The following is a 144179-nucleotide window of genomic DNA, read 5'->3' on the forward strand; positions in this document are numbered from 1 at the left end:
ATTTGAAGGAACTTTTTTTTTTTAAATCCAGAGGGTGGTAGGGATCTGGAACTCATTGCCTGAAAAGGGTGGTAGAGGCACATTTAAAAAAAATACTTGGATATGCACTTGAAGTGCCGTAAGCTACAAGGCTATGGACCAAGAGCTGGAAAGTGGGATTAGGCTGGATAGCTCTGTCGGTCGGCACGGACTGGATGGACCAAAATGGCCTCCTTCCATGCTGTAAATTTCTATGATTCCCTCCCTCACCTTCCACGGTCCATCTCCCAAGTCTTCCTTTCCCCTATTTCTCTATTTCAAAACACTGGCCCACTCCCTTCTGACCTTCAGTTTGAAAGAAGCTCAAGGAATATAGCATCTCATCTTTTGAGAAAGCACTTTACAGCCTTCCGGACTCAGCAGAGAGTTCAAGAATGAGATCATAACCACTGCTTATTTTTTTCCAGACAGTAGGTGCTGGTAATGATGCTCCAGTTACCAAATTTTAAAGGGGGTGCAGGAACAGAGACCTGGGCGTGTATGTACACAAATCTTTGAACATAAGAAATAGGAGTAGGAGTAGGTCATATGGCCCTTCGAGCTTGCTCCGTGAAGGTGGCAGGAGAAGTTGAGAAGGTTGTTTAAAAAAAAACATATGGGACCCTTGGCTTTATTAATAGAGGAATAGAGTACAAGAGAAAAGAGATGATGCTGAACATTTATAAAACACTAGTTAGGCCTCAGCTGGAGCAGTGTGTTCAATTCTGGGCACCACATTTTAAGAAGGATATCAAGGCATTGGAGAGGGTGCAGAAGAGATTTATTAGATTGGTACCAGGGAAGAAGGACTTCAGTTAAGTAGAGACTGGAGAAGCTGGGAATGTTCCCCTTAGAACAGAAAAGGTTAAGATATTTGATAGAGGTGTTCAAAATCATGAATGGTTTTGGTTTTGAGTAAATAAGGAGAAACAGTCTCCAATGGCAGAAGGGTTGGTAACCAGAAGACAAATTGAAGGTGATTGATAAAAGAACTAGAGGCAGTGTACGGAAAGATTTTTTTTTTTGCACAGCAAGTTGTGATCTGGAAGCAGATTTACTAAAACATGCGAGAGCGAATTGGATAAATTACTTGAAAGGAACATATTCACAGGGGTATGGGGTAAAAGCAGCAGAGTGGAATTAATTGGATAGCTCTACCAAAGAGACAGCACAGGCACGATGGACTGAATGGCTTCCTTTGGCACTATAATTTTATGATTCTATGATTTACAGCTCCTTCAGACCCATCTTTTGTTTCTTCACTTGTTCCATTAACACCCTTTCGCCTTGTTCCATCATCCCTTTTGTCATTTAGTCACTCCTACCTTCCACCCCATCACAAACCCTCCCTTTTGTTCTTGCCTCCTCCCCTTCCCTGCATTTGTACTTGCTCAAAACCAGTTACATTTGTAACATTTTTTGACGAAGGATTGCAGACCTGAAATGTCAACTGTTTCTCTCTCCACAGATGCTGCCTGATGTGAATATTTCCAACATTTTCTGTTTTTAGTCAGGGGATCCCTGCTCTCTCCTGTTCCTCCCCTGATGGATAGTTATCCACTTCCTTTTCTCACTAACTTGATCTGCCTGCAGGGTAACCACCCTCTGGACAATGCAATGGTCCCCCTCAGCCTCCTGTACGTGAAGGAATGTTCACAGTTACTGCTCAAGTTCGAAAATGTCCACATCAAGCAGATGGAGAAACCTCCAACACATGTAGTCATCTCAGACACGCAAAAGCATCCAAGACCTTGCACATTGCAGAGGCGCTACATATCATGGGACTGTGTTGCTCCCATATTAAATTTAATTAAATCAAATCTTTATTACATTCTTAAACTCTGTTCCCCTAAAAAGTTTAATAGAATGAAACTCAACAACTTAATGATTTAAGCCAACTACTTTCATGGATATGTTTAGTGCCTGCCCACAAATTACCATTAAAACAAAATTAAGCTTCCCCACATGGCATTTGATTTTGTGGTATCTGGGTTACCAGTCTATCGGCATAATCACTACTATACTCTGCTCCGGTCTCATATACGCCACTAAAGGTAGATCCATAATGCTTGACATCTAACAGACAAACAAGTTTTCCAGCAAGATTTTCAATTAACAAACTGCATAGAACACTTCATAAAACTTATGCAAAACGGCCAGTCCTCTCCCCATCTTCATAGTCAGTTTCAGGTCTAGCAATTTCTTTGCCACAACTATGCAGTGTTTAATTCAGTGAGGCCAACAGATCATTTTTGAGTGATGTATTTGGAAAAAATATGAAATAATAAAAACTGCTGGAAATCTGAAAGACAGAATACTAGAAACACAGAACAGGTCCATCTGTAAAAAGATAGGTATCAGAAATGAAAACTAAAAAAAAGTAAGCAGTTTAAGAGGGGAAACAATCAGCAAATATTGTAATGAGTGAGAAGTTGGTGGGCCGATTGGCCGGCAAACTACTTCATAGAAGAGCAGCAGTTTGAAGTTTCTCCTCAGACTGAGGAGTCTGGACTGCCGCAGAGTTGTTGATGCCAGTTCATTGGATATATTCAAGAGGGAGTTAGATATGGCCCTTACGGCTAAGGGGATCAAGGGATATGGAGAGAAAGCAGGAAAGGGGTACTGAGGGAATGATCAGCCATGATCTTATTCAATGGTGGTGCAGGCTCAAAGAGCCGAATGGCCTACTCCTGCACTTATTTTCTATGTTTCTATGAAGACATTAAAAGTAAGAATGTGCAAATAGCCAAGATGGTGAACATGGGACATTTGAAGAAAAATCTGTTGGTGCATAAAATCTGAAGTGAAAACAAATATGGTTCTTGGAGAGTTGTAGGGCTGGAGAAGGATAGAGATAGGAAAGAGCAAGGTGATGAAAAGATTTAAACATGAGCATTTTAAATTTGAAGCACTGGGTGACCGTGTAGGTCAGCAAGGACTTGGTGGAGCATAGGATATGGGCGGCAGAGTTTTGGATTAGCTAATGTTTATGCAAGGTGGAGGATTGAATTGGGCAATAGTGAAATCTAGAGCTTGAGGGTTTCAGCAGCAGATGGGCTAAGGCAGGGGGAAGTAGGTAGTTTTGAAGATATGGGACGGAAGCTCACGGAGTACATTGCGAACTGTCTGGTTCAACATGAGGCAGAGCATGGAGGGGGATGGAATCGGTAGCAAGGGTGTGCAGTTTTTGGCAGGGGTTGAAGACGATGGCTTTGGACTTCCCAATGTTTAACTGCAGGAAATTGTACATTATGTCGGACAAGAACTCTACAGGAGGCAGTGGAATGTTTCTAGTATATGGGGAATGTGGAAATGTCACTACACTAGTGTGTCAAAAGAATATTACTTCAAATATAGAATCTAAGGAAGTTCATCTGTAATATAGATCTTAATGTCAATTTGTAGTTCAGGACTGGAGTGCATAACCAAGGTGATAATGCAGTGGAGTGCTCTTCAAATGAGATAATATGAAAAACACGTTCCCAACTACCATTCTGATGGATGTTAAAAGATCACAGCACTGCTTCTTTAACCACCATCACCCCCAACAGATTAATTGGTTATACACTTCATTATGGGCTGCAAGATCTTGCAAAATGCCTGCTGTATTTGCCTACACAATTTATTAATTCATGGGGATTGACTTATGAAGATAGATTAAGTAGGTTGGGACTATACTCACTGGATCTTACCAAAACAGATAAGATAATGAGGGCTCGACAAGTTGGATGCAGAGAGGATATTTCCACTCAGGGGAAACTAAAACTAGGGGACATAATCTCAGAATAAGAGGCCACCCATTTAAAACCAAGATGAGGAGGAATTTCTTCTCAGAGGGTTGTAAATCTGTGGAATTCTCTGCCTCAGAGAGCTGTGAAGGCTGGATCATTGAATATATTTAAGGCGGAGATAGACAGATTTGAGTGATAAGGGAATAAAGGGTTATGGGGTGCAGAACTGTGGGAAGTAGAACTGAGTCCATGATCAGATCAGCCATGATCTTATTAAATGGCAAAGCAGGCTCAAGGGGTCAAATGGCCTACTCCTGCTCCCATTTCTTGTGTTCTATATAAAATGCAGGTTTTTCTTTTTATTATCGCATCCTGCTGCTCCAAGGAGTATAGAGAACAAACAGCAATATAGCACAAACAGGTGAAAAGTGCTTTAAATTACATGTGTTTGAGACTCAGTTGCTCTATTTATTTACCGAAGTCTGGCTCTTATAGCAATAGATGCAAAACCCAAAACCTTTGACCAGTTCCATTACAGCACTAGATATCAAAGGCTAGCAATGCAATAAAAGTGAGACTGTAAATCAGTTATGCTGTTTATTTTTGAGCACCCACAGAGCAAATCTTTGCCTTTCAATTTTATTGGAGATTTTCTATTGTTCAGGACCATTAAATTGGCTTAAATACACTGGAAACCATATAGTAGTGTGCTTAATATATCAAAGCTAGAGACTAAATATTGTAAGGGAGCTAGCTATATATCTGGAGGACTTACCGACCTTCAATATTTCCATAAGTTTATAAGACAATTTACAATTTAAAACTGGTATCCTGTGCTACATCAAATGTTAAGCTACACAAATAATTCAAAACTGGCAAAGTTGACAAAGTTAGGTTTATTTAAGAAAGTTCATAATCAATAAATGTTGAAAAATTCTATAGAATTCCATCAATATTGTGCAGTACCATGACATTTAAAAAAAAATCAAAAGACATTGGAGTAAACCATATGAAGGGAATAAAACTTAGTTACGGATATATCCTGAATGTTTGGAACTGAAGGGGATCATTTCAAGAGACAGATAAAACCAAACATTTTGAAGTGAACTCATTCCAGAGACAATGCAGAGCGTTCCAAAGTTACTATGGTTTTCATTTTAACCAATATTGCATTAACTTCTTGCAAACTATACATTTGAGATTCTAAACAAATACAAGCATCTAGAATGTAGACTACAGAATAAAGCTGGGTCCATGAGCACCAACAACCAATGCAGCTATACTATTCTATCATGAAAAGCAACAACCTTTTCCCAAAACATCTGGAGTAACATGACTTCTCCTGGATTCCAATAAATTAGTCCAGAGCATGGTGGAAATGGAGTCCAAGTGATAGAAAGCAAGCAAGATATAGGGATTTTAAAAACCATGAGCTGAAGCATTTGCCAGTAGCCTATTCAATATTAAATGTGGAAGGGCTTGTAGGTGCATATTAAAAAAAGACAGTGTCTTCAAGTGAAACTATTAAGTGCTTTGGAAAGAGAATAAAAGCCGTAGAATTAAGTAAATTTCAGAGAGTCACAACCATTTCCAGAGATTAAGAGTTGTCCAATTTTGCAATTAGAAATGTTGACCCAATTAAAAAGGCATTTTTTTTTTTAGGGATAGTTGAAACTACTATGCACCTGAGGTCCATACAATGGTTATTCTATAACTTGCTTACCAAATGTGTAAAGTTACTAAGAGAGGAGAGGACTGTGCAACTAATCAGAGGAAGGAGAAAGAGAATTCACTCTTGCTTTCTATCGATGCATTGAAAACCCAGTTTTGCCTTCCTCCAAAAAACTAACTCCATATTCACATTGTAGGAGTAAAATGTGTGTACGTCTGTAGAAGAACAACTCAGTAAATTGCCAGCCCATTTTAAACCTTGCTCAAATGGAAAATAATTCAGCATTGTGCAAAACAGGCTGCCGATTTGCTATGAGCACTTTTTTCCCCAATGGCATACACCAATTTCACCAAATCTTTAATGCTCATCCAACTGAGCACGACAGTAAGCATAGAACAAAACAATTAAAGGTCAGAAAACCCCAGCATTATTTATTTCCTTATCAGTTCATTTTGGTACGGTATTTTGGCATCAAGACAATAGAAAATTGGCTATTAGTCGTTAACCCAAACCACAAATCCAACATTCATATACTCCTTTCTTCTTTGTCTAGCAAAGCTCATTATTGTGAAGAATGAGAGAGGTTTGGATTTGAACTGATGGACTCCACTTCCTTTCTTCCACATGCCTATCATGAAAACAGCTGCTAAACTTAAAGGCTTAAAGTTAAGATCACAAGAATCTTTTTTTAAATAAGAGCAAGTTACAAGTACAGCATGTAAATTTTTCTTAGCTAATGCAGCCTGAAGGTACATATATAGAAGTTACAAAATAGAAAGGCTGTTCAGCCTAACTAGTCTATAAGCATTTACTCTCCATCTGAGCAAATAATCTTAAACACATTTACCCAGTACCTCAGTCACTAACCTGGAAATTAATTCCACAAACTCAACTGTGAAGAAGTTTCTCCTGCCCTCTGTTTTAAATCTACCACATTTAATCATGTATCTATAGATCCTTGTTCTTGGCCTCAACTACTGAACACAGTCTGCTTCCATCTATCTTGTCCCATCCTCATTCAAAAAAAATGCCCCCCACAATCTCTGTTGTTCTAACAAAAGTTACGAATATCAAATCTTTGTCAATGCATTTTATTGCAACAAGTTTCAAATTAAATGCATACCTTCTAGCAGCCAAATAGCATGATAAATGCCTCCATAGCAGAAAAAGCAAGTTGGCAAGCAGCTGGCCCTTATTGAACTACACCTTGCCTGAAACTTAAGCTTCTTTAAATCTCACTCCATCTTCCATTAAAGGTAGGGTCTGTAGTCATGGAAGGGTCATAGGTGGCAAAGGAAAGACTTTGCCCCTATATAACAAAAACACATTTAAAAGTGGCCAAGAGTGTAATATAGTTGTGTGAAGTTTCTAGATCACATGTTAACAGAGCACCTGTATCCATATGCTGGATCACAGATCGAGAGGAGAAATTTGCATATTGTTCCTATTGAGATTTACAATTTTTAAAAATAGAGCGACTACTACTAACGAACCAGAAGCTGGTGCCAACAGAAGCTGCGCAGAATCGTTTTGCGCATCCGCAACTACTTAATTAGCTATTAAGATGCAATGTTTGGCATTGGAAAAAAACCTATAGTGACTCCAAAACGATCGGTCGTCGAGGCTGCTAGCCAATCAGAACATCGGAGGCCTGTCTTTGCCACACCAATAGGTTATGTTGACTTGCTCAGTCTTGCATGCTGCCAGGGCAAATAAAAACATTTTTTAAATGACCAAAAATGTTTTTCCCCCCCCAGTAACATCAAATAAAGAAATACTTGGATTTATATAGCACCTTTCACAACTGCAGGATGTCTCAAAGCGCTTTACAGCCAATTAAGTATTTGTGTGGTCACTGTTGTAATGTAGGAATTGCGGCAGCCAACTGGCGCACAGCAAACTCCCACAAACAGCAATGTGATAATGACTAGATTATTTGTTTTTGTTAATGTAATCTTTCATTGTTTATGAGGTACCAAATCTCTAGCAAGGAGGTGAAAGATGTTTATGGAGTGAAACCCAAACCACATTTTTTAAACAACTGTCAAAAAAAAACCTTCGGTGCTGCCTTTCCCCAGAATTGTTCTTATTATATCTGTATGCGAACAACCAAAAAAAACACAAACTGTGCATGCGCAGCTGCTTCAACTTCGTTGGCAGCAGTCGCTGCCTTTTAAAAAAGAGGACGACAGAGAAAGAGAGGGGGGTAGGGGAGAATAAAAGGGTTTTAGCTAGCATAATAAATCATGGACCTACCCAAAATTTATGGAGTTCAGTTAAGAAAATGAGGATACTTCACAAATTCTTTCAATGTGGTTGTCAATTGGAGAATGTTTGTAGTTATTAATTTCAGTGGTAGTGTCTTGTAGGGTAGTGTATTTGGGCACAAAATTCTCTTGAAGGCCATAAAGGTTTATTTAAAATGGTGGGAAGGGTACTCTCTGGCTTATTTAACCAATAGAACACCCAACTTGTATGGCTGAGACGTTTGATCACAAAAGCCTCATTCCAATGCAAATATTGTTTCCTCAATACCAAGCACCATAAAAATTGTGCACATCTTTTGCATCTAAAAATCACATTTTAATTAAAAACTTCTTTACAATTACCTATATTACTAAAAAAAATTTAAGACTACAGACATTGGTCTTCATATAAAGTGACCCAAGATGCACAAAAGACATGACTTTTATAACTTGATGTTAAACAAATTTAGATGTTATACAAATAGATATACAAAGGAGGTAGAAATTTCAGGTTTTTAAAAATGGACCACGAATCCACAGAAAATAGGACAATATTTAAACTAGATTCAAAAAGGCACACTAATGAGATTTTCCTAAAAAAAAAGGTTCCACATGCTGAACGGGAACAGGTTTGTTCTGCAATTTTAAACTGCAAGATCCATTTGGAGTAATTTGCAGTGTTTCATAGGGAAAGTAACACAGAATTACTGCTACAATGCCATGTTCACAGAATTACTTGGGGTGAACTGTGGGAGAAGTTGTCAATAATTACAGTGCATTTACTATTTAAAAAGTTATAATAACTGGAATTTTCTAAAGTACTGCACTTACCCCAGTCTCTAGTTGAACATCACATACAATACAGCTCTAACAGCAAACACACAAATGGCATTGCTGAGTAAAAGTCAAATGTTAAACATATCAAATCTTGCTTTGTTCAGTTGCCATTAAATGTGTGCAAGTCTAATCACTAGAAAAATTATACAAAAAGATTGGCATAATACATTTATCTTCTTGTGACTTGTTCAATACACAGGTACGGTAATAATTGCTTTATCCACAGTGATCATGGAAAGCTGAAGTTTCACAGCCATTTGCCAAGAGTGCATCACTCAAGTCACTGCTAACACTCATCGTTCTGAATTGTATGGAGCTGTTGACAAGTTAAATATTGCATCCACTTCTGTGAGGTGTCCCAGTGCTGGATGTAGTAAGCAGTTTTGCTTTAGATTTCATTTTTGGCTTCATTGTTGTTCAAAGCCTGTTTTCTCTCAGCAATAAATGGATACATGCATTTATCCGCTCCCAAAAAACGGTACATGCAGACGACAGCTTCCCATGGCATAATGCTGAAAAAGAAGAAGAAAGTGTGTTTTTTTATTTAAAAAACGCAATGTCCCTCTTAAGGCTTACTAAATGAACAATGGGGGCTCAATTTGCATCTGCTAAATTTAATATTTTATTTTAAACAGTCATAAGTGAAACTAGTTAAACCTGGTCTTTTAAAAGCTCAATTTTTAAGTGCCAGAAGAGGATGTGATCATGCAGGATAAATATGTCGCTAGAACAAGCTAGATCAAATGAAATAAGCATGATTCTAAATGGATTAATAAAGAAATAGAAACAAAAAATGGCCTCTACAGACAGACCAGACAAACAGACATAAGTAAAAAGTGATCAGAAGTGCAAAGAAACAGCTAAAAAAAAAGGTAGGTGCAGCTGCAAAGCAGGACAAGAAATTCTCAGTACAGGTAGAGTGTCCGAAATCCAGAAACCTCGGGACTGAGGCTGTTCCGAAATCCAGAAATATCCGGAACGTCTTTCCGACGTCCCAAATCTGGAAACGCACGGGCTGAGGTTCGGGTATTTCCAGATTTCAAAACTTCTTTCGGACGTCCCGAATCCGGAAACATGGTGTCTACATTCAAAATCACTAGATACTGTCTACTCAGCGCAGGCAGTAAATAACCAAAGTTACAACACAGAAGGAAACCATTTGGCTCACCCTGACCTTACCAGCCAGTCCTTTGGAGAATGCACATCTGCCACTTCGTGGCTGCCCCTCACATTTGCATTAAAGTGCTCAAATTGTTTAGCATTGATGCCCAGGATGGAGCTGTTTTATACACCCTAGCCTTCACCTGGACATTTGTTCACACAGCCTACCCCTCCCCCCACCCTCACCTTCCATGGCTTGTATGTAGACACCTTAATTTTACTGAATCTCATGATATTGAAAATCAATTCAGGTTTTTAATTTTTTTTATAATAAAGCCAGCACAAGTGAAATGCACTAAATTACCACCTCCTCTTCTATAAAACTTTTAAGGCAGTCCATAATAGCTAGAAGAGATTGGTGACAAGTTTGGCAACCAACCACTCCAGGACCTATCAACTATGGAGGAAAAAAGCTTTACAGATTCTGAAGGAATCTTCAAGCACACTAGGATGGCAAAGTCGAAGACCATGTGCTGAAGGTTCATCAGAGCATTCTGCTTTTCTTTCAATTGTAACCTTTGGCAGATGAACCAAATCATAAAATCCTTACTCCTTCAAATGAAAATGACTTGAGGTCCATTTTCCAGATAACCACTGATCTGGTAGTTTCTTCCTTCTCCAGATGCAGCACGAGGATGACAACAACATCCCTTTAGCAACCATTTTGCAGCACAGATTCACATTCACTATCCCTCCCAAGCACCAGCTACATCATCCAAGGATATTAATGAGGAACAGGGGAGAACATGAAAGGAGCAGAAGCAGCTGGTGGGACACAAAGAGGATGTTGTTTAAAAGGATCAGAAGGCATCACCTCTCAGCTAAAGAGCCTGGGGGCCGACTGTTCCTGAATTGAAAAGAATAAATGCTCAGAGATAAAGCATTGGTGCAGAGAGAGAGAGAGAGAGAGAGAGAGAGAGAGAGAGAGAGAGAAAAAAGAAAGAGTGTGTGAGTGCTACAGATGGTAGCTCAGGCAGAAGTCAATAGCATGCACTGCACATTGAAGGACATTCAACAGCATCACAGTCCTGGAAGCTCCAGGAACATCAGCAGAGACCCCAGTGACCCCAGTGACCCAAGGGCAGTCTTTGGTCACAGAGCAAGGATCCTTGTAGGATGCAGAGGGGCCTCTGGGTGACAATTTTGAAAAGTTTGATGATCAGTTGCAGACAAGCATCAGTACTTTGGGTTATTGGATCTACCTTGCCACAGATCAGTGATTATGCAGTGGCAGCATTGGTGTTATGGCAGGAAGGCACACAGGTGTTAGTGCGGTTTTAGAATTGCAGCACATGTGTGCCCTCCCACCAACCCCATCAAATGCCAGCACAAGTGACAGGGTCAGATCGGCAATGCAGCAGGGCTATCCAGGTGATGAGCATCATGTCTAGTCAGTCTCTTGACTTATAGCAGCCAGCGATCTCTCATAGGTCACTCAGGTATGATCTAGGATCAACAGTTAGAAACATAGAAAATAGGTGCAGGAGTAAGCCATTCGGCCCTTCGAGCCTGCACCGCCATTCAATATCATGGCTGATTCCCTCAGTACCCCTTTCCTGCTTTCTCTCCATACCCATTGATCCCTTTAGCCGTGAGGGCCATATCTCACTCCCTCTTGAATATATCCAATGAACTGCCATCAATAACTCTCTGCGGTAGGCAATTTCCCAGGTTAACAACTGAGTGAAGAAGTTTCTCCTCATCAGTCCTAAATAGCCTACCCCTTATCCCAAGACTGTGTCCCCTGGTTCGGGACCTCCCAAACATCTGGAACATTCTTCCTGCATCTAACCTGTCCAGTCCCATCAGAATCTTAAGTTTCTATGAGATCCCCTCATCCTTCTAAACTCCAGTGTATAAAGGCCCAGTTGATCCAGTCTCTCCTCATATGTCAGTCCCGCCATCCCGGGAATAAGTCTGGTGAACCTTCGCTGCACTCAATAGCAAAAATGTCCTTTCTCAGATTAGGAGACCAAAACTGAACACAATATTCCAGGTGAGGCCTCACCAAGGCCCTGTACAACTGCAGTAAGACCTCCCTGCTCCTATACTCAAATCCCCTAGCTATGAAGGCCAACATTTGCCGCCTTCACCACCTGCTGTACCTGCATGCCAACTTTCAATGACTGATGAACCATGACACCCAGGTCTCGTTGCACCTCAGATAATATTCTGCCTTTGTTTTTGCCCCCAAAGTGGATAACCTTACATTTATCCACATTATACTGCACCTGCCATGCATTTGCCCACTCACCTAACCTATCCAAGTCACCCTGCAGCCTCTTAGCATCCTCCCCTCAGCTTACACCGCCACCCAGTTTAGTGTCATCTGCAAACTTGGAGATATTACACTCAATTCCTTCATCTAAATCATTAATGTATATTGTAAAGAGCTTCTATAAAATATGTGAAGAGAAAAAGATTAGTGAAGACAAACATAGGTCCCTTGCAGTCAGATTCAGGTGAATTTATAATGGGGAACAAAGAAATGGCAGACAAATTGAACAAATACTTCGGTTGTCTTCACGAAGGAAGACACAAATAACCTTCCGAATGTACCCCCAATACCATGTGATTTGATTTTGCACACCCAATCTCTTGTGTGGGACCTTGTCAAAAGCCTTTTGAAAGTCCAAATACACCACATCCACTGGTTCTCCCTTGTCCACTCTACTAGTTACATCCTCAAAAAATTCCAGAAGATTTGGCAAGCATGATTTACCTTTCATAAAGCCATTCTGACTTGGACTGATCCTGTCACTGCTTTTCAAATGCGCTGCTATTACATCTTTAATAATTGATTTCAACATTTTCCCCACTACTGATGTCAGGCTAACCGGTCTATAATTATCTGTTTTTTCTCTCCCTCCTTTTTTTTTTTTTTTTTAAAAAGAGTGATGTTACATTAGCTACCCTCCAGTCCATAGGAACTGATCCAGAGTTAATAGACTGTTAGAAAATGATCACTAATGCATCCACTATTTCGATGTCCACTTCCTTATGTACTCTGGGATGCAGACTATCAGGTCCTGGGGATTTATCGGCCTTCAATCTCAGTTTCCCTAACACAATTTCCCTCTTTATAAGGATAGCCTTCAGTTCCTCCTTCTCATTAGACTCTCGGTCCCCTATGTTCCTTGCAAGCTTCCTCTTACTCTATTTTCCCCCTCTTAATTAAACCCTTAGTCCTCCTCTGTTGAATTCTAAATTTCTCCCAGTCCTCAAGTTTGTTCCTTTTTCTAGCCAATTTATATGCCTCTTCCTTGGTTTTAACACTATCCTTAATTTCCCTTGTTAGCCACAGTTGAGCCACCTTCCCCATTTTATTTTTACTCCAGACAGGGATGTACAATTGCTGAAGTTCATCCATGTGATCTTTAAATGTTTGCCATTGCTTATCCACCGTCAACCCTTTAAGTATCCTTTGCCAGTCTATTCTAGCCAATTCACGTCTCACACCATCAAAGTTACCTTTCCTTAAGTTCAGGACCCTGGTTTCCGAATTAACTGGGTCACTCTCCATCTTAATAAAGAATTCTACCATATTATGGGTCACTCTTCCTAAAGGGGCCTCGCACATCAAGATTGCTAATTAGTCCCTTCTCATTACACATCACCCAGTCTAGGATGGCCAACTCTAGTTGGTTCCTTGACATATTGGTCTAGAAAACTATCCCCAATACACTCCAGGAAATCTTCCTCCACCGCACTGTTACCAGTTTGGTTAGCCCAATCAATATGTAGATTAAAGTCACCCATGATAACTGCTGTACCTTTATTGCACACATCCCTTATTTCTTGTTTGATGCTGTCCCCAAACTCATTACTACTGTTTGGTTGTCTGTACACAACTCCCACTAGCGTTTTCTGCCCTTTGATATTCTGCAGCTCCACCCATACAGATTCCACGTCATCCAGGCTAATGTCACTCCTTACTATTGCATTAATTTCCTCTTTAACCAGCAACACCACCCCACCTCCTTTTCCTCTCTGCCTATCCTTCCTAAATGTTGAATACCCCTGGATGTTGAGTTCCCAGCCTTGGTCACCCTGGAGCCATGTCTCCGTGATGCCAATTACATCAGATCTGTTAACTGCTGTCTGCGCAGTTAATTCGTCCACCTTATTCCAAATACTCCTCGCATTGAGGCACAGAGCCTTCAAGCTTGTCTTTTCAATACACTTTGCCCCTTTAGAATTTTGCTGTAATGCGGCCCTTTTTGTTTTTTGCCTTGGGTTTCTTTGCCCTCCACTTTTACTATTCTCCTTTCTATCTTTTGCTTCTGCCTCCATTTTATTTCTGTGTCTCCCTGCATAGGTTCCCATCCCCCTGCCATGTTAGTTTAACTCCTCCCCAACAGCACTAGCAAACACTCCCCCCTAGGACATTAGTTCCGGTCCTGCCCAAGTGCAGACCGTCCGGTTTGTACTGGTCCCACCGCCTCCAGAACCGGTTCCAATATCCCAGGAATTTGAATCCCTCCTGGTCCTGCCCAGGTGCAGGCTATCCAGTTTGTACTGGTCCCACCTCCCCCCAGAACCGGTTCCAATGTCCCAGGAATTTGAATCCCTCGCTTTTGCACCACTCCTCAAGCCACGTATTCATCTGAGCTATCCTGCGATTCCTACTCCGACTAGCACATGGTACTGGTCGCAATCCTGAGATTACTACTTTTGAGGTCCTACTTTTTAAATTTAGCTCCTAGCTCCCTAAATTCGTCTCGTAGGACCTCATCCCGTTTTTTTACCTATATTGTTGGTACCTATATGCACCACAACAACTGGCTGTTTAACCTCCCTTTTCAGAATGTTCTGCACCCGCTCAGAGACATCCTTGACGCTTGCATCAGGGAGGCAACACACCATCCTGGAGTCTCGGTTGTGGCCGCAGAAACGCCTATCTATTCCCCTTACAATAGAAACCCCTATCACTATAGCTCTCCCACTCTTTTTCCTGCCCTCCTGTGCAGCAGAGCCACCCACAGTGCCATGGACTTGGCTGCTGTTGCTCTCCTCTGATGAGTCATCCCCCTCAACAGTACACACAGTTCAACCATCACAGTGGCACCAGGGTGGCAATAAGTTGGCATGCATATGCGCATATAGAGGTTGTGAATAATGTACCTGCCTGCTTCTACCAACTGTTAAAAATGATAATTAAGTCAAGCAGGCACCATTTCCATCCCAAAGTTGCATACATGGCAGGAAATATAGGCTTAGGGTTCCTACTTTGCTCAAATGGCTTATTTAACATCTTGTGCGCACACTTGGTCAGTACAATTGGCTAATTAGAGAATTCCTTATCTACACTATTTTGAAAGAGAATTTTGTAGTATGATCCATTACCGGTATTCTAAAAGTCAGTCTGCTGTGGCATCACCTCAACGTCAAGTGCGCAATGGCTCAAAAATAGAGAATGTATAGTTATGTTTGCCACAGCTTTACTCCTGAAGAGAAGGAAGGAATTAAACCTTGAAGTAATGTTACCTGCCTCCAAAGACATGGACATTGCAACCCTGGAGGTGGTGCTTGGTGAGGTAATGAAAAAAATGGGGTGCAAGCTGGAATACTCGTCATTGAAATGTTACACTTTTGCAATCTCTAATCATGCAAACTACTACTTTTTATATTCCGAATCTTTAAAATCTAGGTTGTTGCACATCGCTGGATTAGCAATTACATTTGTTTCTGCTTATCCCACTTACCTCTTCATAAATGTTACAGTATACATTAATCGAGGTGTACAAATCATTGGCTGGTCTGTGAGGATGGCTCGCATAGCTTCTTTCACACAGTACTCTGGTTTCAAAGGCGGAAGGAAGGGCTCAAATTCTTTCCTGTAAGATAAAAGAAAAGTCCTTTTGATTTTTATACAAAGATTAATCTCAAAATTCATGCCAACCATGTATTACTAAACTAGTACAGCTTTTGCATGAGCAGGTAGGTTATTCCATACAATGCAATTATAGTTTATACTAATTGCAATATTAGGGAAAGGGGAAGGCAACTAGCCTACAGGTTTAATAACCCTTCAATTTTAGGAATGCCCAGAGCTAAAGTTTTACTTGAACACTTATCACCTGATTGGTCTAATCTAGACCAGACATCTAGCTGTAGATTTGAAAACGATCACTTCGTAGCATTTCAACTAATTTCAACCATTATTATTGCAATAAAAAAAGCACATAAGTAACAGGATCAAGTTTCAATAAATGGACTACATACACAAACTACAGAAATTTTGAGATCAAAAAAACATTTACCAAAAAAAAACATTTACACTAAGGAAACCAGTGACTGAAAAAAACAGCAATTAAAGAGAGAGGCTTGATTCACAAAAATCTCAAAAAAAAATACATTTAACTTTCATCTCCCCTTCACCTTTTTCCCACCACACTGAAAACCTTGGATAGTTAAATTGGTATAAATTTAAGGTCTAGTATTTAACCATGTATAAAAAGAATGGACAATGCTTTCAAGACCAATGCTGAATAAAGTTAAATCTACACAACAGATCTGCTCAAAAGCAAATTTGCAGAAAAAAGTTTAAGGCGGCATTATTTTAAGTTAAATAGGGGTTAATGCATTAAGAGCCCTTTAGAAAATTTCCCAGTTTATCAGTAAAAAGTACCTTCTGAAATTTCATGCAAGAAGAATAGTCAGTTATTGCACTTTTAAATAAAACGAGTGAGTCATGAGTGTGTGAACAAAATGAAAGTTCCTGGTTACCAGTACTATAACAATATTCTTTTATCTTATCTTTCATTTTTGTGGCTTGAAGTAACAAAAATTGTTTCACAACCTGAAATCCTGCAGCAAACCAAGCTTTTAGTAAGACGTCAACACAACTGTCTTTCAGCTATAAATAATGTCACACAATTACCAAAACATACATTATGGAAAACTGAACCGTTTTCAGCTACACCTTTATTCCAGAATGTCACACAAGGCTTACATTTATTAAACATTGATGTGTCAGATTGGCTTGGTTGCTAGCATGCTCACCTCTGAAACCAGAAGGTTGCAAGTTTAAGACCCAGTCCGGTACCCGAACACGTGAACAATGCAGCACTGAAGGGGAAAAAGTCACTGGTGGGCATAGTTTATAGGCCCCCAAATAATAACTTCACGGTGGGGTGGGCAATAATCAAGGGAATAGTGGAGGCATGTGAAAAAGAAATGGCAGTAATCATGGGGGATTTTAACCTACATATCGATTGGTCAAATCAAATTGCACGGGGTAGCCTGGAGGAGGAATTCATAGAATGCATACGGGATTGTTTCTTAGAACAGTATGTTACAGAACCTACAAGGGAGCAAGCTATCTTAGATCTGGTCCTGTGTAATGAGACAGGAATAATAAACTATCTCCTTGTAAAAGATCCTCTCTGAATGAGTGATCACAGTATGGTTGAATTTGAAATACAGATTGAGGGTGAGGAAGTAGTGTCTCAAACGAGCTTAAACAAAAGGGGACTACAGTGGAATGAGGGCAGAGTTGGCTAAAGTAGACTGGAAACACAGACTAAACGGTGGCACAATTGAGGAACAGTGGAGGACTTTTAAGAAGCTCTTAGTGCTCAACAAAAATATATTCCAGTGAAAAAGAAGGGCGGTAAGAAAAGGGATAACCAGCCGTGGATAACCAAGGAAATAAAGGAGAGTATCAAATTAAAAAACAATGCGTATAAGGTGACCAAGGTTAGTGGGAAACTTGAAGATTAAAATTTTCCCAAACGACAGCAAAGAATGACTAAGAAAGCAATAAAGAAAGGAAAGATAGATTACGAAGGTAAACTTGCGCAAAACATAAAAACGGATGGTAAAAGCTTTTACAAATATATAAAACGGAAAAAAGAAAGTGACTAAAGTAAATGTTGGTCCCTTAGAAGATGAGAAGGGGGATTTAATAATGGGAAATGTGGAAATGGCTGAGACCTTAAACAATTATTTTGCTTCGGTCTTCACAGTGGAAGACACAAAAACCATGCCAAAAATTGCTGGTCACAGGAATGTGGGAAGGGAGGACCTTGAGACAATCACTATCACTAGGGGGGTAGTGCTGGACAGGCTAATGGGACTCAAGGTAGACAAGTCCCCTGGTCCTGATGAAATGCATCCCAGGGTATTAAAAGAGATGGCAGAAGTTATAGCAGATGCATTCGTTATAATCTACCAAAATTCTCTGGAATCTGGGGAGGTACCAGCAGATTGGAAAGCAGCTAATGTAACGCCTCTGTTTAAAAAAGGGGGCAGACAAAAGGCAGGTAACTATAGGCCGGTTAGTTTAACATCTGTAGTGGGGAAAATGCTTGAAACTATTAAGGAAGAAATAGCAGGACATCTAGATAGGAATAGTGCAATCAAGCAGACGCAGCATGGATTCATGAAGTGGAAATCATGATTAACTAATTTACTGGAATTCTTTGAGGATATATCGAGCATGGTGGATAGAGGTGTACCGATGGATGTGGTGTATTTAGATTTTCAAAAGGCATTCGATAAGGTGCCACACAAAAGGTTACTGCAGGAGATAAAGGTACGCGGAGTCAGAGGAAATGTATTAGCATGGATAGAGAACTGGCTGGCTAACAGAAAGCAGAGAGTCGGGATAAATGGGTCCTTTTCGGGTTGGAAATCGGTGGTTAGTGGTGTGCCACAGGGATCGGTGCTGGGACCACAACTGTTTACAATATACATAGATGACCTGGAAGAGGGGACAGAGTATAGTGTAACAAAATTTGCAGATGACACAAAGATTAGTGGGAAAGCAGGTTGTGTAGAGGACACAGAGAGGCTGCAAAGAGATTTAGATAGGTTAAGCGAATGGGCTAAGGTTTGGCAGATGGAATACAATGTTGGAATGTGTGAGGTCATCCACCTTGGGAAAAAAAAAAACAGTAAAAGGGAATATTATTTGAATGGTGAGAAATTACAACATGCTGCGGTGCAGAGGGACCTGGGGGTCCTTGTGCATGAATCCCAAAAAGTTAGTTTGCAGGTGCAGCAGGTAATCAGGAAGGCGAATGGAATGTTGGCCTTCATTGCGAGAGGGATGGAGTACAAAAGCAGAGAGGTCCTGCTGCAACTGTACAGGGTATTTTTGGTCATTATCAATGGATGCTTATTCAAAGAGGAGCAAGGAATTCTCATTTCCCAGCCAACATTCCCCTCTCAACAATCAAAGAATAGATGAACTGGTCATTCATCCTGTTGCTGTTTTGTGGGACCTTACTGTGTAAAATGGATTCCAATTACATCTACTTTGTTGTATGTGCAAATGCAACTCACTTTTTTTCCTCCATTTGGCAAACATTAAACAATTTTTGATGGGAGCGGAGAGAAAAAAAAAGAATGTGCCCTGCACATAGTGATATGGAAGGTGCTAGGTCATATTTCCTCTAAAGTTAACCCCTCATTATTTCCCTCCCCAAGGATAAAAATCACTTATAACCAGACAATAGACATTCTTTTAATCACAGAACTAAATTAATCTACAATTTAAATTCAATGCACTTAACAGTTTATTTTTCCTCTCACCTTATTCTGCAGCCACGGAACATGCCCGTGTCCACTAAATATGGACAGACCAGTGTCATCTTGATCCCATCTTTGTCAGATGCCTTTAGCTCATGGCTTAAGGATTCGTGAAATCCTATTGCTCCAAATTTGCTTGCACAGTAATCCTAAACGGCATAAAGGATAATTCAGAACATTTTCTACCTCAATTAGTATGCTCAACCAAAAACATCATTGCAAGTTTGGCAACAGATTTAACTGCAATACTTTAATAGTAGTCTTCTGCAGCCAATAGAACACTGTTAATGCTCCTTTTGGTAATGGAGTGGGAAAGCTCCTTTTGCCAATTCTTCTAACAAAAAAAAAACCAGGTTCTATCAGAGGATGAGGATAGAAGCAGCTGGCAGATGTGAATATAAAGAGTTTGAGCTGGTCATGTGTGAAAGTGCTTGATGCAAGTCAGTTTGATATGTTGTTAGTATCTTGGGCTCTTGGTATTTGTACTAGTGAATAGAATTTTGGAAATACAATTAAAGCATCAACAACATCTGCACTACTGAACAGGTATTTTTAATTTATGCTGAACTGTTACAAATGAGTCATCAAGAGTCTAGGCTGGATATGTTCATGTAATGTTTCATGTTTGGGTATTTTAAAAAAAAAGCTATCCAGTACAAAAAAAAGGTAGTAAAGTTAGTCTTAGATAAACAGCTTTCTTTTAGTGTGAAGTGTGGAAATTCCACATGCATTTTTTACACTTCTAGAAGTTAACCAGCTAGATAGATACAAAAAGTGTGGTTTATAAAAAAGCCAAAAGCTTTGCCCCCAGGTTCTCTAGTCACCTGAACCCTCCTGTATCTTTACTAGATCAGCCTCTTGAATTTTTTTGCTTTGTTTCCGAAGTACAGGAATTCAATTTGAAGGAAGTGTGTTGCTTCATACCAAGATACTGATGAAATGGCAGTGAAACACGTGTGGTAGGTATACACGAGTACAGCAGCTTTTGTTGACAGTAACTTTAAAATCCTTCATCACAAGAGGCTTTGAATCAAAACTACATCAAGAAATGAGATAAACTATAACCTGGCTTTAGTTTGAGGAATCCAGTGTAGTTAAAAGTTCTTTTCAGGGGAGCAATTGAGTAAAAATACTGATTTGGAGGTGGGCCAATTTCAGTGTTTTGAAACAGGGCTGGCTCGGGTAAATTGGAATCAAAGATTGGCAGGCAAAACTGTAATTGAACAATGGGCTGCCTTTAAAGAGGAGATGGTTCAGGTAGTCGAGGTACATTCCCACAAGGGGGAAAGGTAGGGCAACCAAGGTCAGAGCTCCCTGGATGACGAAAGAAAGAGAGGAATATGAAGCAGAAAGAGAGCACGTATGACACATGTCAGGTTGTGAATACAAGGGGAGAATCAGGCTGAATATTGAAAATTCAGAGGGGAAGTGAGGGGCAGAGTTAATGAGAGTAGATTGGCAGCTGAAATAATAGATAATTCAAAAATCTTCTATAAGCATACAAATAGTAAATTGGGGGGGGAAAAGGAAGAGGGGGTGGGAGATTAGGGACCAAAAAGGAGACCTACGCATGGGGGCAGAGGGTATGGCTGAGATACTAAATGAGTACTCAGCATTTATCTTCACCAAGGAAGATGCTGCCCAAGTGTTAGTGAAAGGGGAGGTAGTGGTAATATTGGATGGTATAAAAATTGATAGAGGTACTAGAAAGGCTGGCTGTACTTAAAGCAGATAAGTCACCAGTACCGGGTGGGATGCCAAGGATAGTTAAGGTAGAAATCGTGGAGGTGCTGGCCATAATCTTCCAATCCTCCTTAGATACAAGAGTGGTGCCAGAGGACCGGAGAATTTCAAATGTTACACCCTTGTTCAAATAAGGGTGCAAGGATAAATCCAGCAACTACAGGCCAGTTAGTTTTAACCTCGGTAGTGGGGAAGCTTTTAGAAGTGATAAAGTTATCACTTGGACAAGTGTGGATTCATTAAGGAAAGCCAGCACTGATAGTTAAACACGATTTGCTTTAACCAAACGATCGCGTTTTTTTGATGAGGTTAACAGAGGGTTGATGAGGGCAATGCGGTTGACATGGTGTACATGGATTTCCAAAAAGGTGTTTGACAAAGTGCCTCTAAATAGGCTTGCCAGCAAGTTGAAACCCATGGAATAAAAGGGACAGCGGCAGCATGGATACGAAATTGGCTAAGCGACAGGAAGCAGAGAGTAGTAGTGAGAGGTTAGTTTCCAGACTGAAGTAAGGTATACAGTGGTGTTCCTCAGGAGTCAGTTCTAGGACCACTGCTTTTCTTGATATACATTAATGATTTGGACTTGGGTGTACAGGGCACAATTTGAAAATTTGCAGATGGCACAAAACTTGGAAATATAGTGAACAGTGGATGGACAGGTTGGTGGAATGGGTGGACACGTGGCAGATGAAATATAACGCAGAAAAAAAAGTGTGAAATAATACATTTTGGTAGGAAGAATGAAGAAAGGCAATATAAACCAACGGCGAGCACGGGATCAGAGGAGCAGTGGCAGCAGAATAAAAGGAGCTAGCTGGGAGCAGCACGAACGGACCTGTGAGGGGAGAAAAAAAAAATCAAAGTGTGATGGCACAGGAAATTGATTGGTTGGCGAGTATTTCTCTTTTTTCTTAACTTGGGCATTGGTTTAAATTAAGCACCATGATTACAGATTAAAAACTATACATAGATAATGGATATTTCAAAACTTGGGCCTTATATTTACAATCTATATTAATGACTTGGATGAAAGCACCGAGTGCACTATAGCCAAATTTACTGATGATACAAAAATAGGTGGGAAAGCAAGTTGTGAGGAGGACACAGAATCTGCAAAGAAATATAGATAGGTTAAATTTGGAAGGTGGAGTATAATGTGGGAACATGAGGTTATTCACTTTGGTAGGAAGAATAAAAAGCAAATGATTTAAATGGAGAAACTACAAAATATTGCGGTACAGAGGGATCTGGAGCTCCTTGTACATGAAACAGAGTTAGCATGCAGGTACAGTAAGTAATTAGGAAGGCAAATGGAATGTTGGCCTTTATTGCAAAGGGGATGGAATATAAAAGTAGGGAAGTCTTGCTACAACTGGACAGGGCATTGGTGAGATCACACCTGGAGTACTGCGTACATTTTTGGTATTATTTAAAAAAGGAAGGACATATTTGCATCGGTGGCAGTTGAGAAGGTTCACTAGGTTGATTCCAGAGATGAAGGGGTTGTCTTATGAAGAAAGGTTGAGCAGGTTGGGCCTATATTCATTGGAGTTTGAAAAATGAGGGGTGATCTTTTTGAAACACAAGATTCTGAGGTGGCTTGCCAGGGTAGATGCAGAGAGGATGTTTCCTCTCGTGGGGGAATCTAGAACTAGAGGCATAGATTCAGAATAAGGGGTTGTCCATTTAAAACGGAGATGAGGAGGAATTTTTTCTCGGAGGGTTGGGAATCTTTGGAATCCTCTACCCCAGAGAGCTGTCGATGCTGGGTCAGTGAATATATTTATGGTGGAGATAGACAGATTTTTGAACGATAGGAGAGTCCCGGGTTATGGGGAGAGGGCAGGAAAGTGGAGTTGAGGGCAAGATCAGATCAGCCCAGCCATGATCTTATTTAATGGCAGAGCAGGCTCCAGGGCCAAATGGCCTACTCCTATTTCTTATGTACAATTCTAAAGGTGGTACATGAACAGAGAGACCTGGGGGTGTGTGTGCACAAATCGTTGAAGTTGGCAGGGCAGGTTGAGCAAGCGGTTTTAAAAAAGCCTACAGGATCCTGGGCTTATAAATAGAGGCAGAGAGCACAAAAGCAAGGAAGCTATGAAGAACCTTTATAAAACACTGGTTCGGCCTCAACTGGAATTGAGAGATCAATTCTGGCCACCACACTTTAGGAAGGATGTGAAGGCCTTAGAGAGGGGGCAGAAAAGATTTGAGAATGGTTCCAGGGACGTGGATAGACTGGAGAAGCTGGGGGTTGTTCAACTTGGAGCAGAGAAGGTTGAGGAGATTTGATAGGTGTTCAAAATCATCAGGGTCTAGACAGAATAGATAGAGAGAAACTGTTCCCATTGATGGAAGGGTCGAGAACCAGAGGACACAGATTTAAGGTGATTGGCAAAAGAACCAAAAGCAACAGGAGGAAAACCTTTTTTTATGCAGCAAGTGGTTAGGATCTGGAATGCACTGCCTGAAAAGGATGTTAGAGGCAGATTCAAATCGTGGTTTTCAAAAGGGAATTGGATGTACCTGAAGAAAAAAAAAAATTGCAGTGCTACAGGGAAAGGGCAGGGGAGTGGGACTAGGTGAAGTGCTCTTGCAGAGAGCCGGCACAGGCTCAATGTGCCAAATAGCCTCCTTCTGTGCTGTAACCATTCTATGATTCTTTTCCCCCCATCAACCACAAAAGTCTGAAGTGTTCCATGAGAGCAGGCACGTGAAAGAGAACTGTCCACAGATTCTATGGCAATCGTCAATTTGCCTGAGCCAATTTGTCTCAACTGGAGCAGGGTTAAAACAAATTTATAAAATAGACGCTAGAGAACAGCTGACCAGCTGTAACGAAGTCCAATAGTGGGAAGAAGGAAGCAAATATGTTCATTAAAATGCAGGACATGATTGGCTATAACATCGGTTTATAATTTATAAATAAGGAAATACTGCTTGCCGAATGGTTTCAAAATTCAGTTGGAACCAAAACAGAGTGGGGGAAAAGAAAGGTGGGATCATGGTGTACAGTTTTTGGGCCAAACACTATGTAACACAGATGTCCAATCTTGGACATGGGGGGCAGACAAGGATCAAGACCAGTAACTGAGTTGTGTATGATTACACAACAATGAGCCTCAAAATGTAAAGAAAATTAGATCTCAGCAAATAAAAAAGGACTATGCAAAATGCTCCCATCATCCTTGTTGCCATTCTGAAGCTTTTTTTGCCCCTCATAAACCCACCCAGAAGAGGGAGGCGAGAAGAAAAAAGTATATACTGTACTACAATGTGGAGCAATAGAATTTAAACAGCTAGAATATTAAGATCAGCCACTTCCATGCTCAGTTTGTCAATATACATGTACGCGTACTTTGACTAGAAAATCAGACACCCAAGATGTAATGCATTTCACTCCAACACATAATTTGATTAATGGAATGACTGCATAGAATTTAGGCATTTCAAGATGTTGCTTCAGTTTCTAAATGGAATTTAAGGTACTAACCTCAACACCAGCAGTGCTGAACAATCCTAGGGAGCTTGCCACAGTTACGATATGCCCATGGTTCATTTCCAGCATCTTGGGAAGAAATGCCTTGGTAGTCTAATGAAGGAATAGTCAAAAATAACTTTGCTTCAAGACCAACTCCACAAAATCAGGACCACTAATTTATAAAACTAGATCAACACCAAAAATAAGTTCAACCCAAAAAGGGCCCTTTGAAGCTTGGAACATGTGAAAGTGAAAGAAAGAACAGTAATTCAAATGACAATTATTCTCAAATAGAAAAAAAACTGCTCAACTATTGTGGAATATTCTCAATTAGCGGACAACCGAGACCTAGTAAATCCTTCAAGTGCACAATGAGAGTTATGACGAGTCACTTGTTGTTGGAAATCCTGTAGGATACAATGAGCCTTGCTCTGAAAAATGCACATTATAAAATGATTAGTATTTAATAATTAACAAAAGTTGGAGCAAATATCTTCCTTCTCTGCTTGATATACTAGTCTCAAATTTTACTGAGTATTCATTTCACTTGGAACTACAGAATCACAAATATCAAGTACAGGAAATCGAAGGTCAAAGTATTGGCATGTACAGCATTTCCTTCTCCTCCTCACAGCCAGGTTTTTAGTTGAAGTTCATTATTTAAATGAAAGTTGCATTAAAGAGAAACAGTTAGTTTCATAACATTGCCTCATTTATCTTGGGTGCTGCCTTCATCCTCCTACAGCAAAGCTGGTATCCTGCTAGAAAAGGGAGTAAATTTCAAGTGGTCTTTTTACATAAATGAAAAAACATTTATTTTAGTTGATTTAATGTTTTGTTCAAAAAGCAGTAGGTGCTGGCTAGGAGGAGTTACCAAGCCCAGTCAGAGGGAGTTCATTATTGAAGACAGCTATTACACAAAATGCCTCAGCTGTTGAGTTTGCTGCAGCTACTATGCCGTTCAAGCTCCGCATCTTCAAACAGATTTAGTTTCAACACCATTTGCACTCATCCAAAATATAGGAGATGGGTGTGAAGTTATGATTTGAGTAAGGAAAAAATAATGGTGGGGTCGTCCTTCCTATATAAGAGAGAAAAATCACCACTTTAGATCGAAGCCTGGTGATTTCGCACAATTTGCACGGTTGGTAGAAGAAAACTACAATGACAGATTGCAATATTTCTGGAATTAGATTTCTCCGATTAATAGTTCTAACTGATCAATGACAATGATAAAAAGCAAGCAACTGGTGTGTATTAAAGTGCATTCCACATTGGAACAGTAAAAAAAAAAAATTAACTTAAAGTGACACCGTCTTCTGCAATGTGTTCTTCAAACTAATGGAAATTGATGCAAGTGGGACTATGGAGTAGCTGCCATCAGATGGGAAACTGGATATTTGGTTCTGAACTTGCCTACAATATCCCCCATCAATGCCATAATATAGGAGAGGTTGCACCATTAGTTTTCCCAAACTTGTGTATATTGCTTGTTCATGTCCATTTGGTAGACTAACCCATGCCCTAGTGATGAATATATCTGCCGCAGTGGTTATTAATGCAGCCCCAATAAGTTGAGTTGAAATATAGTTAGCAAATGCCCATTATTAAGAATTATGTACATGTTAGAACCAACCATGTGTAGAAAGGAAATAAATACTGAGCTAGTATTTTTATTGGCTTATAATTGGTTGGAAATTGATGATCAATGGCCACATGCACCAAAGCTCATTGCTCTTGAACTCCCAACTCTCCCCAAGCATCCAATTACATTTTGAATTATGCTAGTACTAGTCTCAATTATGCTACCTGGCAAATTATTCCAAATATTAGGCAAAGAGAGTTCACTGAATATACACAAAAATGAGAAAACCAGTTAGAAATTTTGTAAAATAGCTAAACATCATTTTTTAAAGTTTGGCAGGAGGGATTGAAGAGGTAGCAGTTATGAAAGGCAGTTATGAATGGCATTTAAGTGCATATGTCACAAGAGATTCAATGTTACTCGTGTCAGGAAATTCTCATCTACATTAGCAGAGATCATTAGTTTATTGAGGAACTATCAATAGCAAGATCAAAAAAAAGTATACTGAATGAATGCAAGTAAAATTTTAGCATCAACTGATTATGTAGCACTACATAAAAGGTGGACTAGTGCAGTTAACATTGAGTATACAGTGCTACAAAAAGGAAATGCTGGAGGCATTCTTGATTAGCCCAAAAGCTTGGCAACAATACAAAAATGGTGAAAATACCCAAGAATTGAATTAAGAGCGTGTGCCAAGAAAAATAGCCAACATTCCAGACTGCATTACTGCATAAGTACAAGGGGTGTGGAGAGGGTAGAAGAAGCAAAGATTAGACAGACAGAAATTAAAATTGATATTTAAAAAAAAAGACAATCTCATGGCAAGTCAGTCAGTCAAACTTATTCAGATTCTGGTGTAGTACTTAATTTTCTATTATATCTAGAGGCATTAAACAGCATCTGCAACTTAAGTGGCGGCTGTGTTTCCATTACAGCAAGTAGTTTGCCATGATCCATATAAAAAGGCGACATTGCTTTATATTGGTATGTCTGCTCTAACACTACAACAAGGTGTTATACAAGAGATCATGATTTCTCACTTCAGGATTATGTCTGCATTTGCACTTTGGTAATTCCTGATATTTTGCCATTGAGAAAGCAAGGTGATGAGGTGAGGCACAGCATTAACATTATGTGCAAAGTCCATTAAAACCAGAGGTCTTATGGCTTAATATGCTAAGAATGCAGGACCAGCCCGACTGCCATCGCTTTCTAGCAAGCAGAAGGGAGAGAAAAATAAACTAAATCTCAGCTAGGTAGGACAGAAACAGACTTAAAATCCCAATCTTCTCCATGATTTTTATATACCTATATTTCCTGGCAGAAGGCACTGGATGGCAAGTCATGATTGTGTGAAAATTTCTTCCAGTTTAACACAGGAAGGATGGAGTTTGGCTTCCAATATTAACTCCACTCCTTTGCTCCAGATTCCAATCACCTCCCGTCAATAGTTTAGTCTGAATTCAGGTTATATAAAACCCCCAATATTGTTTGGCCAAAAACCACACAGTACTCATTTCTACTGCTACATCATCACTTGCCTCCATTACTACTGCTGCTGAAACCCTTATCCATATTTCAGTCACCACTGAACTCACTTCAACATCCTCCTTTCCTGCCCTCCCATCTTTCATAAACTGCAATTCAACTGTTCCAACACATTAAAATTCAAGGTCTCTATCTCAAATCCCTCCATTGCCTTTCTTCACCTCATCTTAGCAACATTGTCCAATCTTGCACCTATTTACACATTAACCAACTCTAGCCCTGTGCATTTCCATCCCCACCCCCTGCATAGGTGACAGGGCCTTCACTATTGTTGATCCTGCTCTCTAGTTTCTTACCTTCGAACCATTCTGACTTCAGTCCCCAGCCAGAACCGTTCTAGAATCTATGGAATTTTGGATGATGACAAACAATGCATCCACTATCTCTATAGCCACCTCTTTCAAAACCCTAGGATGTAGGCCATCATGTCGAGGGGATTTATCTTCTTCCATGAAGACTGACACCAATTACTTGTTTAATTTCTCTGCCATTTCCTTATTCCCCATTATAATTTCTCCTATCTCAGCCTGTAAGGGCACATTTATTCGCGCCCAGACACATCAGGCTACTTTGCTGTGCTGCGAGAGATCACAGCAGATGCCCACCATCTAGAATTGTGTAAAGAATATCTACTTAGCCAACATACTGGAGGACGGCGGAAATGTACCTCAGCACAAATTAATACATAACTAATGGTGCTATAAAAGATGCACTGGCTGAAGTGTCTGATCAGTCAGCAAATTCAGCGCAAGTTGATTAGTGCATGTGAAAAAGCTAGTTAACTATTCTATAGTACAGGTGTAGTGAAACAAAATATTGTTTAGCATTGGAGATCTTAATCCAAGTGTCAAATTTATTCATTAAAATGCCTAAATGATGCTCACAATGTCAAAGGAAAGAGCCTGAAGGACTCATTATGAATATTGTCATAGCATAAACAGAACAATGAGACCGTGGGAAATACTGATGTACTGCTCTAATAAAAGGCTTTGTTTTTCACACTTTTGACAAACGAGTGACAGTGAATCACACTGACAAGTGAACTATTAGTCCACGAAAGTGACTAATCCACTGTTCTGACTAAAGTATGATTTTAAGATTAATCAGCATCATTTTTCCTCTATTAATGGGCCCAAGTTTCCACATGATTTGCACCTGATTTTTAGGAACAACTGGTGGAGAACGGACTATCTTAGAAATCGCAATTCTCCACATTTTTTTTTCTGCAGTTCTAGTCAGGTAGAACAGTTCTACTTTGGAACAGAATTTTTTCTTCAAAAGAGGGCGTGTCCAGCCACTGACGCCTGATTTGAAAGTTTCCACAGTGAAAACGTACTCCAAACTAAAGTAGAATGGAGCAAGTGAAGATTTTTGTAGAACTGAAAAAACCTGTTCTACACATTAAAAAAATCAGGCGCAGGTTACAAATTAGGCGTCCAGAACGAGGTGGGGGGGGGGGGGAAAGGGAAGTAATTAAACTCTATAATAAATCCTTATTTATACTTATACAAATAAATCCAACCTGAATAAACATTTATAGGCAAAGAAAAGATTAAATAAACCATCTTCCTACCTGTGTGAAAGTGCTTCAGGTAGGCCTTTCAGGACCGAAGGCTGCCAGCCAGAGAGAGAGAGAGAGAGAGAGAGAGAGAGAGAGAGAGAGAGAGAGAGAGAGAGAGAGAGAGAGAGAGAGAGAGAGTCAGGTCGGATCCAGTCGGGGGGGCGGGAATGGGAGCGCGGGTCGGGTCGAGTCAGTCCGGGGGGGGGGCGCGGGTGTCGGGTCTGGTCTGGAGGCCGGGGGGGAGAGGAAGAGCGGTGTCGGGTTTGGTCCGGAGGCTGGGGGGGGGGGGGGGGGGGGCGGGCGGGTGTCGGGTCCGGAGGCGGGGGGGGAGGGAGGAGGAGCGGGTGTCGGGTCTGGTCTGGGGGGGGGGGGGGGGGGGGGGAACAGGGGTCGGGTCGGGGGGGGGGGGGGGGGGGGGGGTGGTAAGCGGGTCTGGTCGGGGGGGGGGGGGGGGGGGGGGGGGGAAGGAGCAGGAGCTGGCCGTGGGAGGAGCCTTATTCACGCAGCCCCAGTGAGGCCATTCAGCCAGGGCTAGGGGCTGCGTGCTTCGGGCCCCTCCCACACAGTTCGGCCCCTGGAGCTACTGCTCTTGCATGCCCACTGTAGCGCGCATGTGCAGAGGTCCCGGCACTGTTTTCAGCGCAGGGACCTGGCTCCGCCCCCCCACAGCTAGTGCTGGCTGCGCCGAGGGCCAGAGGACCTGCAAGTAGGTGGAGAATACCGAGGATTTTTTTAGGCGCACTTTGTGGCGCGAAAAACGGGTGTCCAGGTCGGGACTGCGCCGTTCTAGGCGCGTGTGGAAACTTGGGCCCATAGTGCTGGTTAAACTCAACCAACCAAATCCCAAAAGACATTACACAAAACAATAGGAAGCAGATTTTTCATCAGGTGTGCACATATTTTTAAAATGAAGTATTTTGATTGTGTTCATAAAACCCACAATGAGCCACCACAATCTTTACCCTCACACATTCATTACAATTATGAATCCAAAGTACCACTGCAAATATGGTACACCCACTTTCCATTATACAGGGTGCAGCTACAAGTTTTGCTAGCATTTATTTTCAAAGCTAGTGTGTCTGCAGGAGAAGGAACGAGAAGTGACTCAACAAATCCTGATCAGCCTCAAGGGATTTATTACACAGTACCAAGAGGCACTTCCAAATAGCTAGCTAGCTGCAAAGTTTCATGAAAATATATTGTTAGCAGTACGTACGTTTTCTCCTGCATCGTTAATCAGAGTTTAGTGTTGTCCAATAGAAATTGCTGACTGGCCACAGATGTGGTTATGGAAACAGTTTTTTTATCCACATGTACTAATTTTAGCAGAAAACACCTTGCATACACTTAGTACAATTAAGCATACTTCATGAAGTTCAAACATCTACCACCATTAAGCAACCAAGGGCCCAATTTTGGCCATGACTTGCATCAATTTTTTTTGGAGCAAGTTGGTTTTTCTGACAAGTTTAAAAAAAACATTTTGCCCAATAAACTTGCTCCAGAGTAACTTAGGTAGGTACGATTTTTTTTAGTTCAGGTTCCCCCCACCCCACCCCAAAGGGGGGCGTTTCCAGACACTTATGCCACTTTTGGCCATTTAGGCCAGCTAACATTTACACCAAATCGACTCATGGGCAAATGCATGGCAGATGCAGTATAATGTGGATAAATGTGAGGTTATCCACTTTGGGGACAAAATAGGAAGGCAGATTATCATCTGAATGGTGACAGATTAGGAAAAGGGGAGGTGCAATGAGACCTGGGTGTTACAGTACATCAGTCATTGAAAGTTGGCATGCAGGTACAGCAGGCGGTGAAGGCAGCAAATGGCATGTTGGCCTTCATAGCGAGAGGATTTGAATATAGGAGCAGGGAGGTCTTACTGCAGTTGTACAGGGCCTTAGGGGAGGCCACACCTTGAATAGTGTGTGCAGTTTTGGTCTCCTAATCTGAGGAAGGACGTTCTTGCTATTGAGGAAGTGCAGCGAAGGATCACCAGACTGATTCCCGGGATGGCAGGACTTGCATATGAAGAAAGACTGGATTGACTCGGCTTATATTCACTGGAATTTAGAAGAATGAGAGGGGACCTCATAGAAACATATAAAATTCTGATGGGATTGGACAGGTTAGATGCAGGAAAAATGTTCCCGATGTTGGGAAGTCCAGGACCAGGGGTCACTGTCTAAAGATAAAGGGATAAGCCATTTAGGACCGAGATGAGGAGAAACTTCTTCACTCAGAATTGTGAAGCTGTGGAATGCTCTACCACAGAGAGTTGTTGAGGCCTTACGGCTAATGGGATCAAGGGATATGGAGAGAAAGCAGGAATGGGGTACTGAAGTGCATGATCATATTGAATGGTAGTGCAGGCTCGAAGGGCTGAATAGCCTACTCCTGCACCTATTTTCTATGTTTCTATGTGGGCAGCTCTGAAAAACATTGCGGCCAGTTAAGAAATCGACGCAGATAAGTAAGGACCTGCACCCAAGCACCAAGCAGCAAACATTCCAAATAAAAGTTAAAATAACTAAATAAAAATAAAGAACTCAGGTAAACAATTGATTAACAATTAAATATTCGAAGTAAATCCTACCATGGGCCGGGGAAGGCAGCGAGCCGGCATGTACGGGAGGCCATTCAGCGTGGGATAGGAGTGGCCGGCAATGACGCATTGGGAGGGAGGGAGAGTAAAGACCCGGCTTGACGGCATCGGGGGGGGCGGGCAGAGAAGGGAGGGAGGGAGAGGAAAGGCTAGGCACCACCAGATCCCAACCACTCGCTGCATAACAAAGTCTTTTCTTGCATCACCTTTGGTTCTTTTGTCAATCACTTTAAAATCGGTGTCCTCTGGTTCTCGACCCTTCTGCCAATGGGAACAGTTTCTCTCTATCCAGACGCCTCATGATTTTGAGCACCTCTATCAAATCTCCTCTGCTCGAAGGAGAACAACCCCAGCTTCTCCAGTCTATTAGTGTAACTGAAGTCCCTCATTCTAGGAATCACAAATCTTTTCTGCAACTTCTAAAGGCGTTCACATCCTTCCTAAAATGTGGTGCCCAGAATTGGATACAGTACTCCAGTTGGGGCCAAACCAGTGTTTTATACAGGTTCATCATAATTTTCACACTTTTGTACTCTATACCTCTATTTATGAAGCCAGGATCCCAAAAGCCTTTTTAACTGCTTTCTCAATCTGCCCTGCCACCTTCCAACAATTTGTGCACACAAACTCCCAGGTCTCTGTTCGTGCACCCCCTTTAGGATTGTACCATTTAGTTTATATGTCCTCATTCTACCAAAATACATCACTTCATACCTTTCTGCGTTAAATTTAATCTGCCATGTGTTCGCCCATCATCATTAGGCAGTCCCTCGAAATCGAGGCAGACTTGCTTCCACTCAGAGTTCTTAGAAATTTTTATTCATTTGAAATGTGCCAGTGTGTGTGTTATTTTCAGTGTGTTTTTGGGGGTATTCTCATTTCATACTTATGGTAATTCCATATGACGGAATCACCATAAGTATGAATGGGGATTCCCCCTACTTTGATAGGTTGGGCCGGTCCACGTGATCCCATTGATGCGTACAAAACCCATACACTCCTGGAACACGTGTGCCCCTACGAAGGCCTTCGCGTAGAGGCCAAGGACCACAAGTCTCCAAACCTCTGGGACCACCAGGTACTGTCGTAGAAATGTTTGCGGTCGGAGGCATCTGCCCGCGGGAAGCCTCCGACCGCAATTTCTGGGCCGTTATTACACAATATTTAGGGCTCATGGGATTGGGGATAATATAATTAGGATGGAATGAGGACCGGTTAATGGGTAGAAAACGGAGAGTAGGAATAAACAGTTTGGGTAGGCAGACTGTAACTAGTGGGGTACCATAAGGATCAGTGCTTGGGCTCAGCTATTTACAATCTATATCAATGACTTTGAGGAGGGGCAGAGTGTAAGGCATCCAAGTTTGCAGACGATACAGAATTAGAGGGGAAGTAAGCTGTGAGGAGGAGGACGTGAAGGGATATAAACAGGTTAAGTGATTGAGCCAAGAATGTGGCAGACGGGATATTACGTGGAGAAATGTGAATTTATCCACTTTGTAGGAAAAATAGAAAAGCAAAATATTTTTTGAAAGGAGAGAGACTAGGAAATGTTGGTATTCAGAGGGACCTGGGTGTCCTTGTACACAAATCACAGAAAATTAACATGCAGGTACAGCAAGCCATTGGGAAAGCACATGGTATGTTAGCCTTTATCAGAAAAGGATTTAAGTGCAAGAGTAAATAAGTCTTATTGCAATTATTTAGGGCCTTGGTGAGACCACATTGTGTACAGTTTTGGTCTCCTTATCTAAGGAAGGATATGGAATTGTAGTTGCCTTAGATCTCTTCCTCCACTTAGGGTGGTCTCTGGCTAGGGACTCCCAGGTGTCGGTGGGGATGTTGCATTTTATCAAGGAGGCTTTGAGGGTGGTCCTTGAAACAATTTCTCTGCCCATCTGGGGCTTGCTTGTGGTGTAGGAGTTCAGAGTAGAGTGCTTGCTTTGGGAGTATTGTGTCAGGCATGTGAACAATGTGGTTCGCCCAATGAAGCTGGTCGAGTGTGGTCAGTGCTTTGATGCTGGCTTGATCGAGAACACCGACGTTGGTGAATCAGTCCTCCCAGGGGATTTGCAGTATCTTGCGGAGACATCGTTGGTGATATTTCTCCAGCGATTTGAGGTGTCTACTGTACATGGTCCACATCTCAGCCATTCAGGAGGGCGGGTATCACTGCAGCCTTGTAGACCATGAGCTTGGTGCCAGATTCGAAAACTCTTATCCTCAGGCAGCCGCAGGAGGTGGTGCGCCCATTTCACCAGCCTGTATGTCTTCCTGAAGTCTATCACTCTCCTCCTCACTGTTCACTATACTTCCAAGTTTTGTTTCATCTGCAAATTTAGAAATTGTGCCTTGTACACTCACATCCAAGTCATTAATATACATCAAGAAAAGCAGTGGCCCTAGAACGGACCACGGTATACCTTCCTCCAGTCTGAAAAACCACCATTCACCACTACTGTTTCCTGTCATTTAGCCAATTTTGTACCCATGCAGCCACTATCCCTTTTATTCCATGGGCTTCAACTTTACTGGCAAGCCCATTATGTGGCACTTTGTCAAATGCCTTTTGGAAGTCCATGTACACTACATCAACTGCATTATCCTCATCAACCCTCTGTTACATCATCAAAAAACTTGATCAGGTTAGTTAAACACGATTTGCCTTTAACAAATCCATGCTGGCTTTCCTGAATTAATCCACATATATCCAAGCGACTGTTAATTTTGTCCCTGATCATGGTTTCTAAAAGATTCCCCACTACCGAGATTAAACAGACTTGCCTGTAGTTGCTGGATTTATCTTTACACCCTTTTTTGAACAAGGGTGTAACATTTGCAATTCTCCAGTCCTCTGGCACCACCCCTGTATCTATGGAGGATTGGATTATTATGGCCAGTACCACTGCGATTTCCACCCTCAATACCCTCAGCATCCAAGGATGCAACCCATCTTCTCCTGGTGATTTATCTACTTTAACTACAGCCAGCTTTTCTAGCAGCTCTATCAATTTTTATCCTATCAAGTGTCTCAACTACCTCCTCCTTCACTATGTCTATGTGTCCTTGGTGAAGACAGATGCAAAGTATTAGTTTAGTACCTCAGCCATACCTACTGCCGCTATGCATAGGTCTCCTTTTTGGTCCCTAATTGGACCCACTCCTCCTCTTTCTACCCTTTTACCAATTATATGCCAATAGAAGACTTATGGATTGCCTTTTTTGTTGTTGGCCATTCTACTCATTCCCTCTCTTTGGGCCCAACAGTACCCAAGCTGGGTTTTCTTTCGGCGCACTGACTTTGCACGCTGGAAAAAAGGGGCCCCATCCTGGCCGCTCTTCGGAATCCCGGCATGGCGTGCAGACTGAAGCTGGGGGGCGTGGGCCAGAGCAACAGGCCAGCGGCCAGCACAGAAAGCACTGCCGGCACCTGAGCGCATGCACCTGCCCTCCCAGTGCGTCATGTGGGAGGTGAGTAGGACCCGATCTCGCTGCACCCTATCCCCGGCCAAGTGGCCTCCCGCACCAGCCGGCCCGCTGAGTTCCCGGACGAGATAGGACTTCGGTTTTATTTTTTTATTTAGTGGTTGTGTGTGCTTGAGAGTTTTGATTTTGGGGCGGGGGGGCGGTGGAAGTGTGTGTTTTTTGTGGGGGGGGGGGGGGGGGGGGGCGGGGAAGAAGACAGAAAGACGAGAGAGAGACAGAGACAGAAAGAGTTTTGTATACCAGCATATTATCTATCTCTCTCTCTGGCTACCTCCCCGGTGACATCACTGCCAGCAGCTCGCATTTCTCGGATAGGATTTACTTCATTTTTTATTAGTATTTTAATTGTTTAAGCTTTTCCTTGCAATGTTTGGTGCTTGGTTATTGAGGTCCTCTCCAGTTCCCTTCCCTCCCCTAATGTCTGCCGAATGTGCGCTGCTTTTTTTTCACTGCCCACAAGGGTTTTCAGAGCTGGCCACATACGCTGACCTAAGTCGATTTGGAGTAAGTTTTAGCTGGCCAAAGTGGCATAAATGGCCAAATCTGGCGTAATAGTCTGGGAATGCCCCCTTTTGAAAAAAACTGACCTAAAAAAATCATTCCTAACTGACTTACTCTGGAGCAAATTTTTTTAAACTTACGCTAGAAAAAACAACTTACTCTTTAAAAAAAAAAAATTGATGCAAGTCATGGCCAAAATTGGGCCAAAGGCCCTCTTATTTTCTTCTTCACTACTCTATTCTTTTTATATATCGCCTGATTCTTAGATGTATTTGCACCCAGACATCTGTCATACACATTCTTTTTCTGCTTCATCATATTCTCTATCGGTTTCAGCATCCAAAGAGCCCTGATTTTAGTTTCCCTGTCTTTCCCCCCCTAGTGGGAATGTACCTCAATTGCACCTGAACTATTTCTTCTTTAAAGGCAGCCCATTGTTCAATTATAGTTTTGCCTGAATCTTGGATTCCAGATTACCCAGGCCAAATCAGCTCTCATCCCATTGAAATTGGCCTTCCCCCAGTTAAACATTTTACTCTAGAATGCTCCGTCCTTTTCCATAGCTAATCTAAACCTTATACTATGATCAGTGTTTCCTAAATGTTCGCCAAATGACACTTGCTTCACTTGACCTACCTCATTTCCCAAAACCAGAACGCCTCCTCACTTGTCGGGCCAGAAACATACTGATCAAGAAAGTTCTTATGAACACACTTCAGAAATTCTTCCCCTTCTCTGCCTTTAGACTATTACAATCCCAGTCTATATTAGGATAGTTGAAGCCACCCATTATTACTACTCTATCGTTCTTGCACCTCTAATTTCTCAGCAAATTTGCTCCTCCATATCCTCCCACTATTTGGTTGTCTATAGAATACACCTAGTAGTGTAATGGCATCTCTATTATTTCTCAAATCTAGCCACATGGATTCTGTCCTTGACCCCTCCCGCTCCAACATTCTCCTTAACCAATACTGCCACACCATCTCCTACCTTTTGAACATCTTATAACCAGGAATATTTGATACCCAATCCTGCCCTTTTTTGAGCCAGGTCTCAAGTTATTGCCACTGTCACATCATATCCCCATGTGGCTATTTGTGCCTGCAGCTCACTTACTTTAATGTGTGTTCATATACACATACACTGTAAACCCATCTTAGACCATCCTGAATTTTCTCTTAGTTTGACCCCATCCAATACCTTACTATTTCTTACTTTAGTGTTCTCTGCTTCTCCCAATCCTTTGAGCACTTTATTTCCCCTTTTTAATGTTACATCCTAGTGCCAATCCCCCTGTCAAGTTAATTTAAACCCTCCCCAACAGCACTAGCAAACCCCTCTGCAAGATATTGGCTCCGGCCCTGTTGAGGTCTCAACTCCCCCAGAACCGGTCCCAATGCCCCAGGAATCTGAAGCCCTCCCTCCTGCACCATCTCTCCAGCCATGCATTCATCTGCTCTATCCTCCTATTTCTATACTCACTTGCGCATGGCACCGGGAGTAATCCAGAGATTACTATCTTGGAGGTCCTGCATCATTAATCCCTTTCCTAACTCCCTAAAATCTGCCTGCAGGACATCATATCCATGTCGTGGGTACAGATATGGACAACGATCTCTGGCGTCCTAGAATGTTCTGCAGCCGCTCAGAGACATCCTTAACCCCAGCACCAGGAAGGCAACATACCATCCTGGAGTCATGTCTGTGGCCGAAGAAACGCCTGTCTGCTCCCCTATCAGGCGACTTCATTGTACCCAAGAGTATATTGAAGGCAGACCCTAAACTTGAAATAAATTGCAACTCAGATTTGAAGATATGCAGAGAAGCTAATCTGCTTTGAGAATATAACCATATATTAAAGAATGGCTTTTTAGGCATTTCAAGTTGAACTGTGCACTGGGTGACCTAGTATTTTAAAGCTACGACAGATAATTGGAACCATTCTAGATATAAACTTATGGACAGGCTGAAATGAAAAAGTCACAAAATACAAAACTGACTGGCATCTGTTTTATGATGTCCAATGCATCATTATGTTGGAAGCTACCACCAAATTCTTGAAGTGTACAGCACAGGAGGCAGCCATTCGGCCCATCATGACTGCTAGGTGTTTGCTAATGCAATTCAAAAACAAATCCAACTATCCTGCCATCACCCCACAGAACTGCATTTTTGGCTTCAAAAATGTAATCAATTGGATGCAATGGTTTCTGGCTCAACTACTTCCTATAGCAAAGCATTCCATATTCCAACGTTCTGCGTAAAGAAATTTCTCCTTACCCCTCAGGTGAGGATTTTAAATTGATGATCCAGTCACCGACTGCCCGAGAAAATCATCTTTCCCTATTGTACCAACACCCTTTTTAAAAAATAAAAACAACCCTCCACTTAGGACTTCTCTGCTCCAGTGGAAATAATCCCAACATCTTCCTCATACCTAGCATTATTCTGGAGAATCCATGTTGTATATTCTCTATAGGTAGAATGTCTTTTCTATAACAGGGTGCCCAAATCACACTGTATCCAAATTTTACAACAACCTCATTGCACTCGTACTCTATACTCATTTACAAAACTCCCAATGCAATTGACTTTTATCTAACTACACTAGTACCTGTACTTTCAATTCATTTTATATTTGCACCCCTAGTTCTCTACTACTTCACATCCTTCACTGTCTTTTCATTGAAAGTATACTCAAATTCCTGCTTCTCCCAACCACAACACCCGCAAAATGCACATCACACTTAAATTGCCTCTGCCACCGGTTTGTCTATTCTGGTAACGTGTCCTCACTGTGCCAAGCATCTAGTTTTGCATCAGAAAATTTCAATGCCCATGCCAAAAATGAAAACATAACTATACATTAGTTATTAAAAAGGTATATAGTTAGTAGAAAAATGGACACAGCATTGTCATGTATGCATGTTAATGTATGTACTGTAACACTAGACCACTGAATGTACCTTCACCCTGTATGCACTATACCTGGACCACCAGAGGGTGTTGCTGCTGGAGACCCAAGGGTCACCTGTACACTGCAGGTAACCAAATATAAAAGGGAGCTCACCTCTTGGTGTCCTCCCTCTAAGAGCTGTAATAAAGGATTACGGTCAATAAATTCAAGTACTATACCCTTACCTCGTGGAGTCATTATTAGAGTGCTTACAAAAACCACAACTGGCGATGAGGTTACGAATTTCCACACGCAATGTCTAACCTAAGCCTTTCCCAAGTCCTTATTGCCATGACATGGGGAGGTGATTAGTAGTGGACAGTGAGGTTGTGGTGAGGGTTGTGGGGGTGCCGGGTGTGATCCATGTGCTCGTGGCTGCAGGGGCTAAGCAACTTCCAACAATTCGCTGATGGGGAAGATTGGGATGCCTTTGTGGAAAGGCTAGAACACTTTCATTGCGAACGACCTGGCTGGGGACTCACCGATCTCGCTGGCAAACAAGCAGAGAGACATCCTGCTCAGCAGTTGTGGGCCCACTATCCATAGCCTAGTCAGGGACTTACTAGCCCCAGCGAACACGACAACCAAGACCTATGTGGAGCTCGTAACTTTAATACAAGAACTTAAACCTAAAGAGAGCATCCTCAGCCAGACACCGGTTCTACACCCACCAGGCCAAGAAATTGCTAAATACGCTGCAGATCTGAGAAGATTGGCTGCACCGTGTGATTTTGGCGACCACCTCACCGAAGCACTAAGGGACATCTTCGGTATTGGAATCGGCCACGAGGGCCTCCTCCATATGCTGCTCTCTGCGGACACTACGGTCACCCTGCAGAAGGCAAAGTGAGCCAGATCTTCATGATTTCGGTCTCCGACTCCAAACGGATGATGACTCACACCCAGGAATCTAACCCGAGTACTAACCGGATGGCGACTTTCAGAGGCGAGACTGCTGTCCCGAGTCCGCCACATGGGGCCAACCGGCTAGCCCTGTGGAGAAAACCACAGGGCCCCACCAGTGCCGATACAAAGACTATACCTGAAAAGGCTGCAACATTAAAAGGTCACCTTTAGCGAGCGTGTAGAAAAAGTTTTACTCACCGAGTCGCTGAAGAGTTGGCTGATCACCCGGGTTCCAGTGCTGAAGACGAAGCTGCTCAGCCCCTGGAAGGGGAGTACAGAATATGTACCTGCTCCACCGAGAGTTTCCCGTGGAAAATGGAAGTAGAAATCAACGGGGTGCCAGCCTCGATGGAGATCGACACAGGAGCGAGCCAGTCATTGATGAATCAGATGGTCTTTGAGAAACTCTGGGACAATCCTGCCAAACGACCCAAAATGTCCCCAATCCAGGCAAAGCTACTCACCTACACAAAAGGCACCATTCCAGTCGTTGGCAGTGTGGATTTCCAGGTATCCCATGGCGGTGCGATGCACAAGCTTCCCCTGTGGATCGTTGCCGGTGATGGTCCAATGCTGCTGGGAAGAAGATGGATGAAGCAAGTCCAAATCTATCGGAGTGACAAAGACCTCCAGGCCCTGGCGATCGACATCCAACTCGGCCCCAAACTTGGATCCATCGCAGCACCTGAAAATCCTACCGTCCGACTCAACTGCGACACAGACTGCACAACTCAACAGCGAGATGATCCAACCTGAACGATCAGACCTCATCTTCCGGGCTCCAGTGGCAGGACTCCGAGGGAAGATGATCAGCACAGAAGGTAGATTTCCCGGCGTCCGTGGCAGAACCTGGGAAGAGAAGGATCACTGCAGCCTACCTCATGGAGAGAGAGAGAAGATGGCACCCTCACCACGAGACGAAGCACCTGGAATCAAGATGGCCACGACCAGACCACGAGGGGCAACGTTGAGGGAGCAACATGCGTCACCGAGCGGCGAAACGGACTGGGGTAAAGATTGCAAGGCCCTCTTAAAAGGAGATCGGCAACCCAGAACAATTAAAAAGGGACAGTTCCACTCTTGGCACAGCGATGCCGGTGACATTAAAGATAAAAATGTAAATAATGAATGCAGGTATATAAATGTACTGTTGAATGGTGATGCCGGCAATGCTAATGTGACAAATGTAACGAATGCTTCAAAAGATGAAGTAAGTGACAAGTTTGCACTGTTGAACAGTGATGCCAGTAATGCTAACGTGACAAAAGTAACCTTTGTAAGTGACAAACGTGAAAGTGTAAAGAAGTACAACAATGTCGAAGTAGCTAGTTGCGATCGGAGCCAATGTATCATGTATGCTAATGATAGAATGAGAAATGATATCAGGTTCCACATGTATAATGACAATGCCAAAGGGAACCCCCACCGTGGGAAACACCCAGGTCCAGCAGGCTACCTGATCATGTAGCCTGCACTTCCAGGACCAATGTGATGCCCCAGGAAGGGCTCACACACACCCAATGGGAGCATACCCACTACAGGAACAGCAGTCAATGGGCAGCACAGCCACCACCACTGGGAACCTGTCCCAGATCAGCCCTAGCCCCTCTAGCCACTACCAGGAGCAGGAGGCCAGTACCCGCCAGAACCTGGGATGACCAGACTTCCACCACCATTGGAGGACAAGGAGACCTGTGGCCCTGCCAACCACTAAACACCACCACCTACCCATTCTACAATGTATGTACCTTACCTATAACACTTGCTCCACTACTGCAGAATCCTCCAACAGTGACACCCACATGGTCGGTCTATGGGCCCGTGGGGGGGGGGGGGGGGGGGAGGGGAATGGATTTGAGCAGCCACAAACACATGAATCACACTTGACATCCATACACAACAACTGGCGACGAGATACAGATAGCGAATCCAAAGATGCAGAGAACAGTGGACATCCTGGAGAAATTTTCGGAGGGAGATGATTGGGAAACGTTTGTGAAACGACTCGACCAATACTTCGTGGCCAACGAGCTAGATGGGGAAGAGAGCGCTGCCAAACGAAGGGCGATCCTCCTCACAGTCTGTGGGGCACCAACGTTTGGCCTCACAAAGAATCTGCTCACTCCAGCAAAACCCACCGAGAAATCGTTCGATGATTTGTGCACACTGGTCAGAGAGCATTTGAACCCGAAGGAAAGCATTCTGATGGCGAAGTACCGGTTCTACACCTACAAAAGATCTGAAAGCCTGGAAGTGGCGAGTTATGTCGCCAAGCTAAGACGCCTTGGAGGACATTGTGAATTTGAAGGACACTTGGAGCACATGCTCAGACTTTTCCGTACTTGGCAGTGGCCACGAAACCATACTTTGCAAACTTTTGACTGTAGAGACAGCAACCTTGAGTAAGGCCATAGCGATAGCCCAGGCGTTCATTGCCACCAGTGATGAATTGCAGCAAAGCTCTCAGCACACAAGTGCTGCTACAAGTACTGTGAACAAAGTGATGTTGTTTTCAAATCGTATTGTATAGGGCAGGTCACACATACCTGCAGCTGCAAGTCCGCAGATGACTCAGAGTCCACCATCAAGGGTGATGAATGCAAGGCCATTAACATCTTGTTGGTGCTGCGGGGTTGATCATCGTTTCCATTCATGACGATTCAAAGAGTACATTTGCAAGGGCTGTGGAACAATGGGACACCAACGAGTGTGCAGACGAGCTGCAAAGCACCATGCTGCAAAGGAGGACAGATCCACGGAGGATCACGACCAACCAGAGCCTCAGATATAGAGGAGGCAGAGGTACATGGGGTGCACACATTCATCATGAATTGTTCCCCAATAATGCTGAGTGTTGAACTAAATGGACTCCCAGTGTCAATGGAGCTGGACACAGGCACAAGAGCCAGTCCATCATGGGCAAAAAGACTTTCGAAAGGTTGTGGTGCAACAAGGCCTCAAGGCAAGGCCTTAACTCCAGTTTGCTCAAAACTAAGAACTTACACGAAAGAACTGATTCTTGTAATCGGCAGAGCTACTGCAAAGGTCTCCTACGATGGAGCAGTGCACAAGCTACCACTCTGGGTGGTACTGGGCGATGGTCCCACGCTGCTCGGCAGGAGCAGGCTGGGAAAGATACATTGGAACTGGGACGACGTCCGAGCGCTATCGCCCGCTGACAACACGTCATGTGCCCAGGTCTTAAACAAGTTCCCTTCGCTGTTCGAACCAGGCATCGGGAAATTCCAAGGAGCAAAAGTGCAGATCCACCTAATTCCGGGGGCGCAACCCATCCATCACAAAGTGAGAGCGGTACTGTACATGATGAGAGAAAGGGTAGAGATTGAGCTAGACCAGCTGTAAAGCGAGGGCATCATTTCACTGATCAAGTTCAGTGAGTGGGCCAGTCCTATTGTCCCAGTCCTCAAGGAAGACGGCACCGTCAGAATCTGTGGCGATTATAAAGTAACTATCAATCGTTTCTCCCTGCAGGACCAATGCCCACTACCAAAGGCAGACGACCTCTTTGCAACGCTGGCGGAGGAAAGACGTTCACAAAGCTGGATCTGACTTCAGCCTACATGACGCAGGAACTGGAGTGGTCATCGAAGGCCCTCATCAGCATCAACAGGAACAAGGGTCTTTTTGTTTAGAACAAATGCCCGTTTGGAATCCAATCAGCGGCGGCGATATTCCACAGAAACATGGAAAGTTTACTGAAGTCGGTCCCGCACACCGTGGTCTTCCAGGACGACATCTTGGTCACAGGTCGGAACGCAGTCGAGCACCTGCAGAACTGGAGGAGGTTCTTAGTCAACTCAACCGCGTGGGGCTCAGGTTAAAACGCTCGAAGTGCGTTTTCCTGGCGCCTGGAGTTCTTGGGAAGGAGGATTGTGGCGGACGGCATCAGGCCCACCAACGCGAAGATGGAGGCAATCGAGAACGCACCGAGGCCACAGAACGTGACAGAGCTGCGGACGTTTCTCGGACTCTTGAATTACTTTGGTAACTTCTTACTGGGTCTCAGCACCCTGCTAGAACCACTACATGTCTTACTACGAAAAGGGGGCGAATGGGTTTGGGGCAAAAGCCAAGAAAATGCCTTTGTAAAAGCGAGAAAATTGTTATGCTCAAACAAATTGCTTGTGTTGTATGATCCATACAAGTGTTTGGTACTAGGATGTCTTGCGTTGTCATATGACGTCGGGTGTGTATTGCAACAAGCTAATGATTTTGGGAAACTGCAACCGGTTGCTTATGCATCCAGGAGTCTGTCTAAGGCGGAGAGTGCCTACAGAATGATTGAAAAAGAAGCGTTGGCGCATGTATATGGGGTAAAGAAAATGCATCAATACCTGTTTGGGCTAAAATTCGAATTGGAAACTGACCATAAGCCACTTATATCCCTGTTTTCCCGAGTGTAAAAGGATAAATACCAATGCATTGGCCCACATGTCCGCATAAACCACCATCCACCACAGACTAGGCACAGAAAACTGCGCCAATGCTCTCAGTAGGCTGCCATTGCCCACCATGGGGGTGGAAATGGCGCAGCCTGCAGATCTAGCCATGGTTATGGAAGCATTGGAGAGCAATCACCCGTCACTGCCCAGCAGATCAAAACCTGGACAAGCCAGGACCCCTTATTATCACTAGTCAAAAGCTGTCTGCTTCATGGGAGCTGGTCCAGTGTCTCAGTGGAAATGCAGGAAGAGATAAAGCCGTTTCAGCGGTGCAAAGATGAAATGTCTATACAGGCAGACTGCCTTCTGTGGGGCAATCGAGTAGTGGTTACCAAGAAGGGCAGAGACACCTTCATCAATGACCTCCACAGTACCCACCCAGGCATCGTAATGATGAAAGCGACAGCCAGATCCCACGTGTGGTGGCCTGGTATCGATGCAGACTTAGTCCTGAGTTCACAGATATAATACATGCTCGCAGTTAAATCTCAAGTGTGTGTTTCTGGGGGTATTTCCATTCATACTTATGGTGATTAAAATGAATGAGAATACCCCTACTCAGATAGGTTGGGTCGGCCCACGTGATCCCATTGATGCGTACGAAGCTTATACGCTGCTGGGATACATGGGCCTCTACGCAGGCCTTCGCATAGAGGCTCAGGACCAGAAGTCTCTGAAATTCCAGGAAACACGGGTACTTTCATAGAAATTTTGGGGGTCAAAGGCAGCAAATTCTGAGTGCAAGGTTTGATTCAAGTGCTTGATGCAAATATTAGATACCCAAGCCACCAAAAATAAGAATTTTTAAAATTATAATTCTATCGGACTGCACTCGTGGGTCTTGCCAACTTGGTTTTATCTAGATTCTCTGACCTAAATTCAGAAGTTGAATTTAAAAAAAATTAAGTACGGATGCTGAAATTGCTTTTGAAAGGATTAATGTGTTGAGAATGGAAGATTTGAACACACTCGCAGGAATGTATAAACTAAAGCCAATTTACTGGATGAATGTGTGGCCTTAGAGCCCTCCAATACACCAAATGTGTTAAACCAAACAAGGCTGCACATCCTAGTTCAGAGACTTAAACACTCCAGCCATTGTTAGTCACAAAGCAGCCTTCAGTTTCCGTTTATGACAGATTAATTCACAAAAGCGGAGAGATTTTATTTTGCTCGCTTGCACCTCTCGTAATTAATTTTCTTGTTGCCTTTTAAACTGAAGAATGGGGATGGATTTTAAGAAACCAAGCTGATCACAGCTGTAGTGTCATCCCACATTAGTGCAACAAGGCAGCTGAAACAATGTTTAAACAGACCTAGTTTTCAAAAAGCCACCTGGATTGCTTTAGATTGAATCCTTACTATTAAATGGGGCCAAGTTTCGGCCTGAGTTGCTCCTGTTTTTTTGGAGCAACTGGTTTAGAATGGAGTATCTTAGAAATTGCAATTCTCAGCATTTAGTTTGCTCCAGTTCTAGTCAGTTAGAACAGTTTCAGTTTGGAACAGATTTTTTTTTTTCCCCAAAAGGGGGCGTGTCCGGCCACTTACGCCCGTTTTGAAAGTTTAGGCAGTGAAAACTTACTCCAAACTAACTTAGAATGGAGTAAGTGTAGATTTTTGTACGCTCAGAAAAACCTTGTCTACACTTAGAAAATCAGACGTAGGTTACAAATCAGGCGTAGGGAATGGGGGGGGGGGGGGGGGGGGGTTTAAAAGGGAAGTTTACAAACATTAAACACTTCAGTTTTACAAATAAAGAACCATCAATAATAAATGATAAAAACATAAATAAACCAATAAAAAAAAATTTTTTTTTTAAAAATCATAAAACAAAAAAATTTTTACTTACTGACTGCAGCACCGGGACCCCTCTAACAGCATGCTGGGATGCCCCCCCAGTGTGTCTATGTCAGTGTCTCTGTCTGTCTCTCACTCTGTTTCTGACAGCGAGGGGGGGGGGGGGGGGGGGGGGAAAGAGAAGGGGAGGAGAGGAAGGAGGCGGCGGGGGGGAAGGAAGGGGAAGGGGGAAGGGGGAAGGGGGAGAAGGGGGTGGGGGAAGGGGAAGAAGGGAAAGGGAGGCTGAACGGGCCGGGCCCAAGACTTCGGGCAGAGCCTGTCCTCAGCACCAGATTTACAGGTAGGTGGCGTTGGGTCGGGTCGGGTCGGGTCGGGTCCAGGGGGAGCGGAGGGAGGTTGGGTCTGGGGCGGGAGGTCAGGTTGGGTCGGGTCGGGGGGTGGGGGGGGGGGGGGGGAAGCGCGCGGGTTGGGTCCAGTCCGGGGAAGCAGGAGTCGGGTCGGTGTCGGGGTCGGGGGTCGAGTCGGGTCGGGATGAAGCAGGAAATGGGCGTGGGAGGCAGCCTTATCCACACAGCCCCAGTGAGGCCATTCGGCCAGGGGCCCACTGTAGCGCGCATGTGCAGAGGTCCCGGCAGTTTTCAGTGCAGGGACCTAGCTCCGCCCCCCACAGCTCGTGCTGCGCCGCGCCCAGCTCCAGAGGTCCTGCAGGGAGCCGGAGAATAGGTAAGTTTTTTTTAGGCGCACTTTGTGGCGCGAAAAACGAGCGTCCAGGTCGGGTCTATGCGGCCCGAAACTTGGGCCCATAGAACTCCCAGCAACACTAACAAGCCAGTCATTAGGATTTATTGGCAGCACTTCCATTAATAGTTCAGATTACTTGAATTTATGTTGTTAAACAAGGGATCCCAATTTGCCAACAAAGGAAGCCATAAAGTACTTTCATGTGATGAGTTTGAGGTACAATCCATAATCAACATGGTAGCAGAAACAGACCAGCAACTAATGCTGTAACGTACATCAATATTCAGCTTCCCAATACTCCACAAACCTTTTTTTTCACTTCTATTTTGGTCTCCCATTCAACTATGCACAATGAAATACCTTCAGCATATATTGCTGTGATTGTGTACGGAACTTATGTCTATCATGGTGAGTTTGTGGCTATATATCTATACTCAACACGAGATAGGAGCAGGAGTAGGCTATTTGGGTCCTTGAGCTTGCTCCGCCATTCAATATCACAGCTGATCCGATCTTGGCCTCAACCCCACTTTCCTACCTGCTCCCCCTAACCCTAGACTCCCTTATCGTTCAAATATCTGTCTATCTCCACCTTAAATATATTCAATGACCCAGCCTCCACAGCTCTCTGGGGTAGAGAACGTCAAAGATTCACAACCCTCAGAAGAAATTCCTCCTCATCTCAGTTTTAAATGGGCAACTCCTTATTCTAAAACTAGTTTTAGATTCCACGAGGGGAAACATCCTCTCTGCATCTACCTTGTCAAGCCACCTCAGAATCATGTGTTTCAATAAGATCACACCTCATTCTTTTAAACTCCAGTGAGTATAGGCCCAACCTTTCTTCATAATTAAATATGTACTAAATTATAGTTGTGCAACCAATTGTCAAGTTGCAGTTCTGCCAAAAAAAACTGCATGGCAAGTCTGGGGAGTTGCAGGAAACAGTGTATGGCCATAAACTGTGCGCAGAAACTGCCATCTCAAAGCTGGTTGCTCCAGCAGAGTAAACTAGGATGACCATAAGTCCCTGTTGTCTGGGACAGTGGTCAGATTAGGTACTGTGTCCCTGGGCAAACAAACAATGTCCCTGGGTCAGGAACCACATCCCCAAATAAAATGTTCAGTGATTAAGTAGTTATCGCAGGCACAGCTGATGTTTACAGTCAACAATCTTGGTCGTCACGTACTGGTGGCACTACCCATGTCGTCAAACCAGGGTGACTGATAATTGATGATTTAGACTGACCAAAGCAGGGGGAAATTAAGTTGCATCCAAGTCATAAATAAGACAGCAACAGGAATATCCAGTGAAAGACAAAGGCTGAGTGGGTGGTGTATTTGTAAGAACAGACTAAGAATGGAGCAAAGAAAGCAAGTTTATTTAACCAGTATTTAAGTACTTGGATATGTTGTGTTCTTACTTGTTCAACTCTGGTCCCCAAATTTTTATTTATTTTCATAGATGCAGATTGAGCAGTTTGTTTCAAATTTGTAGCCTGTAGTTTTTTTTTCCAATAAAACCTTCTGCAATGAATCTTCACTATCCACAGATTCACTTTCTAGGCTCTTGTGTCATTATTTCAGTATTGCTGCACACAAGCTAAAAACAAACACTAGTAGTACATTAGTGGGAGTGGGGTCAAGGGAGCTGGGAAATGGGCCTCATTCACAGAAAGCTGAAAGTAAAAGAAAAACGAGACATATGGTCTTAGAAACATAGAAAATAGGTGCAGGAGCAGACCATTCGGCCCTTCAAGCCTGCATCGCCATTCAATATGATCATGGCTGATCATGTAACCTCAGTACCCCACCCATGCCTTCTCTCCATACCCCCTGATCCCTTTAGCTGCAAGGGCCACATCCAAGTCCCTTTTTGAATATGTCCAACGAACTGGACGCAACAACTTTCTGTGATAGAGAATTCCACATGCTCACAACTCAGGTGAAAAAGTTTCTCCTCATCTCGGTCCTATATGGCTTACCCCTTATCTTTAGACGGTGACCCCTGGTTCTAGACTTCAACATCAGGAACATTCTACCTGCATCTAACCTGTGCAGTCCCGTCAGAATTTTAGAAGTTTCTATGAGATCCCCTTTCATTTTTCTAAATTCCAATGAATACAAGCCTAGTCGATCCAGTCTTTCCTCATGTCAGTCCTGCCATCCCAGGAATCAGTCTGGTGAAACTTCCTGCACTCAATAGCAAGCATGTCCTCTCTCACATTAGGAGACCAAAACTGTACACAATACTCAAGGTGTGGTCTCACCAAGGCCCTGTACAACTGCAGTAAGACCTCCCTGTTCCTATACTCAAATCCCCTTGCTTTGAAGGGCAGCATGCCATTTGCTTTCTTTACTCCCTGCTGTACCTGCATGCCTATCTTCAATGACTGATGTACCATGGCACCCAGGTCTCTTTGCACCTCCCCTTTTACTAATCTGTTAACTTTCAGATAATAATCTGCCTTCCTGATTTTGCCACCAAAGTGGATAACCTCACACTTATCCACATTATACTGCATTTGCCCATTCACCTAACCTGTCCAAGTCCCCCTGCAGCTGCTTGGCATCCTCTTCGCAGCTCGCACTGCCACTCAGCTTAGTATCATTTGCAAACTTGGAGATATTACTTTGAATTCCTTCATCTAAATCATTAATGTATATTGTAAATAGCTGGGGTCCCAGCACTGAACACTGCGGCATCCTACTAGTCACTGCCTGCCATTCTGAAAAGGACCCGTTTATTCCCACTCTTTGCTTCCTGTCTGCCAACCAGTTCTCTATCCACGTCAATACATTACCCCCAATACCGTGCACCTTAATTTTGCACACTAATCTCTTGTGTGGGATCTTGTCAAAAGCCTTTTGAACGTCCAAAATACACCACATCCACTGGTTCTCCCTTATCCACTCTACTAGTTACATCCTCAAAAAATTCTAGAAGATTTGTCAAGCATGATTTCCCCTTCATAAATCCATGCTGACTTGGACCGATCCTGTCACTGCTCTCCAGATGCGCTGCTATTACATCTTTAATAATTGATTCCAGCATTTTCCCCATCACCGATGTCAGGCTAACGAGTTTATAATTCCCTGTTTTCTCTCTCCCTCCTTTTTTAAAAAAAAAGTGGGGTTACATTAGCTACCCTCCAATCCATAGGAACTGATCCAGAGTCCATGGAATATCGAAAAATGACCACCAATGCATCTACTTTTTCTAGGGCCACTTCCTTAAGTATTCTGCGATGCAGACTATCAGGTTTTAGGGATTTATCAGCCTTTAATCCCATCAATTTCCCCAACACCATTTCCTGACTAATGTTCATGACGAACAATTCTATGAGCTCCTTCCAAGTGTATTGGAATTTTACATATTACATACACTGGAGAAAATCCTGGAAGCTGTGTTTCTTTTTAAAAACTCAGCCATAGGAGGGAAGGTGGGCTGTAGCAGGAAGAGAGATGGGCAATGTTATGGAGGTAGAAGTGGACAGACTTTGTGATGGAGATGATGATGATGGAGTTGGAAGTTCAGTTCAGGGATGCTGCTGTGGTAAACAGTTTGGTTAAACCAGAGATAGTGGCCAGGGAACAGAGCTTGTGGTGGGGCTGACAATAATGGCAGTGTTCCCAATGTTTAACTGGAGGAATTTTTGGTTCATCCAGGATTAGCTGTTAGACAAGCAATCTGACAACACAAAGACAGTGAAAGTGTTGAGAGGCAGAGGAGAGGTAGAGCTGGGTGTCCGTGTACCGAAAGCTTGGAACCAACAGGTGTATGGTTGGTTGTACTTTGTGGTCATCAGTGTGCAAACTAAAGATAGGAATATGGGTAAACTGTCAGAGACTCTCCCGTGTAATCGTTCATATCCTGGAACTAGTGTATAACAGGAGCACCTGTTTCACATAATTGTTGGCTGCGAGATGGTTAGAGATTAATCCTCTAGCAGAAACTATAAAGTGGTCATGTCAGTTTTTTTGAAAGAGATAGCACAACAATCATTAATAAATCTGGGGCAGTGATGCGAAGAGTTTTCCCCCCCCGAATAGGCCGTACAGACAGTGGGTACAAAAAACACTGATGTTCCTGAACAGTGTTGTTATATTATTTACAAACAGTGTCAGAATGCACTTCAATAGTATGTCGTCACACAAGTGGTAAATATATGCACATTTTAGGCTCCTAAAAAAATTCCACCCTGACTACTTTGCTGTGCTCCTATGTGTCCTGGGATTCGATTTAGTAAATATTGTCACCCCAGAGTAAATTTGCACTATTAAGTAGTTATGCTAGAAAATCAAAGTTATATTGGCTTTGATAATCTGTTAATTATGGTGGGATTTGGCAATAGATTCTATGCTCTTTATTTTGACCTTCGTTTTCTTTATGAAAACAAGATTTGACTGCCTACTGAAACAAGTCCACTGAATGACATCTTGGAAAAACAAGTGGTAGAACTTATTATTGGACACACATCATAGCTCAGCACACCCCTGGAGACAAGCACCTGGCTTCAAGCATTAAAACAGAAAGAAAAAAAATGGATTAGTTTATAGCACCAATGTGAAATCCTGCTTTTCAGTACTACATCAGATTAATTTGGCTTGTACAACAGTAACTTCCTAAATGGAAGTCAAATTCCTCCAGTTATTTAATGAAGGTTCCATTTTGAGAGAGAGAGAGAGAGAGAGAGAGAGAGAGAGAGAGAGAGAGAGAGAGAGAAAGAAAGAAAGAAAGAAAGAAAGAGAGAGAGAGAGAGTTTTCACTTCCTCCAATTACTGAATTACCTCAACAGCCATCATGTGTTGCAAAGTCCTACAAGCTACTATTATGTTGAAAATGGTTGGTTCGGTAGCACAGCAAGTTAGCCTGCTTGTCATTCACTTCTGGAACCCAAGCGGATGTGAATGAAAGTCTTCTCGGATGGCTGCGAAGGTCTTACATGACATGTATTTTGGCAGTCAACCCTATGTCTAGTGTTAGTTTACATAGCAGGGGAAAAAAAAGTTTGCTAAAGGCTTCTATATGGTCTATCTTCAGCCAGAGTCGCCTCCTCCTCCTCCTCCTCCATCCACCACCGCCCCCTTCAAACCTCCGACAGAGACTTACAGTCCTGTTCAATCAAATGGTTTGAAGTACAAGCAACTGATAAAGCCACTATTATAAACTTGTAAATCTAGAGCATGAAGCATTATTAAAAAGGTTGATAAGATTGCCAAGCATGATCATTTGTTGGACAAATTATTGCATCATGAAATTATGGCAGATGGCTCAACTTTTACCAGAAAATATTTGGTAACTTGCTGCAATACAAGATTTAAAGACACTGTTGGAATAGAAGTTGATTAAAATATATTTAAATTCTGTACTAGAAAAAAAAATGCATTTAAAGCTCAGCTATAGGCACAGAGCTCAAGTGAAACATTCCTTACATGTGCCATAAATATTAACAGAGCCAAATCCCTTTTTGCCTGGCAAGCCTGATTACCATCAGGAACAGAGAGAATGCTATGCCATCAACATGGCATTTGCTCCCTGTCATTTGGCATCTTGTCAACCTGCTCCCCAAAACAAGTAACCAATTGTAAAATAACTGGGTCAGTTCAGCACTTCTCCCCACCTCCAGGATCACTGTACTTCATCCATTGGCTTTCATTTCTTGAAAATTAGAGCTCAGTGCCGAATGTCCTAATTGTTTGTGTGCAAGCTGGCACCTTTGTAAATTGCAATATACACTTCACTTTTTATCCTAAATGCACATTTAAACTAGACAATTGCACATTATATAGCATGAGAGTTTTATAAAGCACCACTTAAAAGTTCCACCGATCCTACTACAGATTATAGTTCAAGTTGTACCTAGCGTTAAATCAGATCAATCAATATTTACTGAAGTACAACTCAACTTTACCCAGATATTTTCATTTACAAAAGGCAGCAATAATAGTCTGGAGTCTAAAAATAATAGTGAGTTAGGTCGTTTAGATTCAGGATATTCCAGTTTTATTCAATGAGGTGTTAAATTTACACTACTTAGTATTTACTGGAGTCTGGTATTGTCAATCCTCTCCTCCCTGATGTATAGTGCTAGTCACAATAGTTCCTACAATGTCAACTTTCAGAAAGTAGAGCATTACTTTGCTAGTTAATTTACTTTGAAAATAGTTAGCAGCCCTTTCATTTTCCCTCCAGGTTCCAAATGCAAAAAGAAAAAAGGAAAGTGCACCTGCATTTTGCCAGAGTTTGATTTAAACAATTCTTGTAGCAGGGCAGTAAATAGCAGAGGTAATGCATTCCCCCATGCCAGATCCCTCCCCTGCGCCATGCACCCCACCCCCAGTACATTTTGGCTCCAATTATACCGTACACTTATATGGCCTTTCTCGTCTGTCAATGTAGTTAAATCTTGAATAATTTTAGTTATCAATAGAAAATGTCCCAAAAACACTGCTCGTGTAACCCTGTACTGTCCATGCTTCAAGAACATAACACAAGAATTAGCAAGGGTAGGCCATATGAGCCTTCGGGCCCATTCAATAAGATCATGGCTGATCTTCAACCTCAACGCCACTTCCCCGCTCAGTCCCCATATCTCTCGATTCCCCAGGAGTCCAAAAATCTGTGTCAGCCTTGATTATGCTCAATGATTCAGCATCCACAGCCCTTTGGGGTAGAGAATTCCAAAGATTCACAACACTCCAAGTGAAGAAATTTCTCATCTCAGTTTTAAAGGGCTGATCCTTTATCCTGAGACTATGTCCCCTAGTTCTAGACACTCCAGCCAGGGGAAACAACCTCAGCATTTACCCGGTCAATCCCCCCTCAGATGTTTCAATAAGATCACCTCATTCTTCTAAACTCCAGATAGTATAGGCCCAATCAACTCAATCTCTCCTCAGGAGAACCCTCTCACCCCATAGAGCAATCTAGTGAACTTTTTTTGCACCGCCAAGGCAAATATATCCTTCTTCCGATAATGAGGCAAAAACTGTGCACAGTACTCTAGGTGTGGTCTCAAAGCCCTATACAATTGTAGCAAGACTTCCTTAGTCTTATACTCCAATGCCCATGTAACATGCCATTTGCCTTGCTAATTTCTTGCTGTATCTGCATGCTAACTGAGTTTCCTGTATGAGGAATCTCTCATGTAATAGTTTCTCACCATTTAAAAAAATTCTATTTTTCATACCAACGTGAATAACTTCACATTATACTTCATCTGCCACCTTATTGCTCATGCACTTAACCTGTCTATATCCCTTAGCAGGTTCTTTGCATCCTCCTCACAGATTTAGGGACCAAAAGGAGAGCTACGCATGAAGGCAGAGGGTATATAGCTGGGGTACTAAATGAGTACTTTGCATCTGTCTTCAAGGAAGATGCTGCCATAGACACAGAGGAGGAGGTAGAGGAGATACTGGATGGACTAAGAATGGATAAAGATGAGGTACTAGAAAGGCTGGCTGGGGAAGTCACCAGGACCGGATGGGATGCATCCTAGGACGCTGAGGGAAGTGAAGAAAGAAATCAGGAGGTACTGGCCATAATCTTCCAATCCTCCTTAGAAACAGGTGCCAGAGGACTGGAGAATTGCAATGTTTACACCCTTTTTTGAACTATAGCCTGATCAGTTGAACATCGGTAGTGGGGAAGCTTTCAGAAATAATAATCAGGGACAAAGTTAAGTCACTTGGACAAGTGTGGATTAATTAAGGAAAGCCAGCATGGATTTGTTAAAGGCAAATCGTGTTTAACCAACTTGGTCAAGTCTTTTGCAGTTGACATGGTGCACATGGATTTCCAAAAGGCGTTCGACTAAGTACCACATAATAGGCTTGCCAGAAAAGTTGAACACCATGGAATAAAAGGGACAGTGGCAGCATGGATAAGAAATTGGCTAAGTGACAGGAAACAGAGAAGTGGTGAATTGTTGTTTTTTGGACTAGAGGGAGGTTATGCAGTGCCAGGGGTCGGCACTAGGACCACTGCTTTTCTTGATATATATTAATGACTTGGACGTGGGTGTACAGGGCACAATTTCAAAACTTGATGACAAAACTTGGAAGTACAGTATAGTGAACAGTGAGGAGGATAGTGATAGGCATCAAGACAGACAGACAGGCTAGTGGAATGGGCAGACACATGGCAGATGAAATTTAATGTACGAAAGTGTGAAGTAATACATTTTTGGTAGAAAGAATGAGAGGAGGAGAGGAAATATAAATTAAAGGGTACAATCCTAAAGTGGGTGCATGAACAGAGATACCTAGGTTATGTTTACACAAATCGTTGGAGAGTAGGGTTGAGAAAGCGGTTAAAAAAAGCTTACGGGATCCTGGGCTTCATGAATAGAGGTATAGAGTACAAAAGCATGGAAAGATGATTAACCTGTATAAGACACTGGTTCGGCTTCAACTGGAGTACAGGTAGTGTCCAATTCTGTGCACTGCACTTTAGGAAGGATGTGAAGGCCTGGAGAGGGTGCAGAAAAGATTTTTAAGAATGGTTCCAGGGATGAGGGACTTCAGTTACATGGACAGACTGGAGAAGCTGGGTTTGTTCTCTTTAGAGCAGACAAGATTGAGAGGAGATTTGATAGAGATGTTCAAAATCATGGAGGGGTCTGGACAGAAGAGAGAGAGAGAAACTGTTCCCAATGGCAGAAGGGTCAAGAACCAGACGACACAGATTTGTGATTGACAAAAGAACCAAATGCAACATAAGAAAAACCATTTACACAGCGAGTGGTTAGGATCTTGAATGCACTGCTTGAAAGAGTGGTGGAGGCAGACTCAAGTTAGATAAGTACCTGAAAAAATAATGCAGAGCTACAGGGAAAGGGACTAGCTGAAGTGCGCTTGCAGAGCTGGCACTGGTTCGACAGGCAAATGGCCGCCCTTCCATGCTGTAACCACTCAGGCAGTCCCTCGGAATCGAGGAGGACTTGCTTCCACTCCCAAAGTGAGCTCTTTGATGGCTGAACAGTCCGATACAAGAGCCACAGACCCAGTTACAGGTGGGACAGACATTTGTCGAGGGAAGGGGTCGGTGGGGCTGGTTTGCCGCACGCTTCTTCCGCTGCCTGTGCTTGGCCTCATGCTCTTTGCATTGAGACTCGAAGAGCTCAACGTCCTCCCGGATAGACTTTCTCCATCTCGGGCAGTCTTCGGCCAGGGTCTCCCAGGAGTCAGTGGTGATGTTGCACTTTACCAACGAGGTTTTGAGGGTGCCCTTTAACGTTTCCGCTATCCTCCTTTACCATGAAGGAGCTCCGCATAAAGCATTTGCTTAGAGTCTCATATCTGGCATGTGAACTATGTGGCTTGCCCAGCGAAGCTGATCGAGTGTGGTCAGTGCTTCAATACTGGGGATGTTAGCCTGGTCGAGGACACCGATGTTGGTGCGCCTGTCCTCCCAGGGGATTTGCAAGATCTTGGAGACATCGTTGGTGATTTATCTCCAGCGACTTGGTGCCTTCTATACATCGTCCATTCCTCAGATCCATACAGGAGGACGGGTATTACTACAGCCCTGTAGACCATGAGCTTGGTGGTAGATTTGAAGGTCTGGCCTTCAAACACTTTTCCTCAGATGGCCGAAGGTTGCACTGGCGCACTGGAGGCAATGCTGAATCTCCGCATCAATGTCTGCCTTTGTTGAGAAGAGGCTCCCGAGATATGGGAAATGGTCCACGTTGTCCAGGGCCACGCCGTGGATCTTGATGATTGGAGGGCAGTGCTGTGCCGCGGTGACAGGCTGGTGGGAGACCTTTGACTTACGGATGTTAAGCGTAAGGCCTATGCTTTCACATGCCTTAGTGAATACATTGACTATATCCTGGAGTTCAGCCTCAATGTGCACAGACACAGGCGTCGTCCGCATACTGCAGCTCAACAACAGAAGTTGGGGTGATCTTGGATCTGGCCTGGAGATGGCGTAGGTTAAACAGTTTCCCATTGGTTCTGTAGTTTAGTTCCACTCCAGCGGGGAGCTTGTTGATTGTGAGGTGGAGCATGGTGGTGAGGAAGATTGAGAAGAGGGTTGGAGCGATAACGCAGTCCTGTTTGACCCCGGTCCGGACGTGGATTGGGTCTGTAATGGATCCGTTGGTAAGGATCATGGCCTGCATGTCATCGTGAAGCAGGCGAAGGATGTCGACAAACTTTTGGGGGCATCCGAAATGGAGGACGACGCTCCATGGACCCTCACGGTTGTCAGTGTCAAAGGCCTTTGTAAGATCAAAAAAGGCCATGTGTAAGGGCTGGCACTGTTCCCTGCATTTTTCCTGCAACTGGCGCGCTGCAAAGGTTATGTCTGTTGTGCTCCGTAGGGGACGAAATCCGCATTGTGTTTCCAGGAGGAGCTCCTCGGCCACAGGGAAAAGACGATTGAGGAGAACTCGAGCGACAACTTTCCCAGTGGCTGAAAGCAGGGAGCTTCCCCTGTAGTTGCCACTGTTGAACATCCTCCTTTTTTAAAAAAAAATGGTCACAATCATTGCATCCGAGATCTCCCGGCATGCTCTCCTCCCTCCAGATGAGAGAGAGGTGGTCATGTATCCGCGCCCACAGCGCCTCTCCGCCATATTTTAGCGCCTCAGCAGGGATTCCATCCACACCTGTAGCCTTATGCTTCAGCTGTTTTATGGCTTTGCCTACCTCATCCAATGTTGGAGTTTCACTGAGTTGATGGCGGGTCGCATGCTGCGGGATGGAATGGAGAACACTCAAGTCAAAGGCAAAGGCAGAGTCTCGATTGAGGAGATCTTCAAAGTGCTCCTGTCATCGGGCCCTGACAGCCTCGGTTTCCTTGGAGTGTTTCCCTGTTCTTGGCCAGGAGTGGGGTGGGGCCTTGGGAGTTTGGACCATAGGTGGCCTTGACTGCAGCGAAGAATCCTCGCATATCGTGGCTGTCGACCAGTTGTTGTATCTCCTGTGCTTTCTCCATCCACCACCTGTTCTTTAGGTCGTGAGTTTTCTGTTGGACCCGAGCCTTGAGCAGTCTGTAATATTGTTTTGCAGCTCCCAAGTTGGGCTGTTGCTTGAGGCTCAGAAATGCTTCGCGCTTGCGATCTATTAGTTCTTCGATCTCCTGATCATTTTCATCAAACCAGTCCTGGTGTTTTCTGGTTGAGTGACCAAGTGTCTCTTCACAGGCACTGGTTATAGAGGCCTGGAGGGCAGGCCAAGCGCTATGGGGATTCAGCATCTCGGTCATCAAGGTACGCCAGATTCGCTGTGACACGTTGGCTGGAAAGGGCTCTCTTAGCTGGCGCGGGTGATGCGCACATCCTTGCGATCCCTGGCTCAGACGATGACATAGTCAAGCAGGTGCCAGTGTTTGGAGCAAGAGTGTTGCCACGATGCCTTGTATTTGTCCCTCTGGTGGAACAGGGTGTTGGTGATGAGTTCATGTTCTAGACATTTTGTCAGGAGTAGGGTACCGCTGGAGTTGGCTTTCCCTACCCACTCTCTGCCAATCACGCCTCCCCAGGGAGGGCTGTGTCTTTGCCAACCCTGGCATTAAAATCACCCAGGAGGATCAAGTTGTCGCCCGTGGTGACGTGGGACAAGGATGTCTCGAAGTTGGAATAAAATCCCTCTTTAGCCTCATCTGTTGCATCGAGTGTAGGGGCATACGCACTGATGACTGTGGCACATTGGTTCCGAGATAGGGTGATGGAGAGTCACGAGGCGTTCGTTAACCCCACAGGGGTAGTTGTCTGAGGCGGTCGACCAGCTCATTGACAGCAAAGCCGATTCCATGAAGGCAGCGTTCTGCCTCTGGTTTCCCTTTCCGGAAGAAGGTGTAACCTCCACCATGTACTTTGTACATTAATGATTTGGACGAGGGGATTAAATGTAGTATCTCCAAATTTGCGGATGACACTAAGTTGGGTGGCAGTGTGAGCTGCGAGGAGGATGCTATGAGGCTGCAGAGTGACTTGGATAGGTTAGGTGAGTGGACAAATGCATGGCAGATGAAGTATAATGTGGATAAATGTGAGGTTATCCACTTTGGTGGTAAAAACAGAGACAGACTATTATCTGAATGGTGACAGATTAGGAAAAGGGGAGGTGCAACGAGACCTGGGTGTCATGGTACATCAGTCATTTGAAGGTTGGCATGCAGGTACAGCAGGCGGGTAAGAAAGCAAATGGCATGTTGGCCTTCATAGCGAGGGGATTTGAGTACAGGGGCAGGGAGGTGTTGCTACAGTTGTACAGGGCCTTGGTGAGGCCACACCTGGAGTATTGTGTACAGTTTTGGTCTCCTAACTTGAGGAAGGACATTCTTGCTATTGAGGGAGTGCAGCGAAGGTTCACCAGACTGATTCCCGGGATGGCGGGACTGACATATCAAGAAAGACTGGATCAATTGGGCTTGTATTCACTGGAGTTCAGAAGAATGAGAGGGGATCTCATAGAAACGTTTAAAATTCTGACGGGTTTAGACAGGTTAGATGCAGGAAGAATGTTCCCAATGTTGGGGAAGTCCAGAACCAGGGGTCACAGTCTAAGGATAAGGGGTAAGCCATTTAGGACCGAGATGAGGAGAAACTTCTTCACCCAGAGAGTGGTGAACCTGTGGAATTCTCTACCACAGAAAGTTGTTGAGGCCAATTCACTAAATATATTCAAAAAGGAGTTAGATGTAGTCCTTACTACTAGGGGGATCAAGGGGTATGGCGAGAAAGCAGGAATGGGGTACTGAAGTTGCATGTTCAGCAATGAACTCATTGAATGGCGGTGCAGGCTCGAAGGTCCGAATGGCGGTGCAGGCTCGAAGGGCCGAATGGCCTACTCCTGCATCTATTTTCTATGTTTCTATGTTCCTTCAACTGGCCTTCCCCTGCCCGCCAGGTCTCACTTAGGGCGGCGATGTCAATGTCAAAACGTGCGAGTTCCCAGGCAACTATGGTGGTGCGGCATTCCGACCTGTTGCTGTTGGGATTGTCCATGAGGGTCCTGACGTTCCAGGTCCCGAACTTCATACTGACGAAGTGGAAGATGCCTGTGCGCGAGTTCTTTTAACGTGGGGTGGCCGCTGCACACTGGCAACCACATGGGCTTAGCTGAACAAGGTCTTGGTCCAGTGGCAAGGGAGGCCAAGACAACTGGAGACCAGGCACAGCTCTATAAGCCTAATTGCCTACAGCAAAGTGTTGGCCACAAGCTCGGCACCGAGTAGCACCATTGATGGTAGATGGCCCGAAGCTAGGTTGGGGGGCAGGCATTAGGAAGGAGACTTCCAAAGTTACTTTAAAAGTTAAAAGTTGATAAAGATTCTCAATTTAATTCAACAGTTTCTAAGAGTTGTTAAACATCTAAGATGTAAATCAATAATAGATTATAAAAAAGTTTCCCCAATTTAAAAAGTTTCTAAAAGTTGTTAAAAGTCAAAGATGTAGATTAGTAAGAGATAGTTAATAGTATTTCAATTGAGTCTCTAAAATGTAAGTTTTAAAAGTTCTCCCAAATTGTTTAATAAGTTCAAAAGTTGGTTAAAAGTTTAAAAATGAATTAAAAGTTGGTTGGGGGTATAAGACGATGTCACGCCTCGGTCCCTTCAGCCAGTTCAGCACCGGCCTCGGAATCCCTTCGGCGGATTGAGCGCCGGCCTCGGAATCCCTTCGGCCGGTTCCACGTCCTTGGGTCCCCTTGGCAGGTCGTCCCAGAGTCTCTTTTGCCGGTTAGACGCCCCCCGCATCCAGTGCTGAGTCCCTTCGGCCCAGGACAGAAGCGGCTGGTATGGAGTCCCTTCGGCTCGGGACAGAAGCGGCCGGTACGGAGTCCCTTTGGCCCGGGACAGAAGCTGCTGAGTGCACTCCCACGATGTACAAGGCCTCGGGCGGTGTCCAGATCTCTCCCCGGCGGCATCCAGGCCCCCCTTGGAGACGACCGGGCCCTAGGTGGAGTGAGGAGAATGGGCTGGTTCCAAGGGCACTTCACAGGACCATTACATGCATATGAAACAAGCCAATGCTGAAACTAAAAATGGGGACATCTACTCCATGTAACCATTCTACTTCCCAACTAGCTTTGTATCAGTAACAAACTTGAATACATTACACTCAGTCCCTTCATAAATCATGGAGGCCCAAGCACGGATCCTTTTGGCACCCTACTAGTTACAGCCTGCTAATTGGAAAATGACCTATTTATCCCTACTCTCTGTTTTCTGACTGTTAACTGATCCTCTATCCATACTAAAATATTACCCCAAACCCATGAGCCCTTGAGTAGCAATCTTTCATGTGGCACCTTATGTAGTGGGAAGGGACCAAGAAAGGGAAAAAGAAAAGGTTTCTTGTATCTCCTTGTACTGTACTGGAAGGTACATGTACATTAGATAAGTGGAAGAATGTACTCAATTTGTCTATTTCTCTCCCCCCATCCCCCCCCCCCCCCACAAAAAAACCCCAAAATAAAACAGCTTTTCAATACTCACATTCTAAGCTCACAGATAAACAGCATTTTGCCAAAAAATGACAAGATAGATGCCAGTGAAAAGCCACACCACCAGCCTGTACAGGCAAGATGCACCCAACAGCTTGCCAATACAAATGGCAGCCTGTAAACAAATGGAGAAGGATTGGTGATGCTCGATTACCATGAATAAAGAACAGAGTGTAAGTCACTCCGCCTCTTGAGCCTGCCTCACCATATTGCTAGTTGCAAAAGCCCTTTTTAATCTCTATTCCTTTCATTTTATCCATTACCCTTACTATGCCTACTTTCCAAAAAGGTATCTTTCACCCTGTTAAGCACCAATTGCACAATTTTTTGCTGATCAAGTATTATTGGACTCCTGAAGAAACAGCAGTTCAAATGAAAACTACAATCAGTACAGAAGTTCAGGTAAAGTTCCTAACATAAGAATTAGGAACAGGAGTAGGCCATCTAGCCCCTCGAGCCTGCTCCGCCATTCAACAAGATCATGGCTGATCTGGCCGTGGACTCGGCTCCACTTACCCGCCCGCTCCCCATAACCCTTAATTCCCTTATTGGTTAAAAATCTATCTATCTGTAATTTGAATACATTCAATGAGCTAGCCTCAACTGCTTCCTTGGGCAGAGAATTCCACAGATTCACAACCCTCTGGGAGAAGAAATTCCTTCTCAACTCGGTTTTAAATTGGCTCCCCCGTATTTTGAGGCTGTGCCCCCTGGTTCTAGTCTCCCCGACCAGTGGAAACAACCTCTCTGCCTCTATCTTGTCTATCCCTTTCATTATTTTAAATGTTTCTATAAGATCACCCCTCATCCTTCTGAACTCCAACGAGTAAAGACCCAGTCTACTCAATCTATCATCATAAGGTAACCCCCTCATCTCCAGAATCAGCCTAGTGAATTGTCTCTGTACCCCCTCCAAGGCTAGTATATCCTTCCTTAAGTAAGGTGACCAAAACTGCACACAGTACTCCAGGTGTGGCCTCACCAATACCCTGTACAGTTGCAGCAGGACCTCCCTGCTTTTGTACTCCATCCCTCTCGCAATGAAGGCCAACATTCCATTCGCCTTCCTGATTACTTGCAAACTAACTTTTTGGGATTCATGCACAAGGACCCCCAGGTCCCAGCATGTTGTAATTTCTCCCCATTCACATAATCTTCTCTTCTCTTCTCTTCTCTTCTCTTCTCTTCTCTTCTCTTCTCTTCTCTTCTCTTCTCTTCTCTTCTCTTCTCTTCTCCCAAGGTGGATGACCTCACATTTTCCAACATTGTATTCCATCTGCCAAATCTTAGTCCATTTTCTTAACCTATCTAAATCTCTTTGCAGCCTCCGTGTCCTCTACACAACCTGCTTTCTCACTAATCTTTGTGTCATCTGGAAGAGGGGACAAAATTTGCAGGTCATCTATGTATATTGTAAACAGTTGTGGTCCCAGCGCCGATCCCTGTGGCACAACATTAACCACCGATTTCCAACCCGAAAAGGACCCATTTATCCCGACTCTCTGCTTTCTATTAGCCAGCCAATTCTCAATCCATGCGAATACATTTCCTCTGACTCCGCGTTCCTAAGCGGTTATGAGGAAAAAGATCACTAGTACCAGCCTCATCCGCCCTCTGTCATTGCTGCTCTGTGTATTCATCATCATAGGCAGTACCTTGAAGTGAGCTTGACTTACTTCCACGCCAAAAAGGAATGAGTTCACAGGTGTTTCAATGAAGGACCTAATATTCCAGATCCCGAACTACATCTCGGAGGGTGGAAGATGCCGGTGCTTGGATTTTTTTTAAACTTGTGGTGGCCGTTGCACACCAGCCACCACACAGGCTTGACAGAGCTAGGTCTTGGTCCAGTGGCAAGGATGACCAAAGATGAGTGGAGACCAACTCTGCTGCATGGACCGAGCAGACACACATATTGCATTGCCCATTAGTTGACTGACAGCAATTATTTTATGTTAAACACACATGCAAAGTATTTCTTTAGATTTAGCAGCAGTACCCACCTTTGCTAAATTGGCTGTAGATTTAGAACAAAATTCCAGTGACAGTGGGCCCAAATTTGCCCAGGAGTTGCTCAGTTTTTTTTGGGAGTAACTTGATTTTTCTGGAGTATCTTAAAAATCCCCATTCTGCACATTTAATTTGCGCCAGTGTAAGTGAGTTAGGATTTTTTTTTTATAAAGTTCAGTTTTTTTTTCCCCAAAAGGGGGCATTACCAGCCGTTTTGGCCATTTAAGCCAGTTTGGACAGCTAATAGTTGCTCTAAACTAACTTAAGCCAGCATATGTGGCCACTTGTGGCCGCACAGAAAACCCTTGCAGCGAGTTAAGAAATCAGTGCAGATTAGTACATTCTAAAACACCAAGACTTACAAAGCACAAAAAGCATTCAATAATAAAAAATAGAAGGAAGTGGAGAAGACCTGCATCTAAAAAGCACCAAGACTTAAAGTTTTAAGAAAATATGAAAATAAAATAAAAGGAACTCCACAAACACAGTAGCTTAAACAACATAAGCAGCTACTTACATATACAGGGCTTTTATCCATGTCACTCATTACTTTGCACATTTTTACAGGTCTCCTTCACAATCATTTTTTTAACCTGTACAGGGATCTCTCGAAAACAAATTAAGCCGAGCGATGTTTCCATTCTCCAATTGGTTCCAAAGGCTTATGCCGAGATACTCCCAAAAGATCTGTAAAATTGAAACAACTTCCCCATATTTTTGCCAGAAACAAGTCAGCACAGCAGGTTTCCATCTGTTCAATAGCTCGCGGGCCGGTGCGGGAGAGCATTCGGCCAGGAATGGGGCGGCAAGCATCAGGTCTCGTTCACAGCCTGCAGGACGTGCTGGGGAGAGGAGCTACTGCGCATGCGCGCAGACTCCACCCCACATGCGGACAGCTGCCGGCACAGTTTTCGGCGCAGGGCTGTAGCTCCGCCTCCCCACTGCACTATATACGCTGCGCCAGGACACACAGCAGAATGGCCAGAATAGTTAAGAATTTTGGCGCCGTTTTGAGCGCACAAAGTCGGCACATCTCGGGTTAGTGCGCCGGAAAAAGGGGTTGGGGAAATTTGGGCCCAGTATTTCTCCCAGCACCAGATATGTTGAAGTTAGTACCAACATACCCCATTGGGAACACCATCCAATGGAGATAAATAAATAGTACAATTCAAGAATGAAGTTGCATTTATTGGTGCCAGATCACATCCTCAAGGCATCCTAAATCACCTCAAGCCAATGGCAGTCCAAAAAAACAAAACAAAAAGAATAACCAGCTAATTTGTTTTTGGAAACATGGAGCCTAGCCTTGGTTTTAATATCTCATTTTAAAGGCAGCAACACAGACAAATGTAGTACACAGTGAAGCAATCAGCCAAGATGAAATGCTCAAGTCTGGGAGTATGCGCAAGTCTGAGAGTGGGGCTTGAACCCATGATCTTCAGGCTCAGAGGCAAAATATGTTACCACTGAGCCAAACTGATGCTCAGAAGTACCCAATTATGGCAACCAGTGACCTGCGATCAAGATCTACAATATGGCTGTGGCAGTAACTCAAGTTAGTGGTTCTCAGTACCATAACTTTGCAAAATCTATACAAATATATAAATAAAATACTTGTACTAAACAAATTCTGCAATGCTTACAGCAGATTTTGAATTGGCAGCCAGAAACTGATGTGGTACCAATTACTTGCAAGTTAATCTCTCTGCTCCCCACCCACAAGTTAGCTAAAAACACGTGCATTTTTTTTTTATTGCAGGAAATACTGGTAGCTATTTCAGAACTGCACTGTAGTTATATCTCCTGCATTTTTCCAAAATATATGTTAAGTAAACCTATAGAAATCCTTTATCCTCAACAAGAAATATATTTCATAATTTGATGCAAGGTGTTGCTGATATGACAAACATTTGGAGAAATAGTAATGGAGAAGCTTTACATATGGCTCACAGAGCAAAGTGTTAATGTTTGTTGAAGGAATAGGAAGGTCAGGTGAGAACTCCAAACAGAGAAACATATGAAGCTTCATTGCAGGTAATGTGGGCACCCATAAGCATGGAGTGTGACAAACTGGATTTTACTGCACAGCAAGGACCAAAAGACCATACTGATGAAGTGAATGCCATATTCCATTATTTCAATCCCATTAACTGTTGAAGTTTGAAGAAAACTATTTGCAAAACATTAAGCTATTCCAACGAGCGAGTTTGAAAATCGGTCATATTGGGCTTGTTGTTCCTTCCTAGATAATAGTGAATTACAGGGATGTGTTTTTCAGAATTCCCCCACTCCATTTGTAAAACATTAGTCAACGGTTTCTTCTGAAAGTGAGGTGGGGAAGAATCTCTCAATATTCCCACAAAGTAGTTTACACAAGGAAGTAGGGCTTGTTGTTGCTCCTTCCTACACAATAGTGCATCACAAGGAGTTATGTTTTGGAATTCCCCTCACTCCATTTACAAATTATTAGTCAATAGTTTTTTTCTAAGAAAACAGGGAAAAATCTAAATATTCCCACGTAGAAGTTTACACAAGGAAATGGCTTTTAAAACCCAACTTTTACAAGCAACACAATGGCACCAACTGCTGAAGCAACAATGCTCAGTGCCAGAGTTGAAGGTCAAAGGTTGAGACATTGCTTGGCAGGCAGAAGAGGTAGTCCATCCCAGGTAACCCATACGTCCTCATGGTGACATCAAGGACAGCAACAGGAATTTAGTAGCAGGCCACCCATTGGTTCTCAGTACTAGGCACACAAATTAGTAGACCAAAGAACAAGGATAACTTACCCTGATCAGAAGTGGTGTCAAGTATTATATACATTTAAAGGTTACGAAAGCACCTGTAGAATACTGCAGTATAAAAAAAAACTTAAACATAATTATCCAGCTGACAAGTCAGAATTTAAAAGTGTAGATTAGTCTTCAGACTTTGCTTATACATCCAAGTACCAGTTAAGTAAACAGTGGAGGTCGATAAGATCTGTCTGTACACTGTGTTCTGTGTTCTATAAAGTGGAATTAACAATTTGTCGCCTTTATCTATTCTATACCAAACTAGTTTGCACAAAATGACCAATTAGACCAGAACAAGATCCAAGGCTAAATGAGCCAACATTCTTGAATATAATGTCTACGGATTCCAGCTGTGCTGCTGTTAACGTTGCACATACTTCCTGCTCTCCTACTAGCCAAACTTATTTTGCCATAAATCGCAAGAACTTATTTTGTAGCAAAGCCAGAGAAAGGCTGCGTTCAGCTAATTGCAGCACTAATTAAAAGAAAGAAACTAGACAGGTACTCCAGAGCCAGACGTGATATGCAAATTCCTGATTATTACTGACAAAAATGTGCTCATTTCCTTTTAACATTAAATACTCCCACTAGAAGAATGATGAATCATCTTTAAATCATTCATTGAGAAAAATCCATTATGAGTACAGAAGCACAAAACATCCAATACTCATGCATCAACACATATTTTTCCTATTGTGTATAATGTTGCAAAGAATGGGAAAGAACATGGCACAGCTTACTATCAGAACTCTTTCCCTAGTCTTTCTGAACAGAAACAGTAACCTGAAAATTTAAAATCCATTAGTAGAATTACTTTCTATTGAGAAGTTATTTTTCAGCATTTAAAAAAGTTAACACTAATGTTTAGTAAAATTAGCACAAAAAAAGTCTAGTAATCATTTGCCAATGTACTCAATTAGGTCATGCAGCTTCATCTTTACATACCAAGCATGTATAACTAAACAGACAAGGTACATTTAAAAGAGCCTGAAATTCCGATGTCCCGGGTCCGTACGAAGTTTCTACGGACCCGGGAAGGCATCGGAAAATCCGGGTTTCAGCGCGCAATGCGCATGCGCTGAAAACCGGCTTTTCCGATCTGTCAAGTTTCTGGCTTGACAGATCATCTACAGATCGGGAGCGAGGACACTTGCAGGGCAAGATTTCCGATATTTACGAATATCTTGTCCTGCAAATGTCCTTTAAAATCTTGCGCCTGAAAAAGCAGGGATATAGCCTACTTTTACATGCGCAAGTGTTTAAAAATACACAAATATTTAAAAATAGTTATAAAAACACATTTTATTTTTTAAAACCCTCCCCAGATCCCAAGCCTGCGCATGTCCCCATGTGCACGCGCTGCGACGCGCAGTCACGGGAGGCCTCAGGCTCGGAAGTTCCAACGGGTGCAGCAGCAACAGGTAAGTGCACATCTTTTTTCTCTTTCTCTGTCGTTTGCCCGCGGGAAGAGCGCGAACGAAATTTCAGGGCCATTGGAAAATATAGGCTTGCAGCCATAATTTACCATGGTCAACCAGAACTATTTTTTGTTGGGGGAGGGGGGGCAGGGGGAGAAATAAAGCATGGGGCATTAGAATAGAATAATTTCCTGGCCACCATCTTCAATCTGAATCATAGTTTGCAACCTCAGTGCCCCAATTAAGCCTGAACTGAGCTTCCAACACCACATGCTCGCCCATCATAAAGAATGCCTACTTCAACTTATATCATCATCTGCCACCACCCCTACTTCAGCCCATCTGCTGTTATTCTCATTCATTACTTTGGCCTTGTATATCCATCGCCCTTCACCCCACTATGGACAGTGGAAGGCATGCTCTGGAATATCCTCCTTAAATTACACGGCTTCTCATTCCTCTTCCTTCAAATCCAACTTTGACCAACTTTCTAGTTTCCCCACTTAGTCTTTCATCCATTTGTTCAATATCTACATTGGAAGTAGAATACAGAAACAGTCAGCTCCAGTCTGTCCTAAATGGTAACACAAGTCTTCTACCCACCCTGTTCCCATATGCCTTCAACCACTATCTTGAATGTTGACAGTTCCTGCCTACCCTGGAAGTGAATTCCAGTCTAACTCTACAATTTTATATTCCTCCAGAGATTGAGAAAGTAGAGGGGATGAAGGAAGGGGGCGATGGGCAAGAGAATGGAATTAGACAGCTCCAATTGGAGAGCCAGCATCAGTAAAGCACAAGTTATATGGTATCACAATTTTAGTAAGTTCTGCAGCAAGTGGTTACCTGCTCCTTTCTGGACCTGGATGTTGGAGGGATCACACTTTAAAATCCTGCGCTGGCTGAGCACACACTGGAAATTACTATTTTTACATTAAACTTTAAAAAAAGATTTTATTTTACATTTCACTTCCAAGACAGGTTACACATAGTATGCCAATCCTAATCAATGCCAGTAAAAAGCTAGAAATTTGTCAACTAAAGCGACCTTCGCCAACCTCTCCACATCAGAGTGGAGAGAAACCAAACTAACAGAAAATTAAAAAAGGTTCACAATAGATCCAGGTTAAACCTTGCATGCCAAGATAAATACTTCACAAATTGGACTTAATGGTTGACATTTATATTTCTGAAACATACTGATGGAAAAAAAAAATCACTCAAGGCAGGTTCCCCCAAATTCATATGAAATGCATAAACAAGATTTTAAATCTGATTAGTTACAAAATCCTTTGATCTGCTTCTTGTTGAGATGGTACAATGATCAAGGGAACTGAGACATTGGATAATCCTCTTAAGCTTCTTTAATAAGAGCTTGTTTGAAATTCTGGCCGTAGATCGCAGTCTGTTTATTGTAACATCCTTCAAAAGGAAAGGATTATTACACAGATCTACACATTCACCATTAAAGCACAGAATGCTGAACAGATTTTTCTAGAGCATTCCAACAAAGGTTTCCCTTCCTAGTTTCTTTCATCCATTTTGGCAAAATATTGGTTAATACTAAATACCAGATCACACCACAGGGTACATGCATGGCCAAGGAGAATGTTCCCTTCAAATAAAAGTCTTCATGGTTAAGCATTTCACAAATCAGATTTAGCTACAAAACTCATTCCATGTGGCCTAAATTACCTGCATTACATGCCTCAGTACAGCAATCACATGAGGAAGTGGTGGCAAATTAAATCAGATTGTTGAGAGCTTATTTTTAAGCAGTCCTTGTGGCCATTTTCCTTCACTTCTCTCAAGGCAGGGATTCATGCTGGGTATGGTTTCACTATGCTCTATGGGACCTCCAACATCCCTCAAGTTTAAAAAAATATATTCATTCTTGGAATGTGGGTGCTGCTGGCAAGGCCAGTATCGATTGCCCATCCATTGTTGCTTTCTTGAACCACTGCAAGAGGTCTGATACTACAAGTATTCATATAGCACCTTGAACGTAGTAAAACGTCCCAAGGCTCTTCACAGGAGCGTTAAGACAAAACAAAAATTAGACACCGAGCTACATAAGAAATTACAGAAGAAGAAGAGGTAGGTTTTAAGAAGCGTCTTGAAGGAGGAAAGAGGTAGAGAGGTTTAGGGAATGAGTTCCAGAGCTTGGGGCCTAGGCCACCAATGGTTGAGCAGTTATAAATCAGGGATGCTCAAGAGGGCAGAACTTGAGGAGCACAAACATCTCGGCGGGGGTGGGGGTGCTTGTGAGGCTGGAGGAGATTACAGTGATAGAGGGGTGAGGCCATGGAGGGATTTGTAAACAAGGATGAGAATTTTGAAGTCGAAGGCATTGCTTACCCAGGAGTCAATGTAGGTCAGCGAGCACAGGGGTGATGAGAGAGCGGGACTTGGTGCAAGTTAGGACACATGCTGCTGAGTTTTGGATGACCTCAAGTTTACATAGGGTAGAATGTGGGAGGCCAGCCAGGGGCGCGTTGGAGTGGTCAAGTCTAGGAGGTAAGAAAAGCATGGATGAGGGCTGCAGCAGCAGATGAGCTGAGGCAGGGGTGGAGACGGGCAATTTTACAGAGGGGGAAATAGGCAGTTTTAGTTATGCCCAAGATATGTGGCCGGAAGTTCATTTCAGGGTCAAATATGACACTTAGGTTACAAACAGTCTGGTTCAGCCTCAGACAGATGCTAGGAGAGAGATGGAGTCGGTGGCTAGGAAACGCAGTTTGTGACGGGGACCAAAGATAATGGCTTCGGTCTTCCCAATATTTAATAGCAGAAAATTTCTGCTCATCCAGTACTGACAATTTAGAGAGAAGTGGTGGTGAGGTACCTGGATGTTGTCAGCAGACATGTGGAAACTGATGCCATGTTTTTGGATGATATCGCCAAGGGGCAGCTTATAGATGAGAAATAGGAGGGGGCCAAGGATAGATCCTTGGGAGACACCAGTGTTAACAATGTGGGAGTGGGAAGAGAAGCCATTGCAGGTGGTTTTCTGGCTACAATTTAGATAGATAAGAATGGAACCAGGCGAGTGCAGTCCCACCCAGCTAGGCAGTGGTGGAGAATGGAGGGGTCAACTGTGTCAAAGGCTGCAGACAGCTTGAGAAAGGATAGTTTACCTTTGTCACAGTCACAAAGGATGTCATTTGTGACTTTGATGTGAGCCGTTCGGTATGTGGCAAGGGCAGAAACCAAATTGAAGAGATTCAAACATGGAGTTCCAGGAAAGATGGGCACAGATTTGGAAGGAGACATGTTCAAGGACTGGAGAGGAAAGGGGAGTTGGAGATGAGGCGGTAGCTTGCAAGCACAGTGGGGTCAAGGGTTGGTTTTTCTGCAACCAAGATGGGTTGCTACATCACTTACTACAGTTATACAGGTCCTTGGTGAGACCACACCTGGAGTATTGTGTGCAGTTTTGGTCTCCTTACCAAAGGAAAGATATGTTTGCCATAGAGGGAGTGCAGCAGAGGGAGTGCAGCAAAGGTTCACCAGACGGATTCCTGGGATGGCAGGACTGTCGTATGAGGAGAGATTGGGTCGACTAGGCCTGTATTCACTAGAGTTTAGATGAATGAGAGGGGATCTCATTGAAATGTTTAAAATTCTGACCGGGTTGGATAGAATGAATGCAGGGAGGATGTTTCTCCTGGCTGGGAAGTGTAGAACAAGGGGTCACAGTCTCAGGATAGGAAATTTAGGACCAAGATGGAGGAGAAATGTTTTCACTCAGAGGGTGGTGAACCTGTGGAATTCTCTACCACAGAAGACTGTGGAGACCAAGTCACTGAATATATAAGAGGGAGGGAGATAGATTGTTTCTAGAAACAAAAAGGCATCAAGGTGCATGGGGAAAATAGGAATATGATGTCGAGATAGAGGATCAGCTATGATCATAGTGAATGGCGCTGTAGACTTGAAGGGCCGAATGGCCGAATGTCCTACTACTGCTCCTATTTTCTATGTTTCAGAAGGCAGGTAAAAATTAACCATGGTGGTGTTGGGTGGGAGTCACATATGGACCAGACTGGGCAAGGATGTCAGGTTACCTTCCTCGAAAGGGCATTAGTGAACCATTTGGGTTTTTAACAACAAACAGCTTTTCATGGGTCACCTTATTACTAGAATTAACCATTTCTTAAATTTTCAGATTTAAAAAAAATGGAGGAAGCAGAGTTAATTTTTCAGGTCAACCCGAACATTAACTCCACAGATGCTGCCTGACCTGCTGAGATTGCGAGCATTTTCTATTTTTATTCCAGATTCCAGCATCCAGTGTTTTGCTTTTGTATTAGTGTTTAATTAGAATTAACATTCTGGGGGGAGGGGGGCTTGTGTCAGGTACAATGCCACTTCATAGAAAACAGTGTGTTCAGTCACAGTAAGATACAAACACCCGCTTTCAGGAGCAAGCTGGGATGAGACCAAGAGCAATTATGTAGTACCTGAACACATCCTAAAGCTCTTTTCAAATATAGCCATTGTTTTGTAGATAAACAACAGCCAATTTGTGTACAAGTTCCCATAAAAAAAAAGAAGAGGTAAATGGCTAGTTAATTTCCTTTTTGATGGTTTTGGTTAGAATCATAAAATATACAGCACAGAAGAAAAAGAAAGACTTGCATTTATTTATAGCGCCTGTCACAGGCTCAGGACATCCCAAAGTGCTTTACATCCAATGAAGTACTACTGTCAGTGTTGTAATGTAAGAAACAGTGCAACCAATTTGCACACCGCAAGCTCCCACAAATAGCAATGTGATAATGACCAGATAATCTGTTTTAGTGATGTTGATGGAGGGCTATCAACTGACAGGAGGCCATTTGGTCCATTGTGTCTGCACTGGTTTTTTTGAAAGAGCTATCTAATTAGTCCTATTCCATCACCCTGCAAAAAAAAAATGTCCCCTTCAAATATTTATCCAATTCCCTTTTGAACGTTATTGAATCTGCTTCCACCATCCTTTCAGGCAGTGCATTACAGATTATAACTTGCTACATAAAAATTGGTTTCCCCATGTCGTCTCTGGTTCTTTTGCTAATCATCTTAAATCTGTGTCCTCATGGTTATAGGAAAAATGTTAAAGATACCCGATCTTTGAATAGAGCCACGAGATCTTACGTGCTCTTCTTTGAAGAGAGCCATGGGACCTTATGTTCACCTGAACAGGCAGGCAAGATCCAACAATGCAGGACTTCCGCAATACTGCATCAAGTGTCAGGCCAGATTATGCATTCAAGTTTCGGAATGGGATTTACCGCAGAACCTTTGACTCCGAGGCGAGAGTGCTACTGCTAAGCCAAGTTGACACTCTAGATGCCTATCTAGTTTAAAGGGCTGGAAAACAGTGGTGCGTATGTGAAAAACCTTGGGTTAATGATCATTTAAAATAAATGTATTACTTTAATCCCCAACCAGCAACCCCATCTTCAAACAGCCAATTTTCATGCTCAAATTTTGCAACAGTAAAATACACTTGACGACACAAATTCAAGGTCCACTTTAAAACTGGTGTATCCTCCAAAAAAATTTGAAATAATTCGACAAGCACACCCCCTATAGCAGTCAGTTAAATGTAATCCATCCGACCTGTGTGACACCACCACCACAGGTCGGGGCTATAAATAGAGCTGGAGCGCCGGGCCCTGGAACATCGTGGGTGAAAGTGCGGCGAATGAGGGTACGGGGCGCAGAGGCAGCACGTGCCTACCCACATTGCGATGTGTGCGCACTAGGTCAGTGCAGCACAGCAGGTCTTCAATTGTCCTGGTTCAACCCTTGCCAATGGATAAAGGCCTAGCTCGGTCAAGCCCGTGTGGTGGCTGATGTGCAACGGCCACCACATGTTAAACAAAATCCACGCACAAGCATCTTCCACCTCCTCAATTGGAATTCAGGACTAGAACATCGGATCCTTCATTGAAACATCTGTGAACTCTTGTGGAAGCAAGTCATCCTCGTTCGAGGGACCGCCTATGATGATGAAATGTAATCCTCCTCTGTCAGCTATGACTCAGTGGGTAGCACACTCGCTTCTGAGTCAGAAGGTTGTGGGTTCAAATCCCACTCCAGGGACGATCGCAAAAAAAAAAATCTAGGCTGACATTCCAGTGCAGTGCTGAGGGAGTGCTGCACTGTTGGAAGTGCCATCTTTCGGATGAGATATTAAACAGAGGTCCCGTCTGCTCTCTGAAGTGGACGTAAAAGATCCCATGGCACTATAGGTTGTACCTCTCCAGTCTGGCACCCTTGGGACCTGACCGGTGCAGGACCAGAGAATTTTCCAGACCACGGGATGAAACGCCGACCCTAGACTTATCAGGTCCTGATGACAGCACTCTGGCTCCTGAATGCCTCCGCCACACTCCAGCTGCAAATCTCAGGCCTCGCTCCCTCTCTGCACCAACCTAGAAGGAAACACCGGAGGAAGAGTAGCCAGCCCCAGGACACAGCACGCCGACCCAATCTAGAAAGAAACACCGGACGGAGGCAGCGGGGAGAAGAGGAGCAACCAGCCCCAGGACACAGCAGGAAACACCACCCCCGCCAGGAATGATGCCAGACCAGGGATGTTTATGGACAAAAAAAGACTCAGACTGGAGGGGTACAACCTGTATTTCGAAGAAGAGCACGGAAGTTATCCCCGTGTCCTGGCCAATATTTATCTCTTAACCAACATGATATATATAATCTGGTCATTATCACATTGCTGTTTGTGAGAGCTTGCTTGTGCGCAAATTGGCAGCCACGTTTCCTAAATTACAGCAGTGACTACACCCCAGAAGTACTTCAGTAGATGTAAAGCGCTTTGAGGTGTCCGGTGGTCGTGAAAGGCGCTATATAAATCCAAGACTTTTTCTTTTTTCTAGTTGCCCAAGTATTCTAAAGCTGGATATACAATTAAAAAGATGCATGTAATGAAATGGGAACTCAAAAGGATCTACTTTAAATAGGACCTTTTGGGAGAAGGGAATCAATTGTCTACAGTTGGCTCCTCCCTTAATAAGTGGGTTTATTTGGCATAGGTTACTCTTCTAATTTTATGGTTTGTTTTGGGGTCGTGGGGGGGGGGGGGGGGCGCGGAGGAGGTGGAAAAGAGTAACAAAGAGGTTGTTCTGACATTCAGATACTTTCCAACTAGGATCATTGGATAACAAAATCAGAAGTAGGAATCACCATCCCAGTCGAGATAACTCAGAACATGATCTGAAATTCAAAGACATTGCATTTACAGAACATGCAAGAGCTCTCTGCATTTAGCAATAAGTCAACAGAGTGGTAGCAATGACCAGAAATAGGAAAGGAGTTGCATTTACATAGCACCCATCATGATCTTAGGACCTCCCAAAGTGCTTTATAGCAAGCAGAGTTGCACATATAATGGTCCCACAAATAACAATGAAATAATGTGTTTTAATGTTGGTTGATGGATAAACAATGGCTAGGACACCATGAAAAAAAAAATCCAATGCTCTTCTTCGAATAGTGCCATTGGATCTGGTACATCCACCACAGAGCAGATGGTTTAAGGTCACATCCAAAAGGTGGCATTCCCTCAGTACTGTACTGTGTTAGGTTAGATTGGGTGCTCAAGTCTCGAGTGGAGCTTGAACCCATGATCTTCTGCTGCAAGAGGCGAGAGCACTGCCATAGAACCAAGGCCAACACTGCTACTGGCAGCAATAACAAATGGCAACAATACCATACATCAAAATCATCCATACAATGGTGACTAAATCATGGTTGCTATTTTAGTAACCGGCCAAGGCTGAAGATTTTTGAATGAGTCAACAATTAACAAGACAAGACAAGAGGAAAGACTCACTGTAGGAATTAACAGCTATTGCTTGTTAGATAGGTTGAAGCCATTTTATTTTGTTCATAATGTAGTATATTTGGAATTGGGTACAGGGTATTACAATAGTTTGGTATTAATGCAAGTTTAGTGCTTAATATTTTTCTTTTGTACTTTGACTTTAGTACCAAGAATTCATTTTGTTATAGTATATCTACAAAGCCACTTCAGATAGAAGCATAGAAACATAGAAAATAGGTGCAGGAGCAGGCCATTCAGCCCTTCTAGCCTGCACCGCCATTCAATGAGTTCATGGCTGAACATGAAATTTCAGTACCCCCTTCCTGCTTCCTCGCCATACCCCTTGATCCCCCGAGTAGTAAGGACTTCATCTAACTCCCTTTTGAATATATTTAGTGAATTGGCCTCAACTACTTTCTGTGGTAGAGAATTCCACAGGTTCACCACTCTCTGGGTGAAGAAGTTTGTCCTCATCTCGGTTCTAAATGGCTTACCCCTTATTCTTAGACTGTGACCCCTGGTTCTGGACTTCCAACATTGGGAACATTCTTCCTGCATCCAACCTGTCCAAACCCATCAGAATTTTAAACGTTTCTATGAGGTCCCCTCTCACTCTTCTGAACTCCAGTGAATACAAGCCCAGTTGATCCAGTCTTTCTTGATAGGTCAGTCCCACCATCCCAGGAATCAGTCTGGTGAATCTTCGCTGCACTCCCTTAATAGCAAGAACGTCCTTCCTCAAGTTAGGAGACCAAAACTGTACACAATACTCCAGGTGTGGCCTCACCAAGGCCCTATACAACTGAAGCAACACATCCCTGCCCCTGTACTCAAATCCCCTCGCTATGAAGGCCAACATGCCATTTGCTTTCTTAACCGCCTGCTGTACCTGCATGCCAACCTTCAATGACTGATGTACCATGACACCCAGGTCTCGCTGCACCTTCCCCCTTCCTAATCTGTCACCATTCAGATAATAATCTGTCTCTCTGTTTTTACCACCAAAGTGGATAACCTCACATTTATCCACATTATACTTCATCTGCCATGCATTTGCCCACTCACCCAACCTATCCAAGTCACTCTGCAGCCTCATAGCATCCTCCTCGCAGCTCACACTGCCACCCAACTTAGTGTCATCCGCAAATTTGGAGATACTACATTTAATCTCCTCATCTAAATCATTAATGTACAATGTAAACAGCTGGGGCCCCAGCACAGAACCTTGCGGTACCCCACTAGTCACTGCCTGCCATTCTGAAAAGTACCCATTTACTCCTACTCTTTGCTTCCTGTCGGACAACCAGTTCTCAATCCACGTCAGCACACTACCCCCAATCCCATATGCTTTAACTTTGCACATTAATCTCTTGTGTGGGACCTTGTCGAAAGCCTTCTGAAAGTCCAAATATACCACATCAACTGGTTCTCCTTTGTCCACTTTACTGGAAACATCCTCAAAAAATTCCAGAAGATTTGTCAAGCATGATCTCCTTTTCACAAATCCATGCTGACTTGGACCCATCATGTCACCATTTTCCAAATGCGCTGCTATGACATCCTTAATAATTGATTCCATCATTTTACCCACTACTGAGGTCAGGCTGACCGGTCTATAATTCCCTGCTTTCTCTCCCTCCATTTTTAAAAAAAGTGGGGTTACATTGGCTACCCTCCACTCGATAGGAACTGATCCAGAGTCAATGGAATGTTGGAAATGACTGTCAATGCATCCGCTATTTCCAAGGCCACCTCCTTAAGTACTCTGGGATGCAGTCCATCAGGCCCTGGGGATTTAATCGGCCTTCAATCCCATCAATTTCCCCAACACAATTTCCCGACTAATAAAGATTTCCCTCAGTTCCTCCTCCTTACTAGACCCTCTCGACCCCTTTTATATCCGGAAGGTTGTTTGTGTCCTCCTTAGTGAATACTGAACCAAAGTACTTGTTCAATTGGTCTGCCATTTCTTTGTTCCCCGTTATGACTTCCCCTGATTCTGACTGCAGGGGACCCAAGTTTGTCTTTACTAACCTTTTTCTCTTTACATATCTATAGAAACTTTTGCAATCCGCCTTAATGTTCCCTGCAAGCTTCTTCTCGTACTCCATTTTCCCTGCCCTAATCAAACCCTTTGTCCTCCTCTGCTGAGTTCTAAATTTCTCCCAGTCCCCAGGTTCGCTGCTATTTCTGGCCAATTTGTATGCCACTTCCTTGGCTTTAATACTATCCCTGATTTCCCTAGATAGCCACGGTTGAGCCACCTTCCCTTTTTTATTTTTACGATAAATATATTAAACTCAATTGCATAAATTCAAAATTCTCAGTTGAAGGATTTCACAGAAGATGTTTAGTTGAACAAAGGATCTTTGTCATTTTATAAACAACTTTACATTTGTTAGTCTCTGGTCACAGCTCTTGTTATTTTTGAGAACTCGATTTGCATCAGTACAACATGGCATGAGCAAGCCCGCATTCCATTTCAGAACTTGGAGACCCAGTTAATGTTTGTCAACAGCTCTCCAAACCCCATAGCAAGTAGCTTCCTTGCCATCTTCCTTTAAGATCAACAGCAGCAATACAAGAGCTTGAAAAAACATACGATGGCAGAATGGCATTTTTTTCTAATTGTGCAAGTGCATATCCCAACTGAGGAATTTCATATTGGTCAATAGTGAATAAATATGCAGAGTAACTATTCGAGTGTTAGGACAAATATCATTGACTCTGCCGCCCCGCGCAATTACCACTAACCCTTTTCTGCGCATGCGTCCAACACCACGTTGCCTCTGATCCATTCAGCAGCAGCCGAACGCATCCGCCAATCCAGAGCAACCCGCAGTGCCGAGCGGGCTGTGGGCAGAGAGAGAAAGAGAGCGCGAGAAAGAGCAGAGAGCGAGAGCACAACTCAAGACGACGGATCACGTTCTTCCAACCCCCTGGTGCATGCAAGCTCAGTGCATGTGTTGCATCATCAGCTTCATCGGCAGTCCCTTGGAATCGAGGAAGACTTGCTTCCACTCGAAGTGAGTTCTTTGGTGTCTGAACAGTCTCTCACAGGTGGGACAGATAGTCGTTGAGGGAAGGGGTGGGTGGGACAGGTTTGCCACACGCTCTTTCCGCTGCCTGCGCTCGATTTCTGCGTGCTCTCGGTGTTGAGACTTGAGGTGCTCAGCGCACTCCCGGATGCACTTTCACCACTAAGAGCGGTCTTTGGTCAGGGACTCCAAGGTGTCAGTGGGAATGTCGCATTTTATCAGGGAGGCTTGGAGGGCGTCCTTGTAACGTTTCCGCTGCCCACCTTTGGCTTGTTTGCCGTGAAGGAGCTCAGCATCGAGCACGCACTTTGGGAGTCTCGTGTCTGACATGCGAACTATGTGGCCTTCCCAGCGGAGCTGATCGAATGTGGTCAGTGCTTCAATGCTGCGGATGTTAGCCTGGACGAGGACGCTGATTTTGGTGCGCCTGTCCTCCCAGGGGATTTGTAGGATCTTGCGGAGACAACGTTGGGAATATATCTCCAGCGACTTGGTGTCTACTGTACATGGTCCATGCCTCTGAGCCATACAGGAGGGCGGGTATTACTACAGCCCTGTAGACCCATGAGCTTGGTGGTAGATTTGAGGGCCTGGTTTTCGAAGACTTTCCTCAGGTGGCCGAAGGTTGCACTGGCATACTGGAGGCAGTGTTGAATCTCATCAACAAAAGCAGACATTGATAAGAGGCTCCCGAGGTATGGGAAATGGTCCACGTTGTCGAGGGCAGCGCCGTGGATCTTGATGACTGGGGGGGTGGGGGCAGTGCTGTGACGAGGACAGGCTGGTGGAGGACCTTTGTCTTATGGATGTTTAGCGCAAGGCCTATGCTTTCGTATGCCTCAGTAAATATATATCCTGGAGTGCAGCCTCAATGCTGAGTTAACCTTCACCGCCTCCAGGCCAGTTCCAAGATCACCCTCTGTCGTTGAGCTACAGTACCCGGACGACGCCTGCGTGTGTTGCAAGGGACATAGTTGGGGTGGATGAAATCCAGAAGTCACGACACTGTCACTATTCACTTCATACCCAATAAACTCATTAACATAATCCGCACACAATGCCCCATCTATGGGGGGGGGGGGAGGGGGGATAAGGTCTTGCACTTGGTAAGGGACTTACGCTGGGGGAAGGATGCACTGGCGCTGGGTAAGGGACTTCAGCTGGAAATTGGCTGTGGGAGGCAGCACATCTGCTGGGGTAAGGGTCTTCAGCTGGCAGAGGGATGCACTTGCGCTGAGGTAATGGACATTGGCTGGAATTTGGTGGCTTTTGGGGAGATCTATCCTCTGGTTTCAAGTCAAAATGGAAAGTCACTCAGAACTTGGGCTGGGCAGTTCCAGTTACACATTCCAGAGGAACTTCAGGGTGTGGCTTATCTTCCAAGGGGACCAATCAGCAATAGGCCATGTAAAAATGGAGAGCCAATCAGAGAAACGGCTGCATTTCAATGAGTACAAAATTGACGCAGCTATAAATATGCCCTTGGCCTGAAAATTAAAGAAAGGAGGTGCATTTGCACCACTTTCAATGGCCACAGACATTAAAAAAAAAGTTTCTTAAATATGCTTTTGAAGTACATCAATAATATAATTGTATTACTTGCATAGAAACATAGAAAATAGGTGCAGGAGTAGGCCATTCGGCCCCTCTAGCCTGCACCGCCATTCAATTAGTTCATGGCTGAACATGCAACTTCAGTACCCCATTCCTGCTTTCTCACCATACCCCTTGATCCCCCTAGTAGTAAGTTTTTTTTTTTGCTCGCCCTCTTTTGGCACCACCCACCCAAGCAAGGCACCCCCCCAAATCCCCTAGCAGGACCTACCTTGGGGGGCCACTTTCGGCCCAAATTGGTCTCCATGATCTGCTTCTGGACCAGATGACAAAGTTACTTTAGCTCTTCCTCCCAAAGATTACACTCACCCTATCCCCACCCCTCCACACATAAAAGTAGCAATCTAAGGCTTAATCGTAATCATAGAATCACAGAAATTTACAACACGGAACGAGGCCATTCCGGCCCATCGTGTCTGTGTTGGTCAACAACAGGCTACCCAGCCTAATCCTACTTTCCAGCTCTTGGTTTGTAACCCAGCAGGTTACAGCACTTCAGGTGTACATCCAAGTACTTTTTAAAATGTGGTGAGGGTTTCTGCCTCTACCACCTTTTCAGGCAGTGAGTTCCAGACTCACACAACCCTCTGGGTGAAGAGATTTCCCCTCAAAATCTCCTACCAATTTATGCCCCCTGGTTGTTGACCTCTCTGCCAAGGGAAATAAGCCTTTTCTATCCACTATATCTAGGCCTCTCAATTTTGTACACCTCAATAAAGGTCTCCCCTCAGCCTCCTCTGTTCCAAAGAAAACAAACCCAGCCTATCCTAGCTGTCCTCATAGCGAAGATTCTCCACTCCCGGCAACATCCTTGCAAATCTCCTCTGTACCCTCTCCAGTGCAATCACATCCTTCCTGTAATGTGGTGACTAGAACTGCATGCAGTACTCGAGCTGTGGCCTAACTAGTGCTTTATACAGTTCAAACATAACCTCTGGCCTGCTACCTTCAGAGATCGGTGGACATAGAAAATAGGTGCAGGAGTAGGCCATTCGGTCCTTCGAGCCTGCACCACCATTCAATAAGGTCATGGCTGATCATTCACCTCAGTACCCTTTTCCTGCTTTCTCTCCATACCCCTTGATCCCTTTAGCCATGAGGGCCATATCTAACTCCCTCTTGAATATATACAATGAACTAGCATCAACAACTCTCTGCGGTAGGGAATTCCACAGGTTAAAAACTCAGTGAAGAAGTTTCTCCTCATCTCAGTCCTAAATGGCTTACCCCTTATCATTAGACTATGTCTCCTGGTTCTGGATTTCCCCAACATTGGGAACATTCTTCCTGCATCTAACCTGTCCATTCGGTCAGTATTTTATATGTTTTTATGAGATCCCCTCTCATCCTTCTAAACTCCAGTGAATACAGGCCCAGTCGACCCAGTCTCTCCTCATATGTCAGTCCTGCCATCCCAGGAATCAGTCTGGTGAACCTTCACTGCACTTCAATAGCAAGAATCTCCTTCCTCAGATTAGACACCCAAAACTGAACATAATATTTCAGGTGAGGCCTCACTAAGGCCCTGTACAACTGCAGTAAGAACTCCCTGCTCCTATACTCAAACCCCCTAGCTATGAACATACCATTTGTCTTCTTCACCACCTGCTGTACCTGTATGCTAACTTTCAATGACTGATGTACCATGACACCCAGTTGCATCTCCCCTTTTCCTAATCTGCCGCCATTCAGATAATATTCTGCCTTCGTGTTTTTGCCATCAAAGTGGATAACCTCACATTTATCCACATTATACTGCATCTGTCACTCGTTTGCCCACTCACCTAACCTGTCCAAGTCACCTTGCAGCCTTTTAGCGTCCTCCTCACAGCTCACACCGCCACCTAGCTTAGTGTCATATGCAAACTTGGAGATATTACACTCAATTCCTTCATCCAAATTATTAATGTATATTGTAAAGAGCTGGGGGCCCAGCACTGAGCCCTGCGGCACCTCACTAGTCATTGCCTGCCATTCTGAAAAGAACCCATTAATCCCGACTCGGTTTCCTGTCTGCCAATCAGTTCTCTATCCACGTCAGTATATTACCCCCAATACCATGTGCTTTAATTTTGCACACCAATCTCTTGTGTGGGATCTTGTCAAAAGCCTTTTGAAAGTCCAAATACACCACATCCACCAGTTCTCCCTTGTCCACTCTACTAGTTACAGCCTCAAAAAATTCTAGAAGGTTTGTCAAGCAGGATTTCCCCTTCATAAATCCATGCTGACTTGGACCGATCCGGTCACTGCTTTCCAAATGTGCTGCTATTTCATCTTTAATAATTGATTCCAACATTTTCCCCACTACTGATGTCAGGTTAACCGGTCTATAATTACCCGCCTTCTCTCTCCCTCCCTTCTTAAAAAGTGGTGTTACATTAGCTATCCTCCAGTCCATAGGAACCGATCCAGTCGATAGACTGTTGGAAAATGATCACCAATGCATCCACTATTTCTAGGGCTACTTCCTTAAGTACTCTGGGATGCTGACCATCAGGCCCCAGGGATTTATCGGTCTTCAATCCCATCAATTTCCCGAACACAATTTCCCACCTAATAAGGATTTCCTTCAGTTCCTCCTTCTCACTAGACCCCGGTCCCTTCGTATTTCCGGAAGGTTATTTGTGTCTTCCTTCGTGAAGACAGAACCAAAGTGTTTGTTTAACTGGTCCGCCATTTCTTTGCTCCCCATTATAAATTCACCTGAATCTGACTGCAAGGGACCTACGTTTGTCTTCACTAATCTTTTTCTCTTCACATATCTATAGAAGCATTTGATGTCAGTTTTTATCTTCCCAGCAAGCTTCCTCTCATACTCTATTTTTCCCCTCCTAATTAAACCCTTTGTCCTCCTCTGTAGTATTATAAAATTCTCCCAGTCCTCAGGTTTGCTGCTTTTTCTGGCCAATTTATATACCTCTTCCTTGGCTTTAACACTATCCTTAATTTCCCTTGTTAGCAATGGTTGAGTCATCTTCCCAGTTTTATTTTTACTCCAGACAGGGATGTACAATTGTTGAAGTTCATCCATGTGATCTTTAAATGTTTGCCATTGCCTATCCACCGCCAACCCTTTAAGTATCACTCGCAAGTCTATTCTAGCCAATTCGTGTCTCATACAATCGAAGTTATCTTTAAGTTCAGGACCCTAGTCTCTTAAGATGGAGTGACAGAATTCTTCATTGAATTAACTGTACCATATTATGGTCACTCTTCCCCAAGGGGCCTCGCACAACAAGATTGCTAATTAGTCCTTTCTCATTACACATCACCCAGTCTAAGATGGCCAGCGCTCTAGTTGGCTCCTCGACAGATTGGTCTAGAAAACCATCCCTAGTACACTCCAGGAAATCCTCCTCCACCACATTGCTACCAGTTTGGTTAGCCCAATCAATATGCAGATTAAAGTTGCCCATGATAACTGCTGTACCTTTATTACACGCATCCCTAATTTCTTGTTTGATGCCATCCCCAACCTCACTACTACTGTTTGGTGGTCTGTACACAACTCCCACTAGTGTTTTCTGCCCTTTGGTATTCTGTAGCTCCATCCATACCCATTCCACATCATCCAAGCTAATGTCCTTCCTTACTATTGCATTACTTTCCTCTTTAACCAGCAACGCCACCCCACCTCCTTTTCCTTTCGGTCCATCCTTCCTAAATGTTGGGTTCCCAGCCTTGGTCACCCTGGAGCCATGTCGCCGTGATGCCAATTACATCATATCCATTAACTGCTATCTGCGCAGTTAATTCATCCACCTTATTGCGAATACTCCTCGCATTGAGGCACAGAGCCTTCGGGCTTGTTTTTTTAAACACCCGTTGCCCCTTTAGAATTTTGCTGTAATGTGACCCTTTTTGCTTTGGGTGTCTCTGCCCTCCTACTTTTACTTTTGCCTCCATTCTACTTCCCTGTCTCCCTGCATAGGTTCCCACCCCCTTGCCACAATAGTTTAACTCCTCCCCAACAGCACTAGCAAACACTCCCCCCTAGGACATTGGTTCCGGTCCTGCCCAGGTGCAGGCCATCCGGTTTGTACTGGTCCCACCTCTCCCAGAACTGGTTTCAATGTCCCAGGAATTTGAATCGCTCCCTTCTGCACCACTCCTCAAGCCACGTATGCATCTGAACTATCCTGCGATTCCTACTCTGACTAGCACGTGGCACTGGTAGCAATGATGAGATTATTATTTTTTAGTAATGCACTCCCAGGTCTCTTTGTTCCTCTACACTTCAGTGTCCTACCATTTACTGTGTATTCCATTTCCTTGTTAGCCCTCCCCAAATTCATTACCTCACACTTCTCCGGATTGAATTCCATTTGCAATTGTTCTGCCCACCTGATTGATATCTTCCTGTTGTCTACAGCTTTCTTCTTCATCAACCACCTCACAGCCAATTTTAGTATCTGCAAACTTCGTAATCATACCCCCTATATTCAAGTCTATAATCATTGATGTATACCACAAAAAGCAAGAGTACTGAGCCTTGCAGAACCTCACTGGAAACAGCCTTCCAGTCACAAAAACATCCATCAACCATTACCCTCTGCTTCCTGCCTCTGAGCCAAATTTGGATCCAACTTGCCACTTCGCATTGGATCACATGGGCTTTTACTTTCATGATCAGTCTGCCATGTGGGACCTTATCAAAAGCCTTGCGGAAATCCACATACACTACATCAAACGCACTACCCTCATCGAGCCTGTTACTCTTCAAAAAATTCAATCAAGTTAGTCACGCTCCCTGACCAGACATCGCTTCTCCTTCATTTACAGATGCTCCCCAACTGGCAGGAATTTGCCTGCACTGTCGGGTTGTCCCGGGGTTTGTGTCTTAACCTGGCGGAGTTGTGGAGAAGTAGATAATGTGGAGTTTGCTATCAGGCCCATGTCCCATAGAAACATAGAAATTTACAGCGCAGAAGGAGGCCATTTCGGCCCATCGTGTCCGCCCCGGGATTTATTAACCCACTCCCTCCGCCCATCTGTCACCTGCTGCCTCACTTACTGCCTGACCGGACATGCTCGGGGGATTGACGGCAGCTCCGGGCCAATAGGAAGAGCAGGGCGGGGCTGGAGGACCGAGCGGGCGGTTGGTGAGGGGCGGGGCTTGTGGCACCCAATGGGTGGGGCTGAACCCGGATCTCCCTCATTGGCTGAAACTCTGCCCCATTGTTAAAGCTGATTTCTCAAACTCCAAGAGAAAACTGGACCTTTCTGTTGTGGCTTTAAACAGGTGGAACCCTGTGGTGTGGAGCAAACATTGCAACATTTGGTAGTGAAATGATTCATTCAAAGACAGGCAGCAGGGATTATTGGAGGAAATAACACCTCGAGTATTCTTAAAAAATACACTTTTGATCACAACTTGAAATAAAACAATGAGCATTACAAAAACAAAAATCTTACTACAATTGTAAGGGGCCTCAGAGGTGATGCAACGAAGGTTCACTAGATTCATCCCAGGGATGAGAGGCTGGTCCTATGAGGAAGGGATGAGTAGATTGTGCTTATATTCTCGAGTTTAGAAGAATGAGAAGTGATCTAATTGAAGTATACAAGATACTGAGAGGGATTGACAGGGTAGATGCCGAGAGGTTGTTCCCCCTGGCTGGAGAGTCTGGAACTAGGGGGCACAATCTCAGGATTAGCTGTCGGCCATTTAAGACTGAGTTGAGGAGGAATTTCTTCTCAGAGGGTTGTGAATCTTTAGAATTCTCTATCCCAAAGGGCTGTGGATGCTCAGGAGAAAGATTTTTGGACTATGGTAAGCAAGGGATATGGAGAAAATTGAGCAGGAAAGTGGAATTGAGATTGAAGTTCAGCCATGAATGGCAGAGCTGGCTCAAGGGGCCCTATGGCCTACTCCTAATTATGTTTTTATGTTCTAAAACTTGGCATGTGCATGAGTCTGCCAAAATGAAACAATCATTATAATTAGGATATTGACAGATTCTCCAATTGTGTTTACATGAAAGTAGCAAGGTAGTACAGCTAACTGCCAAAACTACTATTGACCCCAATTCAAGGATCCAAAGAAAACAGTGGCGGGGGCGGGGGGGTGGTGTGGAGGTTAGAGATAGACAAAAGACAAAACCATAAATGATAATGAAAATTTTAAGTGAGACGTTGTGGGGACGGAGAGTCAATGTCGGTCAGTGAGGACAAGGTGAGTGGGACAAGATATGGGTAGCAGAGTTTTTGATGAGCTGAAGTTTACAGAGGATGCAGAGGCAGGAAGAGAAGACATTGTTGGAGATGCTCTGGCTACAATTGTTACTTTACATATACTGCTGTTTGAAAAGTTCCAAATTATCTGAGTAGAAAGGTTAGTAAAGGTTAATAGAGATACACAAGAAACAAGTACATACCTACAAAAAGGCAAAAGTTACTCAACAGAAGAACACAAGAAATAGGAGGAGTAGGCCATACGGCCCCTCGAGCCGGCTCTGTCATTCAATAAGATCATGGCTGATCCGATCATGGACTCAGATCCACTTCACTGCCCACTCTCCACAACCCCTTATCGTTTAAGAAACTGTCTATTTCTGTCTTAAATTTATTCAATGTCCCAGCTTCCACAGCTTTCTGAGGCAGCGAATTCCACAGATCCACAATCCTCAGAAGAAATTTCTCCTCATTTCAGTTTTAAATGGGCGGCCGCTTATTCTAAGATTATGCCCTCTAGTTCTAGTCTCCCCTATCAGTGGAAACATCCTCTCTGCATCCACCTTGTCAAGCTCCCTCATAATCTTATACATTTCGATAAGATCACACCTCATTCTTCTGAATTCCAATGAGTAGAGGCCCAACCTACTCAATCTTTCCTCATAAATCAACCCTCTCATCCCTGGAATCAACCTTGTGAACCTTCTCTGAACTGCCTCCAAAAGCAAGTATATCCTTTCTTAAATATGGAAAGCAAAACTGCACGCAATATTCCAGGTGTGGCCTCACCAATACCCTGTATAACTGTAGCAAGACTTTCCTGCTTTTATACTCCATCCCCTTTGCAATAAAGACCAAGATTCCATTGGCCTGCCTGATCACTTGCTGTACCTGCATACTATCCTTTTGTGTTTCATGCACAAGTACCCCCAGGTCCCGCTGTACTGCAGCACTTTGCAATCTTTCTCCATTTAAATAATAACTTGCTCTTTGATTTTTTTTTTCTACCAAAGTGCATGACCTCATATCAGAGACATTGTGAAAGCTTATATAAATGCAAGTCGTTTTTTTAATAATGCCTTTTTGACCACCAAACATCCCAAAGCACTTTAGAGGTACTTTTTGAAGTGTAGTCACTGTTGTAATGCAAGAAGCGCAACAACCAATTTGCGCACAGCAAGCTCCCACAAACAGCAATGTGATAATGACCCGATAAATCAACATCACAAAAAAAAAGATTGAGGGATAAATATTGGCTACTACACCAGGGATAATTCCTTGCTCTTCTTCGAAATAGTGCCATAGGATCTTTTTCATCCACCCAAGAGGTCAGACGTCTCATCCAAAAGATGGAAAAAGGCAAAAAAAGGGGATGTATCAAAGTATAGATTTCTGTGGATAGAAGTCAGACAAGTTAGGGCTAATAATAAAAGATAACCATGAGGAATATAGAGTGTAGTAAGGAAGTGAAAAGATAGATGGGCAAAAAGGTAATATGAAAAAGGCTGAGATTTGTTTAAAAAAAAAGGAGCAAGGACTTAAAAAAAACCTAAAGTAATATAGAGCGAGGGCAAGACAACACAGGGATGGAGTCTAAATAGTAGAGGACATGGCAGAGATAATAAATGCATAGCACTGATTTTACAAGTGCAGAATATAGACGCGGTAGCAGATTAAGAACAATTGCTAGTGATAACTGTAGAAAAGGAATTGGTTATGAAATAATTAGATCTCAAGATCATGAGGCCCTACTGGTATACAACCTAGGCTGTTGCAAAATGTCAGAGGCTCTGGCTACAAATTTTCAATCCTCAAAAATAAGAATTGTGCCATGGGACTGGAGAATTGCTGACAACAACCTTGTTCAAGATGAGAGTAAAGCATAGGCAACTATTGACATGCCAGTTGTGGGAAAACTGTTACAATTTCTAGAGATATTAGTAAAAAGCACTAAATTTGTTTACGGATTTGTGACAGCAGAATGTTGGAGCAATGTTCTTCCTTGTCCATCACCACTGGAATGTGGGCTTCCCAGCAGTGTTTGTTAAGTTACTATAAATATTAGATTACTTTCTATATGGTGGATTTCCTCATAGAATGTAGCTTAACTCCACATACAAATAGGAGTTGCCATCATCCTGCAAAGAAAAGACACTGGGACATTGTTCTATTAAGAGTTTTGCCAGGTTCCCCCAGGCATTCCTTGTACATCAGATCATTACCCTTTTCCACCTGCCATAGCCAATTTCAAGAACATAAGAAATAGGAGCTGGAGTAGGCCATTTGATCCTTCTGGCTGATCTTCCACTTCAACTTTACCTTCCTGCATTATTCCAATTTTTCCTTAATTCCCAAAGATTTATCGACCCCTGTCTTGAATATGCTCAATGACTATTCCCAGAGAGTTGTGGCTGCTCAGAGAATTCCAAAGATTCACAACCCTTTAGTGAAGAAATTTCTCATCAGTTCTAAATGGCCAACCCCATATTCTGAGACTGTGATGCCAGTGTGCTAGATCCCCTAGCCAGGGGAAACATTTGCTTAGCATTAACCCTGTAAAGCCCCTTAAGAATTTTATATGTTTCAATTCAATCACCTCTCATTCTGCTAAACTCTAGGGAATATAGGTCTTGTCTACTCTCAATCTCTCCTCATAGGAGAATACCCCTCATCCCAGGAACCAGTCTAGTGAACCTTTGTTGCACGCCCTCTAAAAGGCAAGTATGGATTCCCTTAGGAAAGGAAACCAGAACTACACACAGTACTCCAGGTGTGGCCCCACCAATGCCCTGTAGAATTGTAGTAAGACCTCATACTTGCTTACTCTGTTGGTCGGAGCATAAACCAGGAAATAGTGGGGGCGTGTAAAAAGGGAACAGCAATCATCATGGGTGATTTTAACCTCCATATTGATTGGACAAATCAAATTCGTCAGGGTAGCCTCGAGGAGGAGTTCATAGAATGCATAAGGGACAGGTTCCTTGAGCAGTATGTAACGGAACTAATCTGATCCTGTGTAATGAGACAGGATTAACAAACAACAAAACAACCTAGTAAAGGATCCCCTTGGAATGAGTGATCATAGCATGGTTGAATTTCAAATTCAGATGGAGGGTGAGAAAGTTGGATCTCTAACCAGCGTACTAAGCTTAAATAAAACGAAACTATGAAGGCATGAGGGCAGAGTTGGCTAAAGTGGACTGGGAAAATAGATTAAAGTGTAGGACAGTGGCTGACATTTAAGAAGATATTTCACAACTCAAAAATATATTCCAGTGAGGAGAAAAGATAGCCATCCGTGGCTAACTAAAGAAATAAAGGACGGTATCCAATTAAAAACAAGAGCATACAAAGTGGCCAAAACTAGTGGGAGGACAGAAGACTGGGAAGCTTTTAAAAGCCAGCATAGAATGACTTAGAAAAAAAAGGGAAGATAGACTATGAAAGTAAACTAGCACAAAATATAAAAACAGAAAGCAAGAGTTTCTATCAGGTACATAAAAAGAAAAAAAAAAAAAAGAGAAAGAGAGAGTGGCTAAAGTAAATGTTGGTCCCTTAGAGGACGAGACCAGGGAATTAGTAATGGGAAACATGGAGATGGCAGAAACTCTGAGCAAATATTTTGTATCAGTCTTTATGGTAGAGGACACTAACAATATTCCAACAGTGGATAGTCAAGGGGCTATGGGTGGGAGGAGAGAGAGGGGGGGGGGGGGGGGGGAGGAACTTCACACAAACCCAATCATTAAGGAGGTGGTACTCAGTAAGATAATGGGACTAAAGGCAGATAAATTCCCTGGACCTGATGGCTTGCATCCTAGGGTCTAGAGAAGTAGCGGCAGAGATTGTGGATGCATTGGTTGTAATTTACCAAAATTCCCTGGATTCTGGGGAGGTCCCAGCAGATTAGAAAACTGCAAAAAAAGCAGACAAATAAAAAGCAGGAAACTATAGACCAGTTAGTCTAACATCTGTGGTTGGGAAAATGTTGGAGCCCATTATTAAAGAAGCAATAGCAGAACATTTGGAAAAGCAAAATTCGGTTAGGCAGAGTCAGCATGGATTTATGAAGGGGAAGTCATGTTTGACAAATTTGCTGGAATTTTGAGGATGTAATGAACAGGATGGATTAAGGGGAACCAGTGGATGTGGTGTATTTGGACTTCCAGAAGGCATTTAACAAGGTGCCACATAAAAGGTTACTGCACAAGATAAAAGTTCACGGGGTTGGGAGTAATATATTAGCATGAATAGAGGATTGGTTAACTAACAGAAAATAGAAGCAGGATAAATGGTTCATTCTCTGGTTGGCAACCAGTAACTAGTGGGGTGCCGCAGGGATCAGTGCTGGGACCCCAACTATTTACAATCTATATTAACGACTTGGAAGAAGGGACTGAATGTAACGTAGCCAGGTTTGCTGACAATACAAAGATAGGAGGAAAAGCAATGTGAGAGAAGGACACACAAAGCCTTTTTATGTCCTTTTGCAGGTTAAGTGAGTGGGCAAAAATTTGTCAGATGGAGCATAATGTTGGAAAGTGAGAGGTCATGTACTTTGGCAGGAAAAAGAAATCAAAGAGCAAGTTATTAATTAAATGGAGAAAGATTGCAAAATGCTATAGTACAGTTGGACCTAGGGGTACTTGTGCATGAAACACAAATGGATAGTATGCGGGTACAGCAAGTTATCAGGAAGGCCAATGGAATCTTGGCCTTTATTGCAAAGAGGATGGAGTATAAAAGCAGGAAAGTCTTGCTGCAGCTGTATTGGTGAGGCCACACCTGGAATACTGCATGCAATTTTGGTTTCCATATTTACAAAAGGTTATACTTGCTTTGGAGGCATTTCAGAGAAGGCTCACTAGGTTGATTCTGGGGATCAAGGCGTTGACTTATGAGGAAAGGTTGAGTAGGTTGGGCCTCTACTCATTGGAATTCAGAAGAATGAGAGGTGATCTTATCGAAACGTATAAGATTATGAGGGGGCTTGACAAGGTGGATGCAGAGAGGTTGTTTCTACTGGGGGGGGGGGCAGCGGGGGAAGAGAAGAGACTAGAACTAGGGGGCATGATCTTAGAATAAGGGCCACCCATTTAAAACAGAGGAGGAGAAATTTCTTCTGAGGGTTATAAATCTGTGGAATTTGCTGCCTCAAAGCTGTGGAAGCTGGAACATTGAATAAATTAAAGACAGAAATAGACAGTCCCTTAAACGATAAGAGGGTAAGGGATTATGGGGAGTGGGCAGGGAGGTGCAGCTGAGTCCATGATCAGATCAGCCATGATCTTATTGAATGGCGGAGCAGGTTCGAGGGGCCGTATGGCCTACTCCGGTTCCTATTTCTTATATTCTTATACGCTAATTCCTTTATAACAAAAGCCAACATACCATTTGCTTTCCTAATTGCTTGCTGTACCTGCATGTTAACTCATTCATGTACAAGGACACCCAGGTCCCTCAATGCAAATATTTCCCAGTCTCACCATTCAACAAATATTTTTTGTTTTTCCCTACCAAAGTGGATAACTTCACACTTCCCCCACGTTGTATTCCATTTGCCGTGTTCTTGCCCACTCAATCAACCTGTCTACATCTCTCTGCAGCCTCTTTGCATCCTCCTCACAGCTTACTTTCCCACCTAACTTTGTATCAGCAAACTTGGATACATTACACTCAGTCCCTTCATCCAAGTCATTAATATATAGATTGTAAATAGCCACGGTCCAATTTTGGAGCCAACTTGCCTTGGATCCCATGTTCTTCTACTTTTCCTATCAGTCTGTTGTGGGACCTCATCAAAAGCCTTGCAAAAAACCATGCAGACTACATCAAACTTCCTACCCTCATCGACCTTCCTAGTTACCTCAAAAAAAATGGTCCTGGTAGAACCCAAATGAAGCATTGGTGAGCAGGTGCCGTTTAATAGCATTCAACGACATCTTCCTTTCCTGATCGAGAGTAGTCGGATGGGGTGGCAATTGATCAGATTGGATTGATCCTGCTTTGTGTGGACAGGACATGCTTGGGCAATTTTTCACTTTGTCAGCTAGATGCCAGTGTAATTCTACTGGACTGGAACAGCTTTGCTAGAGGTGTGGCTAGTTCTGGAGCACAAGTCTCCAGCACGACAGCCAGGATGTTGTCAGGACACATAGCCTTTGCCGTATCAAATGCGCTCAGCCGTTTCTTCATATGTGGAGTGAATGAAGACTGGCTTCTGTGATGGTGGGGACCTCAGGAGGAGGCAGAGATGGATCATCAACTGGCTGAAGATGGTTGCGAATGCTTCAGCCCGGTCTTTTACACACACTTGTTGGGCTACAACGATGCTAGAGATTAGTGACCAAGTGAAACTCATGACAATGCAGTTTTATAACTGGGCCACAAGCATTCCAAAATATGATGCGGCCTGGCATTATAATGAAGCTCAGGATGTACTTCTGCATAAACAAGTACCTAACCCTCACACTATCAGCAGGTTCAGGGAAACAACATTTCCACTTTAAAAAAAAATTATAAAGATGGTCAACTCTTGCACTGTGAAACTGAAACAATTATAGAATTAGATTTTAGTGGCTTTATATTACAATAATGACTAGGCTACTAAATCAGGCACTTACAGCAACCAAGTGTTTAAACAGCTCTTCAATAACCTACTGGACAAAAGCAGCACTTGGGTAGCACAAAAAAAAAACATTCAGACCAAGTGCTGTTAGTACATTTTGAGCAGCTGAATTACGATGGCTGGCGCACCCAGGAAAGGAAAGCACTGGTCAATATCCAGTAACCTTACTGGAAACCACATATGGACATACATCAGATTCGTCCTCCACGGTTTGATTATAAACTGAGGAACAGAATCAAGAATAGCCAGTTGAGGAAGGCACAGGAGGGCTGCTAGCATCTGTGGAACTGTACCAAGCAAGAGAAGCATGTTGGGGAGAGTTCCCATTTCTCTGTTTTAATTCTTTCCTTCTTCCCCATTTTACACAGTCTTTTCTACAGCTCATGCAAGAAAAACCTTTTACATGGCCATCTTCCTCCTGGTTTCAAGTCTCCAATTCAGATGAAAACCAGAGTGGTTTCTCGTTTAGCCAAGCAAAAGCCAGAAGAGCAATCTACACCATTACATTGTAGACGTGGCTAAAATAATCTGGTTACAATTTTACTGTGGCAGTCCAAGTTCAAGAAACTTAGCTTAACCTATTGCAACATCAACTTGCTCAGAACAAGATTCAAATTCTCAGGCAGAAGTTGTTAGTTAACAAATGATTTCTTCAAGAGTCTTTCATGAAGCATGAATCTGGGCATTTACCAGCCAACTTCACTGCAGGTGGCTGAAAAGTCCACATGAAAGAGATGATGTCTGATTAAGCAAGATCTTAAAGTTTAGCTGGAACATAAAAGGTTACAAGTTAAGGTCTTACCACCATATATCCATTTCACATTGGAAGAATCATAAATGTTTCATAATTTGATACTTTTTAAAGATCAAAATCAAACCAGCCTCTGCAAAGTCATTTGATGCAGTGCATCAGATCAGATTCTCCTTTTCTTCATCAATTCTTTCTGCTGGATCTACAGGGTCAGTTAATGTTTAGAATCAAGAATAAAACCTCTCAGCTGGCAAGAAAGAGATCTTGCTACCCAGATCACATACACAATTTTAGACAAGAGGGGAAATACGATCCATTTTTGTTACAAATTTACAATTCGTGTAATGGACCAGTTCCTGCAGACCCCATCCAGTGCAGAATTCTCTAGTCCTGGGAGGCAGTGAGCAGAACAAACTTGTGCCTTGAAGTGGAGCATACCCAACTAAATTGGTCAACGTTCAAACTTGCATTATATAATCTGAAAAAAGACTTGCATTTATGTAGCACCTTTCACAACCACTGGATGTCCCAAAGCACTTTACAGTCAATGAAGTACTTTTTGAATTGTAGTCACTGTTGTAATGTTGGAAACACAGCAGCCCCTCTAGTGCCATATTTTTATGTTCACCTTCAGTGCCACACCCCCTCAGTACTTCACTGGAGCATCAGCCTAGATTTTTGTGCTACAGTCTCGAGTGGAAATTGAACCCATAACGTTCTAACTCAGGGGCAAGGGTCCTACCAACTGAGCCACTGGCCCAAGCCACACATCATGGGGTCAATGCTGCTTTCAGATATGTAGACCATCCGAAAAGCATAAAAAGAGAACCAGTGAAAGGAAGGATGCTGATTAGGGATAGACATGTTAACTTATTCTCTAGTATACCAGCTGAAGGATAGGCAGTGTTCATCATACCTGCACCAGCTCTTTGAAAGTTCTCTTTATATAAAAAGGGTACATGGAGTTAGGTCACAGATCAGCCATGATCTCATTAAATGGCAAACAGGCTGGAGGGGTTAAATGGCCTACTCCTGTCCCGATCTAATTAGTCCCACTCCCCTGCTTTCCCCATAGCCCTGCAAATTGTTCTTTTCCAATGAACATTGTCTAGGTCCCAAAAAAGTGGCAACTTGCGTTGTAGAAACAGCAAAAGCTCAAGTTCCCCGTCGAAAAGCATCAGTTCTGTAATCATGAAAAAGTAGATTGAACAATATTTGTTTACATCATTTAGAATACTCATTTTCACTCCAACCTGGACCAGTTACTTATCCAGTTAGCTTACGCAAAAAACACAATCCACTTATTTAGCAGGGACTATTTACATTTGCAGAATTCCCTACAAGTAAAGCAAACGTAAACAAGCAACTCGTGTTATCTAAATTTTTAGATGCTGCATCTAGGAAGGGGGGGGGAAGCATTTCTTGCATTGAGATTTTCCAAATTAAATGTAAAAAAAAAAGGCAGCAAAAAAAAAAAGCAAGACTAAATTAGGACAAAGTGTCATGGCTCCCTGCCCTGCTGCATGAACATTTTAGACTGTCAAACAAAGACCTTTAACTGGTCCATTGGCATGTTAGGAAAAAGGACACAACTGGCGATTTCTTCATTGGCTGCATACAACAGATTTTTTAAGATTGTCACTAAAATACAAAATCATCTTTAAGCATGTTATATGGGTTGAGCAGGGTTGAGGGGCAAGATTAAAAATTGTAAGTCGCATTATTCAATGGTTGCAAAGAACTATTTGATGTTAAAATAACTAAAGGAGAAGTAATCAGGAAAATGCAGAGTTCAAAAGGGAAGGTACTGCAAGATCTTGGAATTATCTTGTAACAATGGATTTCTGTACACAATTTCAAATTGAATTGCATACATTTTACACCAATTGTAGAAAATTATGATTTGTCCAAAATTGTAGGGTTATGGTAATTTTCAAAGAATAAATGAAATCGAGTTGGCACACTGAAGCTCAAGTCATTTTGCATGTACACCCACCTGTGCAGCTCTGCTAATTAGCAAATATTGAATCTCAAATTTAGGGACACGATTATTGCCTAGTCAAGTCATGAGGTTTTCTTCCGATCCCCTTTTTTCATTCTTCAGTCCATCTATAGCTATCTGTTGTTCCCCCTCCCCAAAACCTTTCCCACAGGAACAGGGGTAGGCCATTCAGCTCCTCAGATTATGGCTGATCTGTACCTCACCTCCCATTAACCGACCTTCGATCCATATCCCTCGACATCCAACCAAAAAAAAAAACTCAGTCGAGGTTAATAAAAAATGTTGAAGGGCACTCAAATGTTCAGGACATTAGAGTTTCTTTTTAGAATCCATGCCAGAGGACAGAAAGATGGTGTTGAAGTAAGATTGAAAATTAGTTTAGAGAAAAAAAGTGTCAGTTTTTACCTGAAAGAAAAATTACAGCAGTGCCACTTAGTGGTCAGAGTGTGTAGTTGCATGGATATTTAAACAATTATTGTTTGGCATGCAACTTTACATAAATCACACCACCATCTACTTCTGCAACAGGTACTGCAAAGGGAGCACTCTTGCCACTCTGTATTCGTGCCTCTTTTCACATGCTTGTGCTGTTTGGGTGAGGGAGTCCACATTTTCTCTTCAGTGGAGGGAATGCAGTGTGGGGTTATGGTATGTTCTAGGTCATTGTGCTCTGAGGTGCAAGGGAGAAGGAGGATCGCACACTATTTGTAGGGGAGGAAATCCAGTGTGTTGTGTTGTCGGGGGTGGGATTTTCAAAGTTGATTTGGTGCTCCAGTGTGAAAGGTGTTTTGGCAGCTGTTCTCAGCCCAACACATTCAGCTTTTGCTGTGTTGCTGCAGTTTTGATTCATTAAACCACCGTTTCAGCTTGGCGCACAATATTCATGTTGGTGTAGGATAAACAGCTAGCTAGGTTGGGAGGGAGGAAAAAGGAAATAAAATGAATAGGGTTCAGCAGGATTCAGCAAGGGAAATTTATTTACACAATTTCTGCTCTGTAAGGGTAGGGTGGTCAGCACTTTCTGATCAGTTGTGTGAAGCACGGAGGAAGTTTTATACCACGTTTGCTAGTTGTTCTGTATCTTTAGTGCTCTGATGCCTTGAGGCTGGTATTTTCCATTAATTTTCTTCTGTTTCAGTGCCAAAGATGCTTGGGGGCTGTTTAGCTTTGTGATCTAACATTTCTCAGTTTCCACAGGTGCCAAAAGTTCTCAGTTTTTATTTTTGCTACATTGTGAATTCAAGTTGTAATTTTGGTGCTAAGCATTTGAGTTTACATTACTTCTATGAAAACCGCATACACACAGATATAGATATAATGTGCATTTACTGTCCCAATTTCAATCGGATTTTAAATAATCAACCATGGATTTCAAGACCTCAAGCTGTTTCACAGTACTGTCCGCTTATTTGTGGCCTTCCAGGAATAGTCATTTAAAAAAAAATAAATGGAGCACCTTGGGATGAAGGCTCAGTTTGAGGCTGTTGTATAATACAGATGCTTCCCCATATTCAATCATGTGCTCACAGCATCTACAGGTGCAGTGTCTTTGGAATCCAGAAACCAATTAATATATTGCTTCATTGTTTTAAATGGGGAGGGGGAGAAAGGAAGAAGAAATAATTAACTTGTAAAAATAAAAAAATGTAGTACTCCTAAACAAGTATCAGAAACCGATTTAGCCCTTCTCTTACTTTCTGTAATGAAAATTATAACAAAGTCTGGGTTTAAAAATATTAGCATCACGTTCATACAGTTTTAATGTAGTCTGTTCTCCAATGCAATACTGGGGTAAATTCAACCAAGTCCTAGCAGTGCTGCCAATCATTCTGGACACAAGTTGCCCAACTGCCTTTCAGCTCAATGAGCCAAAATCATAGATTAGGCATCATGAAAACTGTAGCAATTCAAAAAGGCCCACTACCATCTTCTCGGATCAGCAATGTTGTCTTGACAACGTCAGCTACATTCCATGCACACAAGAATCGGATAAACAGCAAATTCACAAAGTCGAGTCCAACTTCATGTCTTCCATGGGTAAAGGCCTAATCCGATTGAATTTGATCTATATTTTACCAAGTATTTTGCAACTAAAACGGGAGGGTATGGAACGAAAAAAATTCAATACACGGAATTAAGTTTGAGGGCAACGGCCCCTGCAAAGACCAAACTCTTTTACTTTGCTTGTAACCAAACGCTGAAAACCCGATAGCTTCTAAGAAGTTTCAAACCCTAATCCTGTTCAAGACACTAATGAAGTGTCGAGGAGATTTGCTGTACTATACCAGTGATAATATTGCAACAGACGGTTTTATAATTTACGTTGAAAGTCAGTTTTCCAAATGTACCTTTAGCGCCTTGAATGGGAAGTTAAATACAACTGAAGGCAATAAGTTTATTTTTAGATATATGCACTCCAAAATACACGCAAGCAAAAATACTTGAAAACGGGATGCAATTCCTTCCATAATTGGTTGTTGGAGAACAGCGAGTGTACCAATAGTCCTCGAGTCTTCACAATATCTTGGAATAAACCTACAACACGAAGTACGGTTACTTTACAAGATTGTTGCCTATATAAATTCAAGTCTTTCTTTTCTTTATAACATTACGCTCATTATAAATCTAGATGCACATAGGAAACTCAACTAACAGCGGCTCAGGTTGTGCAATCTCACGAAAAGCTGCAGTAGAAATCGAACAGTTCGGATGGTTCAAGGATTAAGTGGATGACGGATTCACGTCAAGAACAACCTTAATTTTAACAGCGCTGGGAGGAGGATCGGAGTCATTTCCACAACCTTTATAGATATATGGAGGAGCATTAAAAATCGCATATGCTTTGGTAACAAATCGTAATGACCCAACTAGAAATATAGTTAAGAAAGTAGGAATATTAATGTTAATATCGAGTAGGCAAATGTTGTTTCACCAGCATTAACGAGCAATGGGATGGTTACTTGAGCGTTTGCATTGATTGCACTTGTTTCATTTAAAGTAGGAACGGACTGTAAAACGAAAGCCCATTTACTCTTTTCAAATGTTTAGTATTCGGACAGATTAAAAAAGATGCGCCCAGCCACTAACCGCAGCCAGAAAGTATTCATGAATCACTAGCTTTAAACTTGGAATTACACACAGTTCCGTATACGATTCAATAATCGGGATTTTTTTCATACCTATACAACTATAAACGTTTTGCGTTTCACCACCACTTCATTTGACATTTTTCTTAGCGCGTGCGGCAGACATCGTTATTTCTATGGGGCAAATGCGTATTTGTTGAACTTTAGGTTTCAGCAGCAGTTCAGGACCGGAAGCCCTTCACTAAAAGCATCCTAGAATCACAGGGAACCGCTATGAATCACGAGGATCGGTACTAAAATCAAAATTGTTGGGTACAATAAATACAATACCGGCTCGTAAACGCTGTGTGATAACATTGCTGTAGCAGAAACAAGGTCACATCAATCATTAATAGTGAAGTATACACCAATGTTCGTTTATACCCACGGGTCTGAGTTACAGTTTTCTTTCCTCGCAAAAAAGAGAAAAATAGAAGCTTAGTATCGACACAGCGATTCAGAGTGGGATGCTGCTGCTATGCAATGTTTTATTTTGTAGTGTCCTTTCCTACACCTTTCACTCAATACCCATGTACTTGGAAGTGTGTGTGTGTGTGTGTGTGTACAGTATGCAATCTATTAAAAAAGTCAACATTGCATCTTAGTAAAATTCTAAAACTTCTGCCGCTCGTCAGAAAACACCTGGATCACGAACTGTTTCGCGTACAACACAACCTGGTTGCAAATAATAATCTATTTTGGTTTATTAGAAAATATGCATTTATTCTTTCATCTGATTTGGGTCAATTACTCAGAACTACTTTAGGTTATATACACACTTAAAAAAAAACGGACGAGATTGCCAACAGCAGTTAAGCAATTGGTTTTAATAAAAAAAAACTTTCTCGGCCTCTTAAACTCACCCAAAAGTGAGCGTGGCAGTTAACCATCATGGTCCTCTCGATAAGCTCATCCGGACACTCGAGGAGATGATGCCCGGACACAACACCTGCGTTATTGACCAGCACCGTCACGTCTCCGACCTCCCTCCTCACCAAGTCGGCCGTCCTGTAAACGCTGCCCCTTTTGCTCACGTCGCAAGTGTAAGTGTAGACTCGGGCGCCCAGCTGCCGGACCTTCTCGGCCGTCTCCTCATTGCTGTCCTGGTTGATGTCCCACAGCACCAGGGTGGCTTTCCTCTTGGCGAACTCCAGCGCGAAGAGCCTGCCGAGCCCGCTGCCCGCTCCCGTGATCAGGCACACCTGATCGCACACGCTCTTCTCCTTGGGCTTGACCACCCATCTCGCCGCGGCCAGCACGAAAGCCCAGAGTACTTTGAAAGTGACAACGAAAAACTCTGCGACGATATTCATGGCTGGGCTGGTGCCGGGACAGAAGGCTGGCCCTTCTCGCACAGAAGCGAAGTGTGCGAGCGGACAGTGAATGTGAGTGAGCAGCGGCCCTGCGGTGACGCCGGTCCCCGAGCCTGTACTCTCCACCTCCCTCTCCCTCCGGTCGCCGCCGCCTGGCACTGAGCATCTTCACTCCGCGTCACTGGTTAAATAAGGAACCTGCTCGGCCCACCCAGGGCCCCTCCTAGCACCAGGGGGGCTACTCTGCGCTCTCTGCTCCCGCTGCAGTCGTCGGCCTGTTGTACTTGTCTTCATTTATTTTATAATAAATGTTAAATGAAAGGAACAGACTAATATTACTGAAGACTCCCTGTCTCAAACCCCTGCTGGCTGCAACATCGATTCAGGCAACAGGACGGACAGCTGCCGCGGCCCGGGCTTAAGTGTCCTGCGCGCATGCGTTGCTCCCTCTTTTTTTTCCCCCGGCGGCGGTGACATGGCGGACACGAAGTGAGTGGAGAATCGAGTGTCTTAAAATCCGAATCCATCCGCACTTAAACCTCAACTTTTAACGCTCACCACCCACAGGATATTCTCGTGTGTTGAGCCACCAATGTATTATACAATTCGGTTTGCAGTTTAATGGTTTGGGTGCAGTGCTGTGGTGATGTACCCCTCCAGTCCCGAACTTCTGCATGTACCGAAGCTTCATTGCGCAGTGTTGAGGCTTTCACTTATTGTAAAGGCTCTTGATTTGACGCGATTAACTAACCAAGATCTTCGAAGTATTTTGTTTCTTGGCATATCTGTATATGCGGGTATATTCGCTATACCTAAGTGTTCCTTCACGGCCAGGCTGTGGCCTACCATAGATAGCACTTAAATACATCGGTATGGCTTAATCTACTTTCAATTGCTGCTGTATCAGGACGTATATACATTGTCTAACATCTGTAGCAAAACCAGGGCATTGGTTATTTAGTATTGAGAGTATTAATGTATGGTACATTATCTACATGTCCATCTCTGTATTCTTTCATTTCTACCAGAGGGAAGAAGGTGCCATCTGTCCCTGAAAGCCTTTTGAAAAAGCGCCAGGCGTTTGCAGTCATGAAGGCCAAACGCATCAAGCGTTTGTTGGTAGAAAAGAAGGTTTGTAAAACATTACGTTCTGCAGGACTATCTTTGCTTTAATCATACATATTTAACACATATTTGAAGTTAGAGTTTAAATTGCCTCGCATATCTTGCACTTCATAACGGTTGAAATAATTAAGCAGGAGATTTACGAGAATATTGCCTGGACTGGAGAATTTTGGCTATGAGCAAAGATTGGAAATGTTGAGTCTGTTTTCTTTGGAACAGTGGAGGCTAAGGGGAGACCTGATTGAGGTGTACAAAATTATGAGGGGCCTGGATAGAGTGGATAGGAAGGAACCGTTTCCTTTGGCAGAGGGGTCAACAACCAGGGGGCATAGATTTAAAGTACAGAGGGGAGGTTTAGAGGAGATGTGAGGGGAAATTTATTCATCCAGAGAGTGTTGGGGGTCGGAACTCACTGCTTGAAAGGATGGTAGAGGCAGAAACCCTCACCACATTTATAAAATACTTGGATGTGCACTTAAAGTGCCATAACCTACAGGGCTACGGACCAAGGGCTGGAAAGTGGGATTAGGCTGGATAGCTCTTGGTCAGTTGGTGCAGACATGATGGGCTGAAATTGCCTCCTTCCAATCTATAAATTTCTATGATTTATGGTGAAAAGTTACATATGGCTCCAAAACTAGGGATCTGTGAGGGATGTGACTTGTAGAGGGTTAAGCTAACAGCAATGGTGATCATGCTTAATAAATGAGATGTATAGATGTTGAGTCGATGCAGTTACAGAAATATTTCAGCGCGTCTTTTCCTGGTAGTAAGACACACTAATGCTGTGACATTGTAAATGGTCAATATTTGAATTCTGTTATGTAGTAATTAAGTTCATGGTCTGCAAAGTGTCAATCGGGTTCATTTTGGCATAAATAAATGTTATGTTTGACAACTTCTGGTGTGTGCAGTAAATGATGATGAGTCCAGTTGTTGGACACTTAAGTATGTCTTAGTTAATTTATGGCTGTCGGATGATGATGTGAAATGGTACTGTTTTTGTACACTGATGACTTCAGTACTTCTAGTCCTTTTAGGGTGGGGGTGGTGGGGAGAATGGATGAATATAACTCGATCGATTTGATTATTTCACGACTTGATTATTTTCCTTTAACGTGGAGTATAGTAAACCATGTGTATTCATTACATTTTAAGCAAAAATACACTTTTTTGTAGATAAATAGACAGCAGAGAAAACTAATCTACAAGAGAGCTGAATGTTACCACAAGGAATACAAGCAAATGTACAGACGTGAGATCCGCCTTGCCAGAATGGCACGCAAAGCTAACAATTACTATGTCCCTGCTGAACCCAGGCTAGCTTTTGTGATTCGTATTCGAGGGTAAGTGTTGATGTGCAGTTATTTATTTGCTGTGACTACAGGTGAATAAACTTTTTCCTCAATTAAATTACCTGATTTATTTAAGCCATTACAAACTGAAAGAAAATAAACAATAACTACTTTTAAAGTAAAATGTTACTGCATCTATCTAATTTCAATTTATGACTTCACAGAATCAATGGTGTTAGCCCTAAAGTCCGCAAGGTACTTCAGCTCCTACGACTGCGTCAGATCTTCAATGGAGTGTTTGTGAAATTGAATAAAGCTTCAATCAACATGCTCCGTATTGCAGAGCCATACATTGCATGGGGGTATGTGATTAGACAATAAACAATTAGCAACGGTGAAATTGTATTTGTACTAAAAGGTGAAGTTGAAAATGCAGTCAGTGTGAAACCAGGTATGATGCCTTCTGAATGGATGTGGTTAGCATAGTAGGGTTTACTATACTATACCTCAAGCAGCTGAGAAATAACAACACATTTATTTCCTTTTTGCCAATTCTTTTACTATTTCTGATCACTTCATTGTGAAATTTTCTAGTATTCTTTGATGACTAAATAACAAATGATTTACTTTTACTTTTTCTTAAAAAAAATGCTTTCCTGAAGATATTGACACCTTGCATGGTTCCATGTCATCAGATGCTCCCTGGTACTTGGGGCATCTGGCTGTGCTTAAGCCAGAATGTCATTCAACTGTTATAGCCTCTGCCATCAAATAGCTGAGCCCAATTCTTTTGCCATCCAAAATTTTACATGTTCATTTTGAATGAAGGTTGCTGGATAGCACTCATGAAATGGGGACCCTACTTACTGGCATATTTCCCCCCTCCCCATTCCAGGATGCTGAGATCATTAGTTTGTGTCTTGGAGTCAGCCTTGGCTCAGTGGTGACACTCTTGCATCTTGTGTTAGAAGGTCATGGTTTCAAGCCCCATTGTGATCCAAGCACGTAATCTAGGCTCATATTTTAATGCTGTAGCAAGGGACTGCTGCATTTTCGGGAGGTGATCTCTTTCAATTGAGACATTCTTTCCCTCGGGTATATTTTAAAAATACCATGGAGAACAGCCCCTGGTGTCCTGTCCAATATTTGTCCCTCAACCAGCATAACTAAATTGATTATCTGTCATTAACCTCATTGCTGTTTGTGACCTTCCTGTACGCAAATTAGCTACTGCATTTTCCCTTCATTACAATACTGGTCAAATTTCAAAAGTACTTAACTGATGTGAAGCACTTTTGGAGGTTCAGTGGTTGTAAAAGTACCATGTAAATGCATGATCTCACTTGCTCTTTTTCTGCTCTCCTTTCCCATCCATGTCTTTGCCTAGTTGAAACCTGCTATATACTGAACCATTGGGGGAAATCTCCCAATTACATTTTGTTTGGCAGTTCTGCTCTAGCCTGATTAACAAGAGAAACCAGAAATTCAGACATACAACTTGTTAATATGTGCATTGGGAGTTTAACCAGGAGAAGGGATGTCATAGGACTTTGACTTTTTTTAAACTAACATTAATGCTTACCCTATTAATTTTTTAGATATCCAAATCTAAAGTCTGTCCGTGAATTGATCTACAAGCGAGGCTTTGGCAAGATCAAACATCAACGCATTGCTCTCACTGACAATTCCCTGATTGAAAAGCAGCTTGGTAAGGTTCTTTTCATTTAGTTGGTACTGGGTTAGCTTGGTAATATGTATGTTAGAAGTTTACAAATTGAGCAAATCTTTTTTCATTATAGCACTTCATCCATCTGTTATTCTTACCACTGCACTGGCTCATGTGATTTCCCCAACCAAGGAGGTAGAGGATTTATACACAAGCCTTTGGAAGTGCTATGGGAGATTGTGGATTGGTTCCACTCTGTCCTGTGTATGCTAATGATACGTTTTACAGAGACAAGACATGAGTCAATTTATAATACCAGTTGCTGCAAACTAGTATCCCTAATGTGCTATTTATCCAGGCTACCATGTGGACTGTTGGCCTCTTGAGATATTCTTTTATAAATGCTGGGCTCCCAGTGATTGCTGGGGGATGGATTACATAAAGTTTACAGCACAGAAACAGGGCCATTTGACATAGCTGGTCTATGCTGCCGTTTATGCTCCGCACAAGCTTTCTCCCACCCCCCCTTCATCTAACACCAGCAGCATATGCTTCTATTCCTTTTGCCCTCGTGCTTATCTAGCTTCCCCCTTAAATGCTATGCTATTCACTTCAGCTACTTTTTATGGTGGCAAATTCCACATTCTTAACACTTTGGGTAAAGAAGTTTGTCCTGGATTCCCTATTGGATTTATTTGTGACTATCTTGTATTTCCTTGAGTTTTGATCTCCCCGCAAGTGGAAACATTTTCTCTACATCTACCCTATTAAACCCCTTCATAATTTTAAAGACTTTTATTGGGCCACCCCTCAGCCGCTTGTTTCTAGAGAAAAGAGCCCCCTTCTGTTCAGGCTTTCCTGATGGGTATAATCTCTCAGTTCTGGTCTCATCCTTTATAAATCTTTTTTTCACCTTCCCCAATGCCTTTATATTCTTTCTTATAATATGGCGACCAGAAATGCATAGTACTCAAGTGTGGTCTAGCCAAGGTTTTATACAAGTTTAACATAACGTCTCTATTTTTCAATTCTATCTCTCTCAAAATGAACCCCAGTGCTGTTTGCTTTTTATGGGCTTATTAACCTGCGTCGCTACTTTTAGTATATGTACCCCATGATCCCTTTGTTGTTGAGGTTATGTAGAAATTAAAATTCTGCTGTTGGCATTTTCAGTATGTGGCAAGTTCTTTGTAGTTTGCAGCATACAACAGGGTACCACAACTTTCAGGAGAGAAGAAAATTGTTTGGTAGGGAGTTGTCGGATTTATCTTTTCTATGCAGTGTTTCTTCATACAGACGCTGTTGTAAAACTGGAAATTTTCGTATACGGTATATTTTGCAAAAATAAGGACTTGCGAATTATGACACAGCAAAAAAAAATAGGTGCATGTCCTGCCTCTCGGCTTGCAAGAAACAGTGTTGACTCTTGCAATTGCAACTGTGTTTCTCAAGCTCACTGCCTTTTTCCACTGCCCAAGTGTGGAACACTTGATCATACTGTCACATATTTCACTCATTGGGCTCCTAAAGGGGATTGATTTGAATATGCTGGGAAATGGGTGATGCTATGGCCATTCTGTTCATTATCTATGAATACTAGGAAGTAAAATTTGATGCAAAGTTGATCCGTTGAAAGACTCAGAATATCTAATTACCTTCATATCATTCATTACCTTTTGACTTGGCTGTGTGATAACAAGCCTTTTGGTTATATTTCCATTTTAAAGTCATCAGAAGTAATCCCATTTCCTTTTACAAGTTGCTGTGAGTGCATATTCTAAAAGAGTATGTCAGTGTAATTGACTAAAACAACCTGGTAACTTGCTGCACACTTGATGGTCAGGAAAAAAATCTAGCACTAACTCTTCACGTGTATTGCTGACTGAAAACAGTGATGCTGGGAAACACAATTGCCAACTGAGAAGATGTAGCATGCGATATAAACATTTTTCATTGATGATCTTGCCCGAGTGAACCGGTAATAAAGGAACCAAAATAATATTCCACAACCATCAGTTTTTGGGAATGGAATCAGTGACATATCAACGATGGTCTCTGAGAGTTTAAATAAACAAGGCTGCTGCAGTGCAATCATCTTGAGCATTGATTGTCTGGAACCAAGGTGCATTTTATAATTGGCTTAGGGTAGCAACCTGAAGTCAGTTACTGGGTCCCTGGTTCTTTTAATATAGGGAGGCCATGGGGGATAACTTTCCAGCAGTTTGTCTGCTTGATGTTGGGCTGGTTAGATGTTGTCTCTGGGAACTACTCTGGGAGGGAATTGTCATTACCAGTCAACGGATTGTCAGATCCATGGGTAATGGTACAGACAAGTCTCACTTCAAAGCCCCAACTCCCTCTGTTTACAACACAACTTGCATCACTGCAGTTATTTGTTATCTGAAGTTTGTTGTAAAAATTGGTACAAACTATTTTGTGCAGGGGCCATGATGCGTTGTGTAGTAAATGGCAATAAATGCAGAAGTTGGACACTAAGTGAGGCTTCATGGCTATAAAATGATAATGATGTTAAATGGTACTGCACATTCAGCAGTTTTCCAAATCCTTTTTTTTATTGTAGCACTGTTTCTTTTTCTGAAGGGGAAGAATGGATTATTATAACTGGATTGATTTGATTAATTTGTTCTCAAGTGGAGCACAATGTAAATCATGTGTATTTATTACATTTTAAGCAAAGATGCACTCTATCTAAAATCTACAAAAGAGCTGTAAGTTACCACAAGGTAACACGAATACAAGAAAATGTACAGATGTTCAAACATAGTGTTGAACTAACAAAATGAAGGTTTTCTCCTCTTGGTCGAATGGGTAATGATATCCTGGTTTTAAACTGATTTTCCCTTCTGTAAGGTTTGAAATCCATTTTACTTATTACCAGTCAATTTGTTTCTGCATCACTTGCCTGAACCAGGTGCTAGGAGGCAGAGGGGAGGTTCCCTCTGGTATAGTTCTCTCTTTTAATTATGAAACTTAACATGCATTTCCAAATAAAAAAATGATAAATTGTTACAAATGAGCCAATTATTACATTTCAGGAAAGTATGGCATAATCTGTATTGAAGATCTGATCCATGAGATCTACACAGTGGGCAACAACTTCAAAATGGCTAACAATTACTTGTGGCCCTTCAAACTATCCTCGCCCCGTGGTGGCATGAACAAAAAGACAACGCACTTTGTTGAGGGTGGTGATGCTGGTAACAGAGAAGACCAAATCAACAGAATGATCAGAACTATGAACTAAAGGTAAACCGTGTTCATATTTTTTGTGTTTTTTTGAGGGGGGCGTTAATGATGTATGGCTGGGAATAGAAAAATTGCAATTCAAATGAAAATCTGTCTTGTACTTGGTGAATTTAATCATGGCTGTACCATTGTTTTGGTCGCAAATAAGACTTTGTTATGGCACTACTGTATTAACATTGGGAAAGCTTTCTGGAATTTCAGATGGCACTGGATTCCTTTTTTGAAAGAGTGAATTATCTTTGGTAGCAAATTGGGTGTGTGAATAAAGCAGCATGAAGTTTCTCATCCTCTCCATTGACATTTTGTTGCCAAGTATAACATCTTTATAAAACTTAACCAATTAGATATTTGAGTTCTGGAAATGTAATTCAGTGAAAAGATAAACACCAAAAATTCGGGCCTTGCACTAGTACAAATTTTAGGTTATAAATTGAAAACTACATTGATGGACTAAGAAACCTAATAAGTATATTTCCTGGAGATCTTTGCCCAGCAGCGCTCAGTGCCTATAACTATGTCCTGAAAAGCTTGATTAGAATTTACAGAAGGCTGAATTCAATCTGTTGAGTTTTAATTTTAAACATTCTCAAAGCAAGTGCAGGGTTTATGTGATAAAATAAATGAATTGTGAAAGCTAAACTTGCTGGGGCAGGTGGGGGCAGAGTAGTTATTAGATTAGTATATCATATCCAAAGTTCTGGGAATAGCTGAGAGGTTGTTGGGGCAAAAGATTACTCTGCATCTGGTTGTAATTATAGCTGACTTGGAGCGGTTGAGTCTGACACTAGTTTCCAAACGTATTATTTTCAGTTAGTTTGGAGACTAGGGATGTACTGTTTTCTGATCCAAGTTTCTGCACGGGCAGCAATATCGCTGGAGTTGTGTCCAAATCGTCTCCCCAACTCTTATCTTCCAGAGTATGTGGTTGTTGGTGAGGCTAGAGGGGAATTAGTCCCATCTAGTTAAAATCTATCTTTAAAACTATTCTTCTATTAAGAATTTAAAATTTTGCTTGGCCAGAGATGCTGGTAATGTAGAGCATATTCTTCAGTTTCCATAGCCATATAGTAATAATTGTTTTATGGTCCAGTTGCATGACAAGAGGCCATCTGGTACAAAAATGTATAACTTATTCAAGAGCTTGGTTGCCAACAAAATGCTTTGTGCAGCTGAGGCCCATGAGGCAGTGATTGAAATAATATATTAACATATATTATTTTTTACAGCTAATAAGGAATTTCTTTGACTTGATCAGGAATTTGTTCCTAATTTTGTTTACTATTCTACACGATTTTTTTCTGAAGTTTATCATTTTAAATTAAAACTTCAGTATGAGTGCCACACAAACTATTAACATTCTGAAGTTTTTGACATTAGGATTTGATAATGCCAAAGAAAAAATAAGCATGTATAGCAAAAAAAGAAACATTAGTAGTATTGCATATCAAAGAATAACACATTTACAGTTGCAGTAGACACTGAGTACTATGCCTTCATATGCGGGTTAGAATGAAGGATGAGACAAACATTTGTATTCTAGTTTGAGATTTAATCGCACCTTAAAGGTTCTAATTATCTGTGTCATTTTAAAGGGAAGTTGGAGAGTCTTTGGAGGAAAAGAAAGAAATAAAGCAAAAGGATGGATGTGCAATTTTTGAGCAAATTCTTTCTGTAACTGGAATTGACTTTAAACTGATTTCTTTCTGACGAATGAGCGTTCTAGAGCTTTGCCAGGTGCAATGTACTCCATTTTCTTTCAATGGCCGAGTAATAACTTGAGATTTTTCTTTTGAATAAGTGATTTTTTTTTCTACTACTAAGGTTTTTTTTCTCTCTTCCCTTCCAGGTATGCAACAGATGTGAAATTTCCACCCTGTTCTGTTAAATAAAGACATTATTTACACAGTCATCTTTTGTCCTGGACTCTTGTTTGCAAGTACAGTAGAATTTTAAATATTTAAGTTTAAATTTCTGGGAGACCTGATTCCCCTACAGCCCAACCACCAAACTCTTGAATTAAAAGTATAAGGGACGAAAGTGGAAAGATTGTGATTTTGGAATCAGCACAGGAGAAGTTCTCATAACACTTGTAAATTTGTAGACGGAGTAAAAATTATATTTAACCCCATTTTAAACTTAAATCAATACTTCACTGGTTTTATATTAACATTTTGAAATGAAAAAGACATGATCAGCTTTTCAGCCAGTTTATTGATTTGAAGGTGTCAAAAGGCTGATCTGACATTTGAGATGTGGGTGGAGACTGACAGTACTCAGTAATTTCATCCCTCAAAATTAATAGCCTGTGGAGAAGCATCTTGCCGATACAGGCAGTTTCCTTTCCTTGACTGGTTGAGATTTGGGTGGGGTGTTTACACCTTGCCTAATTTATACAATATTGTATTATTTCAATAGTGAGTTGCCCAGTACTTTATTTGGCATAAAGTGACAAATAGGTTGACGGGATCCTTGTATGCATTGGGAATATTTGACATGTTGATCCATAGAAAGATGTTTGGATTTTCCTGAATTCTGAAGGGGAGAGTCGTCATAATAAAGCAAAAGTTAATTATCAAATTCTCAAATTACAAATAGCTTATCAAGTATAATTGACAAACTAAATTTGTTTATTTTGAAATGCTTGGTAGGTGACCAGATAGGCCTCCCAGTAGACCTGAATAGTTTGGTTGCTGTACCAGAAATAGAGCTCTGATGGGATGCTAACAATTAATTTTGACTTCAGTCTTAACACGCCGTTTCTTACACAAACAACAGAAATCAAAACTAATCAACTACTCAAAACTAGACATTAAGTTTTTTTTTTCCCAAACCCCCCAGAGAAACTTGTATGAAAGACAATTTCTATCTGTTGGTTGATCTGATTTTTATTTTATTTTGATGCAGCATTTCGTTAAAAAAATTAACTGGACGTCTCATACTTTTAAAATCAGTTCTTCAAAAAGTTAGGGGTTGAAAACTAAATCAAACCAAGCGAATCAAAATCATTAGGAACACATTACAGTGTATTAATGCATGGGTGATTTAATTTTTATAACAAAAAGGTGCGATAAACTTGTATCCAGAAACACTTTAGCTGTCCTGTTAAAGATTTACACCAGTACGTTAATTTTGTTGGCATAGTGGGCGAGATCAGTGTCACAACTAGTAAATGGGTTGCATTTTCTCCCATTTTTCTTTCCTTATTTCTGCATCTTTATTTACCTTCCCTGTGATTCCTTTCTCCCCATATCATTTTTGTCTCTAACTATTATTCATTTCTGTTTGTGTTTCTCTTGCTTCCCTCCCTCGTTCATTTTTTCTTTTCCCTTTTTCAAAGCATTAGTTAGGTCACAGAGTACCATGTGAAGACCATATATAGATTAGCCAGGGTGATGTCTGGGATGGGAAACCATAGTTATTAAGAAAGACTTAAGATGGTGGGAATGTTTGCACTGGAGCACAGAAAGCTAAGAGGAAATTTAAGAGGTTTTTCTTTAAACTAAGGGATTTGATGGGGTGAATAGAGAGATAATTCCCTCTGGTTCGGGAGTTGGTGATGAGGGTCATCATTTTAAAATTTGTCACTGAGTGAAGAGAGAAATCCGGTTTCTTTACACAGTAATTTGTTGGAGCATAAAAAGGCTGTTTGAGGCACAGACCATTGCACATAAACATTTGAAGCAGTGGAAGAAATCAAGCTAGGAGAAGAAAGGAAAATAATGGGGTTAGCTTTGAATTGCTCTAGCAGAGCTGGCACAGATGGGCTAAATGGCCTAATTTTGAGTTGGAAACTTAGATGTAATCTGCTTTAGGTACTAAACTTAAAATAGTTTTGTTGCATGCATGTATATATAATAGTGTGTAGGATTTTGAGTACTAATCTGGTTCTTGTTTTCATGAGCTATCTGTCCTATGTAACCATGTTGTTATCTGAAATCGTTTGTTTTTAATTAACTAAATATTTTTATTGTATTGCCAGCTTGTCGTCTCTGGTGTAAATGGATTTTCTTTTGGCATAGTTACACTTGCAGACCTACAAAAACGGGAAAGTTTTCCATGTAAAGTTTGGTTAAGGAGATATGCATAAACAGTTCCTTAAAATTAGCTTTAGCACTGATTTTAGAGGGATGTTTAAAGTAGATTTAAGTTGTGGCTAATCATTTTACTACAAATCTAAACAGATTGATAGGCTGGTTTAATTATTTACAAATTACGATTTTATTTGAGTTAAACACTGATTTGTTCACGACAAAAGTTGTTTTAAATGTAAATATAATTTTAAAAGAGCATAACCCCTATTCTGTTTGAAAGATTTACTCTTCGTCGTAGAAGTTGCAGATTTTTAAAATATTCATAGCTTAGTTTGTTATACATGAGAATTTGAATAGTGTCTAACTGAAAAGTAATGGGTAAGATGAAGGGGATTTAATGAAACAGTAGAGTTTGTTTGTAGAAGTGAAACTTTGGGAATGAATGAACACTTTAATATTTTGTAAGTAATAATCATTATTAAAACTTTCAAGTATCTCTGGTGTTGCACACAGTAAGTTGGAGATGGTGATGTTTCTCTTTATTTGTTTCTTTGCTCGTGCTTTAGGCTGCTTATTATTTAGGCTTTTTCTTTTCTCGCTTTTTTGTGTGCATTTCTTCTTTTTGTTTGTCTCTCTTCTGTCGTCTTCCCTTTCGGGTGGGACATGTTGGGTAGATGGATGCGGTGAAAATGCGGACTGCAGCCATCAGCAGCTCCCTTCCCTTACCCTGTCACTCTCGTTTTACTTTCACCATCGTGTATTATTGTGTTCAGTATCCATGTGCCTTCCCTCTTCCTCTCCAATTTCTAGCAGTCTGTTGCTCCCATCACCTTCAACAACCACTTGTTTATTATATATAGTGCCTTTAACATAGTAAAACATCCCAAGACTGGTGTTATCAAACCACATTTGATACCGAGCCACATAGGGAGAAATTAGGGCAGATTACCAAAAGCTTGGTCCAAGAGATAAGAAGAGTTTTAAAGGAGGAAAGAGGTAGAGAACAATGTTCCGCCTAATTTGGGGGGTGGGGGTGGGGGCATGGTCTCTTTAATGGGCTGTGTGGCCCATTCAAAGTTTTGCACACGAAATCTCATTGAAAAGCTGGTGACCAGATTGTGGGATCTCCAGACAGCTGTGCAGCTTAGCAGGAACGTTGGTAGAGAGGTGGAGAGTTTTAGGGAGGGCATTCCAGAGCTTAGGGCCTCGGCAGCTGAAGGCACGGCCACCAATGGTGGAGCGATTAAAATTGGGGATGCGCAAGAGGCAGAATTGGAGAAGCGCAGATATCTCCGAGGGTTGTAGGGCTGGAGGAGGATACAGAGATGGGGAGGGGTGAGGGATTTTTAAATCGGCATTGCTTAACCGGGAGCCAATGTAGGTCAGCGAGCACAGGGGTGATAGGTGAATAGGACTTGGTGTGAGTTAGGATACGGGTAGCAGAGTTTTGGATGAGCCTAAGTTTATTGAGGGTGATAATTGGGAGGCTGGCCAGAAAGGTGTTGGAATAGTCAAGTCTAGCGGTAACAAAGGCATGAATAGGGCTTTCAACAGCAGATGAGCTGATGCAGGGTGGAGTCAAGCAATATTACGGAGGTAGAAATAGGCGGTCTTAGTGATGGTGCGGGTATGTGGTTGGAAACTTGTTTTGGGTCAATTAAGACACTGAGGTTGCGAACAATCTGGTTCGGCCTCAGAGTTGCCAGGGAGAGTGATGAAGTTGGTGGCTAGGGAATGGAGTTTGTGGCAGGGATCGAATGTAATTGCTTCCATACCCCTTTCCCCTTTGAAATATCTGTTGAATCCAAGAATACATCACTCTCCCTTGCTACCTCTTTCCTCTGCTCCTAGCTAACCTTTGATGTGCTCCTACTGATCTCTGATTCTGTCCCCAGAGGGTGATCAGCAAGAAGCTGTAGACGCGATGTCCATTGTACTCGACCTGAAGCCGCAATACATTGCTCTTGTGCCCTGTGTTTTTCTACACTCCGCTCGTTCGTGCCATTTACCACTCCATTACTGCCACCTCTAACAAAAGTGAATCCACTTTAAAAAGTACTTTGGTTGTAAAGCGATTTGGGAGATTGTGAAAGGTGCTATATAAATGCAAGTCTTTTCCTTTCCCCATGTGTGCTCTAGTGCTCTTTATTCTGTCCTTCTCTCACTTGCAATCTATTCCACTATGTCACTGGGTATACTTTCAACCCCATTCCTGTCCCCTTTGTACACCCAGCCCTTGGCCCCTACCTCCCTGTGCAACCCCATGTCCTCTATCTCACTTTGCTCATCACTACTATTCCACAGAAATCCTATACCTATACTGTAGGAGCAAAGCTAATTCAATGCTGGAATCCGGCAAAGAACTATTGGGAGCAGAACCACGGAGAGCCAAGAATACTGGACAATTGGTGACAGCAACAGGTAAAAGGGGCAGGGCGGACAATCAATAGCAGACAGTGCGGCTACAAATAAATTTGCATACAATCCAAGTGGCGCTGAATAACTTGTCTGAGAATGGAGGTGGTGCTAACTGCAAGCAAGAGTGGGACAAAGTTAGCGTGGGTGGACACTGACATTAAGGACTGAGGGTGGGAGAAGGAGCAAGGATAGTACATAAGAAATAGGAACAGGAGTAGGCCATTTGGCCCCTCAAGATTCAATAAGATCATGGCTGATCTGATCATGGGCTCAGCTCCACTTCCCTGCCCGCTCCCCATAACCCTTGACTCCCTTATCGCTCAAAAATCTGTCCATCTCCGCCTTAAATATATTCAATTACAGTTCTGGGGCAGAGAATTCCACAGATTTACAGCCCTTTGAGAAAAGAAATTCCTCCTCATCTAAGTTTTAAATGGGCGACTCCTTATTCTCAAACTATGCCCTCTGGTTCTAGATTCCCCCATGAGTGGAAGCATCCTCTCTGCATCTACCTTGTCAAGCCTTCTCATTATCTTATATGTCTCAATAAGATCACCTCTCATTCTTCTGGACTCCAATGAGTACAGGCCCAACCTGCTCAATCTTTCTTCATAAGTCAACCCCTTTATCTCAGGAATCAACCGAGTTAACCTTCTCTGAACTGTCTCCAAGGCAAGTATATCCCTCCTTAAATAAGGAGATGAAAGCTGTATGCAGTATTCCAGATGTGGCCTCACTAATACCCTGTACAGTTGTAGCAAGACTTCTCTGCTTTTATACTCTATCCCCCTTGTAATAAAGGCCAACATTCCATTTGTCTTCCTGCTTACTTGCTGTACCTGCATATTAACATTTTGTGTTTCATGCACAAGGACCCCCAGGTCCCTCTCCACATTTTGTAATTTTTCTCCATTTAAATGATTTGCTTTTTTATTTTTTCTGCCAAAGTGGATAACCTCAGATTTTCCCACGCTATACTCCATCTGCCAAATGTTTGCCCACTCACTTAGCCTGACTTGGATGAAAGGACCGAGTGTGATGATACAAAGATGGGTGGCAAAGCAAATTGTGAGGAGGACACACAAAATCTGTAAAGGGATATAGACAGGCTAAGTGAGTGGGCAAACATTTGGCAGATGGAGTAAAATAGGAGATTATCCACTTTGATTCTGGAGATGAGGAGCTGACTTACTAAGATAGGGTTGAGTAGATTAGGCCTATACCCATTGGAGTTGAGAAGAATGAGATGATCTTATCGAAACATATAAGATAATGAGGGGGCTCGACAAGGTGGATGCAGAGAAGATATTTCCACTCATTGGGGAAACTAAAACCAGAGGACATAGTCTCAGAATAAGGGGCCGCCTGTTTGAAACGGAGATGAGGAATTTATTTTCAAGGTTGTAAATCTCTGGAATTCTCTGCCCCAGAGAGCTGTGAAGGCTGGGCCATTGAATATATTTAAGGCAGAGATGGACAGATTTTTGAGCGATAAGGGAATAAAGGGTTATGGGGAGCGGGCAGGGAAGTGGAGCTGGGTCAATGAACCGATCAGCCATGATCTTATTAAATGGCTGGGCAGGCTCGAGGGACCAGGTGACTTACTCCTGCTCCTATTTCTTATGTTCCCTATAGCCCCTTTATTATCCATTACTGGGATGTTTTTAGTGTCTTCTATCATGAAGACCGATACAAAATATTAGTTCAAAGTCTCTGCCATTTCCCCGTTCCCCATTATTAATTCCCCAGTCTCATCCTCTAAGGGACCAACATTTACTTTAGCCATCCTCTTCCTTTTTATATAGCTGTAGAAACTCTTACTATCTGTTTCTATATTTTGTGCTAGTTTACTTTCATAATCTATCTTCCCTCTATTATTTTTTTTAGTTGTTTCTTGCTGGTTTTGAAAAGTTTACCAATCCTCTGGCCTCCATCTTGGCCACTTTGTATGCCATTGTTTTCAATTTGTTACTATCCTTTATTTCTTGAGTTAGCCACGGATGGTTATCCCTTCTCTTACAGTCTTTCCTTCTCATTGGGATATATTTTTGTTGAGAGTTATGAAATGTCTCCTTAAATGTCCACCACTGCTCATCAACCGTCTTACACTTTAATCTATTTTCCCAGTCCACTTTCGCCAACTCTGACTTCATACCTTTTGTAGTCTTTTTTTATTTAAGCTTGGGACACTGGTTTGAGATCCAACTTTCTCACTCTCCAACTGAATTTGAAATTCAGCCATGCTATGATCACTCTTTCCGAGAGGATCCTTTTCTAGGAGATCATTATTAATCCTGTCTCATTACATGATACCAGATCTAAGATAGCCTGCTCCCTGATTGGTTCCGCAACGTACTGTTCAAGAAAACTATCCCGGATACTTTATGAACTCTTCCTTTGATTTGATTTGTCCAATCAATATGAAGATTAAAATCGCCCATGATTATTGCCGTTCCTTTTTTTTTTTTACAAGCCTCCATTATTTTGTGATTTATACTCCGTCCAGCAGTGTAGCTACTGTTAGGGGGCCTATAGACTATGCCCACGAGAGACTTCTTCCCCTTATTATTCCTTATCTCCACCCAAACTGATTCTACATCTTGATCTTCTGAGCCAATAACATTTCTCGCTCATCCTTTATTAACAGTAGGTAGCAGAATTGCCGATCGAGCTGGGTAGAAGCCGCAGGCTTTGGGTGACTTTTGGATTACAGATTCGGAATGTGGGGGAAATGTTCAGGTGACGGGCTGCATTTTCTTTCCAGTGACAAATTTGGGGTGGTACTATGGCTCACAGGTAAAGATCCTCTGCTCCATCCAGCCTATCCAACACTTGAGTGTGTATCAATACCTTGTGTATCACAATATATACACATCACCCCACCTGAAGCGTGATCTGGGAGAGGCGAAAAACCAGATTTAAAAACCCCTTGCCCATAGGTGGGGAGGGAGCGAAGGAGTCTGGGAAATTCCTCTTTGACCCATCTAGGTGATTGAAATTCTGGCCCTGAATGCTCTGCAGTACCTACTTTTTGTAAGAGGTGATGTCCGTCCCAGCCAGAAACAGGTCCAGCTCTCGCTTGAAGGAATTCAGCAAATCGGCATCCATCGTATGAGACGGCAGCCTGTTAGAGGTCCACTATTCTCTGGAAAAAGAAGTGCCTCCTGACATCTAACTTAGATCTGATCTTGTACAACTTAAAATTGTGACCCCTGGTCCTCCCTAATCTATTGGAACCAACTGTTAACTGGAGCACAATCTATTCCCTTTAGCATTTTATAGATTTAGTTTAGTGGGCCTCCTGCACCCTTTCCAAAGCTTCAATATCACCTAAGATATCAATCAAGCAAATTAATTTTGGACCACAGTAGGATTGTGTCTGATACAGCAGCAGGGTAATAGAAAACTAGAAAAGATTTTCAGATGTGGCTGGAGCTGTGATTCTGGAAGATGGGATGTGCAGCTTCCACAACACTAGTGGTGAGAGGATCTTGTTTACATTGTGATCTGTAAACATTGATGTTTTTAACATCATCATCATAGGCAGTCCCTCGAAGCGAGGATGAATTGCTTCCACACCAAAAAGGGATGAGTTCACAGGTGTTTCAATGAAGGACCTAATATTCCAGATTCCGAACTACATCGTGAAGGGAGGAAGATGCCTGTGCGTGGATTTTTTTAACGTGTGGTTACCGTTGCACACCAGCCACCAAACGGGCTTGACAGAGCTAGGTATTGGTACAGTGGCAAGACTAACTGGAGACCAGCTCTGCTGCACAGACCGAGCGCGTGCACAGTGTGGGCTGGCCCATGCTGCCCCTGGACCCTCACCTCTTCTGGGCCCCAGATTCACGCCTCTCCTGGGCCCCAGTCACTTCCCTCTACGGACTCTTGCCGCTCCTTCGCCCCTCCTGCTGTGCTTGCCCGCACTGCAACACAATTGCCATTTCACGTTTACATACTGAGTTCCGTTATAAACAGGCATAATGGTGTAACTCAAAAATTGTGACCCAGGAATTACGGTATTTACTTTCGGGCTATATATCCCATGCCATATTTTTAAAATAAGGCTCCTTCAGTTGTGTTCCGGTTCCTAGAGAACTATTGAAAATATTTACAAGGGAATCAATAATAACCTCCGACATTTCCTTCAGTGTTCGAGATAAATTAAATCTGGGCCTAATGTTTTTTTCTACCTCAAGCCCCTTTTAATTTAGCTTGTGCCATTACCCTCAAGATGTGTAAGTTGGGAGCTTTAGTTTCGCTTGCTATAAAATGGGCAAATCCTACTACCTCAGATCAAAAACAGGTACAAACTATCTGTTCAACTCTTCTGATTATGCTCTTCTTGTAATCTATAATTCTGTCCTATTTAATCTGTAATGATCTCTGACTCCTAACAGCAAAACATGTTTTTCTGTTCTTTCGATTATGTTGAACTATTCTCCTTTCCAGATTAGTTTTGGCTTGCCAGATATTTATTTTTGTTAATGTTAACTATTTGAAAGACAATTGCTCATTTTATAAACCTTAAAATATAATTTTTGAGCCTAGGTTCTTATGACATCATTGCCATTGTTTCATAATGCATTTCTCAGAGTTCAGGATTTTTTTTTGAAAGTGTTCCATTTCCTTTGGATGTTGCAATAATTTTACCCAGCACCCTCTCCCTTTGAACCACCATTAGATCACTTCACTGCTGTAAACTGAGCCAATTAAAAATGTGGCTCCAGAACATTATTATCCCTAAATGTGCTAGAGCACAATGTTTTAAATCTTAGGATGCAACTGCTCTATGGTGTTGAAATTACCCTCTGCCATGACAGCATGGAGAAGGCAAACAATACCACTGCATCACCTGCATACACTGTTCTCCCATTACTATACTAGGCAGCAGTTGAAAAAGCTAAAGTAGCCATTTTGCAAAGTATGGTTCACTGCAATGTCGAAGCCTGGTTCTAAATTGCATCTAGCACAGATTTAAAGTTGACTTAGTACTGTATGTAATCCAGAAAAGGAGGGCCCAGCTTTTTGGCCCAGAGAAATGGAGGCCCAGAATGGGCTCATGAAAGGAGGTGCCGTTCACAGTGAAAGACAGACCCAGCAATCACGACATGGCTACTCGGTGCTGGAACAAGTTCACAAACCTCCAGAGCTGCAAAACATCAAGAAACAGTTGTGCCCTATAGTAATAACTGACAACATTTTTCCCAGTTCTGGCCATGTTTCCTTCACTGTGTTAAACATCATCTGCAACTTACCAGCTTGCATACAGGAAGTTCCACAATAGCCTTCACACCCCAAATGTTCCTTTACTCATATCTAAACGTGTAGTGGAAGATTAATATAATAGGTATTTAATTGCCAGTAACTATTGAAAGCGCCCATAATAGGCACAAAGGGAGGCATAATGATATTAAACATGGCAAGGTTGTTCGATTTGTATTCATCCTAGGGTCTTAAAAGAAGTGGCTGCAGAGATAATGAATGCATTGGTTGTAATCTACCAAAATTCCCTGGATTCTGGGACTGTCCCAGCGGATTGGAAAACCGCAAATGTAACACCCCTATTTAAAAAAAGGAGGCGGACAAAAAACAGGAAACTATAGACCAGTTAACCTAACATCTGTCGTTGGGAAAATGCTGGAGTCCATTATTAAGGAAGCAGTAGCAGGATATTTGGAAAAGCATAATTTAGTCAAGCAGAGTCAGCATGGTTTTATGAAATGGAAATCAGATTTTACAAATTTGCTGGAGTTCTTTGAGGATGTAATGAGCAGGGTGGATAAGAGAGAACTAGTGGATGTGGTGTATTTCGATTTCCAGAAGACATTCGATAAGGTGCCACAAAAGGTTATTGCACAAGATAAAAGTTCACGGGTTTGGCGGTAATATATTAGCTTGGATAGAGGATTGGCTAACTAACAGAAAACAGAGTTGGGATAAATGGGTAATTTTCCAGTTGTCAAACTGATTAGTGGGGTGCTGCAGGGATCGGTGATCGGTCCTCAACTATTTCCGACTTATATATTTATGACTTAGATGAAGGGACTGAGTGTAATGTAGCCAAGTTTGCTAATGATACAAAGATGGGTGGGAAAGCAAATTGTGAGGGCACAAAAAATCTGCAAAGGGATATAGACTGGCTAAGTGAGTTGGCAAAAATTTGGCAGATGTGGGAAAATGTGAGGTTATCCACTTTGGCAGGAAAAATAGAAGAGCAAATTATAATTTAAATGGAGAAAAATTGCAAAGTGCTGCAGTACAGAGGGACCTGGGGGTCCTTGTGCATGAAACACAAAAAGTTAGTATGCAGGTACAGCAAGTAATCAGGAAGGCAAATGGAATGTTGGCCTTTATTGCAAAGAGTATAAAAGCAGAGACGTCCTGCTACAACTGTACAAGGTATTGGTGAGGCCACACCTAGAGTACTGCATACAGTTTTGGTCTCCATATTTAAGGAAGGATATACTTGCATTGGAGGCTGTTCAGAGACGGTTCACTAGGTTGGTCCCTGAGATGAGGGATTGACTTAAGGTAGATTGGGCCTATACACATTGGAGTTCAGAAGAATGAGAGGTAATCTTATCGAAACATATAAGATTATGAGGAGCCTCGACAAGGTGGATGCAGATAGGATATTTCCACTCGGGGAAACTAAAACTAGGAGACATAGTCTCAGAATAAGAGGCTGCCCATTTAAAATTGAGATGAGGAATTTCTTCTCAGAAGGTTGTAAATTACGGAATTCTCTGCTCCAGAGAGCTGTGAAGGCTGGGTCATTGAATATATTTAAGGCAGAGATAGACAGATTTTTGAGCGATAAGGGAATAAAGGGTTATGGGGAGCGGGCAGGGAAATGGAGCTGAGTCCCTGATCAGATCAGATCAGTCATGATCTTATTAAATGGCGGAGCAGGCTCGAGGGGCTAGGTGGCCTACTCCTATTTCTTATGTCTGAGCAAAAGAGTAACGGAATAATCAACCAAAGGACGATTTGGTAGCGCTGTGTCAACAGGAGAATGAGTTAAACTTGCTAAAGGGGGACCATGATGGCAGGACGCATTTTGCAATGGGCTCTATTTCAGTCAGCTGAAGATCTCTCTGATGACAGATAAAGCTTAAATAGTTAAGAAACTTTATTAAAAGTTGAAGTTATTTTAAAAGAAATGAGACTTGAAAATGTTTAAAACCATCCCCTGTGGTCTTCAACTGTAAAACAGTTCTCTGGGGCCCCAATTTTGTAAAGGCACTGTGCTTTGTCTGCAGTTATTGGGTAGAAGGTGGGGGGTGGGGTGGGGAAATGGATCCTTGCTCCAAATCCACCATAGTCCAGCAGGCTGATGGATCCCTCCAGGGCAGCAGCTTGTCAAGTGAGGCACTGCCTCACCTAGAATTGTCAAGACTTCTGCTCCAGGGCCTTTTGGGTCTCTTTAGAGGCTGCTAAGAACCTGTCACTTTCTTTTATATCTCATTCCCTCAATTCTTAGCAAGAGGCACCCTGAAACCATCGATGTGCCTTAATTGCATTTCTTGAAGGTTGAGGAGGACTAGCTGACAGCTAATCAGAGGCTTTAGTGCACTGATTGAAAAGAGCTCAGGATTCCTACCAGTGCTTACTTCATTGAAAGAAAGACTTGCATTTATATAGCACCATTTACGATCACCGGGTGTCTCAAAGTGCTTTACAGCCAATGAAGTACTTTTGAAGAGTAGTCACTGTTGTAATGTGGCAGCAAATTTGCGCACAGCAAGCTCCCACAAACAGCAATGTAATGACCAGATAATCTGTTTTTGTTATGTTGATTGTGGGATAAATATTGGCCAGGACATTGGGGATAACTCCCCTGCTCTTCTTCAAAATAGTCCCATGGGATCTTTTACATCCACCTGAGAGGGCAGATGGAGTCTCGGTTTATGTCTCATCCAAAAGACGGCACCTCCGACGGTGCAGCACTCCCTCAGCACTTGAACCCGCAACCTTCTGATTCAGAGGCAAGTGTGCTATTCACTGAGCCACAGCTGACAATAAATGACAAGTTGTTGAAGCAAGAAAATCTTTAGTGGTCATGTTCAACAACAACCTTTTCAAAAGTGAATACTGGATAAGCAACTTGTGTATTTTTTTAATTATCTTCCGGTAACAACCACCACCCAGTGGCAACATGACAGCTGATTTAGGTCAATTGTGCAATTGGTGTCTTTTGTGCTGCTATGTTAAATATATTGGAATAAGAAAAATAACTTAACTTTAAACATAATTTTATATGGGTATGGTACCATAATGGTTATGTTACTGGACTGGTCCAGAGAATGAGAATTCAAATCCCACCCTGGCAGTTTTTGAATCTGAATTTAGTTAGAAATGATATCTGGAATAAAGAGCTGGTACCAGTAAAAATGACCATGAAGCTGTGGGATTGTTGTGAAAACAACTTGTTCACTACTGTCTGCAGTTTTGTTTCCAAATTAAAACCAAAGCAGCAATTGAAAATTGAAGTTTTTATTTAATGATGTAGGTGAGCTGAAAGTATTTGCTGATCTTTTCTGAATTCTTCAATTGTTTTTGATTAAACTGTCTTTGCAGAGATAGTTCATGGAAATATTAATTGGCATCTAATATTTAGCAGGAATACTAGGTCACTGATTCCATTCCTTCCCTGGCCACTGTCTTGGACTGAACCAGAATCTTCGCAACCTCAGCGACCAATTTGACTGAATTGAGCTTCCAACTCCATATCCTCTTCATCACAAAGATGGCCTACTTCCACCAGCCGTTTCCACCCCTGCCTCAATTTATCTTTGCTTAATAAACTCATCCATGCTTTTATTACTTCCAGATTTGACTACTCCAATGCTCCTCTCATCTACCATTTTCCATAAGCTTGAGCTCATCCAAAGCTCTGCTGCCCATATCCTAACTCACACCAAATCCCACTTACTTAGCTGGCCTACATTGGCTCCCCTATGTCTTGATTTTAAAATTCTCATCCTTGTGTTCAAATTCTTTGTTGCTCTTCCCCATCTCAGTAATCTGTAATGGGACTGAAGGTGGACAAGTCCCCTGGACCTGATGGCTTGCATCCTAGGGTCTTAAAAGAAGTGGCTGGAGAGATAGTGGATGCATTGGTTGTAATCTATCAAACTTCCCTGGATTCTGGGGAGGTCCCAACGGATTGGAAAACCACAAATGTAACTATATAAGAAAGGAGGTAAACAGAAAGCAGGAAACTATAGTCCAATTAGCCTAATATCTGTCGTTGGGAAAATGCTGGAGTCCATTATTAAGGAAGTAGTAGCAGGACATTTGGAAAAGCATAATTCAATCGAGCAGAGTCAGCATGGTTTTATGAAAGGGAAATCATGTTTAACAAATTTGCTGGAGTTCTTTGAGGATGTAACGGATGGATAAGGGGGAACCAGTGGATGTGGTGTATTTGGATTTCCAGAAGGCATTCGATAAGGTGCCACGTAAAAGGTCACTGCACAAGATAAAAGTTCACATGGTTGGGGGTAATATATTAGCATGGATAGAGGATTGGCTGACTAACAGAAAATAGAGAGTTGGGATAAATGGGTCAGTTTCCGGTTGGCAAACAGTAACTTGTGTGGTGCCGCAGGGATCGGTGCCGGGACCTCAACTATTTACAATCTATATTAATGACTTGGATGAAGGGACCAAATGTAATGTAGCCAAGTTTGCTGATGATACAAAGTTGGGTGAGAAAGCAAATTGTGAGGAGGACACAAAAAATCTGCAAAAGGGATATAGACAGGCTAAGTGAGTGGGCAAACATTTGGCAGATGGAGTATAATGTGGGAAAATGTGAGGTTATCCACTTTGACAGAAAAAATAGAAAAGCAAATTATAATTTAAATGGAGAAAAATTGCAAAGTGCTGCAGTGCAGAGGGACCTGGGGATCCTTGTGCATGAAACACAAAAAGTTAGTATGCAGATACAGCAAGTAATCAGGAGGGCAAATGGAATATTTTCATGTATTGTAAGGGGGATAAAGTATAAAAGCAGAGAAGTCCTGCTACGACTGTATAGGGTATTAGTGAGGCCACACCTAGAGTACTACTTACAGTTTTCGTGTATGTATTTAAGGAAGGATATACTTGCATTGGGGGCTATTCAGAAAAGGTTCACTAGGTTGATTCCGGAGATGAGGGGGTTGACTTATGAAGATGGGTTGAATAGGTTGGGCCTATACTCATTGGAGTTCAGAAGAATGAGAGATTATCTTATCAAAACCTACAAGATAATGAGGGGCTCAACAAGGTGAATGCAGAGAGGATATTTCTGCTCATAGGGGAAACTAAAACTAGGGGACATAGTCTCAGAATAAGGGGCTGCCAATTTAAAACTGAGATGAGGAGGAATTTCTTCTCTCAGAGGGTTGTAAATCTCTGGGATTCTCTGCCCCAGAGAGCTGTGGAGGCTGGGTTATTGACTATATTTGAGGCGGAGAGACAGATTAAATAAGCGTCTCCCTGACAATGGAGGTAGCGCGAGCCTGGAGCAGCTGAGGGAGATATATAAATAATCGTCTCCCTGACAACAGAACTCTTTTGGGAGGAAATGAAAAACATTAAATCGTGGCCCCCCGATCTGGGGGACGCACCAAACATTTACAAGGCCCATTTTTGTGTGTTTTTTTCTGTTTTTGTTTTTTTTAAAGTTTTTTTTGGGGCACTAAAATCATATATATATTTTTTTCTCCAAGTGCCCCCTACAAAAGGGGAGGGGGACACTAAAACAACACCGGCAATTAAAACAAATTAAACTTTAAAACATAAAATCAAATTAAAATTTGGTTGCCGGGCGTGATGATGCACTCCAGTCCCTCCGATGCCCACCTCTCGCGGAAGGCCGCGCGCGTACCGGTGGACACCGCGTGCTCCATCTCCAAGAACACCCTGGCGCGGATGTACGCGCGGAAGAGAGGCAGGCAGCCCTGACAATAGAGGCAGCGCAAGCCTGGAGCACCTGTTAGGCATGTGGCACGGGTAATGGGGGTGACCACTCTGACTTCTCCCACGACCTTCGAGAAGCTAAAATGGAGCAGGGGCCCAGTGTCTCTCATCCCCTCTCCTCATCACACCTCAGATCTTCCACCACCTCTCCTGAAGACACTGTTCAGGGCCGAGCTTACGGCTCACACCCCACCATATGCAATTAGGCCCATACAGTAGAGCCTGGTCTCGTCATCTCAGACCCCCTTGCCACTGGACCAAGACCTTGCTCTGCTAAGCCCATTTGGTAGCTGGTGTGCAACGGCCACCCCATGCTAAAAGGCATCTTCCACCCTTCAAAATAAAGTTCGGAACCTGGGACGTCAGGACTTTCATGGACAACCCCAACAGCGACAGACCAGAACACCACACTGCCATCGTTGCCCGGGAACTTAGATGCTTCGATGTCAATATCGCCGCCCTAAGCAAGACCCGGCGGGCAGGGGAAGGCCAGCTCAAAGAACAAGGTGGACGTTACAACTTCTTCTGGAAAGGCAAACCAGAGGAAGAACGCTGCCTCCATGGAGTTGGTTTTGCCATCAAGAATGAGCTGGTCGATCGCCTCAGAGATTCCCCCTGTGGGATTAGCAAACGTCTCATGACTCTCTGGCTCACCCTATCCCAGAACCAGTGTGCCACAGTTATCAATGCGTATGCCCCAACACTCGACGCAACAGATGAGGCCAAAGAGGTATTCTACTCCAGCCTCAAACAATCCCTGTCCTGCGTCCATAGGGACAACAAACTGATCCTCCTCGGCAACTTCAACGCCAGTGTCGGTAAGGATACGGATCTCTGGGGTGGCGATATTGGCAGAGAGGGGGTAGGGAAAACCAACTGCAGCAGTACCCTGCTGCTGACAAAATGCCTAGAACACGATCTTGTCATCACCAACACCTTGCTCCACCCGAGGGACAAGTACAGGGCATCATGGCAACAACTTTGCTCCAAACACTGGCACTTGCTCGACTACGTCATTGTTTGAGCGAGGGATCACAAGGACGTGCGCATCACCCGCGCATGACAGGAGCCGACGACTGCTGGATGGACCACCACCTAATTCGTTCCGTTATCAACATTAATATAGCCCCAAAGCGATGACGGGAACAGAAGCAATGCCGCAGAAAAATTAATGCTGGGCCACTCAAAGACCCAGCTAAGAGAGCCCTATACAGCCAGCGCCTCACTGCCAACCTGGCGACCCTTGATGACCCCAAGACACAGAGTGTCCACAGCACTTGGTCTGCCCTCCATGCCACCATAACCAGTGCCTGTAAAGAGACACTCGGTCACTCAACCAGGAAACACCAGGACTAGTTTGATGAGAATGACCAGGAGATCCAGGAGCTAATAAACCGCAAGTGCAGGGCATTTCTGAACTTAAAACTACAACCCAACTCGGGAGCAGCAAAGCAGCTCTACAGATGGCTGAAGGCTGAGGTCCAACAAAAAACCCGCGACCTAAGGAATAGATGGTGGATGGAGAAAGCACAGGAGATTCAGCAGCTGGCCGACAGCCATGACGTGTGAGGATTCTTCACTGCAGTCAAGTCCACCTATGGCCCAAGCACCCAAGGCCCCACCCCACTGTTGGCCAAGAATGGGTAGATACTCATCAAGGACACAGAAGCAGTCAGGGCCCGCTGGAAGGAGCACTTCGAAGATCTCCTTAATCAAGACTCTGCCTTTGACATGAGTGTCCTCAACTCCATCCCACAGCCTGCTACCCGCCACTACCTCAGCAAAACCCCAACTCTGCACGAGGTAGAAAAGGCCATCCGTCAGCACAAGAACAAGGCATCAAAAGCAGATGGAATCCCTGCTGAGACACTAAAGTATGACGGTTGGGAATTTTGGCTCGAATGCATGACCTCATCTCTCTCATCTGGAAGGTGGAGTGCATGCCTGGAGAGCTCAGAGATGCTGTAATTGTGACCATCTAAAATAGGGGACAAGTCCGACTGCGGCAACTACAGAGGAATCTCCGTTGTCGGCCACTGACAAATTCATCACTAGAATCCTCCTCAGCTGTCTGCTTCCTGTGGCTGAGGAGCTCCTCCCAGAGTTACAGTGCGGATTCCGTCTGCTACGGGGTTCAACGGACATGATCTTCACGGCGCGACAACTGCAAGAGAAATGCAGGGAACAGCACCAACCCTTGTACATGGCTTTTTTTGACCTCACAAAGGCCTTTGACACACTAAACCATGAGGGACCATCCTCCACCTGCTCCACGACGACATGCAAGCCGTGATCCTGAGCAACAGATCCACCACAGACCCAATCCACATCTGGACCGGGGTCAAGCAGGGCTGCGACATCGCGCCAACCCTCTTCTCGATCTTCCTCGCTGCAATGCTCCATCTCACACTCAAGAAACTCCCTGCTGGAGTGGAACTAAACTATAGAACCAGTGGGAACCTGCTCAACCTTCGTCGCCTCCAGGCTAGATCCAAGATCGTGCCATCCTCTGTCGTCGAACTACAGTACGCGGACGACGCTTCTGTCTGCACACATTGAGAGGCTGAACTCCAAGCCATTGTCCACATCTTCACTGAGGCATACGAAAACATGGACCTTACACTAAACATCAGTAAGACAAAGGTCTGCCACCAACCTGACCCCAGCACACAGCACTGCCCCGTGGTCATCAAAATCCACGGAGCGGCCTTGGACAACGTGGACCACTTTCCATACCTTGGGAGCGTACGATCAGCAAGGACAGACATCGACGACCCGAGGTCCAACACCACCCCCAGTGCGCCAGCGCAGCCTTCGGTTGCCTGAGGAAGAGAGTGTCCAAGGATCAGGCCCTCAAATCTGGCACTGAGCTTATGGTCTACAGGGCTGTAGTGATACCCACCCTTCTGTATGGCTCAGAGACGTGGACCATATACAGTAGACACCTCAAATCGCTGAAGAAATACCACCAACAATGTCTCTGTGAGATCCTGCAAATCCCCTGGGAGGATAGATGCACCAACGTCAGTGTTCTCGATCAAGCCAACATCCCCAGCATTGAAGCACTGACCACACTCGACCAGCTCCGTTGGGTGGGCCACATTGTCCGCATGCCTGACACAAGACTCCCAAAGCAAGCGCTCCAGTCGGAATTCCTACATGGCAAGCGAGCCCCAGGTGGGCAGAGGAAAAGTTTCAAGGACACCCTCAAAGCCTTGGTAAAGTGCAACATCCCCACCGATGCCTGGGAATCCATGGCCAAAAACCGCCCTAAATGGAGGAAGATCATCCGGTAGGGCGCTGAGCACCTCGAGTCTTGTCGCCGAGAGCATGCAGAAAACAAGCGCAGGCAGCGGAAGGAGCATGCACCAACCAGACTCCCCACCACCCTTTCCTTCACTGACTGTCTGTCCCACCTGTGACAGACTGTAATTCCCGTATTGGACTGTATAGTCACCTGAGAACTCACTTTGGAGTGGAAGCAAGTCTTCCTCGATTTCAAGGGACTGCCTATGACGATGAGACAGATTTTTGAGTGATAAGGGAATAAAGGGTTATGCAGAGCAGGCAGGGAAGTGGAGCTGACTCTATGATCAGATCAGCCATGATCTTATTAAATGGCGGAGCAGGCTCGAGGGACGAGGTGGCCTACTCCTGCACCTATTTCTTATGTTCCTCCAGCACTACAACTTAGAGGTAATATTTAGTAAGCAAGTTATTATTTAAATGGAGAAAGATTGCAAAGTGCTGCAGTACAGCGGGACCTGGGGGTACTTGTGCATGAACCACAAAAGGATGGTATGCGGGTACAGCAAGTGATCAGGAAGGCCAATGGAATCTTGGCCTTTATTGCAAAGGGGATGGAGTATAAAAGCAAGGAAGTCTTGCTACAGTTATGCAGGGTATTGGTGAGGCCACACCTGGAATACTGCGTACAGTTTTGGTTTCCATATTTAAGAAAGGATATACTTCCTTTGGAGGCAGTTCAGAGAAGGTTCACTTGGTTGATTCCGGAGATGAGGTGATTGACTTATGAGGAAAGGTTGAGTAGGTTGGGCCTCTACTCATTGGAATTCAGAAGAATGAGAGGTGATCTTATCGACACATATATGATTATGAGAGGGCTTGACAAGGTGGATGCAGAGAGGATGTTTCCACTGATGGGGGAGACTAGAACTAGGGGGCATATTCTTAGAATAAGGGGCTGCCCATTTCTAACTGAGATGAGGAGGAATTTCTTTTCTCAGAAGGTTGTGAATCTATGGAATTCGCTGCGTCAGAGAGCTGTGGAAGCTGGGTGATTGAGTAGATTTAAGACAGAGATAGACAGTTTCTTAACCGATAAGGAAATAAGAGGTTATGGGGAGCGGCAGTGAAGTGGACTCGAGTCCATGATCGGATCAGCCATGATCGTATTATATGGCGGTGTGCTCGAGGAGCCGTATGCCTACTGCTCCCATTTCTTATGTTCTTATGCAAGTTTCTTTTGTTTAGCAGTTTAGGTTTCTCGTAGCTGTGCCCCTCTAGAAAGTGGCTACTTTTGGTAGGGTTTTTTTGTTTGAGGACACTGGGGCAAACCAGGATCATCCTCTTGGTTCTATTAAGAAACGGCCTGTTCTCCTGCCGGGTGAAACACCTGTTAGCCGTTGCTAAGAGACTGCGCGAGGCACAGCGGCGGTTACAGGAGGTGTGCGCGGGGAGCAGTAACGGCAGGGCTCGCTGAGCGCTCGGTGCCTTTGCCCCCGTACTCCGTCTGTTGGTCTTTTAACATAAATAAGGACGCTCAGTGTCGTGGTTGGATGCGGACGACGATGATTACGAGGACGACGACTATCAGCTCCTGGAAGAGGATTCTGAGTATCGGCGACGCGAACCGACAGCTCCACCCCGACGGGTGTTTAAAATTGGGGGGCTGGCGCCGTCCCTGTCCCCCTTGCAGCCTGGTCCTGAAGCTGGACTTCAGCCTCCACAGAGACTCAGAGCCGGGCCATTACGGGACAGCTGCAAGAGAACACATAAACGCGAGGAAATGTACGAAGTGGAACGATTGCGAAAGTAAGTGCGGAGACCGATGAGCTAGATATTGCCAGCCCTCTTTATACTTTAACTGGTACCGGATGATGGGTCCCTGCCATTGAGCACGGGCGGGCCGCTTCTGTCTGACAATTGTGCTCACAGAAGTCAAGGGCAGTGACTTATCCAGCAGAATCATCATCATCATCATAGGCAGTCCTTCGAATCAAGGATGACTTGCTTCCACTCAAAAAGTTCACACGTGTTTCAATGAAGGACCTAAAATTCCAAGTCCTGAACTAAATCTTGAAGGGTGGAGATGCCTGTGCATGGATTTTTTTAATGTGGGGTGGCCGTTGCACACCAGCCACCACACGGGTTTGACAGAGCTAGGTCTTGGTCCAGTGGCAAGGATTAACCAGGACGACTGGAGACCAGCTCTGCTGTACGGACCTAGTGCGCACACATATCGCAGTGTGGTCTGGCCCGTGCTGCCCCTGGGCCCTCGCCTTTTCTGGGCCCCGAACTCGCGCCTCTCCTGGGCCCCGATCACATCACTCTGCAATCTCTCACTGCTCCTTCGTCCCGACCTCGCCGCTCCTGCTGTACCTGCCCACGCTCCAATCACCGACCTGGACCTTGGCAACGTCCCTCTTCACTGCCGTTGCTCTCCTGCTCCAGCATGTGCTGCTCCTTGGAGTGATATGCCGCCACGCTGCTCCTTCCACTCCCCGGCCTGCTTCGATGGTGCTCGCAGACCAGGGATCGCTCAGCCTGCTGGGCCAGGCAGACAGAATGATGGTTGTCTAAATACTGATTGTCCTTCCAAGTGCCATTTTTTATGGATCCAGGCAATGAGTGTTGTCAGGTTATTTGATGTAGTGCTTGATCGTGTCCTCTACTGATATCCAATTACATATGGCCCCGAACTTGGTGGACTCACTGCCCGCTGCCGCCGACTGCCGCCGGGTTTTCTGGGCGGTCTCCCCTCGGTGCCAGTTTAGTGGAGGGCTCCTGCTTGCGGGGGGAAGACTGCTGGGAACCGCCCGCTAATGTCCGCTAGCATGCAACGCGTGTCCTCCCGCCCCTCGTGCTGCCAGTTTGCTTCGGGCGGGAGTCGGCAGCAGCAGGGGGAAGGACCGGCGCGTGGAAGCAGATCTAACCTCAACGATAAGTATGAAGACCTGCAAAAAAAGGTTAGTAAACTTATTTTCTTAATTTTTTTTACAGCGATTCACGTGGATGGGGTTCCCCTGAAGGTTTTCCAGTGGTTTTTTTTGTGTACATTTTTATTTTTATGTGTTTCCCCCTGCCCACCCTCCCTGGGCCCGATTCAATCCTCGGCAATACTTTGCTGAGGATTGCATTTGCCGCCGAGATTGGGAGCTCCCTCCTGCTGGCGCCCAGATTCATGACGTAAGTCATTTTTTTTGCCGTCGGGTGGTCATTCCAGGACTTTTTAACGAAACGCCCGCCCAAATTTAAAGTACCGTCCGGTCTCTCAGTGGTCCATTGGGCGGAACTTAACTTCCACCAAGTTCGGGCTCATAGAAAATCAACAGCACAGAAACCGGTCATTCAGCCCAACTGGTCCATGCTGGTGTTTATACTCCTCTCACTGTAATTACCTCTTCTCCCTCTGCCTGCTCCCCTTTATTTCCTCATATACGTGCATGAATCTTTTAGCGTTGGTCACTGAGTAGCTATCGGGAATAGAAACCCTAAATGACTGTCCCCTTTCCCAAGCTAGGGAGAGCAGTGTGATCAGCTAACTCGGCACAGAGTTGGTATGGAACCGGGAAACTTCCAGATATGTATGTTGTCTTAACACATCATGCAGTGTACTTATGTTCTGAGCAACAAGGGCAGCTTTCTGTTTAATTACAAGGCAACAACTACTTATTTTACAAATTACTATTATATTGCCTACTGAAACGATTGGGTGTTGGGATGCATCAGAATGACGCAATTTCAGTTACCCGTTGAACAGTTGAGTTGTAGGGCTCTCCTCATTAATTGTTGTTTGTGGCACTATTTAGAATGTAGGTAATGGTGATATCTTGCCCTATAATAAATTATATGTGTGGGGTGCTGAAGGGCAGAGGAACTCTCTAGCTTTCTGGATATTGTTGAGTTTAAACATGATTAGCTACCATCAAGCTAAAGAATGAATTAAGATATCAGTGATTCAGGAAGAATTGAACTTATGGTTAGAGATTTTCAAACTTTCATACTGAAAGCATGTCACTTGACCACTTTCAATCTTTGAAGGTACACTTGCATGGCAGTCTTGGGAAGAGGACTTGCATGGAGAAGAGGGATAGGCAGTAACATAACATGTGGTGCAGCAAAATCTTTGCGAGTAACTGACTGAGAAGTGCAAGTTAAATTATATCTATTTCAGGCTAGTTCACCTTTACCAGAATGTAATCTATTGGCTCCTGCATGTTGTTGGAGGGACTATTGGTTTGATCCATATATATATATTGGATTTATTGGCCTGGTCTAGTAAAAGTAAAAACAAATCATACAAATTGAGCTTCCACTGGACCCACTGCACTCATAAATTAATGGTACTTTTACTGTCCCCAAATATGTGTGCAGTGATGGTGGTAGATCATCCCACTAAAAATGTAACTCACAATCCTCTAGTGAGTTGTATAGTCTGCCCCTAATTCTTAACTGGTCTAGAGGGGTGATAGTATATTTGTGCCCTGACCTTGAGTTCCTCACCCTCTGCAGTGGAAAAGTCACATTGTCAGGCATTACCCACAGCCAGTTTAAGATTCTTGAGGAGTTTTAAGTGCTTTAAAAATTAAATTTGAGATTTTTAAAACGCTTGAAGGACAAAGCCAGTTCTCAGAAACAGCTGTGAATGCTGCTTTTCTTATTATGGGGACAGTGGGCGGGGTTCCCATGGGGGCAGAATTGTAAAAAGGATACATCATCAACATAACTTGGGGAAATGTATATTATTTAAAGTAAACACCACCAGAAGATCAGAACAAAGTTCTATAGCCCTACCAAATCCAGTTGAGAGTAGTGGTGGCCAACCAGCCAACTAGCAGAGTTCAGTACCTAAGTGCAAGTAATGAACATCAAAATATACGAAAAGACAGACAGGAAAAGACCATTGGATCCATAAGTATCATGACTCCTAGACTTATAGTCATGTAATTTTCTTGAAGAGGCAAAAAAACTGATTTTTATAGAACAATAGGCTAATTAAGGATGGAGGGGGGGGTTCTGGAAAACTCCTCTGACCCAAACACGTTCCAGGAGGTCACGGTGACCATGAGGTGCATAGTTGATATCCCACCAACCTTTTCGTTATGTATGCAATAAAGATTCAAACTGAGTACTGTTTAACTAAGCAAGGTACAACCTTGGCTCTGCTTTATTTAAGCCCAAAGTGCCTGACTCTCAAAATGGCTGGCCTTTTATACTTGAGCATGTGCGTGCTGCTCAATGGCCTCCAACAATGACGCCATCTGGTGGCTACAAACAGAATGTACATACATGACAATACCCTCTCTCAGATCTTATCACAGTCTTTCACAGGTTGAGACGGTCTGGTGCTTTGCGCTCTCGGGTTGACCGTCTCAGTTCGATTCCAGCCTTGGGTGAGTGTGCAGGGTCTGTTGTGGCTGATGGCTGGATGACCGACTTGTTGGGGGTGGCAGTGGCCATGTCAGGAATTGCAAGTCCATTTTTATTGAACAGGTCCACGATGGAAATTCTGGGTTCACTGATGACCCTTGAGTCCTCTGAAGACTGCTGATAGGTTGGTTGGTTGTTGATGGTTTCTTTGTCCAACTTCTGGCTTGTCCGTGTGCCTCAGCTTTGTCTGATCAATGTGTTTCCTGCAAGTTTTCCCATTCTTGAGCTTAATAACGAATACTCTCCTTGGCCATGACCATACCAGCAATCCATTTGGGACTCTGACCATAGTTCAACACATATATACAGGATCATTAACAGAAATCTTGCGTGACACAGTTGCAAGATCGTGGTACCCTTGTTGACTCTGCCTTCTGTATTCAACATGATTATTTAAATCCGGGTGTACCAGAGATAGCTTGGCCTTAAGACCTCTTTTCATCATGAGTTCAGCAGGCGAGATTCCTGTGAGTGTGTGGGGTCTTGTCCTGTAACTCAGCAGTATGCAGGACAAGCGGGTCTGCAGTGACCCTTGGGTTACTCTCCTCATGCATTGCTTGATAATTTGTACTGCACGTTCAGCTTGCCCGTTGGACGCAGGCTTGAACGGTGCTGACCTTACATGTTTTATGCCATTGAGTTTCACAAACTTCTGAAACTCCTGACTGGTGAAGCACGACCCATTGTCACTCACCATTATATCAGGCAGACCATGTGTCGCGAACATGATATTGAGATTCTCTATGGTTGCCGTGGACGTGCTGGATGACATGATTATGCATTCAATCCACTTCGAATAAGCGTTCACCTCCACTAAGAACATCTTGCCCAGGAAGGGACCTGCAAAATCTACATGGATCCTGGACCAAGGTTTGGATAGCCACGACCACAGACTCAACGGCGATTCGGCTGGTGCTTTGCTGAGCTACATTGAAGTGTTGCATTGATGCATGCATGCTTCTAGCTCAGAATCAATTCCTATACGTAGGACCTGGCGATGGCCTTCATCATCACTATACCAGGATGTGTGCTATGTAACTCATGCATGAACTTCTCTCTCCCTTTCTTGGGCATTGCAATGCGATTGCCCCACAATATGCAATCTGCTTGAATAGACAGTTCGTCCTTGCGACGAATGTACGGTTTGGCCTCCTCGCACATTTGCTTAAGTATGGCAGACCAATCCCCTTTGAGGATGCAACCCTTTACCATCGATTAAAATAGGGTCCTGGCTGGTCCAGGTCTTAACTTGTTGAGCCGTGACAGGGGTTCCTTCACTCTCAAAAGCATCCATGATTAACATTAGATCTGCCGGTTGTGGCGTTTCCACCTCTGGTGTGGGCAACGGCAACCGGCTCAAAGCATCGGTACAATTCTCTGTGCCAGGTCTGTGACGGATTACATAATCATAGGCAGATAATGTCAGCACCCACCTTTGGATGCGGGATGAAGCATTGGTATTGATAGCTTTGCTCTCGGAAAACAATGAAATGAGCGGCTTGTGATCAGTCTCTAATTCGAACCTCAGATCGAACAGGTATTGATGCATCTTTTTAACACCATACACACAAGCTAAAGCTTCTTTTTCTACCATGCTGTAGGCTCTTTCTGCTTTAGACAAGCTTTTGGAGGCGTATGTGACAGGTTGAAGTTTCCCCGACTCATTGGCTTGTTCGAGCATGCAACCAATTCCATATGACGATGCGTCATAGGCCAAAACTAAACGTTTACATGGATCATATTGTACCAGCAGCTTGTTCGAGCAAAGCAGATTGGTGGCTTTCTCGAAAGCTCTGTCTTGTGATGCGCCCCACACCCAGTTGTCGCCTTTTCTCAATAGTATGTGCAGTGATTCTGGTAAGGTGCTCAATTTAGGTAGGAAGTTACCAAAGTAGTTGAGTAGACCCAGGAACAAACGCTGATGCCATAAGCGCCAATTTTCCTCCCGAGGAATTTGATCTCCGGTGCCATGAAGACGCACTTCGAGTGTTTCAGTCACAGTCCCACTCTATCCAATGCAGTAGAACCTCTTCCAGGTTGTTCAGATTTTCCTTGGAGTCACGACTGGTGATGAGGATGTCATCTTGGAACACGACGTTTCTGGGGATGGACTTCAGTAGACTTTCCATATTCCTCTGGAATATTGCTGCAGCCAAGTGAATTCTGAAAGGGCACCGATGGTAAATAAACAGTCCTTTGTGCGTGTTAATGCATGTAAGTCTCTTCGAAGTCTCGACCAACTCCTGTGTCATATAGGCCGACGTTAAGTCCAGTTTTGTGAACGACTTCCTTCCGGCTAGCGTCGCAAACAAGTCATCAGCCTTCGGTAACGGGTACTGATCTTGTTTTGAAACCCTGTTGATCGTAACCTTGTAGTCTCCACAGATTCTGACTGCCATCACTTTTCAGCACAGGAACAATGGGGCTGGCCCCTTCATTAAATTCAACCGGTGATATGATCCCTTCACGCTAGAGTCATTCCAGTTCAATTTCGACCTTCTCTCTCATCCCGAGCTTTATGATGGACGGGTCTTGCATCTGAGTCCACATGGATCTGCACCTTGGCTCCCGTGAAGTTGCCGATACCCGGTTCAAACAGTAGGGGAACTTGCTCAATACTTGGGCACATGTATCTTCCTCCAATGACAACACCTTTATGTTGTTCCTGTCCCATCTGATTTTCTCCAACCAGCTCCTGCCGAGCAGTGTTGGGCCATTGCCTGGAACAATCCACAGTGGTAACTCGTGAATCGTACCGTTATATGACATGTTAATTTGTGCACTGCCAATCACCTTTATCAGTTATTTGGTGTACATGTGCAGCTTGGCATTAACAGGGCTCAGCCTGGGCCTTACAGTCTTAGTATCCCACAGCTTATTAAATGCCTTCTCGTTCATGATCGATTGACTCGCCCCCGTGTCCAGTTCCATCGATACCGGTATCCCGTTAAACTTCACATTAATCAAAATTGGTTTACTCTTGGTTATGAAGGAGTACTGTCCATACACTTTCTCCTCTGGCATCTTGGATTGCGTATCCGGATCCGCGCTAGTCTGACTCTCATCCTCCACAACAGTTTGCTTGCTCATCTGCGGACACTTGCGCTGGAGATGCCCCACTCTCAGACAGCCTTTGGAACTATATTGCTTAAATTGGCACTGCTGGTGCCGATGATTTCCCCCACAATGCCAACACGGAGAAGTTGGATACATTCCCGCTGGCAGACTTTGGACAGCCACAGGTTTTGCAAACGCAGCCGGATAGGCCCTGCCATGTGCCGCTCTGCCGAGCACTGAACCAATCGCATTTACAGTACTTGCCGAGGTTCAGTTCTTCACCGATATTTGCTTTAGTCTCCTGTCCGTCGTCATACATGATTGAGCGATCTGGATGACCCTTTTTAAATCCAACTCCTCCATCGCCAGAAGTTTGCGCAGGATCACCTTGTGGTTGATAGCGATACATGACACTTTTGTACTCAAGTCATATTAACTACAGTAAGAAACTCGACCAGCCCCTTTTTTGAAGCGTTGCAGCAAATCCGTATCCACCGCATGAGTTGGTAACTTGTTCCAAGTGGCGACAACCCTCTGCATAAAGAAAAACCATCTGACCTGTAACTTAGGCATATGGTTGCATAACTTATATGCATGGCCCCTCATTTTCCCTGTTCTTTAGATGGCTTTTGAGGGAATGTTGCAGGTTTGATTCATCTCACTTCGATCACCTTAGTTACTCAGGTACAAGAGTTTGGCAGAAAATGCAAGTGATGAGGAAAGACCGATTGTTAGCACTCGTGTGGATTGATAGAATGTTCATTCACAGTAAATGTGTTTGTCAGCAGCAGTGACATCTCCACAGACCCTCATTGCCATCAGCCCAATTCTTCTGTTTACCCTCAGCAAACAGCGATCAGTAATTACCATCGCCCATTAACAGTGTTGGTAATAATACTTGTGTGTCTGAACAGCAGCGACTCCAACAGAGATAAATGCATAAATCGACCCAGAGCAGATCACTAACAGGTGGCTGCAATTATGACCCTCAATAGAACAGGAACCACAAAAGGACCAGATTCACAATACAGTAGTGCACCGGTCTCGGAGCATCCGAGTTACGGTGATTGTGGGTCTGAGTACGGTGACTAAACACTCTTATTATGAAGGAGCACAGCTTGTGGGGATGTTACTGTTTTCCAAGAGCTTTGTCAGGGATTACTTGGTTGCATTTTCTCCTAGATTTTATATACGATCCAATTTCAGTGAAACACGAATGATCTTTTAGCGAAACAGTGTTGTTCAAAAGTTAAAAGTAACTGCTGATAGCCTTTGATAATGTACCATTACTGGATGAATCTTTCTTGAAGTTATCACAGCAAGTTGAAGACAAATTAATCCTTCACCATTACTGTTGCATATCTGTAAAGCATGCACTCCCATGTTCCGCCACCAGGGAGCTCATCCCCTGAAGTCCCAAGGGATCCCAGCATCCCTTGGGAGCACTGTATATAAGCCGGCCCCTGAAGCCTGTTCCTCACTCTGGAGTGTCTTATTAAAGACTGAGGTCACTGTTACTTCAACCTCCCTGTGTGCAGCCTCATCTGTGTTAGGAATACAATAACTGGCGACGAGAATACGAATCCAACACAAAGATGCAGCAAACTGTGGACATCCTGGAGAAGTTCTCGGAGGGTGAGGACTGGGAAGCCTATGTCAAATGGCTAGACCAGTACTTTGTAGCCAACGAGCTGGACGGAGAAGGAAGCGCTGCAAAAAGGAGAGCGGTCCTCCTCATGGTCTGCGGGGCACCGACCTACAGCCTCATGAAGAATCTTCTGGCTCCGGTGAAACCCACAGATAAGTCGTATGAGGAGCTGTGTACACTGGTTCGGGAGCATCTTAACACGAGGGAGAGCATGCTGATGGCGAGGTATCGGTTCTGCACGTGCCAGCGATTTGAAGGTCAGGAAGTGGCGAGCTACATTGCCGAGCTAAGGCGACTTGCAGGACAATGTGAGTTTGATGGCTACCTGGAGCAAATGCTCAGAGACTTTTTTGTACTGGGCATTGGCCACGAGACCAGCCTACGAAAACTTTTGACTGTCGAGACACCGACCCTCAGTAAGGCCATTGTGATAGCACAGGCGTTTATGTCCACCAATGATAACACCAAACAAATCTCTCAGCCCACAAGTGCTAGCAATGTTCATAAATTAACTGGAACTGTGTTTGCAAGCAGAAATGTACAGGGCAGAACCCACGAGTCTGCAACTGCCAACAGGCCCCAGGTGACCCAGATGACTGAGTCCCCAACAAAGGATGAATGCAAGGCAATTCACACCGTGTTGGTGTTGTGGAGGCTTCCATTCAGCCTATTCATGCCGCTTCAAAGGGTATGTTTGCAAGAGCTGTGGAACAATGGGGCACCTCCAACGAGCTTGCAAATGAGCTGCAAGCTCTGCAAAACCTGCTAACCACCACGTGGCAGAGGAAGATCGATCCATGGTGGATCAAAGCAATTTCGAGCCTCAGAGAGAGGAGGCAGATGCTGAAGTACATGGGGTGCACACATTTTCGATGAAATGTCCACCTATAATGCTAAACATAAAATTGAATGGCTTACCTGTAGCCATGGAACTGGACACTGGCGCTAGCCAATCCATCATGAGTAAAAAGATGTTTGAGAGACTGTGGTGCAACAAGGCATTCAGACCAGCCCTGAGCCCCACCCACACGAAACTGAGAATGTACACCTAAGAGCTTATCACTGTCCTGGGCAGCGCCATGGTCATGGTCACCTATGAGAGCACGGTCCATGAACTGCCACTCTGGATTGTCCCGGGCGATGGCCCCACACTGCTTGGAAGGAGCTGGCTGGGCAAAATCTGCTGGAACTGGGATGATATCTGAGCGTTATCACATGTCGATGAGGCCTCATGTACTCAGGTTTTTAACAAATTTCTTTCCCTTTTTGAGCCAGGCATTGGAAACTTTTCCGGGGCGAAGGCGCTTGGTCCTAGAGGCATGATCCATTCACCACAAGGCGCGAGCCGTACCTCACATGATGAGGGAGAGAGTGGAAATCGAGCTGGACAGGCTGCAACGCAAGGGCATCATCTCTGATAGAGAATTCAAGCTCTGCAGCCTGGCTGCAGTTTTTGAGAAAACACAGACCACATTGCATTAAGTCATCAATCAACTTGACATTTTAGGACCTTGGGTAGCGAGCCAATTAAAAGGTTAACAGACTATCAATTGAGCCAATAAGGTCAAAGAAGGTGAGTTCTTTTCTGTAAATTGAACCAGGTATAAGTACAGCCATTTTGGCCATGTGGTCTCAGAAGGACAAAAGCCTGGCTTAAAGCCAGAAGCTTGTTGCTGCTGCCAGAATAAAGTTACATTAAAACTACAACCGGAGTTCGTATTTCATTGGGAATTAAGAGATCTAACAATCTCCCCAGTGGAATTCAGTGAGTGGGCCAGCCCGATTGTTCCAGTACTCAAAAGTGATGGCACGGTCAGGATTTGCGGCGATTATAAAGTAACTATTAATCGTTTCTCGCTACAGGACCAATACCCGCTACCTAAGGCAGATGCTGGCAGGAGGCAAGATGTTCACCAAGCTCGACCTGACTTCGGCCTACATGACGCAGGAGCTGGAGAAGTCTTCGAAGGGCCTCACCTGCAATAACATGCACAAGGGACTATTCATCTACAACAGATGCCCGTTTGGAATTTGGTCGGCTGCAGCGATCTTCCAGAGAAACATGGCGAGCCTACTCAAGTCGGTACCACACACGGTGGTCTTTCAGGACGATATATTGGTAACGGTTCGGGACACCGCCGAGCACCTACAGAACCTGGAGGAGGTCCTCCAGTGACTGGATTGTGTAGGGCCGTGGCTGAAGAGGTCAAAATGCGTCTTCATGGCAACAGAAGTGGAGGTTTTGGGGAGAAAGATTGCGGCGGACGGCATTCGGCCCACAGACGCCAAGACAGAGGCTATCAGGAACGCGCCCAGGCCACAGAACATCATGGAGCTGCGGTCGTTCCTGGGACTCCTCAACTATTTTGGTAACTTTCTACCGGGATTAAGCACCCTTTTAGAGCCCCTAGATGTGTTATTGCGCAAAGGTGAGAACTGGGTATGGGGAAAAAAAACAAGTAATTGCTTTTGAGAAAGCCAGAAACATTTTATGCTCCAACAAGCTGTTTGTATTGTATAACCCGTGTAAAAGACTTGTGCTAGCATGTGACGCGTCGTCGTACGGAGTCGGGTGTGTATTACAACAAGCTAACGGAGGGAAGTTGCAACCTGTCACCTATGCTTCCAGGAGCTTGTCTAAGGCCGAGAGGGCCTACAGCATGATTGAGAAAGAGGCATTAGCTTGTGTGTTCAGGATAAAGAAAATGCATCAGTACCTGTTTGGCCTCAAATTTGAGCTGGAAACCGATCACAAGCCCCTCACATCCCTGTTCGTTGAAAACAAGGGGATAAATACTAATGCCTCAGCCCGCATTCAAAGGTGGGCACTCGCGCTATCAGCATATAACTATACCATCCGCCACAGGCCAGGCACCGAGAACTGTGGGGATGCTCTCAGTCGGCTACCATTGCCCACCACGGGGGTGGAAATGGCGCAGCCTGCAAACTTGTTGATGGTGGCGCAGCCCGCAGACTTGTTGATGATCATGGAAGCGTTTGAAAATGATACATCATCTGCCACGGCCCGCCAGATTAGGACTTGGACCAGCCAAGATCCTCTGCTGTCCCTAGTAAAAAACTATGTACTGCATGGGAGCTGGGCCAGCATCCCCGTTGAAATGCAAGAGCCAATCCTTCAGGCAGACTGCCTGTTGTGGGGTAACCGCGTAGTGCTACCAAAAAAGGGCAAGGGAACATTCATCTCAGATCTCCACAATGCACACCCGGGTATAGTAATGATGAAAACGATAGCCAGATCCCACGTGTGGTGGCCCGGTATCGACTCTGACTTAGAGTCCTGTGTACGGCAATGCAGCGTATGTGCTCAGTTGAGCAACGCACTCAGAGAGGCACCACTAAGTTTGTGGTCCTGGCCTTCCAGACCATGGTCGAGGATCCATGTCGACTATGCGGGCCCGTTTCTTGGTAAAGTGTTCCTGGTGGTGCTGGATGCTTTTTCAAAATGGATTGAATGTGAAATAATGTCGGGAAGCACCGCCACCGCCACCATTGAAAGCCTGCCTGACATGTTTGCCACCCACGGCCTGCCTGACATACTGGTCAGTGACAACGGGCCATGTTTCACCAGTGCCGAATTTAAAGAATTCATGACCCGCAATGGGATCAAACATGTCACCTCGGCCCCGTTTAAACCAACCTCCAATGGGCAGGCAGAGCGGGCTGTACAAACCATCAAACAGAGCCTTAAACGAGTCACAGAAGGCTCACTCCAAACCCGCCTGTCCCGAGTACTGCTCAGCTACTGCACGAGAACCCACTTGCTCACAGGGGTGCCCCCAGCTGAGCTACTCATGAAAAGGACACTTAAAACCAGACACTCACTGATTCACCCCAACCTGCATGGTCAGGTAGAGAGCAGACGGCAGCAACAAAATGTAAACGATGGTCGCGCCACTGTATCATGCGAAATTGATCTGAATGACCCTGTGTATGTACTAAACTATGGACATGGTCCCAAGTGGATCGCGGGCACGGTGATAGCTAAAGAGGGGAGTAGGGTGTTTGTAGTCAAACTAGACAATGACAAATTTGTAGAAAGCACCTGGACGAAACGAGGCTGCGGTTCACAGACTGCCCTGAACAACCCACAGCAGACACCATCTTTTTCGAGCACACAACACACACCCAAAGGATCAGCGAAACCACTCTGGACCAGGAAATCGAACCCATCACGCCCAACAACCCAGCAAGGCCAGGCTCACCTAGCAGCCCAGCAGGGCCAACAACATGCCAGCCCAGCAAGGGCACAGCCAACACACCAGAACAGACATTTGTACCGAGGCGGTCCACCAGGGAAAGAAAGGCTCCCGACCGCCTCACCTTGTAAATAGTTTTCACTTTGACTTAGGGGGGGGGGGGGAGTGATGTTGTGTATCTGTAAAACATGCATTCCCATGTTCCGCCACCAGGGAGCTCATCCCAGCATCCCTTGGAGCACTTTATATAAGTCGGCCCCTGAGGCCTGTTCCTCACTCTGGAGTGTCTTATTAAAGACTGAGGTCACTGTTACTTTAACCTCCCTGTGTGCAGCCTCATCTGTGTTAGGAACACAATAATTACAATTCATGTCATGGCCATCCCCTCTCAGCTGCTATTGGCTCATCCACGCTCCTATAGCTATTGATGAGAGTCAATGCCAATCACAGAAGTTTGATTGGTGATTGGTGGAACGGGCTGTCGGTCAGGGCGGGTGCGGCCCCGTCCCCTCTCCCTGCTGCTTTGCTGTGTTTTTAAAGCCCCGATATTGTGAGCCTGAGCATGGTGCGCTGGCGGCTTCTTACATAGCTCTCAACTGATGGAAGGAAGATGGTTATGGCTGTTGGAGAAAAAACATCACAGCCGGAGTTCCTCAGAAAAGTGTCCTCGGTCCAAACAACTTCAGCTCTTTCATCAATGACCTTCACTCTGTCATAAGGTCAGGAATGGGCTGCTTTATGGCAATCTCAATGTTTGGCTGCACCATCTACAAAGCTTAAGTCAGGGTTGTGATGGGATACTCACCAGTTGCCTGGATAGATATAGCTGCGACAACACTCAAGTAGCTCAACGTCATCTCTGAATGATCTGAACCCTGTTACTCAGCATAGCTACAGTATGTGCAATCTACATAATGCAGCCACTCACCAAGGTTACTTTGAACAGACTTTTCTTCTGTATATAGTAGGAGTCAGTCACGGGTGCAGTAATGTCGTGGGAATATGGTCACTTCCAGATTACCCTCCAAGTCACACAACATCCTGACTTTGACATATCTTGCGGTTCCTTCATTATCTCCAAGTCAATATCCTAGAATTCTGTACCTACAACAGGGATTGCAGCAACTCAAAGAGAAGGCGGATGATCACGTTCTTAGAGCAGCTAAAGCTAAGCAATAAATGTAACCTTGTCCAGTGTCATTGACACCCTGAGAATAAATATATTCAAATTAAATTGTTTGGACTAAATGTTCTGAACCCCTGTGATTAGAAGTTATGCATTCCAGCACTGCCACCCACTGGGCCCAAGTTTCGGGCCGCACCTAAAACGGCGCAGCCCGACCTGGACGCCAGTTTTTCGCGCCACAAAGTGCGCCTAAAAAAACCTCACCTATTCTCCGGTTCCCTGCAGGTCCTCTGGAGCCGGGCACGGCGCAGCACGAGCTGTAGGGGGTGGAGCCAGGTCCCTGCGCTGAAAACAGTGCCGGGACCTCTGTACATGCGCGCTACAGTGGGCGTGCATGTGCAGTAGCTCCAGGCGCCCCAAACTGTGGGAGGGGCCCGAAGCACGCAGCCCCTAGCCCATTCCGAATAGCCTCACTGGGGCTGCATGGATAAGGCTCCTCCCACCCGACCGGACCCGACCCCCGCTCTCCCCCACCCCCCCCCCCGGCAACTCGACCCCTGCTTCCCCCTGCCCCCCCCCGACCCGACCCGACCTCCGCGCCCCCCCCCCCAAACCCCCTCCGGACCTCCGCGACTCTCCCCGCCCACTCCCGACCTCCGCGACTCCCTGCCCCCCTACCCCCCGGACCTCCGCGACTCTCTCTCCCCCCCCCCCCCCACCGGACCTCCACGACTCTCCCCGCCCACCTCCGACCTCCGCGACTCTCTTCCCCCTCCCCCTGACCTCCGCGACTCTCCCCTACTCCCCCCTCCCCTCCCTCCTCCTTCCGCCTCCCCCCCCGGACCTCCGCGACTCGCCCCCACCCCCCGGACCTCCACGACCCCACCCCGCAACCCCTCCCCCCGAGACGCGACGCCA

The 144179-nt window shown here is 43.6% G+C and overlaps 2 protein-coding genes across 3 annotated transcripts; one reads left to right on the forward strand and one right to left on the reverse strand.

Moving 5' to 3' along the window:
* Positions 1–4649: 4649 nt before the first annotated feature.
* On the reverse strand, positions 4650–100121 carry LOC139274141 (retinol dehydrogenase 10-like). Its single transcript, XM_070891187.1, has 5 exons — positions 99312–100121; positions 24445–24543; positions 19206–19351; positions 15371–15502; positions 4650–9016 (listed from the first exon to the last, which is right to left on the reverse strand). Exons 1-5 carry the CDS (start codon positions 99759–99761, stop codon positions 8893–8895), a joined length of 951 nt encoding a protein of 316 aa, XP_070747288.1. The 5' UTR covers positions 99762–100121; the 3' UTR covers positions 4650–8892.
* A 30-nt stretch (positions 100122–100151) lies between these two features.
* On the forward strand, positions 100152–109056 carry rpl7 (ribosomal protein L7). 2 transcript variants are annotated; one of them, XM_070891196.1, is made up of 7 exons: positions 100152–100250; positions 100790–100892; positions 102066–102232; positions 102406–102543; positions 103780–103889; positions 106904–107114; positions 108961–109056. In XM_070891196.1, the coding sequence occupies exons 1-6, from the start codon at positions 100237–100239 to the stop codon at positions 107110–107112; spliced, it is 741 nt and encodes a 246-aa protein (XP_070747297.1). In that variant the 5' UTR covers positions 100152–100236; the 3' UTR covers positions 107113–107114; positions 108961–109056. The 2 variants fall into 2 exon arrangements, with proteins under 2 accessions (XP_070747297.1, XP_070747303.1); XM_070891202.1 differs by lacking the exon at positions 108961–109056 and adding an exon at positions 108707–108865.
* The last annotated feature ends 35123 nt before the right edge of the window (positions 109057–144179 follow it).

Source organism: Pristiophorus japonicus, chromosome 1 (assembly GCF_044704955.1).
Source record: "Pristiophorus japonicus isolate sPriJap1 chromosome 1, sPriJap1.hap1, whole genome shotgun sequence".
Classification (NCBI taxonomy): domain Eukaryota; kingdom Metazoa; phylum Chordata; class Chondrichthyes; family Pristiophoridae; genus Pristiophorus; species Pristiophorus japonicus.

What these genes read in the sequence shown, in the direction of transcription:
- LOC139274141 (XM_070891187.1), bottom strand. Translation starts at nt 99,761, where the DNA reads ATGAATATCGTCGCAGAGTTTTTCGTTGTCACTTTCAAAGTACTCTGG. An exon ending in TCAGCACTGCTGGTGTTGAG is followed by an intron (nt 19,352 to 24,444) that starts GTTAGTACCTTA and finishes TATGCCGTTTAG; the next exon opens with GATTACTGTGCAAGCAAATT. An exon ending in TTCCGTGGCTGCAGAATAAG is followed by an intron (nt 15,503 to 19,205) that starts GTGAGAGGAAAA and finishes TTTATCTTACAG; the next exon opens with GAAAGAATTTGAGCCCTTCC.
- rpl7 (XM_070891196.1), top strand. An exon ending in GTTTGTTGGTAGAAAAGAAG is followed by an intron (nt 100,893 to 102,065) that starts GTTTGTAAAACA and finishes ACTTTTTTGTAG; the next exon opens with ATAAATAGACAGCAGAGAAA. An exon ending in GAGCCATACATTGCATGGGG is followed by an intron (nt 102,544 to 103,779) that starts GTATGTGATTAG and finishes TTAATTTTTTAG; the next exon opens with ATATCCAAATCTAAAGTCTG.